Raw genomic sequence first — 117,354 nt, 5'->3', positions numbered from 1 at the left:
GCAAAAGAAGTGTTGAAAAGCAAAACCAATCGCAGCTGTTTCCTGGATCTGGCCACCCCAACACAACCAATCCTGGCTCTCACACACAGAAGGATGCCACACGGAATAGCAAGCATGCACAAAAAAAGAAAAAGGAAAGAAAAAAAAAACAACGCACCAACCAGGCACATTTTCGTTGTGTCTCTCGGTTCCTAATTCTTCCATTGCAGTCCAAGAACTACTTGCACAGCCTGTCAGCTCAAGTGCCCAGCCTGTGAACAACAGTCCCAGTTCCTCTTCTTTCTGGATACAATATTACAATGTCATTTAAGCACATACAATATCTGACCTTGCAGATTGGAAGGTAAGGAAATGCTAAGAGGCAAATCTGTCACAGTGATTGAGTCGGGAAATGAAGATCCCACATAATATGAAAAGGTGGTCATGATGAGAGTTGAATTGTGAGTCCCACGGGTGGCTTTTGCAGGTTTATTTTGGGTCAGGAGGAGGCTGGCTTCCAGGGAATGATTACATCAAGATGCCTGGGGTTATAATTTATAAATGAAATCCATACTTTGATATATTTGGTCCTACGTGAAAGTTAGTTTTCATTTTGAAGTCCATTGAAGTGAGAACTGATTAATTGATCAGATAAATAATTGAACAGAAAATTGCTCAGCTTTGGTTTGATGAAATTAATGGAGTACCACAGGGATCTATATTAGGACACCTGCTCTTCCTGCTTTACACTGATGACATAGACTCTTGCAAAGAATCCTTCCTAGTGGTGGTTTGCCAAATGTGGGCACCACATGGGAAACCTTGGTCACTTTTGGTGACATGACCCGGGGTAACTGGCAATGCCTAGAACTCTACTGAGGTGCTATCTGTGTGGAGTTTGCATGTTTCCCCATGTTCGAGTGGGTTTGGGTTCACAGTCCAAACACATGCTGGTAGGTTAATTGGTTTCTGTAAAATTGGCCCTGGTGTGAGTGTGTGCCTGTGTGTGTACTGGTGTCTCGTTCAGGGTCTGTCCCTCCTTATGCCTGATCCCTGCCAGGACAGTCTCTGGCCCCTCCTGTGACCCTGTACTGGATAAGTGGATTAGAAAATGGCAGGATGGATACACAGTCATCGAATCCTCAAGTACTACAGATATACTAAATGACATATCCTTTAGCAAACGTCCTCTTGCTGTTGAAATCAAGCCATTTGAATTTAGCCTATATTCTGTGATTTGATTTTATTATAACTGCATGTCTGCATTGGACTGGCGCCCCCTCCAGGGTGTATCTTGCCTGGCGCCCATTGCATGCCAGGATAGGCTCTGGCTGCCCTGCGAACCTCAATTGGATGAAATGGTTGGAAAATGGGTGGATGGATGGATGGATAACTGCACGTGAAGTTATGTTTCTCTGGCATCATGCAGTTTTTAATTTCTGTCTTTACATATAGCAGCACTACACACAGTTTTGAGTGAGGTGGTGAGAATTTAAGCTCCCATTTTCTATAGAACCCCCCCCCCACCCGCCAAAATAAATAAAAGTAAAATCACAGCAACAACAACAGCCGATGAGAAAAGATGATCCCTTTCTTAAAAAAGTCCAGAACATTCTGCCTGAAATATTTCTTTTCTGACACACAAGGAATCATTATTATTTGCTAAATGAGCTAGTAATAAGAAAATATTGTATAGTAATTGCTTACAGCTGAGAATTGGAGGAAACCTGGACGTGATTCATAGCTGATAACTCAGACTCCCTCCTTTGTTTCTCTCAGCCTAAACAAGTGAGAATTTGTTCAATTTACAGTCTTGCATTAGAACTGTTTTCTCTTGTTGTACAGCCCCACTGTTAAATTCCATTGTTATTGACTTAAGCTCTTCTACATGGATAGTTTGCTACCGTGTTGTCATTTTGCTATCATTTCTACGGCTGCTTTCGTTTAGTTTTTTTTTGCCATTTCTACAAACCGCTGCAGCACATAAAATAAAAGAAAACGGTAACATGACACTGGCTTTTAGTAAACAATAACCCCCCCCCCCACACACACACACAAAAGTAGATGATATTTTGGCTTGATTGAACCAGAATTGTCGGTGTTCAAGTTAGTTATTGTACAAAACTACCGGTAGCCTCTGTTCAAGCAACTGCAGAGCAAAATGCCACACATGTGGTACCAAATGTTATAAAACCTATTTGCTGGAAGCCAAAAGCAGCTTTAATGAGTGTATCTGAAATGACTAGTTAAGCCTCCACACATTTCAATGGTAAAAATAGATAAAGAAAAATGTGAACTGACTTTGCTGAATGGAAGAAATGTGTCAGGCTTGGACGTTTCTTTGTGGTTTCTGGTATATGTGTTAGCAGATGCCCCGATGTCCTGCTATGTCGCTCGACACCTGACATTAAAGATGTCTCCAGACGGCAGCAACTTGGGGTAGAAAGGCCCTGGCTCACGCTCACAGCCAATCCGAGACGAGCCTGGGAAACCCGAATGTGTCGTGGCACATGGTCCTCCGCTCCTTCTCTCGCTCTTTTTTCCTGGCTTCCTCCACCTCGCCTTTACCGCAACACATGTTATAGGATATAAGTGAGTTCTTCTAATAAAATCTTGGCTGTTTTTGTATTTTTATAAACCACTGTTTCTCATTATACAAAAACTCAAACTTTCAGCTTCTCGTGATGCGTCCAGAAGTCCTATTTCCTCGCAGTTGTAATGGCATTGGGATGTTCCAAGGGAGAGAGTTTGCTCAGGCTTACCAAAGTGTTGTGTCAGAGGCAATTATTTGAAGGACAGGTCATACATACTAGTTTCGACCCCTGGTAGATGATGGTGTGAGACACATGGGGGAATGAACAGGGTAGGTTGTGTTGCTTATTTTAGTGAGTAGGGCTGCGCCTTACTTCTGTTAAGGTACCTGTAAGGAGCCCAAAATGTACAGCAAGGGGCAAAAGCATAAAAATTCATAAAGCTGACACTCAACAGGGATGAGGTGAGACTGATCTTTCCTGGCATGCTTTTTCAAAACGCCTTATCCAATACAGATTCACGGGGAGGCCGTAGCCTATCCTGGCAAGCAATTGGCGCAAGGCAGGGTACACCTTGCATGGGACGCCAGTCCATCACGGGGCACACAAAGACACAGACACACACACTCACACCAGTTCTATTTTTGTTCCAGCAGCCAATTAACCTACCAGCATGCCTTTGGAACGTGTGAACCTGGACCGAACGTACAAACTCCACACAGATAGTGCCCCCAGGAACTGAACCCAGGGACTCAGCCTCACGAGGCAACAATGCCAAACACGTTGCCACCCCCTAAATATTGATTTAGGTCCTTCTTGGCCTTTGGGATATACGGTAACTGCTAGGTAAGGAATGTAAAAAATGATGCTGTATATTTAAATGATGTGAAAATGATGATGTATATTTAAAACATCTCTACCTCATGTGAGACATAGAATAAAAAACATAGGTCTTTTACAAATGTATTGGAATGGTATGGTTCTATTATTTTTATGCTGCTCATTTTTAATATACATTATATGGGTACTCTGAAATACTTGTACAGTCTATTCAAATTATTCTTAATATAATGCCACTAACCAATGCAGACAAAACTAACAACCAACATGAATTGTTTTCATTATAATACACCCTGTTCGTCTAACAGTGTCTGGCACAAGAGTCATCTCATAACCCTGTCGCTGAAGAAACACTATATCCCCACTGTCTCAGATTCTAAATAGGATTACTGAAAGTAAATAAATAGGCTGCTGCATTCAGCACCAGATAAAAAGAAGTTTCTGCTTTCAAATTTCTGTTAGCTTTCAAGTGATGTTTTACAGAATTCCATTAGATGGCAGACACATGCAATATTCAGTCTTAAGGTGTGATTCCAAACTTTTCAAGAACAGGAAAAAAACAAAGTTCACATTCTGGATTATCATATTTCAAGAACAAACAAAATACTATTCAATAACTACAGCTTTGAGACAGAAGGGTAGAAATCTTTTTTAATTTAGAATTTACAGTAGCTTTTAAGGTGGGACCCTCAGAATCTCTCTTCACTTCAGGCCAGTGTAGCATACAGATATGTCAGCCTTGAGTGTCTTGTCTAGTTGACAGTGAAAGTGCTCCACCTAAACTCCAGAGACACGCTATTAAAGAAAGAACGTGACTGTCCATAATTCACAGCATGAGCCTTAACCAAGAGCCATCCAAAACTGAAACAGAAACCTTGAGCAGAGTATGCAGGAAAAAAGTCAAGCCAAAACCTGAAAATTTTCTTCTGCTCATGAAAAACTTAGATTTTTGGGGGTTTTGAACAAAGCGGTGAAGAACATTTTGTGTGTGTGTGTGTCTAGAAAGTAGAGATGGTTTTTGGGGTTGCTCTTGATTATTTTTATTTGAGGTGGAGAAACGAATAACATGCAAATAATTGATAGCTATGGAATGTTGATGAAACATTCATGAAACAGCATCTTTATATGAGCTTAAGGCAACATTCTCCAAGTTATGAATAAAAAATATTGATGAGCAGTAGAAATTTAATAACAGGACCAGGCTCTCCTCATTGAAAACCTTATAAATTTAATTACAAAGCTCTTTCCAAGAAGCTCATAAAAATGAGATATATACTGTTTCTAGTTTGTATTTCTGTTATAATATTTCAGCAGCAGGAATCCCAGATGATGTACACTAGACATAAGAGACAAACTTTATCGCTAGTGGGTAAAAGCTGGATGACTTTCAAGAGTATGATTATAATTGCGTGTCAATTGAAATACAGCCTTCTATTTTATCAGTACTTATGATACAGTGTTACATGAAGATGTTTGCAGAAAAGGGTTAACTTAAAACAGAGTGAACTGGATTATGGATTAATGCTATCAAAGAAATTAGACAGTTGTCTAATTGTTAGTTGTTTTGAACAGTATTAAAAATATACCTTAGGTAATGTTTATAAACATGCTGACCAATTCTGTAATAAAAACACAATGTTCACCTGGGTTGCCTCTGGGTGCTCCAGTTCCCTCTCACAGTCCAAAGACATGCTAGAAGATTAATTGGGTTCTGTAAAATATGGGCCCTGTTGCGAGTGTGTGTGTGCTTGTGTCTGTGTCCGACCTGTGATGAACTGGCATCCTGACAAGGGTATGACATATCTGCATAACAGAATGTCAGCAGCATATCAGCAGCCATATCACCCATTGTTACTTTGACTGTATGTTTGGGGTCATTGCCCTGTTGGAATGTGAATCTTCACCCCAGACTTTTACCGACTGAAGCAGGTTCTCCTCCAAGATTTGCCTCTGTTTGTCTCTACTCAATTTTCCTTCTATCCCCACAAGTGCCCCAGTCCCTGCCACTGAAAAGCATCCTCATATTGTCACGATCGCAAACCCCTCCTCTTAAGGGCGCTCCAGTCCTTCCTCGTTCTGCCTCATTCCCCGTACCTGTTCCTTATTCCAGCCCCTTTTCAGTTCCTCCTTAAAAGCCAGATGCAGACGATAACGTCCTGCTGCGTCTGGCTCTGTAATGTTTTTAACTTTCTGTTCCTGTTCCCCCCGCTGGTCCCGACCCGGTTTCTGTTTTTATTCTCCTGGATGGATCGCCTGGCCATGGACTTATGCTTGTGTTTTGGATTTCCCGTTTGGACTTCTTCCTGGATTGTTTGATTGTCTTACTCCCCCTGGACACCTGTGCACTCTGGACACGCCCCCTGTCTCCATTCTCGTCTCCTGCATGAATTTTCCCCCAGTGTTTCCTCACTACTCCGAATTGTGTCGTCTGCATAGGGCCCAGAAAGAACTGTTCCGTGACACATATGATGATGCTGCCATTGCCAAGTCTTTTTAGCTGTATGCAGATTGTGACAGGCATAGGGCTTTGCCTTCAGGCCAGAGTCCAATTTCTGTTCTATCAGACGAAACAGTCATCTGTCTCAGGGTCTTCCATGTGATCTTCTTGCAAGCCTTTTGGAGTCCATCTAGAGGATGAATCTGTGTAGTGCTGCAGAGATTTCTGTTCTCTGGATAGATTCTCCCATCACAGCCTTGGAAAACTGTCTTGGCCACTTCTCTGACCTTCTCTGATCCTTCTTGCCCAGTTGCTCAGTTTGGGAGGATGGCCTGTTCTAGGAAGAGTCTGAATAGTTCCATATTCTTTCCATTTTCTAATGACGGACCTGACTGTGCTCCTGGGAACTTCCAACACCCCAGATATGTCTTTACACCCCTGCCTAGACCTCTGCCACCTCACAATTCTATCACAGAGCTGCATGAATAACTCCTCGGTCTTCATAGTAGGCTTTTTGCTCTGGTATGTCCTGTGAACTCAGGGATCAAGGATAGACAAGCATATTTCTTGTGAAATCATGTCAAGCAATTGAACTGACCACAGGTGGACTCCAATCACATTTTGGAGTGATCTCACAAAGAAATTCAATGAGCACCTGGGTTCCATCTTGAGTATCATAGCAAAGGGGCTGAATAAAGGCATTTCAGATTCTTTTTTAAATTACATGTAAACGACTTGCAGGACTTTCTTTCTTCTTTGACATTAAAGACTAATACTTCTACTGACGTTTGCAACATACAGTAGATTGTGAAAACTCCCAAGTGGGAGTGAATGTTTTATGAAGGCTCTGTTAATATACATAGCCAAAGTATGCTGTATATATGCATGGTCATGCTTCTTTGTGTTCACAATTTAAAAATGCACAACCCTGCCACAAACACATATGGTCAACATTTATTATTCAGCATTTATGAAGAATTAAGAATGGGAAATGTCACTCTAAGTGCATCACGGTGGAACTTTATTTCGGTAGAAGTGCTGTATTGGTTCTGAAACACCTCTTTTACAATTAACAATTTCAAGCTTGTACATGCAGTTGCTCTAGGAAGAGCGTCAGGTGATTTTTCAGTAACATGAAAGGCAAATCACACAGTGGACAGGTAACGTGTGTCACGCCCCACACTCTTGCTCGCAAACGCCGTTCCATTCCTGTCACGCCCCACACTCTCCCTCGCAAACGTAGTTGCATTCCCAAACCCACTGTTTCACAATCACATTCCTAACTGAACCCATCACATGCACCAGACTCCACAAATTCTCACTCCCAAACCAATTATCCTACCACATCCCTTTCCTTTCAGTATTTAAGGTTCCCTCTCACTCCAACCCTTGCTCACTATTGAGAAGCCTCTTGTAGTATTCTCCTGTGTGCATTTCCAAGCCTTCTGACGGATCTCCCGTTACTAACTCTTTGCTCCTGCCTTTTGACCTCGCCTTTTGGATCTCGTCTTTTGGATTGTTTTTTGGATATCTCTCGTTACCGGACCCTTTGCCTCCCTTTTCGACCAAGCCTCTGGATCTTGTCTTTTGGATTGTCCCTTTGCTACTCTGCGTTCTGTGGGATTCACGGTCACGCACAAGGATCCTCCTATTCTACCGATAGGTTCCCTGACAACGTGCTTGTATGCCATAGTCATTCATTGGCATTTTTGGTATGTAGGGTTGTAAAAGTAGGGGAGAAAGGTTACATCAAATGTAAATGTACCTGAGCAGTAGATAATAATTTGAGGCATGTAATGTCTGGCATGTGAGCTCTTTAGAAAAGTAACACATTTACAGTCAGAACATGGGCAGAAAACATTTATTAACAATAAAAAAATACTACATAAGACACATTGCATGACATTAACCAGTTAGTGTATGAAACATCAGAACAAAACCATGCATCTCAGAGACCTATATCCTGCTGTCCCAGAAACCCAGAATGCTAGCTAGCCCTGAAACCTCAAACACTCTTCTGTACAAGGCCTACACAGACTAAAAGAACAAACCCTGGATCCTAAATAAAAGAATCTGACTTGGGACTAAATTTCCCTTCCTACAGCCCAAAAGTGAATAGGAATCATTCTCCCTATTCTCAAAGTAGATCACCAAGTAGCAGACAACATCTTTAACATTTCACAATAAAGGAAATCCGAATTTCCTCAAATTAATAGGACCCCGAGGTCTCTAAAATAAGGTCCGCAATCTGATCTTTCAGGGGTCTTTCACATAGCACAAGGTTTGGGGAAGAGGAGTTTGAAGCCATTGTTTTTCTCCTGTCTCTGACTTCTCCCATCCCTGCTTTCCCTCTTTTCTCCTGTGTTCCCTGTATTTATGCTATGTTTTTTTTAATGAAGGTTCTAATTATTTACCACAAACTTAGTTAACCAGAGTAAATCACCAGGAAATCCCCCTTTGATCATCTATGTTCTCTTGCAGCTAGGCAAAACCTCAAATTATATCAACCATTCTCACACGTTTTGAATGAGGTCTTCAGTAGTGCAATAAGATGTGAACTGCACATGTTATAGATTTTCTAACCCACTCATGGATACATAGGATGCAACAATATATAATCTGAATATATTTAATCTAACTGGAGTTGGTGGACGAATTCCTCATGGAGAGTAACACCACCTACTCCTAGAAACAGAAATATTTGTCTGATTCAATAAACGTTTTGGAGGGCTTTAAAAAAAGCTTTACCTCAGCAGTAAGCACAATAGTCAAGAGAGAAATACACTAATCAATTTAAAAGATGTCAGATACAGCCCTCGACTATTATTTACCAGTCATTTTTTTTTTCACCATCTGGGAAGTCATCCATCTGCAGTCGACTGAGTTCTAATAGCAGCTAGAACTACTATTACTGAGGGTGTTGTTGACTGATTACCTGCCAGGAGGTCACTTAGCCCACTGAGGCAAATACCAAGATTAAAAACGGTCTGAAGACATTTGCCTTTTATGTGATAAAACCTCTGAGGTTGGACTTTCGAGAACAGAAGCTAGAAAGTGAATAAAAACAGTTCTCTTCCCTTGATAAAAGCATTTCACATTTTATTTTCCATTCAGTTCATTCAGAGGTTGTTTAAATTGACAGTACTTTAGCGTTTTGGGGGAATTTTCCAGGCAAAAAAAAAATTCAGCCAAATACATGTTTCAGTACATACTTTCAAGAACTGTCATGAACTGCATTCAGCAATTGCCTTCTTCTTGAATTGTTTCAGATTTTTCCCTCCCTTACACTAAATAGCATCCCCCTTAAATTCACAACTTTGTCCAAGGTTTTGAAATGTTTGTACCTCTGAGAGATGCACAGATGCTACCTATACAATACCCTTTTAGCTTGTTTTTGGAGGAAAAAAGATATTAAAAAGCAAAATGGTAAGAATGAGCAATCTCAGCAGTCAGAATCCCGGCTCATATCTACAGTACGTGTTGTCTTCTCGATTTAAGACTAAACATCACTTCTTTTAAAAATTACAGCATGGTGACTTTTTGCCCTAGTGACTTCCCCTTGCATTAATTCCAGAGCAGCAATGTTGTTTTTGCCATGAGGTCACTAAAATTGCTAATAGAAACACTATTTGCAATGAGACCTTACTGTTGCAAGCATGTGATACATACAGTTCTGTACTTCGCCTTGGATGCCCACGGCCTTCAGTTTGAGAATGAATCTTTTACGAAACACAGTATGACACCTTTATGAAAATTTAAACTAATTACTAAATGGAGTTTATATAACGAAAGTTTGGGAGGGATCACAACAACCACGCTCAATCGTTCCCAGCTGTCAGTAGTAATTAGCAATCACTCCCTTCATCCTTCCTCCACCAAACACTATAAATACCAACGCGATATCTCTCTCCCTCGCGTGCTACTTTTTCATCCCTCCTCCACCCCAGCTCCACCTCTGCAGCGACCCCTCGGTCACCCTGCGTGGGGGTCCTGGCCGAGGTCGGCCCTCAGCCAAGCCGGTTAAGCCAAATATCCGCTCCATAATAGTGTCATCATGCTTTGATCTTTGGCGTTGTCATTCCTAGTGAAATGGGCTAGACTGACTGAATGGTCTTCTCTTGTTTTCAACTCATCTTCCGTTCACATAAAAGCATCTATTATTGGGAATAATGTCCTAAACCCATGTTCCTTTTCCTTTGAATATTACAGTTTACTGCATAGGTTTAGGCTTTGTTTTCTTTTTATGGGCAGTGTTCTTCCATTTTATGTCATTTTAAATCTACATTTTAGATGAGAAAGGCTGAGGACGAAGGATGACGTCAGCCGTGTGTACAATTTCGTTCTCAGCTTCTGACACCTGTGAGGGGTTTATCCCAATCCATGTCCTGTCGGGAGGCACAGTGGTACAATGGACAGCATTGTTGCCTTGCAGCACTGGGTTTGTGTGTTTTCTATGTGTTTGTGAGGGTTTCTTTTGGGTGCCAGGTAATTCTAGAGAAACTGACCCTGGTGTGAGTGTGTGTGTGTGTGTGTGTCTGTCTGTGTCTGTGTGTGCTCTGCAATGGACTAGAGTCCCATCAACAGTGTATCCTGCCCTTCACCCATTGCTTGCTGGGATAGGCTCTGGTTCCCCTACGGCCCTATACTGGATAAAGTGTTTAGAAAATGGATTGATGCATGATACCTTTTTTTTACACACCTTCCTGATTTCAATACAAGAGACTGCATAGTAATCGATATCTGAATCTGGGGGACTGCATCATATACTGAACACTCGAAACTTTTGATTGTTTCTTTTTTTAATGACCCATCTACTGTAGATTCTGGACAGATACAGCAGGTCTTGAGGATCAATAGTAGTTACTGTACAGGGATGAATCTTAAGATCTAGAAGTGGAATCTGACTAATGCTGTTTCGAATGAAAAATGTGGGGGACCTCATAACAATGTTTAAAAAAAGTTGAAAAAACGAACCGTTTAAAAGTATACTTTTCGTCTTTTCAGCTTGAGGATATCAGCCATTGACTCCTCCTCCAATCTTTTCCACTCTTAATCAATTCCTTACAATAAAGGGGCTTAGATTATCGACGCTGAAAAAAATAACATCTTTTGCTATACAAACTGTCATTCACAAATCAAATATTTTTTTTTTCTGACCACTCTTCACTTTGTGTATTTATTCATTTTGGCAGCGGCCTTAAGAAGGTTGTCTTGCGGATTGTAACACAAATGCATCTTAACATGGATGACTATAATGTCACAAATGAATGCATAAGTGATTTATATTAATAATACTAACACGGAGGGCAGTTAAACAAAACTGTTCTAAAGAACACCTCTCAAACTACCGTACCAGAGCTTTCAATAGAAGTTCCGCCCACACTGATTTTGACCAATGTGAGTCCAATAAAAGCGGAAGCTGGTGGTGTAAACAGAAAAAAAGAGAAAACATGGCGGCGCCCAGTGCGATCATGTTGGATTTGGACGTGAGCTTGAGTAAACTGATTGAAGAGTGTTCTAGCCGTGGCCATTTGGAAATATTGCAAAATCTCACGAAGGCTTTCCGAGAGCAGGAATTCAGGTGCGAAAAGTTCAGTGATAAACTACCAAAACCGTTTGCGTTTCTGATTCTCTTCTGTTGATGTTCGTGGAACATCGTTCACGATACATCAAGGAGACATACCCGATTTAGTGTCGGGAAAATATGAAAAGAATTGAGAGAAGAGAGGCCGTCAAGGTGCAAAATGTACCTCTGTGTTTCAGTGTAGGCGATATATTATTAGGCTGGGCAAACGATTTTTATTTTTTTTAAAAAGAAATAAAAAATGAGATATAATGATGTGTTCCTGCTTAACTTAGACATCGCACGACTTTAAAACCTATAAAAACGGGTTTCGAGAGTTAAAAACCACTTTTTATGCGCGAAAAATGGGTGATTTTTCTTCCTCGTGATCAGCTCAGAATCTTTGTGTACGCTGTAAGGTTTTTACTTCTTAATTAAATGTTTAAAATACACGAATTTCATAAAGACAACACACGTTTCGAAGAGAAAAAATCCCATTCTTTTCTCTTCCTGGTGTGTGAAACTGATCAGCAGGTCTTTTTTTCCCAATCAGAGGCTCTGAAAACAGCGTACCGCCCACTGCGCTCCGTCAGAGAGGGGCGCGGCACCGAGAGAGGGAGGAGGCGCGGAGCTCAGCAGTACAGAACGAACGTTCTACTGCCTGGAGCGCTTATGGCACCAATCGCGTCTGCACTTATAACTTAGTTTTTAAAATAATCAAGCAATATGAACCATCTCTTTTTACTTTTAAGTCCCTTAATTATCATTAAGCACAACTTTCTCACCACTTAGACTATTTTTTGATACCATCCTTAGACAAAGCAGAAACTTGTTGTTCTGTCTAATGACATTACAAGTGGAAAGATTACAGATTTTAATCGTCTTTAATTTTGTTACACATTTTAGAAACGTTTCATCCATACAAACACCACAAAACTATTCTCGATTGTATATCTGAATGGTATGTTACACTTAGTTCACTGTTTTAAATACATCTAATTAAGAAAGTTAGGTGTTAGCATAAACTATTAGCAATCAATAATATTAAATTTAGCACTGTAATAAGTTATTGCACTTTCCCCCGCATCTTGTAAAAATATATTTTCATTGTTCAAATATACATTAAATCTGACTATCATATAATAAGTTAAATACGAAACTAAAGAAAAAATAGGGTTAAATATAATTCAAAATATTTTGCTAACAATGTTAACTGTTTATGAATAATAAAATGTATTAACTAAGGAGTAGGATGGCACAGTTGTTAGTATGCTTTTTGTTTTGTTTCTTTTTCATAAATACAACAGTAGTGCCTGATGTCTCAGTGGCTTTCAAAATTAAATTATGCATGCAAACCTGTGAACTAGAAAGATAACTAAGATATCCATCCATTTATAATGGTGGCGAAGTGGTTAGCATTGCTATCTTGCAGCACTGGGGTCCTAGGTTCAATTCCTGCCATCCTGTGTGTGTGGGGTTTGCATGTTCTCTCTGGGTTACATGGGTTTTCTCCATATGTGTGATATGACTCCCTCTCGCACTCCAAAACATAAGGAAGCTTAAGGAAACAGCCTTTCCACCTCTCTTGCACATCAGTATCCATACCTAGTTATTTAAACAAATTGCCTCTAATTATAAACATCTTAATATGCTGGCTCTGTGGATCCGCATCAGCTATGTTTGCCCATTACTTCAATTCATGTGCATCCAACACACAGTTCAATGCCAGCAACTACACATAATCTAAAATACAATCCTTATTTCAGTATCTATGTAAACATATAGTCTGTTAACTTCATCATCTTCATCAAAAGTATGCCTAACCCCATTAGGAAGTGTTCTTGTTATAAGTGTATTCCTCAGCTTTCCCCAAACTATCTTCTTCTTGCCAACATCTCTAGTCTTTTATCCTGCAATAACTCAGCCAACACTTAAATCTCCAAAAGCTGCTTGTGTTAATTTCTTTAAATCACAAATATCATGTGTAAATACTGGCCATGTAATACTCTGCATTGTGGAATAATAGTTTATTTTAAAGGGAACTAGAGAAACTAAGAACTAGAGAAATCAAGAAAGGCTTTTTTTCTAGAATTAATAAATGCACATCCTGTTCACTGGGGAAATTAAATCCACACTGAGCAATCTTCAATATGTTCAGAATATGACAGCGAGAATCCTATCAGGGATGCATTACACCTGTTTTCAAGTCCTTGCACTGGTTACCTATCAGGTTTCGAGTCAACTTCAAAATCCTCATCCTCATTCAGTACTTACAGTATATGGCTTATTATCTGTCTACTCCCCACCTTTGTCCGTCTGACTCTGGTCTTCTAGCTGTCCTCAAGAACATCTACATTCTGTGGGTGACAGGGTCTTCTCTAGCTGCACCCCAGAGCTCTCAATTTGTATTCCCAGTGATATCAGTCACGTACCCTTTACTTTGTAATCTGTGGTCCTTTTATCTGTTTTTACATCTACTGTATTGCTTTGAGATGCCACTTTTAAAGGTGGTATATAAAATAAAGTTTTTTATTATTGTTATAGAGAAACATGATCAGATTTTCCCTGGTTCAGAAAAAAAGATCTAAAGTATACTAGTTTGTCACTCTTCTCATTCCCTTTGCTAAATGACTTTTCATACTAATCTGATCAATCTAACTGCCTGTTTTCTGTGCTTTCTCTATCCTGCTAGATTTGCAATTATTCTGAAAATTTTCTTCTTGAAATAACTCATTTCTAAATACCTTTTTTCACTGTTAACATCTTGCAGCAACTCTGCGACAAAACATACACTTAGCTCAACCTGACAGTTCATCCTGCTACCAACATTGAATAAAAAAAATCTTAAGATTTCTATATTTATGTCTTTATTTAGTGGTTTCATTAGTGACAAAGGCTAAACTTTCTTGGAAAAATTTATTTTATGTGTTGTGGAAAAAAACTGACTTGCTTTAACAAAATATGTTTACAAATCCTTTCACCTGGCAATCTACCTGAATGCCCAACTATCTGAGAAGCCCTCCATGAAACCATGGTTGCTATTAATTCATTTAGGGCTCACTGACAGAATTGCTGTTTTTTATGCATGCTAATTTTCTGATTCCTCACTCTGTTTCATGTTTATAGATAAAACTATTGATCGCGAAGGGAAATTGATGTACATGTTCATGTACATGATGAACATGTTTGCATGTTCTTTTGTAACATACACCTTTTTGTGATTTTTTTGTATATCTAAGCAAGTGTTCCTGCATCCCTCTTCTGCACTATAGTCATGGCTTTTTTTCTGTTTGCTTATTTCAAAGCAACATCTCCTCCATTTCTAAAACTTTTTGCTCATGTGCATTTTTGTAGTTTTTACACCTCTAGCACTTTAACGTCCTGAATTTTCATTTGCCTTAATTTGTAGAATGAATTTGAGTTTTAGCCTTAAAAAGCTTAAGTTTTCACTATCTTTTGTTTCTTGTCCTACAACTGTTATTATTGATCACCGAATTATTGTACTTGACATGACTTCATTCAGCCTTTCCTGAACGTCTATGACAGGCAGAGAGAGTGCCGTTTCTGGTGCGATCTTTTGCAGCTGACATTTCAGTTTTAAACGAACAAGAAATTAGATTGTTCATAAATCACTTATTCTATATAAACACAGCGTAATTGCCCTCCGAAAATCCTCTTTTTCTTGTTCGTTTTAGAGACCTTGATCGAAACTGATTTTAGATGTCAGAAAGGATTTATTTTCTCTGTATTTCCTACATTGCTTTGTCGAGATTTTAACTTTATATTTAGGCTCAGATTTCAACTATAAATCGTACAGTAATTAATAGCAGTAAATACTGATGTTTTGCTCCCTCTTACCACAAAAATATATATGTTTTATAGCTGGGATGAACTTTATTTCGTACGCGTAGCTACTACGGCTCGGACACGGAACAGTTAAAGATGGCGACAAATCACGGACCCAGAGGGGTGGGGGGGGGGGGGGGGCGTCTTCTCGCCTCCATAACTAAAATGCCAAATAGGAGTGGCTTAAGCGACATACACAGTCGTGTAACTGACAGTTTGAGGTAGCCTATCGTGTAAATTTCGCTTTGTTGCTGATAGGTTAAGCTTTCGAAACTCTGCCCCAAAGTCATGTGACTGATTTTTCGCCCTGTTTCATTGGTTAAACGCAATGATCACAAGCACCACCATGGTAACTGGGATGTGTAGTTTTTAATTCCGTTTGAATTATAACTGTACGTACTGTCTTCATATTTGGCCAGGGCTTTAAAGAGAAGGCGCGCCAAAAAATTTCGGTGCCGTCGTCTCCGCTTTAAATGTACCCCCGTGCTGGAAGAATTTGACCTCGGAACGTTTGCCCAGCCTAATATTATTATATTACTGTAAAAGTCGGCCAGTGTTTTCGTTTGCAGCCTTTATAACGTGGGTATAAAGTATATGAGTAGTATTGTCTTGGCCATGTACATCACGAAGGCAGATATTTAAATAGTTTTCTTGTAAGCTTTTGATCCAGCCTACAGTACACTCAGAGAACAATCGTGTTGCCACTTACAAACAATGTCTTTTTCTGGTGATGTTTTTAGAGGTTATGTAAATTGTCCTAAAGAGAGCATTTAGATTTTAGCTTAGCAATATTGTCCCTTATATCTTGTCTTTGACGGTAAAAACGGTAGTGCAGGGGTAGTTTTTGGTCAAAACTGACAGGATACTATATGTGTGTAATAAAAACCCGTATATCACCATCGTGTCTAATATAAAAAAGCTTATTAGTCCACAAAATAGGCAATGCATAAGAAATTGAGGTCTATGAAGGTGACACTTGTCACTTGCAATGCTTTATGTAATATGGTAGAAGTCAGAATGCAAGAGCTGAATGTATAAAAAGCATTTAGGAAAAAAAAAATAGATCAAGGTTAACTGCAGGCCAGTGAATGCGCACCTGGGTCATAAGTGAAATCTAAACAAATCTCAAAGGAAACAAACTTGAATCTTTTTTTGCAGTGTGTCCGCTGTAAGGCGCATTAATTGTAAAAAATACAATTTTTTCCAATGTCTCTTGCAGAGCTGGTGTGCAGAAGAGTGTGTTTCAGAGTCTGCAGCAGATCTTGTCGAAGTTGTCTAAAGAGATCCATGCTTTCCGTGACAAGAAGGAGACGGAGGCTCTCTCCTTGTGCTTACAGATGACTGCAGAGTGCTTTAGGATTCAAAGGAATGCCTGTGTGCAATGTGCAAGGAATCAGTGTCTTATGAGGTACATTCATATTCACTTTACTTTTTTTAGTTATTTCTAATTCCTTGTGCTGCAGTCCACTGAAATAGCTTTGTCGGGCTTACTCGGTATCAGCAGTGACATACAAACCATAAATGGAACTTATGTTGAAGTGCATTTTGAACAGGTGTTTTTTACACAAAGGGTTGTGGGAGTTTGGAGATAGACACAGTACTTTACTAACCTTGAAAAGGTCTCCTTGTGCTATTATGACCCCCTTAGTATGAATCTATAAGCTGTGCTGAATATATGGCTTTGATTAGCTTTTTTCCGTGTAACTACAATGGCTTCTCAGGCTTACTCACCATTTTACACAGCAGTATGTGATTCTGTGACTGTTGATTTATCACTGGCTGATAACAGTGCCTTCCCAATGTGCCTTGGTAATCTAATCTGCCTTGACAATTGTTTTATCTACTTGAAAAACTCTTTTCTAGCCCTGACAGGTTTTTGTCATTTCCAGTTCCTCTTCCTACACTTAATTTAAAATTAGGCTTATTCATCCCTTTAAAAACTTTGAAAATGTGGTTTCCCTGTAGTTTTTTTAATCTCTGCACTAGATAGATGGGGTTTTGTGTTTTTTTGACATGCAGAATGTAATAGTTTTTTAAAATACATTTCAGCAATTCTCTTTCACTTACTGTTCCATGCTATGTATCCAAGTCTCCAGTTTGCCTAGATTCCTAAAGTGTTGAATCTAGTGTACACCACAGATGACATGGGAGAAAGCAGTTAGGTCCTGTAGTATTGGTAAAATTACAGTTTTCTTACCTACAGTATATGCAGAGTTCAAAATGGATTTATAAGATTTTATTTACTGTGTACTGATCTAAATCTGAATCTTTTCTAGATCATCTTGGGTTGTGGAAAATGCTCTCTGTGTATTTCTTTTTCTGTTCTTCCCCTATTTGTATTTTTGGTCCTTTCCTTTGCATTCAAAGCTTCTTCAGAATGCTACTATGTCCAAATTCTAACTGGAATTTTTCATGATGGGGGCGGGGGAGAAAAGTTTACTATTCGCATCTTTGAATTGTTGCTCATGTGCTTTATGGAACTTGAATATATGGTTTGTCACAAATGACACACATGTCCTATATTGTGGGAAAAGTATAATCAACTCAAATGATTTGCCCTGCAGATATGTTTTTTTCCAAAACAGCTTCAGTTCGCACTCATTTTTACAGCTAGCTGTTTTACTGGAACATTTTGTCTCAATGGTACAAAATCGGTGTCTCACCTTTAATTGGAACCTACTGTATAGTCTTCCAGTTAATCTGTTCAAATAACTGCTCCACATAGCGCAGAATTTCTTCTTTTATAGTGTGCTTTAAAAAAAACTGTCAAAAAATACAAAAACAAATCAGCTTACATTAAATTAATTTGAAAAGAGCAAATTGATGGTTGGTTTGAGTACTTTTTTCAGTTATTTCTTATTCCTTGTGCTGTAGTCCACTGAAATGGCTTTGTCGGACTTACTAGCAGTGACATACAAACCATAAATGGGACTTATGGTGAAGTGCATTTTAACCTCAGAACAGGTGTTTTTTTACACAAAGGGTTGTGGGAGTGTAGTCGAAGCTGATGCAGAAGTCACATTAAACAGTAGCTGGATGAGATCCTCAGATCAATCATCAACAAGCAACCAAGTGGTCTAGTGGTTAAATGGTCTCTTAATATTGGTTAACTTTTATTATGGTGGTGCACTTGTGTATACCTGTAACCCTCCACCTGCAAAGAGTGTACATCCTGGATGAGATGCCAGTCCACTGCAGGGCACACACTAACACAAACACACTCACACCAGGGCCACTTTTCCCAGATGCCAACTAACCTATCCGTATGTCTTTGGACTGTGAGAGCAGACCCGAGCTCCTGGCTGTAACCCATGCAAGCCCATAGAGAACATACAGACTCCACACATATAACACAACCCCATGTGAACCCAGGGCGCCAGCATGGTGAGGCAGCAATATTAACTGCTGAACCCTTGTGCCACCCTCTGTATGCTGGTATATAGGCCGAAGTTAAGTCCTTCACTGACATGCTTTTTTTCCAGGGAGCAGCTTGATGGATTGCCATGGACACTAAAAAGTGCGAAAAATAATTTCATGGAAAAAATGTGAATATAGTCTAAATATATAAATCAATGTTTATGCAATATATGCAAAGACGTATATGCTGCTGAACAGATCTGGCAAAACAGCATGAGCTTAGCGGATGATGCAACAACAAGTAATAAGTTAAATACTTTGAATTGATTGGAATGTGTTCCAAATAGAAACCTCAATTGTTGTGATGTTTTTTGTCAGTCTGTCCAAGCTTGGAAGTAAGCGTGTTGTCAATTATGGTTGGATTTTTCAACCTTTTTAGGTGAGGGCAGAACAGTGCCAATGGTTTCCTCCATGCAGCAGGTAAAATCCTCAAAATTGCTGATAAAAGTGGTTATACGACTTCAGTTAGCAAGCTTTTTTTTTAATCGTGCAGTCTTGTGTTTTTAAATAAAGAGGAGGCCATTTGGCCCATACCCCTTGTTTTATCTAGCGTGTTTTCCCAATACAGCAAAGCGTTTTGTGTGAACATCTGCATCCCATTCCCAGTCCTATCTCTTTGTGCTTAATTTCCACAGATGGCCTCTTGGGGAGGGGAGAAGTAGCTCTTGGGATGAAATTGCCTCTCGCTTGTTCTGAGTTTTAAAATATTCCTTTTGTTTCTCCCTGAGGTGTTAGTTTCAGGCGAAAACTTTGAGATTCTTCTCAACAGTGCGTTTGTGGTGTACCTGCAAGTCTGGCAAATGTTGTGGTTGCTCTCTCGTAAGCTTTCTAGAAGAGCAGTGCGCTTTTTGGAGCCTAAACTCTTCTTCTCTCAAGGTCACTCGTTGACTGCCTGGCAGAGGTGGGGCCCTTAGTTCAGTACTTGTCAAGGGATGCTGTCTGCATGGAGTTTGTATGTTCTCCCTATGTTCACATGGGTTTCTCCCAGTGATCTGTTTTCCTCCCACTGTCCAAAGACATGCTGGTAGGTTAATGGGATTCTCTGATTCCCATGCAACCTTGAACTGGAAGAAACACTTAAAAAATGGATGGATGGATTTCACAATTTGTGCTCGGTATTTACTTCTTCATCCTCTGAATGAGGACACTGACGTGTCCTAAGTTTTGCTGGCAGTTTGTTTCTCTACCAAGCACCTGCTTGGAATAATTTGTATCTGCTTACATAGTTCGTCCAAGATTCTTACTAATCCTTAGTGCATCTGAATTGTTAACATTGTCTAGACGAAGTATTATTGATCCTAAGAGGCCGAACTATTGAGGCAGTGGCTCTTAACCTTTGCTGCTGCCTTTACCCCTTTGCTTCTCAAAATCTGTCCTCACAAATCATTGAAGTTGGTCAGTTGTTTAAACCTGAGATGTATCGCAACATAGAATGAAAGAGAATTGTGTATTTATTTTAATTTTGCAGTAAAAAAAGTGTGTAATCCTTCATTTATTAAGTTTATCTTCAAATTACCAAGGTTTACTATTTACTGCTGCTTTGTACTGCTTATGATGTAGGGTGAATCAGATACAGTTTGCAAGATTTAAGGCAAAGTGGCCCATTTTCACTGTTACATCACCAGTAAAGTGTTAAATTCATGACGGGTTCTTTCTAATGTGCAGCTTTGTATCCAGATTGGCTGTGCTCTGTTTAAGCCTTTGTGTCACTTTCCAGGAGCCTTGGAATGAGAAGGGTTGTGTTTCTGAAGTTAATGAATACAGTCTTCTTTCTTTTTGAAGCCGACAAGTGAGTTTGAAAAATGTAATATAGGAAACTTGACTTAACTGTTGGCAAAAAATAACCTAAATTTGTTTTGTTTGTTTGAGAAAGCCAGGCGGTTTAGCTGCTTTCATAGATCCAGAATGATTGGCAGGTCTGTGCCCCAGTATGCATAATAAAAGTACTGTTAATGTTAAACAACAGCTTTAAAGTTGCACGAAGAGCAGAGTCACCCTTTTTGTTTGATGGCATATCATCATCTATTTTCACCCTCATTGGTTTGATTTGGGCTGGCTTTAGCATTGATGTACAGCTCATCTCAAAATGAGAGACATAGCACGTTTTTCTACTCTAGCAGCTACAAGAAGAGTTGTTTAAGGGTCAAGTGTATGTGTGAGTTTCCTCCAGGTGCTCCTGTTTCCCCCCCAGGAATCCCTGAATTGGATAAAGTGGCTAGAAAGATAAGATAAGATCACTTTATTGGCCATATGCAATTTCATGTATTAGGAATTTGTCTTTTCGCATACCCCAGCTTGCTCTCCATGAGACACACAGACAGGGAGAGAAGGTGGGGGTCAGAGCGCAGGGTCAGCCATTTATACGGCACCCCTGGAACAGTTGGGGTTAAGGGCCTTGCTCAGGGGCCCAACAGAGTAGGATTCCTCTGCCGGCCGCGGGATACGAATCGGCAACCTTCCAGCCACAAGCAGTCTCATTGTTCTGTGTCTTCAGCGATGTCTTGTAAGGACCATGCAAACCTTGAAAACTTGTGCACATTAGAACTTTTTAACATTTTTTAAATGCAGTTGAGTCTCAAAGCATCTACACAAGAGTTAAAATTTGAGGCAGTGACACACCCCTTGCTGACAATCCTGCAAGCTCGCAGAAACCTGGTAAGGGGTTGATTTGAGGCTAACCAGTTCTGGCAGTGCTTGGTTAATTATGACCTCGCACTTAGGAAATCCCAATCAGCCAATAACATAATGGATGACCGAATTGAGCACCTCGGATCTCAATCTGCACTCCTGTAAGTTCTTTTGCTGGTTAAACCATTGATAAAGTTTCATTTTTTAAAAGGGGAACTGCAGTCCCAATTTCTCAGACCAGTTATTAAATCTCGGTAACAAAATCGATTCATTGACAGTATAGAAAAAAATTTCAAATTGAGCACAAAATCGGGGACTTCGCAAAAGTGCCGCAAGTCGCCATGTTGTCGCAAACAGAGATGTATCGCAAGCCTGCCTGTTTACAGCGTCACAGGGCTGCAACACGTCACCAGAAGTTTTGTTGCCTTGTTCTGAATCGCAAAATATCGCGCTGCGCATACCTGGAGGTTGTGCTGTGTACATTTTACTTTCATTGTAGTTTGAAATGGACTCGTCAGTGCTGATTCTTTCCAACCCCGAAATACAAAAATAGCGTTGCAGTTCCCCTTTAATAAGTATTAAATAAACAGTAACAGCAGCACTGACTAGCAGATGCCTTATGGCTCACACAATTTTGATTAAGGGTTACACTCTCACTTGACAAGCCTCATCTCAACAGTGAAATGGTTGTCTGGTTTCTTTTCCATGTTTCTCATTCTTTCTGCCCTGCAGAGTAATAATAGAATTGGATGCTGGTCTTAAGTGGGGGGATGAAGAGGGTCCTCTTTGATATTGAACAGCTCATAAATGCAAGGGATTATTATTAAATAGAGAGTGATTCTAGAGAGGGTCAGATATTACTGTAGGAGCCTTTTCTTAACCATGCGTGCTAAATAGCTGTTCAAAGAGATCACAGCCAGCAGCATTCTTAGTAACAGTGTGATACGGGAGCATGAAATTGTGGGCTTTGCTTAAATACACAGGGTGTCAGGAAACAGACTCAGAAAGGCAGCAATAAGGGGCAAAACAGTTCTTTTATAATAAAGTAAATACAAAAAAAGGAACCCAACCACAGCAAAGGTCTAGCTCTTCACTGAGTTTGTACTTGCTATCTACACACTGGGCACCTACTTGTTAATATAACAAAAAATATCAAAGATGCCAGTGCAAATAATAGATTGTTAGTCACTCAGGTCGCTCTGACGGTTTCTAGCTAGTTGCTCATTCTCCTCACTGTTCTGTAGTTTCACTCCTTGAGGATCTGCTTTCTAGCAGGTCTGGGTAGATGGGAAGCTTTTGGCTTCAAATTTGTGTCCACCCACCTGACCAGCTGCTGCTGCCGTTGCTGTTACTTGGTTATGTGATGTTCCGCAAGCTGGTCGTTCACACAGGCCTTACTGGGGAAAATATTCCAACTCATTGTCCTCCTGCCCTAATAACTCAACTGCAGGAATTCATATCCGTTTCAGCTTGCCTGCCTGCACGCGGTATCATTATTTAGCTGACACTTTTATCTAAAATCATTTGTCACAGATGAATTGCAAGTTGAGTTTAGGGTGAGTTCTGTGATCTTTCCTCTTCCTCCTGTTTGTCAGTGATGTGCCTAGTAGTTCATTGTCCCCTGCTTACTTTATGAAGAGCCGTACCACCCTTTTTATGTAGTAGTCTTAATCATGTTAAATAGTCTCCATGTGAGCATGAATTCAGTTATGCAATGTCTGCCTCAAAGCCATCCAAATATATTTCCACACAAAAGAAGTTTTCTTTTTGCTCCACATAAAAACATTTTTTTTAAGACTTACAAATACTAACAAAATCTAATGAGCCAGAACATTCTGTTTTGTGTGATTCACAGCTGGGCATTAATGTAGGACTAAAAGTCTGAAACAGATTGTTTGCAAATCATTTCTTCAAAACAGGGATTTTCCTTTGAAAACGGAGAAACAGAGGAGGGTTTTACAGGGATGGTGGAAACCGTAAAAGAGTAATTTTGGGATTTACGTGTAAAGTGATCGTGTGCAGTATGCTTCTCTCTTCTGTTAAAGAGTGCATTTCTAAACGTTAAGTTAAACTAAACTAACAAAACCTCACACCCGAAGAAGGCTCCACAGCCGAAACGTGGCGTTTTCTTTCTTCTCTTTTCAGCGTGGAATAAACCTATTACTTGTTCCTTTGTCATGAACCAAAACTACATCCATGGAGTTAAAAATTTTGAAAAATTTGCAAGGAACCAGACCATTTTCCAAAAAGGTGTATCTGTACCACTTATTTAATGGTAATGTTCATTACAGTTGGATTTCGAACAGAAGGAGTACATTTTCTCTATCACCCTAAAGCTATTTCTGTAAAATACTGTCTTTCTCAAACAATATAAGACAAGTTGGTCACAGTGCGTTACAGTAAACCTTTAAATGAAATCTCTCAGCTCACAATATTAACTAAAAGTGCAGAGCACAGAATCCATTAATTTCGATTCTTATGTACTGTAATGATTAATATGCCCTCCAGCAACTCCACCACATGGGCTTTCCTTCTGAGTTAAAGCTCTCCGATAAGCAGCAGACCATCAGTGATCTTGCACTGCGCTTAGTTGTGGTGAGTGCAGAGTTCTACTTTCCCCCTTGCTTTCTGTTTTGTGGTGACAGGAACTTATATTTACCAGCACTGCAACAAAATCAAAAACGGTTGTGAACTTTGGTCGTCTTATTAAACGGTAGATCTTATTACCCCAGCACTGCTAAAAGCGAGGGCAAAAACGCGAGATCGTCTTGGAAAATGTTGATTGTTTCACATTACTTTATAGTTGCCCTAAGGTTAGCCATTGTAAGCTTAAGCTTCTTGCATGCATAAGAAGACTGGCTAGAAATTAAGTGAAAATTAGTTCTAAAAATGTTCTAGACAAAATATCATATTGATTAAGCCACGATGTCACTAGGGATGTATTGCATGCTATTGCACAAGTATTCACTCCTTGAGTCAGTACTTGATGGAAGCACTTTTGGCAGCACTAACTGCTGTGAGTCTTTCGAAACAATTTCTACCTCCATTTCACCTGAGGCTGATTGAATTTTGCCCTTTCTTCTTTGCAAACATGCTCAAGTTCTGCCAGGCTCATTGGGTGGCATTGGTAGACAGGAATGTTCAAGTCTTGCCATAGAAAGGCACATCCAAAGACATTCGCCGCCTTTTTGTCAGACCAAGCTTTGGCTTGTGCTTTCAGTTATCTTGCTGAGCACTTATCATTTGTCCCCTGTTGTTTTACCCTCTAAGATTAATAATTTCTTTACACTTCTATAGGAATTTTCTGGACACTCCAGTCAAAGTGCTTTACAGGTAATGGGGGAATCCCACTATCACCACCAATGTGTAGCCCCCAAATGGATGATGCGACGGCAGCCATAATTCGACAGTACACTCCCCACACACTAGCTATCAGTGAGGAGGATAACAGAGTGATGAAGACAAGATTTGACAAGATTAGCCTGTAGTTTGCTTCATCTTTTTTTCTCCTCGGTTTTGACAAGTTGCCCAGGCTCTGCCGAGGAGAAGCAGCCCTATATCATAGCACCACTCAGCAGAGATGGGTGTGCTGTGTGGGGTTTGCGCAAATAACACTTTGCAGTTAGACCAACAATTTCCAATATTGTCTCTTCTGACCGCAAAACCTTCTGCCACATGTTTGTAATATGCTTTGTTGCAAGCTCCATGTGGGCTTGAAATGGGATATTGTTGACTCATGGATGTTTTCTCCCAACTCGGCTGCTGTACTTTTTTCCATGTGCCATTGACCTCATATGGGCATCATTAATCAGTTTCTTCATTGCCCAGCTGCTCAGTTTGGATGACCATCCTGATCTAGGCAGTGTATAGATGGTAAGATACACCTTCCACTTCATAATAATCTCATTTTCCATGTTCAAAGGAACATTCAGAGTCTTTAAACATTTTTTTTCAACCCTCTCCTGATAAGTGTCTTATCATGGTTCTGTCCTGGAGCTATTTTGAAAACTCCTTCCTCTTCAAGGTTAAATCTTTGCTTGAAATTCACTCCCTTATTGAAGGTACTTATGGACATGGTGGTATCATGAAATGATGTAAACCATTATTTAATGCACGGAGACGGAGGTCTCTCAGTTAACTGTCACTTGTCAAATTAAATTTGTGATTCTGGATTAATTTAGATTCATTATAGCAAAGGGGTACCCCAAATTAGATGTACTGTAGTGGTTAGATAATGGAGGGATGGGTAGCTCGGGGGATTCTTATCCAATCATCATTTGCTTAAAAGTTTACATTTTAAAACCAATAGGCATCTTACACCTGAATTCATTTTCAGCTTTGCAGTTCCAATGAAAAGATTAACTTTACAAAAAAACATGTATGTTATTTATAATTGAACAAGATGGGTCATCATTGGAACATTCTTGCAAGATACTGCAATAGTTGTAACCCTGTTTAAAAGTTCCTAAATAAAACTAGTTTTGAAAGATTTTCTAAAGTGGGAGAAGCAAAAACATTTGGTCTTGTTTTGTTCAACTTAATGCTATTAACATTGATGAAAATTGTTACAGATACTAGAAGCACTTCCTCTTGTAATTGTCCATTTTAAGCGATAACTTCCAGCATTTAATGTTAAAGGGGAATTTTGGAAATAATACCTGTAATATTTTTTAAAGGGTAAGTAGAAAGCAATATTGAGCCCAGATGGAGCGCCCTCTCAGATGATGTTTTTTAGAAGTAGAAACAAAAGCAAAAACTGCATAGTTTTTAGATTTCAATATTTTCACCTGAGCTAATAATTTTGTTTGGATTGATAGTGGATTCAAGACTATTGAACATAGTGTGTGACAATCATAATGACAGTGAAAAAAACTGTAGGTGGCAGGTTCTTGCAAATTGGGCCGTCAAAGCTATTAAAATGACTACAGTTCATTTAAGAATTTTTCGCCTGATTGTTTTTTTGTGTCCACTTTAAGAGGGCCGTAGCCTTTCAGTTGGTTTCTGACTGCATCAGCATTGTGTAACAGAAAGCAGGGGTGTACTGGAAACATCTGCCTTCTCAATTAAAACACATGTTTGTTGTATACATTTGTTTGTTCGCACGGTTGATTTTTAATAAAACTCAGACCTTTTGGTATTTTTTAAATTCCAGAAAAATGACTTGATGCATAGTTTTTTTTTATTTTGTGGCTGTTTCCCATGGAAAATGAAGGCTGCACAAACTACTGTACTTCATTTGTCTTTGAAACAAAATGAAAAATAAAATAATTCTTTAGCTGCTTTAGTTATCCCCACCACAATTAAGTGCAGACTGCCTAAGTCAACGAATGTACAAGCTGAGGCAGCTTTAAACGTTTTTTTTTCCCAGGACTTTAAAAACTACCCCAAATCAGGAATTCGTCCAGCATCGCCCTACTTTAATCACAAAGTAATTTGAAAATTCCACATCTTTATGATTTAATTTTGTATGTTATTGCCGAGACAAATTTATCCTAAATCAGATTTGAAGTTTTTGTTCTTTCAGTTCTGTCATTCAGGCAATAAGGCATTCTGACAGCAGCATGACCAGCTTCTACCCTGGTCTTTGTCAGAGTTGAGCCCAGTTGGACCTGGTCAGTCCATGAATGCCAGACATTGAAGGGAAAATCAGCTTGCGACTGGTGGAGACACTGTTTTAAGAGGTTCAATCATTCAGATGGTACGTTAAACCAAAGTCCAGACTACATGGTCATTACAGTCCCTGGCTGAATTCCACTCTCGTCTTGCACAGTGTGGCTTTTCAACAATATCTTCTTGATCCCAGTGTTAAAGACATTTTTCACTCTTCCACTCCACTGTGTGGTGGGGATTCTGACACATATCAGCGGACATAAAATCAAATGGGTGGCTCTGTGCTTTTGTGGAAAGTGGGTCGCACCTAATGTGCAAAGTGTTTCGGGGTGAAAAGTGCTTTATAAATGCATGGGATTTATTAATGTGGGATAATATACAAATGGAAACCTCCGAATCTGTGTTTATCCACTGAAAACGGTGTTTGAGCTCCTTTGATGGTTTGATTCACCCTCATTTGCTCTATTTCTTTGGAATACACGCAGACCATGCACATCCGCTGCCGAAAAAAACACACACTTCCATGGGTCGGATTGTGGGAACACAAGCAGGAGAGAATGGGGGCAGCTCGTGGGAGACTGAGTGAGATGAACTCTCGAGAAGGGTCAAGACTGTGACTGTGTGCGGGGGAGAGTTTTTTTTTTGTTTGCCCCCTAAGACAACTGTCTTTCTGCAACTAAAGCCCGTGGTTTTTTTCACACCAGTGTGTTTTATCAGAGAGAAAAAAAACAAAAAACAGATTACAGGATGGAATGTTCCTGTCCTGTTTGCTTGTTTGACAGACCTCTGTAAGTGTCTTGTGCCTTGTGTGTTTCTTTGATATGTTAAAGTCTCGCCTACTTGTCCTATATAAAAGGAAAAATGTAACTACAAACGAGCATGTTTACTGAGTGCTAGGAGACGCCCTGACTCTGTGCTATGCTCCCTTTCAGATGATTGAATTAAAGATCTCTGTTTGACCATTTCCTAAGCCGAGTAAAGACTGCGTTTTCTTCAACAAGCTGTAGCTTAGACTTCAACACTCCAGGTCCACCAGGTGTCCTGGCAGCAACTGGGTACAGCACAGCTGGCGAATGCATCTCACTGGCTGTGCTCAGCAGATTCTGTGCTCCCACTAGGAACTCCCAGGCCCAGTCATTGAGTGGTGTACCCTTGACTGAAAATGGTGATCTTCAAGCAGTTGATCTCATCCAAAATTCCTGGCAGAGGTCTTTCCCAGATGGTCCACTCAGAAATGTATTTTCATGCCAAAGATTAACGTTTTATTGGGGAAATTCTATCGCAGATTTAAAAAAAAAGGTTCCAAGCTGCAAATTTCCTGAAGCGTTTTGTACAGGTCCTGAGACCACTGATTAGTGAGTTGTCACTCCGAATATAAATTTCTCTTTCCCTTTTGCTCAACAGTGATTTGGGATTCGTTGGTGTATCGGAGCAAATTCTCATGTTACTCCCGAGCCTTCAGCTGGTGAGTTCGGACTGTGTATTAGAGGGTAAGTTAATTAAATCTAATTGTACCTTCCATTTCAAAAGTGTCTGTTTGCCAGGAAGATGGTTTCAGGAGTCGGCTTTAATAGAGCAGTCTTTTTTTAAATAGCTGTCCGGTGGGGGCTGTGCGTCTACAAAAGGTCTGGTGTAAACAAATTATGGGTTTAAAAAAAAAGTGTTTTTAGCAGGAATGTTAAAGATGGCTGCGGTCATAGAAGAAGTTCTGTTTTAGCGATGTTCCATTCCTCAAGTGTCTGAATAGCGCAGAAGATGCCAGAGCTGTGTTCAAGAATCACACAAAGAACAATAAAAATAAATAGCTTTATTAAAACCAGATATTAAATATTCGCTTGTAATAAAGTTCTAACATGAGACACCGAACATGTGGGTTTTCATTCTGGTAATCCGCAATCCAGATGTGAAGATTAGAATCTTTGAAGTGCCATCTGATTCTCCAGACCCTGCAAAAGCCAAGTAACCAGTGAGAGTATTTGGACCAATCTTGGGAGAGTCAAGTCTGAAAGAATGACATGAATTCCTTTTCATAGTGTGCGCCTGCATGATATTAGCATCTATTAGGTTATTTTTCACTACTTAAATAATAACAAAATCTTCCTAGATATTTACCAAGCCAGTAATTTGCAACAGTTGTTTTAGAGAGCTAGTGAGAGAACGTAATATTTCCAATGAAGTTGTTACTGTGTACTCTACATGAATCCTACAGTATGTCCAAAGAGAATGCGTAAAATGCTTTATGGTTGTATACCTGAATTGTTTTTTATTTTCAAATGTACAATTGTAAATGTGAGTCGGCACAATTGGTAGATAGCTTTGCTTCAGGCTTTTCTTAATGTTAAAAACCTCCCGCAAAGCGTTGATGAATGTGAGAGAATATAAAATAAAGTTTTATATTTAAAGGTGGGTTCTCAAAGCGCTTTACAGAACAACAAGCAATATAAAAATACACAAGATAATGTCTCCTCATAGTGTATATGTGGAGACAGTAGATGGTGGTGCTGAATACAGTAGGAGCGGAAGGGTAAAGAACAGAACCAGTTAAGTAAAGGCTTTTCTGAAGAAGAGGGTTTTGAGTCTGGATTTGAAGGAGTTTATAGAAGGTGACTCTCTGATATCCTTGGGCAGAGAGTTCCAGAGCTTTGGGGCATAACAGGAGAACGCCCTGTCACCCACAGAGTGTAGACGGGCTTGGAGGACAGATGGGAGACCAGAATTAGAAGGGTGAAGGTTGCGATGTGGGGAGTAGGATGACAAGAACAAGAAGAACAACAAGAATTGTCTTTTGGTATACCCCAGCTTGCTCTCCATGAGACACACAGACACACAGATAGGGAGAGAGCCTGGGGTCAGAGCGCAGGGTCTGCCATTGTATGGCGCCCCTGGAGCAGTTGGGGTTAAGGGCCTTGCTCAGGAGCCCAATGGAGTAGGATTCCTCTGCCGGCTGCGGGATTTCAACCGGCAACCTTCCAGCCACAGGCGCAGATCCTTAGCCACAGAGCCACCGCTCCGCCCTGCTATCAGCTACTGATAGTAGCTCAGACAGGTATTGAGGGTCAAGTCATGCAGAGCCTTATAGGTGAGCATGAGGATTTTGAAGTCAACATGAAACCTGACAGGTAGTCAGTGCAGGGACTCCAGGACAGGAGTAATGTGATCACTTGCACTAGACCAGGATTCTGCCTGTCGAGTTGTGGACATAATGCCGTTCGTTCAATGTGGATTTAGATACCCCAGGGAGCAGAGCATTACAGTAGTCAATTCAGGAGAAGACAAATGTGTACTTTTCTGTGCTGCAATGCGCAAGAGTAATTTAAGGAAAACGGGTCTAGTGTTTTTTCCATCGAATGTTAATCTAGAAGTGCATGGCAGAGTCACCCCAATATCTCTCAGTATTTGAACATTTGAAATGGTTTATTGCAGCTTAAGGGGAGATCAAAAGTGAAACAAAAATCAAACTGAAATGTTTAGAATGTAGAGTATGTAGTTCTTTTATCAAAATCCTATGCTACTGCACATCTCTTTAATGCCACGTGATCCAACTCAAAAATAAGTCCTCTCGGGAAAGATGCCTCCTCTGTATACTGGAGAGGACAGGCACTTGGACTAACAGATACAGACATTGCAGTTTTTGTGGACACAGTAAAAAAGTCCATGTGGAAACACTCAGTAGATCTTGTAACAATATGCTTCATCAGTGCCATGTTATTGGTTGTGTGGAGATAAATACAAATGATGGACTGAAATTTGTTTTTTATTTCCAGTGAAATAAGAAATCCAGCTTCAGTGGAAAATGTCCGAGTTAAAAATAGAGCTTTTGATATAAAGTCCACCACAAGTCAGTTCTGCGATCTTTAGTGATCCTTTCAATCTGGTTTATTGTGTGTTATGGTGAAAGACATGTCTACTGCCAAATGACTGTAATGAAACATTGTGTTCCATTATTTAGGCATTTTAGAATTTTACTGCAATGATGAATGTGTGAATGTATTGTATTATTAGCAGATTTTGATCCAAATGGGATACCCAAGGAAACCCACAATCAAATACCCTTTTTGTGGTTCCACGCCCATGTAAAAAGAATTCTGGAATCTGACCATGGTGACCTGTTTCTTTTGCTATTACAGCTTGCAATCCATGTGCAATTGAGATTGGTTTTGCAGAAAAACAACACATCTCTGTTGGGACAATCAAAGAAGGGTAGTGTCTGTGGCATCTCAGACTACCCTATATAGTATCCACTAAATATGCAGCAATCATTCAAATCCAGCACAGTTACATTAGGAAATAGAAATATGCTGTACTTCATGAGGAGCAACATCATTCAATGAGAAGAAACATCAGTTTTAAATGTCCTGGAAGTTATTCTTCATTCTGTTTGTCTGTCTTGGTTTTCCTTAGTATGGTGTTGTAAAAAAAGTTAACACATTACTGCATAATGATGGGTAGATTTCAACAACAGCCTATTTAAAATGCTTAACCACCATTATGTTTCTTGGCAAATTTTAGTCTGCCTTCTAGCCTTTCAATACCTATTTGAACAGCATTGCATTATTTTGCCTTGTTTTCCCCAGCTGTACAAGCTTCTCCTCTCCCTTTCGTTCAGAGATTTACTGGCTAAGTTAATGACTCTAGATTGTCCATGTGTGAGTCCTGTCTCCCAACATCCCATCCAGGGTGTAGTCCTACTTTGCAAAAGGTTCTTCCAGGTTGGTGTTCCGAGTTGCCATAAACCTTACGAGGAGTGCGTTTCCGTAATAATATATTAAACTCCTTAATCTATACATTTGTATAGATGAGGTAGCTTGCATCATGTTTATGTTGATGCTTCAGTTTCATGGTGTTACGACCCCAAGTGTCTAGGGGTACAGGGGTATAACATTTAGGATAATTCTTTTGGAAGCAGGTGGGCTCATACTATAACTTCCTCAATAGACCTGTATCTTCCTCTGGTTGGCAGTTCAGTTTCATGGTGTTACGACCCCAAGTGTCTAGGGGTACAGGGGTATAACATTTAGCATAATTCTTTTGGAAGCAGGTGGGCTCATACTATAACTTCCTCAATAGACCTGTATCTTCCTCTGGTTGGCAGTGCATGACTGAGGTTTCCTGGGTAAGAGAGCTTTTACATCTACATAGAATAGAATGTAAGAGGCAGAATGACAGAACTAGCCTAATCTGTTATGAAAATTGGAAGTGTGGTAGATGACAAATCATTTGAAGCTGACCTCTTCTGATACAGTGATTGGTTCATGTGAATTGTTTCCACATAACTTATTTGACGTCTCGGAGAGACATTTCTTATTGGGTCTCAGGGAGTGACTTGCTTCACATGATGGAGTTGTGCTTTGTGGGTCAGTAACCTCAGCCTTATCTGTTCTGTCATAAATACTCATCATTTTATCCAGTATTTTTGAAAGTAAATTGGACAATGATTAGGATATAACAGCGGAAACGCCAGTTACGTTTTCATGTTTCAGGTGGTAGCTTTGAACACTGTGACCGCACACGGGGTGAATTAAGTTGTATAGGTAGGCTTCTCTGGCCCACACACCTTTCTGAGCCATTTGACTTTAACGTGTCGCAGGCTCCTGTTCTGGATATTCAGTGCCAATTGGAGGAGAGGAGCATAATCCAGGGAGAGTTGCAGGTGTTAACATTTCACCCTAGAGCTCCAGACTAATCCTACATTACAGAGCTCATACTGAGTGTGCAGCACTTCCTGGGAAAATCCCAATAGCAGTAGAATAGTGGCAGTACCTGACTTGCATCTGGAATCATAGTGCTCAGCCTGTGCTTCGGTAAGCTCCTTTATTGGTTAAGCCCTACTTAAACCTCCCAAAATGATGACTGTTTGCTTGATCTCTCTGTGAAGCTGAGGCATATTAAGGTCTTCATTGCACAGGTCTATAGGGCCAGGGGTGGGACTGTCCAACTCTGTGCTATAACAACAGATCCCATAAAAGCTTTTTCTGAGCCAACTCCTAAGTGCTGCTGTCTGATGGGTTTTCTTGGGGTCTACTCTAATTGGGGATGAAGGGAGACATAGGAGAAAATAGGCATTTATTGCCCTCCCAAAACTCTTTTCATCAAATTTAGGCTTCAAGACAGTTCTTTGGATTGGGCACACATCCAGTGTTGGATCATTCTTTGATCTGAATTATTTTACCCCACGATTACACCATTTTTATTCAATGGAATGCATTGAAGGTAATCCTTATTAACTGGCATGCAGCAATACAGTATCATAAAAACTCTAAAAGAACATAGACAGGAACCCAGGAACAGTATATAGTTATTCCTCAGACCTAAAAATGGAGGGAATTCCATGCTGAAAGTGTTAGAGAAGGCATCCTTTGTTAGTTAATTTATTTGCACTGTCCGGTTTCTGCAGAAGTCTTTTGTGTGAATACTGTCACATTTCGTAATTAACAAGAACCATAAATAGGACTGCGAGAGGTAACTTTATACTTTATGAAGGACTAGATATAATAGTGAGTGACCCAGGATCTAAAACTCAGGGATCAGGGAACCCGATAGTAACAAAGCAGTGATGAACTATTTCTTATTTTGTATTTGCCATGAGATTATTTTAATTAGTTTAGCCCTGACAATTGTAGATTGAGCTCCTGAAGATTTATGAATCTTATTAGCTCACTGTTTTCCAACCAAGTATTATACGAGGACAGAAGATTGAGGTTTACATTGAAATAAACTAAATATTACCGCCCTCTAGTGACACACAAGAGACTGTTTTTGTCTTTCTTGATCGCATCTTAAAACGGGCTTTTCCCATGTGGACATTTCTGACGGCCATTGATGTTGCGCTGGGCATTGGCTGTGTATATCAGAACAAGGTCTCCTTTGTGGAATTAAGGTTCTAGCTTGGGAGGCTCCACTGGTGAGAATGACTTTTGACATTTATCAGTGATGCGCTGTGACAAAGCTACCTTTGACCAGGCAGCTCATAAAGGCTGAGGACGTGGACAAACCAAGAGTACCAGTAAAATACTGTTTAAGGCGGTTATAGTCAACCTCCTTCCACAGGGTAGCACCGTGGCACAGTGGTTATCATTGCGGCCTCGCAGCACTGAGGCTCAATTCCTGGGGCGCTCTGTGCATGGTGTTTATATGTTCCCCCCTGAGTTTCCTCCCACAGCCCAAAGACATACTGGTAGGTCCATTGCCTTCTGGGAACATCGCCCCCGGTTTGAGAGCACGCGTGTCTGTGATAGACTGGTGTCCTGACCTGGGTTTATTCCACCTTGCGTCTGTTGTTTGCTGGGTTCGGCTCCCAACTTCCCCCATGACTTTGTCCTGGCTTAGTGGATTGGAAAATGGCTGCACACCATGTGAACCTATATACAAATAGCGGAGGCCCGAACGACTTCTTGCTGCAGATCAGTTGAAACAGCTGTCCTAATTACCACGGTCTTACCACAGTTGAATCTTGTACAGTCATTAGGGTCAGAATATTCTAACCTGCAGTTTAAGTGTAATTTGATTTTTTTTGTACTAGATTTCCCTCTTCAATTTGCACATTTATGACTTATTCAGCACTGAGCATGATGTATATTGAGCGGTCTAAGTGCATGCATGTTTGTAGAAAACACATATGGCTTTTGTATATTGGTTAAATGTTTTTGGTGCTATTTTTGCTTAGTAGATGTCTGACCTTGAGGTACTGCATAAACACTAATTCAGCTCATTAAGGAATGTGCTGAGATAGTGTGCAGGTAATTTGATGTGAAGGTACGTTGATTTCACCCGTTAAATGTCAAGACTGGAAAATATCGAACCTGATCTGCTTATCAACACAGTGACACATTTCTATATTCAGTGGAGGAAGTCAGTGCCTTTTTGCTGGCTTTCACAGACAGCAATACTGACTTGGCAAGATATTCCAGCCAAGCACAGTTTGTCAGTGACACAGTAGGTCATGATTTGGAATGAGATGCTTTTCCAAGCTCAATACATCATTAGAGTATGATGGCTGGTCAGGAGTGTCTAGTTGCTTTGGAACTCTAGGTGTTGAGGTTGATTGCAACTTGAGTGCTTGGAACTGCTGTATATTGATCAAGTCCTTGGACATAATAACTCATCATGAAATGACAACCTTATCAGCAGGACAGCGCATTTCTTCATGCTACTTGAGTATCAATGGCGTTAATGCGCGATGTTAATGTGAATGAGGGCATGGTTGCCTACCTTCCCAGTCTTGGGCTTTATTGAACATTTATGACATTAAAGGCATAATTACCAAGACTCATGAACAAGCAACCTGGTCCGAAGACTTCATCACAAAAGTACAGCTTGTATTGCTTCCAAACGTGGCCACTCACGCAACTACTGTGATCTGTGTCAGTTTCTGCAAAAGAGGAATTTTCCTTTGAGCATGGGGTTTCCTCTACCTGTCTTTTGAGAAAGCACAAAATCTTGACTTCTTGTGAGCAAAAGTTACTGCTGTTTTTTACAGTTACGTCATGGCAGTTTTTGGAGTTCCCTGTGGCTCAGTTTGCTTGAACTGACACATGGTGTGGTTTGTGGAGGGGGCTGAAGTTGTAGGAGCAACTGGGGCAATCTCATGATCTTGGCTGGTGACACACAGAAGAGCAGCAGACTGAGTCAAGTGCGAGAACTGGAATTATCCTGTGGTTTGACAAAAGAAAATGTCTGTGATCAGGTGACTTTGGGCTTTACGAAAGTAGTAAACCACTTCCAATGCTGTCCCATTTTTTGTTAGAAGTACAAATTCCGTTTACACATTTTAAGCGCATATTTTAATTTAACTTGAATGCTTAAAACGGAACACTTGCTGGGATAGGCTCCGGCTTGCCCGTGACCCCATATGGGATAAAGCAGTTGGAAAACGGATGGAATCTTAAACTGAACACTTTGATGCATGAAAGAAGTTTAATGTTGGGTCAGACTGCAAAGAAATTAAATTAAAAAAAAAGTTTGAAAAAGTATGCACCTTCTTTGCTTTGGCAAACCTAAATTTGTTGATTCGTTATTTGTGTTTGGCAAAGAATAAAGCTGAGGAGACAAACCGGTCAGCTGAACGGCCCAGGTCTGCGTGCAATAGTAGTGGTTCACGCAACGTCAGAGTAAATACACTTGTCTCTGTCAGGTCCCTCCTTCAGGAGGTGAATTTATTAATGCAAAGATTTAACCATACAAAAAAAAACAAGGAATTTTATAAATGACTCCAGGACAAAGTTGTATAAAGGCACAGATCAGGTGAAGGGCATTTTAAAGCTTCTTAAGGTCCTTCTGTGTACAGTGGAGGTGATTATTAAGATGTGGAAGGACTATAGGACCGTCCAGACACTGCCTATATCGGGATATCTTTCCAAACCAAGTGCCCAAACAAGGAGGAAAGTTGGTAAGGAGTTTGGAAGAGTTCAGTGGCTAAAAAGGGAGAAAATGTTCATGGGTCAACATTATCCCAGTTGTTCCACAAAGCTGGTCTGTATGGCAGAATGGCAAACCCATTTCAAATCCCACATGGAGTTTGCTTCAAAGCACTTCAGTGATGCTGCAAACATGTGGCAAAAGGTTTTGTGGTCAGATGAGACAGTATTGGAACTTTCTGGTCTCAATGCACAGTGTTGTGTCTGACGCAAACCCGACACTGCGCCGGACACTTTTGTAAGACACTGCACATTTTATTTAGAGAGGCAGGCTCTGGAAAATCTGAAAAGGCTTAATGAATGAGAGCCGAAATGTAACTACCATATTTCAAATTCGGAACCACAAAACGTGATGTGAACTGTTGCGATCCGTTGGTTAAAAACCCGTGCGCGCGGACAGCAGGTGCACATTGACATCTTCGATAGTTATTGAATAGTTTAGTTGTTGATCAATGTTGCCAAATAGACATTAAAAGAAAATGTTTATTTAATGATGAAGGAAAGCATGGCGTTTCGTTCGCAAGAGATATTCTCCAGCAGCTGATAGGCGCTGCCCCTAATTGTATACTTGTGACCCACAGGTTATAAATAGGGAGAAAGACCACACAGTTTGACAGGAGCTTCATTCGATGCTATTAAATGTGGTCGATCCCACAGCACACAATTGACTGTTACAGTCATGGTCAGAGCTAAACCCCTTTTCTCTTGCGCTCAAAGTTTATTTGAACTAACCATGCTTTGAGTTTTTCGAAATTGAAGAATATGCACGTGTACAGTGGATTTCTTTCCCACATGGCAAATAAATAAGATCTACCAGCAGTTTGATATTTTTAACTAGGCAGTTCTTATCAAGAAGAAAAAAGTTTTTTTAGCATGGGGTTTCCTGTACTTTTGAGAAAACACAGTGTACTGCCTGTGAGCACAGGTTACTCCTGTTTTATTTTTATTTTGTAGCGGGTGAAAGAGAATAGTGGAAGAGTTAAGTAATGTCGGTTTTTGGAGTTCCCCGTGACTCAGTGTACTTGAACTAACACATGGTGTGGTTTGTGCAGGAGGATGAAGTTGTAGGACCATCTGTGACAGAATGATGGCCTTTGCTGGTACCTCACAAAAGAGCACCAGACTGTGTTTAGAGTTGGCAGGGAAAATCATCTGGGTTTGTGGATCATGACACCATTGCAACCTCTAATCCTGTTTTCCAGGTGAGGCTCATCTCTGCCTGTGCAGTCAATGCCCAGACCCAAGAAATTAACTTTGAAGATTCAGTCTAATGGATACTTCAGACATTTATATGATCTCAGAGGCTACTAAGGTCATGGAGTCTAACCTCTTTAATTCTATTCTCCTTCTTTATATAAAAATAGAATTGAATCTGTCAAGTCATATTAGAAAGCTAAATTGGTCCTGTTAAATATGTTTGTATGGTAACATTCCTTATTTTTGTCAGCTCAAGTCTGTATATAGCCAGTATACGGTGTTGAAGATGATGTTTAGTCTTTGGCATGCGAGTTGTTATTGTTTTGTAGCCAGTATTACCCTAAGCACTTCACTAAAAAGAATTCTCTGGAAGCAGGTTTTGGCTGAGTTAGCATATTTGATGCTGCATCAGCCTGTTTTAGCCTAGTGACAGTCCGAGTAGTTTATTCAGAAGTGGTCCTCATTTAGGACACAGGTGCTTGCTGTATTCCAGCCGTTTCTGGCTTGAGACCTTGGCTCTGTTTTTAGCGGATTCTGTAAATGGTGTCGTCGACTTTCGTTTTTGTTTGTGTCGGTTTTTGTTTTCGGTTAAATTGAGTCACCCAAGGTGTCCTCAACACTGTCCCGTGAAGCAGGGATGATCTCCAAGTGCTGCTGCCGGGGGCTGAGAGCAGTTCACGTCCCGCTGGCGGAGCGTGCTCATTGTCGTGTTGCAGTGGCTGTGTGGAGTGGATGCCAATGAGAAGTTCGAAAACTGAGGCTTTTAAAAGGGGGCTCCTAAGCTGAAAATAAATAGTAATCTAGCCAATTCAGAGTCACAGGAGAGCCTGAGTCTATCCAGACAAGTAACTAGTGTAAGGCAGGATACATCCTGGACAGAACGCCAGGGCACACACAGACTTAGACACTCGCACCAGGGCCAATGTTCCCAGAAGCCAGAATGTCTTTGGACTGTGGGAGCACATCGGGTCACCTGGAGGAAATCCATATGAACAGGGGGAGAACATACAAACTCCAGACTGAAAACACCCCAGGAATTGATCCCAGGGCTCCAGCCCCACAAGGTCGCAATACTAACCACTGTGGTACCGTGACACCCTTATATATAATATTCTGAAAGTATTTTAGTGATGTTATTTGTTTTTTGTTGAGGGCATGCATTGCCTCAAAATGTTTTTGTTACAATTTTCTCTAGTTTAACCTGGTTTTATGGTGTGAAGGACATAAGCACTTTACCCCCTCTATAGTATGGGACAGTGTGCCAATGTTACTTCTAAGTGAAGTCCTAATCTAACCATCTACTCCTAAAATCCTAATTTTAAGTTCCCTCGTTGATTTATATTTATATCGCCTGATGAATTGCAAACACCCTCCATCTTTTTGTACTACTTGATTTGTCCTTAACAATATCTGGAAAATCTTCAGTGTCTTTGTCCTTTGGCTCTTCCTCTCAGTACGTTTGCATTGGCCGAAACTTTTGAAGCTTTTTGTATAAAAAGGATGCAAATTTTTGCTGGTGCCGCAGCAATTAAACGGCTGAAGGGAAGGAAATTAAAGAGCTGTTCCAACAGCTTGGCCAAAACGGGAACCTTAGCTAAAACGGAATTATATCTACTGTATTAGCTAGGCTTACCTGTCCATTTCCTGTATACTCAGAAATCAACTACTAAGTTAGCTGAAAATCTTGAAATGCTGTACAGCATGTTCCTTGACCAGATAATTGACAAAGAGTTGGGTATTGGAGGTTGAATGGATTTATCATTATGTTTGCCTTTGTAGCATAAATAAGAATCACAAAAGCTTACTGTTGATTTGCATCCGTTTCAAGGGATAAACGTTTACATGATTTTTTTCAGAGTTTTGGAAATTGCCCCATACGTAAAACAGGTCCTGATGTTAACCGTCTGCTGCTTTAACTCCTGATTGTGGACATGCAGCATAATAATTAAAGTGGATGGTGAGTGCAGATATATGAAGTGGTAAATACCAGCTGTGCTCTTCGTCAGGGATCCTCAGGGACGTCACACAGACCTTTCCCCTCAAAAAGCAGAAAAACAAGAGAATCTGTGGTTTGGCCTATCATCTGCAGGCCCAAATTTGGATCTCCTCTAATGACACATTTAAATTAGCAGTGGTTAGGGTTCTCCAAATACACAGCAGATTCACCCAAGTACGTCTCCCCATCTCACTTCTCTCTGGTCAGGCCTCAGGCAACCACACACTGGGGTCATACTGTGCTTGAAACTCGAAGCCAGAACCATAATTTGCCTTTGTTTCTTTTGTTGCCTCAAAATAAAGCTTCAAGCTGCGCTGCAAAGGTCATTGGAAAAATAAGGAAAAAGTAAACGTGTCCCATAATCCCATGTTTAATTGGTTGCTTTAGTGCACCTATGACCGTTTGGAAGATAAAGCTGAAGGCTTTATGGATCCCACAGTCTGCTGTGGGTCAAACTTTACAGGGGTGGGTGAGTCTAGAGACTCTGGTGACACAGTGAATCCCAGTCCAGGCAAGACAAAATTTTGTGAGAGCTTGGGCATGGTGAGCAGCAAAATGTGAGCCCAGCTCAACCTGCATGCCAGCCATTATTCGGAAGATCCAATTTTGGATGAAAACTTCACAGAAACTCCTGTCCTGGCTGAGCAATTTGGAATTTTATACTGTAGGTTGGTCGTGCATATTTTCAAGCATGACGCCAATGCCAGGATGATTAATGGAGATGAGGACTGAAAATCATGACCTGCCGAGAGGATAACTTCAGCCCCTCAGGTCAAGCAGAAAGGTGCATTGGGAAGAAATTGGCAAGACTCTCACTTTTAAAAGCTCTGCTGGAGAAGTGTCAGAGTATTCCTCTGGACATGTTAAAAAATTATCCCCTTCGTGGGGACTGTAGTTATAAAAGTCCAAAGCTGAGCACATTATTAAATACACAACAATACTGAATTATGCTATTATGGCTAAGAGATATTTATCACAGGGGACATAGTATAAAACCATTGTAACATTGGGTTTAATTATTAGAAGATGTGTTAGTGGACCGGTAATGGGCACTTACCCTGTGGTCTGTGTGGGTCCTAATGCCCCAGTATAGTGACGGGGACACTATTCCATAATCCTTCAAATGAGATGTAAAACCGAGGTCCTGCCTCTGTGGTTACCCTGGCGTCCTGGCCAAATTCCTTTGGCCTTTACCAATCATGGCCTCCTAATATTCCCCATCTCTGAACTGGCTTCATTACTCTGTTCTCCTCCCCACTGATAGCTGATGTGTGGCGAGTGTACTGGTGCACTATGGCTGCCGTCGCACTGGTGGTGGCGGTGGGATCCTCCCTTACCTGTAATGCACTCTGATTGGAGTGCCCAGAAAAAAAAGCTACATAAGTGTAAGGAATTTTTGTTGTAAATAGACAATGTCCAAAGCACATCTAAATGAGATGGCGTTTCCACTCTAACGAGACTGCAAGCTCTCAGACTGCAGGCAAATCCCCTGGGTCATTATTACTTGGAAAATCAGGGTTACTGTAGCTGACTCAAGCAACTTAATCCCAAAATCGAGGCATGCGACCATGATTTATGCTGCCCACTGAAAAATCATGGTTATTTTTAAATATGACATAGCCCAAACTCTAGCCAGCAATGTCTGATCTATAGAGCCTATCTTGAGCACCGAATGATTGTCTTTATTCATGTTCATCGATCTGTATGATTTTTATATTTACTTTAACTTAAGCTCAATCAAACTGCATCATAACTCCCAAAGGTATTGCAAATCTAATACTTTTTTACTGTACCAGATACCATATACTCTTGAGGGGTCCTTCATGATTATGAAGAGATGTGAAAAAAAAAGCACGTAATGAGTCTAAATGAATAGATTTTGTAGGCCTTTAATTCAGATGGTGCTAATTAAAGATGGGGAAATGGCAGTTCAGTAGTGCTCTACAGCTCAAAATAAAATGAAAGTCCACAGTGGTCTGTTTCACATGTTTGACCAATGTCAGGACATACCAAGTATGTCTGTCACTTTTTCGAACTTTCCCAGTCGTATCCATTTTCACAACAAGAAAGGAAGCCCTAGCCCACGACTTCCTAACCAAAAACAAACCATTTCCTGCAGCACTAGTCTTGAAAGGTACCCTAACCTCAACTCTTTCACATTGTCCTCATAAAAGTCATAATCCAAGTTCCATGAACATTCTTCATTGAAACTGGTCAAGAGTGAGATGTTTTATTTTCACATGAGGCTGTTCTGATTCCCCAGCCAAGCTGGCCACAGCCCTTTCCGAATGACCTTCCCTCAAACCAGTAATGTCCCACTCCTCAGGCTGTTGTTCAAGAGTATGCTGAGGTTTCGGTTTTGTGAGTTACAATAGAATCTGTTGATGCCAGCTGAGTCACTGGAGGGCTCTCTTTCTCATGTCATGACAGCAGTGAGAGGCGATCCTTCCTTTGTTTGCTTCGAGAAGAGACACTTTCATCTTAATTTCATCTTTCAGCTTCTTCTTTAGAAGAGCATTTACTTAACTGGTTCCATTCTTTACCCCTCTGCTTCAACTTTTCTTAGTACCACCATCCATGGCCTCCTCTGTATATTGTCATTGTGTTTTATCTTGTGTATTCTTTTTATTTACTGTGGTTGTCATTCTGTAAAGCGCTTTGAGAAGCCACCTTTAGAGGCGCTATATAAAATAGTTTATTATTATTAATCCAACCAAATCTTGGTGCTGCCTTGTAACTGCCTCTGAAAATAAACGCATCTTTCCCTTGGAAGGTTTGCTGAAGTGATAACCATCTCACGGTGTTCAATATTCTGTGTTTGGATTGTAAGTAAAAAAAAAAACTAACCTTGATTTTCTTAAAGGCCCACTTTATTCAGAGTAGTCCCATCACACAAGGTCTTAAAATTCATCGTCTATTAACTTTCAGAAGTACAGAGAATGTGAAAGGTTTAAAAGCTAAAATAAAATGGTCCTTAATAATGATAATGATACTCGTGTATACTGTATGCTGTATATTTTTCTTTTTAGAATTATGAATCGCATTTAGTTTAAAGGGACAGAAGATCCTTGCTATTTATGTAGCACTCATAGGGGTTTCAACATTTATATTGAAGACCAAATTCACTGTACCTCAGCATGCAAATATGCATAAATTACTTTCCAGGTGATTGTAATCTGAATTTCTTTTTAGTTGACTGTAAGGGTTTGTTACAGTTCCTTGCCTCCTTCAAAAATACCATGATCATAGTAATGTTAGTCAATTTCAGTCTGAATGTTACGCAATTTCCATGGGCTGTCTGCAGAGTTATAATTAAGGGTTTTGTGCAACACTGAAGTTAAAGTGAGATTGTTAGACGAAAATTAAGCAGAAGACAGCAATGCATTACTCACAGGATTTACAGTTTTCAGTAAAGCTATTTAATTCCTTTTTTCCTAAGTTGGTCAGAGGGTTTCTGTGTAGGAAACACAATGCATGTTCTCACCGAAAACCAACAACGCAGCATTGTACGGAACATGTACTTCACTGCAGTGTAATAAAGTTTTTTTTTTACATTTAATCCCACTGCTCAAAACAACCATTTTTCTTAATTATTACTGTGCAAGCAGGCCATGGAAAGTGTATAACATTCAAAATGGAAATTGCTAACATTACCATTATTGTGATATTATTTAAGAAGGAGAGGGCTGAAAATAAAACCCTTTCTTGACTTGATGATGATGTTATCCGGTCAGTCGGATCCGACTCTCGGCGATTCTATAGGCCATCTCTCGGCACGCTTTCCGGTCTTGGACTTTCTCTTTCAGCTTTTCTATGCCTAAGCCAGTATCTGTTTTGATTGCGTCGAGCCACCGCATTCTTTAGTGGCCTTGTCTTCTTGTTCCACTGACCATTCCAAGCATCATTGCTTTCTCCAATGAATCTGATCGCATCTCGTGACCAAAATAAGTGAGCCGGAGTCTGGTGATCTTTCCCTCAAGTGAAATTTCTGGCTTGATGTGCTCCAGAACCTCTTTATTGGTGACCCTTGCTGTCCATGGTATCCGTAACAGTCTTCTCCAACACCATAGCTCGAAAGCATCCATCCTCTTTCGGTCAGCTTTTTTCAGGGTCCAGCTTTCACACCCATACATTGATATGGGGAACACAATAGCATGGACCATTTTGCATTTGGTTGTGAGGCTGATGTCTTTGCTCTTCCAGATTTGGTGCATGCTCAGCATCACACTACGGCCTAACGCAGTTCGTCGCCTGATTTCAGGGCCACAGTCTCCAGTTCGGTCGATCATGGATCCCAGGAAGCAGAAAACCTTGACGCATTCGATCTCTTCACTATTGATGGTTATTTTGACTGCTCCAGTTTCAGCTGTTGTCATGATCTTCATCTTTTTGATGTTGAGGTGGAGACCCATCTTTTCACTTTCCTTTTTGATTCTTAAAATGAGGTATTTTCTTGACTTAAGGGAGAGCAAATTCACACAGCTGCACATTTTAATGGAGGGAGCCAAGCAGTGCCCTACATACATAGGACTTGAATCCACAGTGATCTTTCTAGTCATCTGCCTACTACCTTAAATTTAAATAACTTTAAATATGTTAACTCTGAGCTATGTAAGTTTCCAGGATGTCTTTGTATTGTGGAAGGAAACTGGAGTACTTGGAAACAACCCTTGTGAATATAGGGGGGAACATACAAACTCCACACAGATAGCACTCAGGGTCTGGATTGGCAGCACTGCACTGTATTGCCCATATAAGTAATATTCTGACAATTAAAATCAGAAATGTTATTTGTTTTAAAGGGGAACGCAACTCCAAAATGCATTGCCAAAAAATGTTTCTGTCACCTGTTTTGCTGCTATTCTATTCCAGTTTGCGTGTTGTGGAGGACCTAAGCATTTAAACCCCCTGTTTAATATGGTAAAAAGTGTAGAACTTGGGTTGAGGTTGGGCCAATCCTGTTTTTACTAGCCTACCCAACCCTTAACGTACAGGACCTGTTGGCCATTCCGTTAATCCTTTTTAAGTGAAGTCCTAACCTAACCGTCTGATCACATAATCCTAATTTTAATAAAAGTGTCTCCTTAGCAAAAAAAAACCCCAGTCCTAGCCACTACTCCACACTGCTATCCTTAACTCGTTATGAGTGACATATACCGGTTTCTTCTTCCATCCATCCATTAACTTTCTATCTGCTTTTTCCATTTCAAGGTTGTGGGGGAGCCAGAGCCTATGCCAGCAAGCAAAGGGCAGAAAGCAGGGTATACTCTGTACAGGGTGCCAGACTATAGGAGCGCAGACCGATATAAAAGCAGACACACGCGCACACACACCAGACTTTTCCCAGAAGCCAAAGCTACCAGTATGGCTTTGTACTGTGGGAGGAAATCGGACCACCCAGAGGAAACCCCTGCAAACCTGAGAAGAACATATAAACTCCACACAGATAGTAGGCCAAGATTTGAACCTAGGACCCAAGTGCCATGTAGGGCTAACCACTGTGCCACCATGTTTTAATAATTATAGGTCTAAGGAATTATTTAGCGCTTTTCTGGACTCTTCACTCAAAGTGCTTTACAGCTACTGCGGATCCCCTCCACCACCAACAGTGTGTAGCCCCACCTGGATGATGTGACGGCAACCATAGTGCACACAGTACTCTCACCACACACCAGCTATCAGTGAGGAGGAGAGCAGAGTAATGAAGCCAATTCATAGATGGGGATTATTAGGAGGCCATGATTGGTAAGAGCCAATGGGAAATTTGGCCAGGATGCCGGGGTTACACCCCTACTCTTTTGGAGAAACGCCCTGGGATTTTTAATGACCACAGAGAGTCAGGACGTTGGTTTTCATCCAAAGGATGGCACCTTTTTTCAGTGTAGCGTCCTTGTCACAATACTGGGGCATTAGGACCCACACAGACTGCAGGGAGAGTGCCCCCTACTGCCCCCTCTAACACCTCTTCTAGGAGCAACCTTATTTTTTCCAGGAGGTCTCCCATCCAGGTACTGACCAGGCTCACACCTGCTGCGTGGGCTGCCAGTTGCGAGTTGCAGGGTGATATGACTGCAAGCTGTGTTCCACTTGTCTTCCTATGTTCTGTCCTGTATCCCTTTCATTTTTGCCTTTTCTTCTCCTTTTTCAGGTGGAACATTGCTGTGGTAACGATTGTACTTGACACAACGTTGTGGCTTCTGTTTTCACTTAAACTTTAAACTTTTTGTTGTTTTATCGCTTCTTGAAAAGCAAAGTCTGTTTCTGCCGATTATATCTGTTCAGCTCCTGTATGTTCCGTCCAATCCCTATCCTTCGGGCTCCGGCAGTCTTCCTTTCTGGTTTTTGTCATCTGCCACTCTGGTGCCTGTCGAAAACATTACAGCTCTCAGTGAGGCTAAATCCAGTTGTTTTTTTTTGCTTGACTTTTCCAGTTTTGCGTTGTGGGATCCAGTTCCTTGGAAACTTTGCTGTCGGTAACCAGGTTTGCAAAGATGACGTCTGGAAACACGGCTTTCCCCATCTCTTCTTGTGAGTTTTCAGATTTCAGACCACTGACAACTCGAACCTCGGTTTTATTGATGTGCCACTCTCTGCAGAGTAGTCCTGTCGCGCAGTGCTCTGGAATGAAATAACTTTCCATGAGCTTTTAAGAAAGGTAGAGAATATGAAAAGTTTAAATAATGATCATTCTTAATAATGATGTTGATAATCGTGTATATGCTGTATATTTTCTTTTTAGACTTAAGGATCACAATGCTCTTATACAGTGATTGGGGTTTTAACCTTTATACAGAAGATCAAATGCACTGAACCTCACTATTGTGAAATGAAAGAAAGAGCCTATTGTAAAAGGCTGCCTTGGTGCTGTTCTGAAGTTCGAGATATCAAAAAGCACCCTTAATTTGCTTTTAATTAAGCATAATTAATTTACCATTTGTAATGTCCTGAAGCTGTATACATCTCAGTGAATTGGGCAGATGTATTAGGATATTGGCATTGTCATTATTCACGGTGGGCGGCACAGTGGCACAGTGGTCAACACAGCTGGCTCGCGGTGCTGGGGTCCTGGTTTCAATTCCGGACCTGCGGTGCTGTCTGTGTGGAGTTTGCATGTTCCGTGTTCGCTTGGGTGTCCTCCAGGTGCACTGGATTCCTCCCACAGTCCAAAGACATGCTGGTAAGTTAATTGGCTTCTGGGATAATGGGCCCTAAGTGTCAGTGTTTTCGTTTGTGTGTCTCTCTGCCCTGTGGTGGAGTGGTGTCCCATTCAGGGTGTACCCTGCCTTGTACCCGTTGCTTGCTGGGATAGGCTCCGGCTCCCCCATGTACATGAATTGGGAAAGAGGTTAGAAGATGGATGGATTATTCATGGTTCATCCTTGCATAACAGTTTACCTGAAGCCCTATCTTGCAGTGAAACACTCCTTGGCATAAATACCTGATTCTGAAGAACAAATTTTAAATGTTTTTTGATGCTGTCACTGGATTTGTTATTGCTTCTCATCTGAGGTATCAGATATGAATTTACAGTACAGTATATAAAATTGCCCGCATTTAGTCAGAATTTATAGACAATCAAGAACAAACAATTTCTACGTATTGCTTTAAAAGCCACAGAAGGTATTTTTATATTACTGTAGGTATATGGATTTTTTTTTCTGTATTGCAAAACAATTAGTTCAGTCATTGCTCCTTTTATTAACAGTGCCATGAAAAAGTTTTTAATTTCCTCTATTATTGCATATTTGTCTCAGTGGATGTTTTCAGTTTTTTAGACAAAATCAAATATTTGTTCACTCAGGTTCCCTTTATCTAATAACACTTTTTTATTATTTCATTTATTTAATCAACGAAGGTATCCAAGTAATTGCCCCCTTACACTTAATAACTGGTTGCGCCACCTTTAGCTACAATGACTGCAACTAAACGCTTTTTGTAACTCAATATCTGTCTTTCACATCGCTGTGGAGGTGTTTTAGCCCACTCTTCCTTGCAGAACTGCTTTAATTCAGAATTTAATTCAGCATGAACTGCTCATTTCAGGTCCTGCCACAGCATCTCCATTGGGTTTGGGTCTGGACTTTGTCTAGGCTACTCAAACTTTAATATTGTTTCTTTTCAGCCATTCTGATGTGGACTTGCTTTTGTGTTTTGGATCATTGTCTTGCTTCATGACCCAACTACGCTTCAGCTTCAGCTCAGGATGACCGGACATTCTCCTTAAGAATTTTCTGATACAGAGCAGAATTCATGGTTCCTTCAATTATGGCAAGTAGTTCAGGTCCTGAGGCAGCAAAGCATCCCCACACCGTCGCATTACCACCACCATGCTTGACGGTTGGTGTGATATTCTTACTGTGGAATTCTGTGTTTGCTTTATGCCAGACATAATGGGACCCATGTCGTCTATAAAGTTCCGCTTTTGACTCATCTGTCCATAGAACATTCTCCCAAAAGGCTTGGGGATCATCCAGGTGCTTCTTGGCAAATGAGAGACGAACATTTATGTTCTTCCTGGTAAGCTGTGGTTTCTGCCTTGCTACTCGTTTCGGTGTTTCTCGAAAAGAGTAGGGGTGTAATCCTGGCATCCTGGCCAAATTTCCCATTGGCCCTTACCAATCATGGCCTCCTAATAATCCCCATCTCTGAATTAGCTTCATTACTCTGCTCTCCTCCCCACTGATAGCTGGTGTGTGGTGAGCGTTCTGGCGCACTATAGCTGCCGTCGCATCATCCAGGTGGGGCTGCACATTGGTGGTGGTGGAGGGGATCCCCATTACCTGTAAAGCGCTTTGAGTGGAGTGTTCAGAAAAGTGCTATATAAGTGTAAGCAATTATTATTATTATTATTATTATTATTATTATTATTATTATTACTCTCCCATGAAGCCCATTTTTGCCCAGTCTCTTTCTGATTGTGGAGTCATGGACACTGCCCTTAGCTGAAGCAAGACAAGCCTGCAGTTCTTGGGATGTTTTTTTAGGATCCTTTGTGACTTCCTGGATAATTTTACGCTGCGCCCTTGGAGCAATTTTGGCAGGCTGGCCACTCCTGGGAAGATTCATTTCTGTTCCAAGTGTTCTCCATTTGGAGATTGTGGTTCGGTGGAGTCCAGAGCCTTAGAAATGGCTTTTTAACCCTTTCCAGACTGATGGATATCAACAACTTTTTTCTGATCACTTCAGGAATTTCCTTTGGTCGTGGCACAGTGTGCTTTGTTGAATCTTTGTGCTGGCAACTTGACTGATGGTAAGGGTCAAAATAAGTGAGATTTATATTCAAGACTGGCTGTGTTCAATCAGTTGACTCTAAATTGTCCCTTTAATTGGGTTGATTTAACTAGGGGGCAATTACTTTTTCCACACAGTGCCAGTTGGTGTTGGATAACTGTTCATTAAATAAAAGAAATAAGTAATAAAATGTGTTATTTGTTCACTCAGGTTCTCTTGATCTAATATTAGATTTTGGTGGAAGACCTGAAAACATTCAGTGTAAAAAAATTTGCAATAATAGGGGAAATCAGGATACTTTTTCACGGCACTGTATATTATAATACAATGGACCCAATTACCTATCGCCAAAAAAACTTTGAAGACTCATGCCACGAAACTCAATACCCTGGTTAATGTGATTCACGTGGTTCATGAATATGCTAGGAATGTTGAGTAACCATGTACAGTTGTGCCTTGATGTACTTTAGGACTTCATTCTAGTGAAGTGTGTGGTATAAGGAATCAGTGACGTAGGCTTACATTTTATATTGATTCCTGGTATTATACGTACATCAGCTTGGCCTAAATTATATCCACATACTTAAGCTGTACAAATACAGAATTGTAGTTTTATTTGATCTCATTTATAATATACGCAGCAGTTGACCGGAAACGTTTTTTTTGTTAAACACTGTCCTTGTATTCTAAGTCATTGCAATAACTCTACATTTTGTGCAAGAAATAAGACTCAAAAACAGTTGTACAGCAAATAAGAAGACACCATCTAAATTAAACAGTGTCAACAGTATTTAGCTTGATAGTTTTTTTTTCTGTGCCACCCTAAGCCCTATAAGAACCTTCTTATAGGTTACCTGTAAGACCTTTTCTTCTTGTAGAAAAAAAACTAATACTGTTTTAATGCCTCTCCTATAACCATTCATTGAAAGATTTATTGAAAGGAGAAAAGGTGAAGATGAACATTGAATAATTTGATTAAACATATTTTATAAAACTCAATAGAGGAATACCATGTGATTAATTTTTTTTTTTTGTTCTAGTTTCATATGTAAAAACAAAAGCCTTGATTTTAATTGTGTAGTGACATAATATTATCAAATCCAGACAGCAGGCATAATCGATCATTCTAATTCCAATAAGAATAAACTTTTTAAATTGTATGACTCGGTGAATAACAATACTGTTACTTCCAGACATGACGATTTATTTGCTCAAAGCCGCTTAAGATGTATAATTGCAGTTTAAAATTGCCACATGGCAAGAAAACCTAGAAAGGCATTGTGGACTTTCAGATTGGAAAAATATGCTAATTTGTCTGCCTTTACGAGTCTGTTTTGTCTGCGCTCAGCAAACAGGGCGGGCCAGGAGTTGCTCACCAAAGGTCGAGCCCACTTTGCGTTTGAAAAGCAAACAAAAGCGCACCATCTGAAAATAATTTCCATACATCCTTCAAAATTTCCTTGTACAGTTGCATAAATAGATTAGCATGTTCTGCCAGTCAGTATGCAGAGTGCTCTGTACGTCCTAATTTTACCTTGGGCATCCTGCTGTCTGATTGGCGATTGTCGTTTTAAAAATAAATGTGACACTGATATAGTCAACAAGTAATTTTGTGATGGTTTTCTTCCTAATACACGTCTACAGAGCGCCAGAAGATGGCTCCATTTTTGCTGTGTGTGCTGTGTGTTTGGTTAATGATAACTAAAGTGGCTCCAAGATTAATTGGGGTCCTTTTGTTCTGTTGATGCAGACCAGGTGTCACTGTTGCACAGGTCTGTATTGAGGAAGCGGACTTTGTTTTTGTGAAGCGACAGCATGCTTACAGCTCGCCCCCAGTGGATCAGGTTTCTTATGCACTGACAATTACATTAAAACTCAGAAAACCCACCATATGGTACTCCGAAGTTAGTTTCCAAACTCTTACCTTCCAATATCATAACTATCTTAATCCAAACACTGTAAAGCATGCCCTTTTCTATCACAAAAGTAAGTTCTCAATAGCACTTCTTGAGCAATAAAAATGAAATCTAGCCATCCATCAGGTCGTTAGTTTTTGTAAATTCTTTGCGGTCACCACAGTGCTGTAAATATTTTTCTGCTGTAGAACTGTGCAGTAAATGGGTTGCACATTTCATTGACACTTAAAATACCTATCACTCTGCAGCGTTTTCAAACAAACATGTGGTCTGCAGCTCTTAGACAATAAATCTCTCTTCTGTCACCCATCCTGAGAAAAAAATAAACTGCTTTATTGGGACTTGATTGATTTCTAGGGTAATGCATTTGTGTTGAGTTATGTTTCAGTGATTATATTGTTGATCCACAGACTAGTTAAAATAGCAGTTCAGAGCCATTTTAACAAAACAAACTTCTCTGCAGATTAAATGTCAGCTCATTATCAAAATGCTTTTACTATTACTCTGATCTGTGACTTACTTCTTCCCTTACAGATAAACCTCTTCCTTAAGTGCAGTTCTAGAACACATATGAAGCAGGTCAAATTTTCTTTTGTTCAAGCAGTGCTATATAGTGGTTTTCATTGCAATATTCCACATCTTATTTGCCTGTACTGTACAGAGTGGATCAGATACTATTTGGCACAGGAGGAAAACATGGACCGAAAGCTTTTTCCATTGGTTTTTCCATCTAATTCCATGTCAACACTGTCCCCCCTCTCAATTTTTTCCCCTTCATTTCTTTTTGACCTCACCAGCTGCATAAACGCGCACCACTCTGGAGTTTTGTCTACAGCCGGAGACGACTTCCACTAACCAAATAGGAAAATAGCCACATTCATGTCCCATCCTTTTCCCCAGCATGTGCTACTGTGCATCCATCTGTCTTCTTAATCACTGTTTTTGCAATTCCCCCTTGGCTGACCTCTTCCAGGGTTTCTGACCATCATCCTCTTGGCTAGACTGTCCTCCCTCAACCAAGTGGGCCAGAGCCAAAGAGTGGCTATAAATTAACCTATGTAGAATCTGCTGGAGACACCGGTTGCTCCTCATTTTAGGGTGTGCCATTTTTGCAGTGCTTAAGGACATAAGCACATGGTGACCTTTACTGAAGGACTATTTAAAAATGTGTGACGTTTGACAGATGAGTGTGGAAAGGGCCGCTTTGTTGTTATTTCGGGTGTGCCACTGAGAAACTCCGCTCTTTGTTTGAATGGGAGCTTTGACTGTCCTCCTTGGACCCAGTGTTACTCATTTCCAGTTTTTGCCCGTTGTCGTGCAGGACTTTCCTTGACCACAGTGATGAGAAGACTGTGGCCTATTGTTCCATGGTACTTCACACCTGCCTGGATGCTGAGAAAGTGACGGACCTGGTCCTCGGCGAGGAACACCAAGATGTCGCCATGAAGGTCATCAGCCTCTGTAGGAAACAGCCAGAGCTTGACTGGCCGTAGGTTTATCTTCTCATTTTTTCCAAGCTGGAGAAGTGCTCAACCCTAGACAGCGCCAGGGCGCTCTGGAGGATTAGGTGCTCTGCAGAGCACAAAGCTAAGATCTTTTCTCAGAGTGCAGGGTCAGCCATTTATGCCCCTGGAGCAGTTGGGGTTAAGGGGCCTTGCTCAGGGGCCCAACAGAGTAGGATTCCTTTGTCGGCCGCGGGATACGAACCGGCAACCTTCCAGCCACAGGCGTAGACCCTTAGCCATGAAGCCACTGCACTGTCCAACTTAAGCAAAAGTTGCGCTTTTGCTAAAATTTAAAACTTGATTTGCTTCCATACATACCTTGCTCTGCACAACACTGACCAGACAGATTTGCCCTGAGAAATAAGTGTGTGTGATTAGGTTTATACAAAGTCTGTTATCAACATTTTGAGGTGTAACTTGAGTTGGTTGTACATGATTGTCAAATTACAATCCCAGTGAAGACCCAATAATTCACCCTTAAAAGCATCTTGTCATTTTGATCACACAATGTAGTTTTCTATACACAAGCCGCTGATGTCGATTAAAGCTGTTACTCCTTAAATTTCAGTATTAAAAAGTGGCCTCATACGTAGTATACATTATCTAGTTGTAATACAATTTCATATATGTATACTTTGTACAGTATATTGTTCAGAAAGACCAAGGTAGGGGTGGTTAGGATATTGGGAACTTCTCATAGTTTTTTAGATATTTGTGAGCTGTGGGAATAGGGCCAATTAAATTTTTAATTGGCTTTAATCCCATATTGTCATTCTTCTTTTATAAATAAATTCCTTATAAAACAAATGACAGTATCTGGAATGATGATACTAAGGTCTTTCTTGCCTTACTTGTTCAACAAGTTGCACAAACATGCTGCAAAAATGCTGTCTCTCCAGACTGTCATGTACTTTCTGAGCTCAATTAAACCAGCCAATGTTGAGCTGACATTGATGTCAACCACCACTCTGTTTGAAAGTCTACAGAGCATCGGAGAAAATTCCATGCAGGCTTTAATAACATTTGCTATATTTTATCATTGTTGCATGTTATTTAAATGAGCAAAGCACTTTCAGATCAACAAATAGTTAAACTCCTTCTGTTCTTCTGCATGGTTTCCAGCTGTCTTAGATATATAAAACACATTAAATGTATCCTGCTTGTATTATTCATGATTTATATGAAGAGAAATTGACTATTTCATAAGGCAATTGAAGGCATTACTTCAGTTGTGCAACTTCTTGCATCATATTTGGTTGTTTTAACTCTGACTGATCAAATTACATGTAAATTCCAAACTTATACAAAGCCATTTTTGTGGTAAGTCACCTGCAACTTACTGTACCTAAAAAAAATTGTTAAAAGTATCGTCTGGCTGAATTACTTTTTAAACCTGATGTTATCATCATCACAAATAATTTCATCTGTTTGCCCTTGCGAATCTGTCCCAGTATTCAATATTTGTTAGATAAAAGGAGCACTTACTAATAATAGCAAGGGCTGTGCACATTCTAAGTGAAATTATTTCATAAGGTCCACACTTTTATCAGGTGTACTAAGCTGAAACCCTTTAACATGTTCCTATATTCGAATTGGTAATATGCCAAAAGAAGGTGTACATTGTTAAATTGTCTTTGGATAAGAGAAGATGCTTCTCATTTACACTTAAATGAATTTTGTGTTTACTGTGAGATTTTAGGATTGGATGTCCTAGACATACAGTGCCGTCAAAAAGTATTTGCCCCCTTCCTGATTTCCTCTATTATTGCATATTTTTGACACTGATTGTTTTCAGGTCTTCAGCCAAAATCTAATATTAGATAAAGGGAACCTGAGTGAACAAATAACACTTTTTTTTACTTTACTATTAGTTTTTCTTAGTCCTGTTATTGCAGAAGTGTACTTGCAGTGCCTGTTCTAGTGCTCACATGTGCTTGTAATACTTGTGACATAATTCAGAACCTTCAGCTGTGTCGGTCTAGAAATAACTGAAGGTTATTGCATTGAAAGCCATGCACAGGGGGCACTTTAATTGAAGAATTGCAGGAGTACAGAACACGCTTTCCAGCCATGTTGTTGAAGCTGATACCTTGGGTTCTTTTGAGATCCTTGGATTAATTATGTACTCTCAGACGGGCAAGATAGGCTGCATAGTCTCTTATTATTTATAACCTTTCTATTGTTAGTTGCTCCTGCTAAATTCTTTACATTGTTTTAAAAAGCATCGTAAGAAACAATTCTGCAGCTCTTGACTGCCCCAATTGCTGATTCTGTTCTCAGATTAATCAAGAACTCCCGTTTCAGTACAACGCTGAGCAACGTTAACAAGTCCTTTGCATTTTCTGGCTTTCATTACCATGCCTACTGCTGTGAGCAACAAATCATTTTTCATGGTGCCTGGTAAATGTAAGCCGTGATTTAAACTTTCAGATGTAATATGAACATCAGAAATCTAACATGCCAAAAGCTCATCCTGCTTAAATTTTAAAAAGAAAAATGAGAAGTCGTTTTGATTTGGATGGGAGTCCCAACATTGTGCTTACTGTGGGGGGTATTAGGTTGAGCATAACAAACAATCAAGGCAAAATCCACAAAGCCAGATCAATTATCATTCAAGCATATTGAGTGTCTCGCATATATGGCGTCTTTACTGTACTTCTATTTGAGAAATGCAATGAGAAGCAGCTCAGATTTGGTTAGGAGTCCTGACATTGCACAGTTGAAATTGTGCTTATTTTAGGGAGAGACGGGGCAACTTTGGTTGAGTGAGACTAGCATTCAAGGCAATCCACAAAAACAGATTAAGTCTCTTCTATGCATATTGTCTGTCTCATACACTGTATGCCTTCTTTACTGAAAGGCATCGCTTTCAGACCTGTTTTCAATCTAATTTGTGATTTTGGTCTTCTCTGTTTCTTAGACTGGAAATGCTTGGACCAAAGGAGTCATTCTTCTGTTGCAGAGTTCTTTACCATTACAAGCCCTGTATTGTGTTTTGTGTAGTATAAATGTATACTAATATATACAGATTAAATGTATTTCCCGAGAAATGAATTTCGGAGAACCATAACACAATCTAACAACGTGGAATTTTCTTTTTACTGAGTGCCTAATGTTGTGTGTTTTTTTTTTAGGGTTTTGATTGTAACGCAGCATTTCCTAAAATCCTCCGAGCTCGTTGAAAAGATGTTTGCAAGGCTAAATAATCAGGAAAGGTAATCCCAGCAAACCAGTGCGGTTTTGTTTTGTAGCTCTCCTTCCTGACGGGGTATTTTGTTCACATGGAGAAGAGAAAAAAAAAATGTGGTTTCGAATTTGGCAACAAAAGTTCAGATGTATGTTTTCATGACAGTAATGGTTTGAGATTAGTTGGTAAACATTGCAGTTCAGCCACAACTGGGAGTTATATTTGTAAGACTACAGATTCTCTTTTGGCGCCATCACCTAGTGATAAAAGAATTTATGAACAGCACACTAAGGCAAGGATTCCAAAAACACAATTTCTTTCCACATTTAACAGGCAAATTCATTGAGCTTTTCTGCTCAAAAGTAAAAGGAGATAATTATCTTCTGTAATAATATAATGCTCTACTGAGTCATATTGGCAATCCGTAACTCAGTTGCTTCTCATTTAGATTATACCATGATTAATAATACTTCTGTGTATCCTCTTTCATACAATTTCACAGAACTGCTTAACTAAAATTGTATTGAAGTGCTGGAAGATTACCATTGATGTAATATACGCAGTACAATGAAAATGTTAAAACGATTGTATGTGCCTTTGACTTTTCTGCATGGAAATTTATTAGTTTGTCCATGTAGTAATATAGTAAAATAGTAGTTAGGCTTGTATTGGTGAAAAGGTAGATAAAATGACTATTGCACTACTGAATTAGAAAATAATTTGCGGTCATCTGCAAAAGAAACTGTATTTTGATAATATAAGATACTGTAGTTATTCTTCAATCATTATACTATACTGCCTTCATGATACTGAATCTCAGCCGTTTAGAGCAACCCTGCTCTTTGGGTGCTTTATGCATTGGTGAAAACATCACCATCAGTTCCTCAGTTCTTAGGCCCCTAGATTCCTAAATCTGACTTAGGGTCTGACCTTAGAGTTCTGCTATGGTTTGTGTTTGCTTTCAAAGCAATGCAAAGCACATTACACAGATGAAGATGTAACAGGTTTGTACATTCCCCCATTGATGTTATGTTTACATCTGTTTTTAAGATGGATGTCGACATGCAGAATGACTCCTCAGAACAGGCAGGATCCTCAGTTTACAGGATGTGTTGGAAGATGTGTTCTTCTGGTACAACATTGTTGGGCATGGGTTATTACTCTTAGCAGTCCAGTTTGTGTCCCAGTAACTTCTGGGATCATAACCACATGCTCCGTACATCTCTGTACACTCTGTGAAAAGTCTGTCAACATGTGAAGCTGAGAGGCCTACGTGCGTTTTATCCAAGTAGTTAAATTCTGTCAGCTTCCAACAACTGTATCTTTGCACCATAAATCAGTAGACTTTCGCTGTTTCTCTCTTTCAGAATTATGTATAATCTCTCATTAAAGAGGAAAAGCTTGAGTCCTATAAGTAACGTCAGCTGACTGAAAAGTGCATAATTACACTATAAGCATGACCAAGTTATTGGTGATCTCTGAAAATGATCTTTCCTGGTTATTTACAAGCTTGCTCTCTTAACCATGGGCTGCACACTCTGGGCTTCAACATGCTGGCAAAAGCATAATAGGATGTTTGTGTCCCTTTGTCTTGTGTCTCCTTCACGAACCTCTGGCTAACATCTGGCTTGTTGTATTCCACTCCAGGATCACGTTATTAGAACTGGTGATGACGCAGCTGGGGGAAGAGGAGGAGGCCATCGAGGAATCTGGTATTTCAGGAAGGCTGGCCAAGTTCTTTGCCTCGTGTTTCGAGGACCAGTGCAAAGCCGTGTTAACTTTGGCGTCCGATCCCTCACCTACTGATGAGGTAAGGTTCGCCGGCACTCCTCAGCTGTGAGAGCTTCATGGGATACATGCCGAATTATCCCTTCTTATGTCTGGTTTGCTTGTTTTGATGCAGTGCTTTGGAATTACTGGCCGGCCGTGTGTGTTTCTCTAGCCCCCCTCCTGTGTTAACACGGTCTTAGATCCATGGCGTCATTTTAATTTAATCAGCGTTAATTTGGCATGGCGTCCACTGAGTGAGTCAGTTGTGTTCTGTATATCCACACCCCTTCCCTGTTTATTGACCACTCTAAACTGTAAAGCCTTTAAATCTGAGTCATAGGGCTTAGTTTTCCAAGCCTCGCTCATTTCACTTACATTTTGTTTTGCTTGGAATACGGCTTACTCGTATTAATCTAAAAAGGTATTGCAAGAATTATAGACTAAAGTTAAAGAATCACGAGTCATCCCTAGGCACCTTGGCACACCTCAAAATAGCTGTCCCAGAGTGCAAAAATTCGTTAGCATCGCAATACCATCTCACTTTTATTTGGAAAGCTGTAGGGATCTAAATATCGGTTATATTTTTATCCGTTTGTTTTCGTTTTGAGCTTAAAAGTGAGTTTGCTGCAAAATTTACTTTTTGTGTTAATCTTGCTGATTTACGCTGGGCATTCCTTCCATTAAGGACACAAGTGGAAATGCATTTTTTAACCGAGAACAGGAAGTACTTTACGCAGAGGGTTGTGGGTGAATAAAACAAGCTTCCCTACCATGTTGTTGAAGCTGATACAGTGACGCAAAACATCTGGATGAGATCCTGACATCAATTAACTACTAACTTCCAGAGGGGTAGTTATAAGAGGTTGTTTCAGAAGGCTTGATTTTAAGTTTTTGGTCTTTCTCCATTTTTGAATTCACCTGTAAAAAACCCAATATTCTACTTCTGCAATAAAAACAGCAAATTGTTGGTTTGACTTCGGACGGCATTGCGAGCTGGCTGTGACTGAGATTTCCCACGTGATAGCTGGAGATTGGCAGAGTGCTGGAGGAGTGGAAAGGGTTTGAGTTGCCCAAGACATCCTGGTGCTAGAGAGACCCTTGTGTCTTCCCAGATGCTTGTGCGAAAGTCCTGTTACCCCTTGAATCTCTGCACTCTTTTAGGGCTGGCATTGTAAAAAAATATTAGATGGCTCTGGCACAATTAAGGCAAACAGGTACATTCAGAGCTTCTGCTGGTATCAGAATTGTACAGCTGTAGCAAGGGTGGTTGATTACAATTGTTGATTTCAAATTGTGTGCGTTTATAAAGATCTGAAAAGAAAAAGGGTGATTGCACATTTAAAAAAACATAGCTATAAGAACATCGCATAAATATTGTGCATGACAGAAAACAATTGTTGATTCATAAAATGCGGTCCCCTGCCCATATTTTAAGCATGTATGTAGCATAAACCACATAAATATAACTCAGTTATGTAGGTATTGAATTAATTTAAATATTGCAAATGATATGACACCTGCAGTGTCATAGTATAATAAATGTTTGAAACTTTTGGAAAAAGAAATGCACTGCTGGGTAAAGAAATGTGCCATTAAAACTTGTTGATGAAACCGCACAAAAACATGTTTGCTAGAGTATCGCAAGGGCTACATTTTAAATAAATTTCACTGGAGTAAATCTTTTATGTTGGCAATACTTTAAACGTGGTGCTTTTGGGCAGCTTTACATCGCCTTCTTGGAATAGTGTTTAGTTTAAGATAAAAAATGCAAAGGTAATTGAATATTTAATTTAAGACAACCTTGAGATGAAGCTTTCTTTGCTTTTAAATATGCTTTACTGAAACAAATGTGTTCTGGAGTTTTTATGGATGGGATCCTAGGAGTTTCCTCTGACTCTGCTTTTTTTTCCAGGGGGCTCTTTTCGTGATGGGTCTCTTAGATGTTCTCTGTGAGATGACATCGGACCGCAAAAAGTTTATGTTCCTGCAGAATTATTCAGAACTACTGAAAACAACTGTTGGTAATTATAATGCATATATTTAGTATGAAGTACAGTGTTCCGTATGTATTTTTCACAGGATGGATGCAGATGTTGAAATGCATTCCAGCCATTCTGCACTTTTTTTTTTATTCTGGCTGAATAAATGTTTTCTGCAGGATGTTTTCAAGATTGTAACCTCTGAAATGTTTTGATATGTATTTCCATATTTATTTACACACCCGCTAAACATCAGTCTTGTGTTTGGAGGCCCTAGGCAATCCAAAATGTGCAAAAAGAGGGGTAAACGCCAATTGAAGGACGTCGACTGACATGATGCACTTTAAACTATTCTAATGCTAAACCGCGCGATTGATGAAGCGAGTCGAGCGACCATCACTCGATACTTCTTGTTTCTAGAACGGCCGCTAGATAGCGTGTGATCATTGATTTGGAGCACCTCGAGTCGGTCGCAGGCCTGTTGTTTCAACTCGTTTTTTGCTTAGTCACTAGTGTTTCCCTCCTTCGTAGGCCCTAAAAATTTCGTAGGCATGGGAAATCCGGCACTGGTGGCAGGTCTTTCTTTGATGTCACTCTATAACTTTATAACTTTAGTTACCCAGCAGGAAAAACTAGTTCCAGGTTGAAAAATCCCTGTTGTAATGCCCCAGCCCTCAGCTACTAATGTCCCAAGGAAAATCCTTTTCACAGTCAGCTAAGTGGGAAGAGCCATGCTCAAACAAGGTATCTCCAGACTCTAGACCTCATTGTGTACTTCATTGACTGAATCAAAAGGGAGGCCCTTGAATGATATATTATGTATTAAAATATGCAGTAAAAATGTCTAGATCTAGGTCAATATCTCTATTGGAACTGGATGATGTTTCCTTAATCCTTCTTGCAGTGCTGCATGAATACTGCTGTTTTTAAAGGCAGTGCAGCTGACAGATAGATAAGTTCCAACATCTGAGTCAGAATAAGTTAAAAAGATGAACACGGGACATATTTTATTTTCTTTCACATATATTTCTGGAAAAGAATAGAATAAAGCAGACTACTAAATGTGAACTAAAGCTGAAAGGTTTGTAAAATGAAGCACGTTCTATAGAGAGACCTCTGTATTATCCTACTTATAGTCTAAAACTTTTGAAATCTATTTTCTTTGGGGTGGGGAAAAAGCATAGTAGATCTTCCTACTGCTGTGTTACCACTATTGTCATGGACAAGTAGCTGAGGTATTCTGAAATAACACAAAAGTTGGTGGTACAATATATTTTTTCATTTGACAAAATGCCTAGAAAATAGCATTCCGTTGGCCACTTCTTTTTAAAGATCCAGGGTTGTTTTTGTTTCCTTTTTTTTTTCCAGAACTTTTGAAAGAAGTTCATTTTGTGGGCAAGGCAAGTCGGAATGTTTTTACTGCGACTCATGACTTCTCTGAATTGGGAGCTTCTGGGAACCCTGCTATGGGATTCAAAGCGCACCTCATCAGGCTTATTGGGAATTTGTGTCACCACAACAGAAGCAACCAGGACAAGGTACTGTACTAAATGCAGGTGTTAAAACATACACTGATAGGACTTTTGATCGTGCTGTGAGGTGGAAAAACAAGTGCATGTGCTTTGAAAATGGTCTTCATGATTTCTGTTAGTGGTTGATGAGTAGAGACAGCAGCTCGTCTTCTCTGTCTGGTAATTTACCATGCTGAGCCCATTGGGAGTTTTCAGTTTTAAATGCCAAGAGATGTAGTTGTGAATGGTCATTGCCAGTTGGTGTTTGATTGACAAGATGAACACCAGCTCCCCGTGACCCTGAATTGGAAAGAGAGGTAAGTAAATGGATGGGAGGATAAATGGGAGCAGTGACATATCTTAGGGAGCTTTTGCACTCGTAGTAGAATAACGTCTTCTGGAACAACTCATCGAAATGAACGCACAAAAATAAACACAAGTTTCCAAAGAAAAAATGCACAAAAATCGATCAAGAAATCTAGAATTAAAATCCGTAAAATATCCCAGAAAATGCATATAAATGTTTATTTAAAAGAAAACGTTACTGTTGGAACCTGAATCTCTGATCGTTATGGGAGTCATTCCTAAGCTATAGGAGAGAGCTTTGATCTTGTTTTCAATATACAGTAGATAAGTGTTCAGAGCCAGTTGTGTGTTAGTGACATAAAGTAGTACATTAAAATGTACCTTTTGAGTAAAATGCAGCTATGTTAATGGCCTTATACGTAAGCTTTTAAAATCAGCTATAAATTGTTTGATTAAGCATGGCAAAAATGGCAGAAAAGTTGTTAAAAGCTGTAATTTACAGGTCAGGTAAAGCACTGTTGTAATGAACTCTAAATGTCACAATGGCATAGGGACACTTCTCAGAACCTACACACACTGCAGGGGATCAGTTTTTTTGTTTTGTTTGCATTTAACATTTAAAATAATTTTGTGGCAGGACAAGTGTAAAAGTTGTCAGCGTGGGAAGTGTTTAGCTCAAATTATGCGGGGGTGTTAGGAGCATGACTCAAAGGATTAACTCAGGCGGTGGAGATAATTTCTGCCTCTAATTGGAAGGAAAATTCCAAAATTCAGTGTTCCAAAATGTTATCGTTAAGCCCCTATACCTTTGCCATGCAAGAAAAATACCCAGAGGAATATTGGAAAGTGCAAATTATTTTTGGTAATCATCAAGGGAAATTCAATAACTGGATTTCTTTTCTTTTCTTTCCTGTCAACCACAGCATTTTACCCCACTCTGTTATATTGTAGTTCTGAATTGAGCAGTAGGTTTTGGCACTTGGGGTTGTTTTGGATAGACTGATTGTCATAGAGATCAATGGAATGTTCTGGCCTCTAATCTATCCATGTTTGCGGGGGTTGTCATTTCATCTGTCAACGCCTTTTGATTCTTTCAATTGTTTTGCATTGTTGTGCTCCAAAACCCCTCTATAGGTTTATTTTATTCTCTCTTTCACAGTTGCCCTGCTAAACGTTTTAATCCCCCTTCTGTCTTTTGGAACGTGTGGGTGGATATCCAGCAAGACAATGGCAGCGGCTAATCTCTGGCTTTGTCAGTAGATTTGCTAAAGACGTGCGTTTTTCAGTAAACCTTTCCTGACCTCTTCCTAAAAACGTATCCCTATTGTAGAGTTGTACTCTTGCTCTGAAGGTGCTGTGCCTCCAATTAAACTTCTGCCTCTTTTTTTAGAATCCCCTGATGGCAAGATATTCACAGCCTTTAGATACTTTGCAAGGTCTTAAAATTGCTCGCCAGCTTCTTACGATGGTAATGACAAAGTAGCGTCGAGTCACAAGTCAAAGTGCAAGCCAGAAAGGTCAGAGAGAAGCTTATAAGGGGTTGCATTTTTTTTTTTAAGACTTGTAATCTTCTTGAGCTTTGCCTATCAAAACCCAGGCAGGGCCTATAGTTTGAGCATGTTGCCTCTTTTAAAGTCGAGACTTAATTCCTTTACTCATCATCTGCTATCATTGATTGGTTAAAATGCTCTCTGTGCAGCCCCGACGAACACACGGTTTTCCTGCTGAGTCATTGTACTTGAGCAGTTGGCTTTCAGTGGACTGTAACCAGAAGTTACAGCTTTCCCCTCTGCGTTCTTTTCAATAGTGTGCTATCTCCACCAAGCCAATTGAAATTCCATACTCGCTGATACTAATTAACAGTGTAAAATTCCACACTCTGGCTTGCATTCTGCTGGCTGTCATTATTTGAATCACGTTGGCATGGCTCGACATAAATTGGCACGAATCCCCTTGGGGGGAGGTATTGTTTTAACCGAATGGGGTTGCCCATTCATTATTTGCATGCAGACATCTCCGAGACATCGAGCACGGATAATGAACTAGATGGGGAAAATCTGGCGGTTAGCCCCTTGCAGTAACCGCTTTTGAATCTCAGGCCTTTGAGACGGAATCGTATGGCAGAAAATGAATATTAAATCACTTCGCCAGAAGATTTTTTTTTTTTAGTATTTGTAAAGAGGTCATTTATATCGTTTGGCTTTTTTTGGGGGGGTATTAAAATCTTTTTTCTTCTGATGTGTTGGGCTAGATGCTTTCTGTGCGACTCTTTGTTGTAGGACATTTGGCCTGCCAAACCCAGTTCCCCAGCAACGTCCGTCTCCTGGAAAAGACATCTCTTAGTTGACAGAACTCTAGTCCCAGTAGGAAGTGTACACGAGTTACATTTCAGTGCGTTCCTACAGCAAGACAGTTATGGGGCAAGGCAAGTTCTGCGGTCAAGGACAAAGTAAAGGATAAGTTCATGCAGAAGAGTCGAAAGAGGAGTCTCAGCCTTCTTTAGGTGTCAAAAAGGTAGAGTACATCACCTGAAGAAGACTCAATAGCAGAAATGCTGATTCCTTTCTGCATTTCAGCATGGAATTAACGTTTGTGTTTCTTGGCAGCCAACACATGCTGTTTGAGCTCCATACTTGAACAAAATGTGCTCTGTATGTGGCCGTTTTCATCACAAAGCTTAAGTGGTCATTAAAAATTCCAGGGTGTTCTCAAAAAGAGTAGGGGTGTAACCCTGGCGTCCTGGCCAAATTTCCCCTGGCCTTTACCAATCATGGCCTCGTAATAATCCCCATCTATGAATTGGCTTCATTACTCTGTTCTTTTCTACATTATTAGCTGATGTGTGGTGAGAGTACTGGCTTTCATTGCATCATCCAGGTGGAGGATACACTTTGGTGGTGGTAGTGGGATTCCCCATTACCTATAAAGTGCTATGAGTGGAGTGTCCAGAAAAGCATTATATACGTATGTAAGGAATTCTTATCAAGTATTTTGAAAAGCCGTTTTTGATTTTAAGGACCAAGTATCACATTCACTTGCCTTTGGTTTTCTAATTATCAGAATGCTACTGATTTGTTTTTATTTTTATGCGATTTAAATCTACCGTTATATGTGTAAACAATCTCCAGAAGATGTGGGGCACCATTGATTTTGGCAGGGGTTTGGGTTCTGATCACTGATGGACACGTGTGAGAACTGTGCACTTTCTTCTGGAATGTGCTTTTTGCCTGAGCAGTTCTTCTGTACCTGTAGGAAATTTAGGATCAATTGGTGTTACAACGGTCATGTCAGTTATATCCTATTTTCCTTAAGGCTACCAATCCTGGTGTTGGTCAGCCAATTATGTATTGCCAATAAAGATGCCAGCTCCCTACCTTAGGATTGAATCAATGAAGCCTGCAGCATATATCTTGATTTGTTTTAACCAATCTGATTTTTTTTAAATAACAGTTGCTGTTTATTTGCTGGATAACCTAACTGGAAAGAAGGAAGAAATACAAACAAATAACAAAAAATGATAGCTACTGTAGTTTAAATGTGCATATCAAATTCCAGCATACTGAAGATAGTTATCTTAGTGTCATTTTCCTACTGTGTGTTAGTTTTACTTTGTGTTAGAGTGACCTGGTGATGCAGAGGTACGTTATGTAAGTATGTTGGCGATCCGGGTTCAAGACCTGCTTAGGGCACAAGTTTTGGGGGTGGTGCAGTGGCTCTGTGGCTAAGGATCTGCGCCTGTGGCTGGAAGGTTGCCGGTTCATATCCCACGGCCGGCAGAGGAATCCTACTCCGTTGGGCCCCTGAGCAAGACCCTTAACTCCAACTGCTCCAGGAGTGCCGTATAAATGGCTGACCCTGCGCTCTGACCCCAAGCTTCTCTCCCTGTCTGTGTGTCTCATGGAGAGCAAGCTGGGGTATGCGAAAAGACAAATTCCTAATACAAGAAATTGTATATGGCCAGTAAAGTGATTTGATCTTATCTCTTAACAAACGATTTCATGATTTTGCATGTTAAATTGCTGAAAAGGTTAACATGCAGCTTGAATGAATCAGGTGAACTCAGCTGGTTTATCTGAACATAAGAACAAAAAAGAACTTTGTGCTGTTGTACTGTATGTTGTTCTTAGTTTTTAACGTCTCTTAAAGATCCCTGATCCACCGCCAGGTCATAAACATGTGGTGGCAGTAGACCGGATCATAGAGATCCCTCATTTTTGGAGGGCGTGACAATTTAGAGCTGCAGAAAGCCTTGGGCAAGCCTGCAATTATGTTTGTTTTGCTGTTCATTTACGTTTTTTATTTTCTTGTTTATGAAGCGGCCTCACTGAGTCATTGTTTTTCCTCAAATAAATGTGTTGACTGTAATTTATCCTCTTGTGCAGATTAGCTGGTTGAAAAATATCTAAAGCTAGACTTCAGAGCATTAAACTCTACCGATTATGTTTACTCACCTAATTACCTCATATTTTCGTGTCATATCTTCTTTTTCATCTTTGGGGCCTCTGTCTTTTTCTTAGTGCTTATACATTTGTCATTTATTGATTTAATTCCTATATTAACTAATATAGTGGCACAGTACAGCAATGGCTGGCATTTCCGCTCGGTCCTGGCTTCAATTCCCAGGGTGCTGTCTGTGTGGAGTTTGTATGTTCTCCCTGGGTTTGCGTGGGATCCCTTTAGGAGCTCAGGTTTCCTCTAACAGTCCAAAGACCTAGTAGTAGTTTTCTGGGAGAATTGGCTCTGGTGTTTGTGTCTGTGTGCCCTGCGATGGACTGGCATCCCACCCAGGCTGTATCCCACCTTGTGCCCCTTGCTTGCTGGGTTAGGCTTTGACGCCCTTGTGATCCTGAGTTGAACAAAACAGAAATTGGATGGATATATTTATGCTTCCCTGGTGAGTTAACTGTCATATTGAATAATGCTCTGTATAATAATAATTTTCTTGGTGGTGGATTGATTTCTACTCATAAAGTCATGTATCTGGTTAAGGTATACGTGTTAAAACTAGCAGATTTTAATATTATCGCATTGGTCTTTTCGTGTTACCTCACCATTAGTCTTCAGTCCAGTGAGATTGACAGAGCAGTGAGAAATAATAACCTTTTAATATTCTTACTGAAAGGCCATCATTAGGCAGCACCAGACTCCAAACCTTGTGTGACATAGCTCCTGAAGTATTTGTAGCTGTGATTTGCAAGCGAAGTGACAAAGGGATGTGTGCCCTGTTGCTTTCATTTTGGTCCAAATTTCTTCTTTTTGAATAGTTCATTTTTTGTTTAAAACAAACTGTAAGCTGAACTGTAGGGACTCAGTGGGCCTGAGCTCATCCTGGTTCCTGCAGCTTCAAGTGGAAGTGATATTTTGTCAGTGCCGGTCCCCATTTCGATGAGCTGGTGGATTAAAGCAACGGGGGTCAAGTGTTTCTCTAAAGGATGCATCATTGGTATCTGCCGGGAATCTTTAACACAATCTCGCAGCCATGACTCCAATGGCTTACCCACTGCACTAAACTATACCCCGCCCCTACAGAACAGAACTGTATTTTAAGCTAACCTTTTTTTTTTATTATGAGCAGCTGCATGATGTTGTGGTCTCACTGCAGGTGCTGCTATGGTGCTCGTAACTTGCTTTGCCGAGCCCTGAACAGGTTAGGGTAGACAAGTGCAGCTGTGGTTTGGCAAAGATGCTCTATCCTCAGTTACTTCATAGGCCACAATTCTTACCAGAGCATGTCTGTCTACACCACTGGAGAGGGCAATTAGACATAATTAGTGGAAACCATGGTTGATTGCTTTCCCTGTAAAAGAAAACTAAGTAAATAATTTTGGAGACTTAAATACACTTTACAGGAAACCTGTGACGTATGGTAATATTCTTAAGGGGGTAAACATAAGATTCAGGGTGTAGAATGGAGCAGTATTCTCAGCACTGGATTTAGATACTTAGGTGCCACACTGTGTGGCAGTGCAACCTTTTTCCAGTATGATCTCAGGAGAATGGGTGGAACACAGATATACACTAGTTTATATTCCGGAACAAGCTGTGAAGAAGATGCATTTGTAGAGCAAATTAACATTATTGTACGCAACATGCTTCAGAATGTGTTTTGGTTGTCCTCTGGAAAGCTGTGGACATACTGTAGCTGTGTCAGACTAAGATTTTTGCTAATGTAAAAGAGCTCAGACCCTCCTGGTTAAAGAGGAGAAGACATCAAGGGGCCATTGAATCATTGATTCTCTGAGATGCTGCCGAGATGCTAGACTTCCAAAGCTCTCCAAACTCAAATTTTTGAACCCGTTCTTTACTCCAGTTATTCCCAGTATAAAGACATCCATGCGATATTGGATTCAAGCATAGAATGAAGATTGGTCTAGAGCGTTTCTCTTTGATGACAAGATTCTCTTGTGATGCTCTGATGCTGTAAGTTAAAGGGTTCAAAGTAAGTCACCAAGGCTTTTCCAGCCCCAGGAAGGCTAGAAATGTTCTGGCTAAAGATGCCATCTTTGTGCTTTTTGTCTGAGTGTGTTCTGCAATACAGTGTCAAGCAGATGAGCATTACAATTCAGCACTCCTCAATACTATATAATGGATCTGAGTGTCTGCAAAATTAGCCCTCCAATCCATCTCATAATTTGATCAAGCATCCATAATAAATAAGATAAACATTATTGTCCCCTAGGGGAAAATTTGCATGGACACACATTATATCGCATCTACTGCACATGCGTAACTCATTACAAAAACGATCATGACATATTGAACGTACAGTACATAGCTTGTTTCAGCATATTTATACTGACCCAATTGCATTCACCCTTGCTAATTATTTATGCTTAACTGTTTTAATAGATAAGGGAGCAAATGAATATTTGTGTCTATTTGATCTATATTTAGGAACCCTAAACAATTTCCAGAGGAAAGAATTTGATATTTAGAATTAAAAATATAAAAAAGGATCCAATCTAATTTTTTCCACCTGTCTAATAAGAGATTGTTCATAAATTGCCTGCAAGGTGGAGTGCTGTTTGGACAAGACAGGTGATTTTTTTTGTCTTAATTGGACCAATAAATTCCCAAACCACACTGTTATACCGTACCATAATGAGCTGGCTTAATGTTCTTTGGAGTCCTTTGTTACAGGCTGTCCCATTCAGTGGTACATAAGAACTCTTTCCTTACCCATCACTAAGAAATAATTGATTTTACGATGAACATCTCTTTACAAATCCAATCTGATGGTTCTGCCAAATGATACTTTACCAGATTTATTCCGCAAACCCCCTTGTGTTCCCTAGCATTTGTGATGGTCAAAATTATAATCCGTGCCCTAACCATAAGTGACATAAATGGATCTTCCCAGACCTGCAACTGAAATGCAAGTAGCAGTGTAGTTCACATTCCTGATCTGAATTTTACCCCTTTCATTGGTCAGCTTCATGGCACCAAGGAGAACCAGCCTGTGGCTTGAACTGCAAGTTCTTCAAATCTTTGAAGTTATCTGTGGGGAAAAATCAGTAAACACTAGGTGAGCAGTAAAAGACCCTGTGATTATATTGTTGCAATATCTTGCATTAATGTAGCAAATGACGTGCTGGGATGAAAACTTGACAACTCAGACATCTTTTTAAAGGCGCCATAGTTTATTTATCGTAGAGTCCAGTGCAGGGCAGTACAATATAATCCCCCCAGTATAAGGGTAATCTGTCCTTGTACTCTGAGGTTTTGATAGCCGATTTCCTCTTCCTCTTTTATTCCACTCTTGAAGTACTCATTCATGCTATTACTCAGCTAATTTGATCGTTTCTTTCCCTGTTTTATGTGGCCGGTGGCTTTGATAGGTATATCAATGAGGCATTTGTTTTCTCCTGTGTCAATGAAAGGAACTGCATACAGTCATTTAAAAAGGAAACCTTGTGCAGTGGTATCATATCCTTTTATCGGCATTTGTTTTTGTCCAGGAAGCAGAGCTTGCCCATTTGCAGTTCTTTATAAAAGTGTAATGGCTATAATGTTTAAGAAATTTCTAAGTGCTTAATAAAAATTTTGGGGGGGTTATGTATAAACACCAAGATGTGTTCATTCAAATACAGAAGTCCATTTTGGTTTCCATTATGATTCTACCGTATACTAGAAAAAAATCAATACATTAGCCTTGGTAATACTGTATCTAGATTCATAAGAGTATATGATGCTTATACTTGCAACAAGCATTATATAACCAATGATTTTGACATAATTTTACATGAAAGAAACACTCTTACCAACTCAATGCACAGAAAATCACATTTGTGTCACCTACGTTATTTTGTTAGTCCATAGATCATTTTAGTTTTTGAGGTTTTTGCATTCCTGCCTTTGCACTGTTAATTGTTGTTTCTTTAACCATCACAAAAACATATAAAAGTGCGGTGGTAGGGCCTCATGGTTTGCAAAATGTCAAATTAATAGCAAAAGGGTCACAAAAAATGGAGTATCGCACAAGTTGCAATGGTTTTTGTATTTTCCGTGCTGCTATTGGCACATTGTAAACTGGTAGAGCTCCTCTCTACGTGTACTGTATCCTGATGTGGGCTGTGGCCAGGTCAGTGTGTATCCAGCTGTGTAGGAGAGCTTTTTGGCTGGTGTTAAACAAGCTTGTAAAACTGCGAACGCTGGCAGTGATCCAACATGCATGTTTCTGTGCAGTTTTTCCATCTGTGCTTGTCCCTGGCTCATCTGTAACATCTGTGTATGGCAGTACCGTCTTGACCGAAGAGCGTGCCCCTAGGTTGGATGGCTGCTCCTTTATTTCCGCTTGCCTGGCTGTCTTCCAGTCGATCTTGCTTCAGCTTGGGAGATGGGTGCCTGGCGGTAAAGGTTGCAGTTTTCCAGCTGTTGGATGTTCTCCTGCTGCTACAATAAAAGGGAACAGTAGCCATTACCTTCACAATCATTGCTTCCAGCTGTGTGATTTCTGGAAAGAGCAACAGGTTATTTTTCTTGTGCTTTTTTCTCTCTTCCTCTGTTTTAGTCTGATTTGTCTCATTGTCAAAGGTTTCTGGGGCATCTGTTGATTATTTAACTAAATCCATTCATACCTTTGTAGTTCTGCTTGACCAAAAAGCATTATATACTGCTAGTAATGAGAGTCAAAATACTGTTTTTACATCAAATGTTTTACATCAAAAGTTTTTTTTTTAAATGGGTCAGTTGTGATGTTATTTAGCTTTATGTGGTGTAGTTTTCTCAGTTTGCAGTGTAGGATACATAATTTCCTTCAGCTTAGCAATTGAGAGCCATTTTTAATGCTTAATGTTGGCTTTAATTGATGGAAAATATTGTGCATGTGTCAGAACATAACCAGAAATGACACTTACTATAATGGATTTCTGGTTTGAGTGGTGAACTAATATTGAAAATCTTCTAAATACTGTTATTTCAGTTGTCAATATTAAGTTAGTGTAGTGCACAGTCACACTTGAAGATGTGGAAATACTTACCGCAGAGCTGACCAGATGTTTGAAATCTGGTTTATCTAGTTTCTTTAAAATTTAATTGTATTAATTTTTGAAAATTACAGTACCCAATTTGAAAGTTTAGAAAAGAGGTCTTGTGAGATCATGATTCACATTATGATAGTAGTTCAAGTGAGTAGCTGCGTCTGCATGAGTAGGTTGACGTTAAGATTTACTGCATCTCTTTTCTCTTTTCAAGCCCATAGTTTCTCATTTCACCTCTAACGGCCATGATCATTCTGATATCTTGGTCTGGGTTTTCAACGCAGGATTTCTCAATTCCTATTGCAGAAACACATCTGAAACCAAAATTATCCTGAAATTAGGATCACACCTTCCCCCTTCTCTCAACAACGGACTCATTTCCTTCTGATCCTCTCCATTCATTCGCAGGTTTTGACTTCACACCACCGGAGTGTCCACCCCGCCTCCCCCCCGCCTCCTCTCCACTCCCAGCTTTTGTTCTCCCATGTTTTATTAGCTGTTGACTTTCCTCTCTTTCTCACACCTGATGAAGGCTCCACAGCTGAAACATTGTGTTTCTTTTCAGCAGGGAATAAACCTTTACTTGTTCATTAATATTATGATATTTCTGATCAAAGAGATTAATGTTGTTACCGTAGCATCTTTGTCATCCTAGCCCATTGAATCCATTGAGAAATTCTACAAAAACTAGCCATTTTTGTGATTGAATTTTGTGATAGGTTTATTCCAGGTGCAACACCCGAAGAAGGCTCCACAGCCAAAACGTTGTTTCCTTTCTTCTCTTTTCAGCATGGAATAAACCTGTTACTTGTTCCTTTGCAGCCTACGCATGCTGACGCAGCTCCCCACCTGAACTACTTCTACTGCGACCCACTATGCCTTCCTCCAAATCTTTTCCTAGATCTCTTCGTCATTCCTTCTCTTCCTCCCTGGGCTACTTGTCCCCCTCTCTTAATAAACCAGCATTTCATCTCTTCACAGCGATCTGTTCCAAGACCAGGCTTTCTGACCACCTCCTATTCCTTTACAGGTGTTGTCGTTATAATATCATTTTCGAAGGATTTTGCCTGAAATTGAACACTTTTTCCTTTGACTCAGACACTTCTACAACAATTTTCAAGAAAACTGTTTTGACACCTGAGGAAGGCTCCACAGCTGAAACATTGTGTCTCTTTTCTTCTCTTTTCAGCATGGAATAAACCTTTACTCGTTCCTTTGCAGCCTACGCATGCTGACGCAGCTACCCACCCGAGCAAATTTTGTAATATTTTACCTGTCAACTTTATCTTAGAAATGACTTGTTTTTTGCTTTATTTTCACTGTGATGGACTGGTGTCCTGTCCAGGGTGTATTATGCCTTGCGCTGAGTGCTTCTTGGGTTGGGCTTCGGCTCCCTCATGACCCTGAACTGGATTAAGCAGTTTAGAAAATGGATAGATGGCTTTGTGTAATTCATAATTCTTGTGTTGGAAGTGAAGGTCATATTTTGCACGGGTTTTAATTACATATGGACCACACCACTGAGATAATATGATAGATAACGTGCTTTTTCTTATGCAGGACATCTTTTAAGACATTTTCCATTACCGCACATAGATATAATCTGACGGTGCTTTCGAACACACAGAGACACAAGCTCCTTGTTTTTGTTAATTACTTTGTGGTCTGATACGCAGGCTTTAACCCCATCAAAAAAAAATGCACGGACAGAACAATCTCACCATCTTTTCTTTCTCTCTAATCTTCTCTGGTGTCAAATTCCAGGGCTGTCCTTAATAATTAGAATTCATCTTCTTAGGAATCTTGAGGAAGAATGCAGAAAGGATAGTAATAATTGGACAATTGTAGTTTTGGGTTTCTGGATATTCAGGTGATTTTAACCAGGGTGACAGAACACTTGAATTGTGTTGCTGGAGAACGGTCATTATGAAACCTGTGGTGGAGATTAACATTTGGGAACAGTGACTTCATTGGAGAAAGATAACTGTTCTGAAACATTTAAACCAAATTGCTGATAAATTGTGGTATTAAATGCCCTAAAAGGTTTCAAAATTATATTTCTGTATACTTGTACACATTTGAGCAGAAGTCAGTATCTCCCTCCCAATTATCTTTTGTTACTGCACTTTCTTATATTGGAGCTTCTTTCATATCAAATTTACTGTAGCAATGACTTTCTTCAAAGTCAAATTAAAGGAACGACATGTTGTTTTGATGCCGTCTTCAAAATTACAGTTTGATCCTCCCCTCAGTGATAACTGAGGAGGACACTGAATTATCCTTTCACTGTGCAATCAAATAATTTCAAATACACAGCAGTTAGCATGCCATTATACCTCTCCACTGACTCCCTTAAAGCCTGTGGAGCTGGACTTGATATGATATGTGTGGGTAAGAAGTGGAAGAGCGGATTTCTGCCTGTGCAAAACACCCAAAACAGCATAAAATCTGAAGAGGAGTAGGATTGTGTACCAAACATGTAACAATCACTCAACAGAAAAGGTATCTGCTTAATGAAAAGTCAGTTAGAAAAGTTTCATATAACTGTTAGAATCATAAGGGTCTTCAGAGAAAACCCATTTTTGAATTGAAAGGACTTCTTTGCTGTCTTTAATTGTCCTAGTATTAGTAATAGTAGTGGTAGCAATATTAGTGGTGGTAGCAGTAGCATTTTTATGGAATAGTGTTTTCAGTTCTGCTAACATATCCTCTTACATTGAGGCACAATGAGGCACCACAGCCAGTCTTCATGTAAGGGAGAAAGCTTTTAAGTGATTGAATTTCAGTTTTAAGCAACCCTCATCAGCCTGGATCAGAAATGCATCTTTAGGTTAAGTACAACCGATACATTTTGTTTGAATGACTAGGCAACGCAATCTGTGCCCGTCTGGTATTCGTTCTCCTACTTGTTGTATATCTTGATGTATGCGATTTGCAGTTATTGTTTCAGCTGACAATTCGTTCTGGCCTGGAGGGCCTCAGCAGATAATCTTCTGAGATCAGAGAGGAAATGCCAGCAGGAATACAGTCCACCAGAGTTTCACCAACTGGCAAGAAAAGCAACACTTGTTAGCCTCCTCCATGCACTTCCTGTTTATAAGCTTTGCAGTATCTTTCACAAAACCTTTATGTCAAAGTAGGTGATTTCCAAGAAAAATGGCAATCTAAGCAGGAAAAAGTAGAGAATCATTTTGGGATATAACACAGCAGAATTTAATATTATAAAACTATTCCATGAACACTTGTTAATATGGAAATATGTGTTACAGTACTAACAGCTTTAATTGATTTATTTTGTATAGGGCTCAAAACTAGCTTTTTTCTATTAGTGGTCTTTTAAATACCTTTAAGAACTGAAATATGGGATTTAGTTGTGTTGCGATTATGAATTGTAGGGATTATTTTGCTCAGCTTTACGGTTTATCAAAGCAAAGCTCTTTCCAAGAAATTCCACCAGTGGGTTGCGTGTTAAAACTCGCAAAAGTATTCAGACCCTTGAATTTTTCTCATGTAGTTGCTCGAAAACTTGCCTTTATGTTACTTTGAAGCAGCAATTGATATTTGTTAAATACGTGTGAAACAAAAAGAAGTAAATAGTGTGACAGAGTAGTCCTCCCTCACTGGCCTGGGTTTTTTTGCTACGCACAGCCACTGACTCAGGTGTTCTCTGCTTCCTGGGTTCAGTTTGTGGCAAATTTGCTGACCGGCGACTGGGTCCTTTCAATAATAATAATAATAATAATAATAATAATAATAATTGCCTACACTTATATAGCGCTTTTCTGGACACTCCACTCAAAGCTCTTTACAGGTAATGGGGATCCCCTCCACCACCACCAATGTGCAGCACCCACCTGGATGATGCGACGGCAGCCATAGTGCGCCAGAACGCTCACCACACATCAGCTATCAGTGGGGAGGAGAGCAGAGTAATGCCAATTCATAGATGGTGCCCCTGCTCTGGGGAGGCTGTAACCCTAAGTCTCTCACCCATACCCAGAGCCAGCACACTCCAGAACTGGACACCCAGCCTTTGGTGAAACCTAGAGATTGACAGGTCCTCTAACAAGTCATATTTCTACCATAAGCAAATGAAATACTGATACTGAGGGCAGAGGACCTTGTGGAAAGTGTAACGACCCCTTCCCCAGTGTTAAGTTGCTGTAACTGTGTTTTCCCCTTCGGGGGATAGTGATGGGGACAGTACACTGTAGAAAGTCACCGTCCTTCGGACGAGATGCAGGACCTCTCTAAGTGCACACACTTGCCCCGATTGCTCTAACAAACTGATTAATCTATTAATCTTTAAGTAACCTTTTAACTGGCTCTCTAGACACTCTCCAGCTGAGAGGGAGCCCCTCTTGCAATCCCACTACTTTTACTACTTCCCAATGACCGCTGCTCCTCTACAATACATTACCTTTTCCTAGGTTTTTTTTTCTAGAAAATGAATGTTGGCATAGTTCTTCATAACCCAAAATGTGGCAGACTTACCTTAAATGACATTAACACCACACAATTAGTCCAAAACATGAACAATGAAATGTATCTGGGTGAGCAAATAAAAGTTAACAGGTATAGCGCTCTCTTAATAATGCAGAACTTAGTCCAGTGCGCCGCAGCTCAGCTATCCATTTAATTTTTCCATTTTTTCGTTAGGTTACCAAACTGAAGTACCAAACTTTTGGCGAAAACTGAAAATACACCTACCTGTACGTGTATTTAGATTTGACCCTACAAGCTAACATTTCCACTTCTCCCTCTATTCCAAAGGTACGCGAATTGGATGGAATTGCTCTCCTCCTGGACAACTGCAATATAGATGGCAACAATCCCTGTATCCTTTGGTAAAAGTTTAGTTTTCTGGTACAGTATGGATCTGAAGAAGTGATAACTGTATGTTGGTGTGACCATGAGGTAAGTGAACTTTAGTTCAAGCCAGTTAACGGCTTAACCTTCATGATTTGTTATATTTGGGTACTGGACTTGGGTGGCGTGATTTTTTTTAACGACCACTATGTGATAACTTTTATTATACGTTATATAGTTTGATAGCCTACAAGGAAGAATGTTTTCAGGTCAGATACAGTGTCCTAAACTATGACGGAAAGATTTGTGTTTCATGTTGAATTTTTCTCTTTAGGTAGAAAAAATTATTTGAAACTAACAGAATTCATAAGTATGGCAGTTACATGAAAGTCTTAAACACAAATGACAAAGAAAAAATGTGCTGAAAATGTAGGCAAATGTTTCAATGATTAAACAGTTACAAATGGCCAAGTATTTTATGATATTGCTACAGTATGTATCGGTTGCTACAAATTGCAGTTTGCAAAGAGGCCTCTGAGGGTTGATTTTCTGAAATGTTTTTTAAATAAAGTTCTCAGAAGCGCAACAGTAGTTTTGACCCAAAACACACTGAAATCTGTGTGGGTCCTAATGCCACAGTGATGTCGACACTATAAAAAAAAAAAGGCGCCGTCCTTCTGATGAAACGAAAAACCGAGGTCCTGACTCTCCAAGGTTACTAAAAATCCCAGGGTGTTTCTTGAAAAGAGCAGGGGTGTTACCCCAGTGTCCTGGCCAAATTTCCCCCTCGCCTTTACCAATCATGGCCTCCTAATAATCCCCATCTATGAATTAGCTTCATCACTCTGTTCTGCTCCCCACTGATAGCTGGTGTGTGGTGAGCATACTGGTGTACCGTTGCATCATCCAGGTGGAGCTACACATTGGTGTTGGTAGTGGGATTCCCCATTACCTGTAAAGCATTTTGAGTTGAGTGTCCAGAAAAGCACTATAAAAGTGTTTTATATAAACACTTAATATAATTATTAGATACTTTGTTGGGCATAAGGGTTATTAAATACATAAGCTTTTTCAAAATACACTTGCCAGCTGTTTGCCATTTTCTGTTGACTTTGAATCTCTACCGGTCAATGTTATTGGTCATACCCTGTACTGATAGTGGTTGAATTGATCATTTTAGCCACTCCAGATCCCTCTAGATCAGGGATCTCAAACTTAAATTAATATGGGCACAGCATTAGATAAAATACTCTCGTCGGCGGGTGACAGATGGTGATGTCACCAGAAATAAAAATAACACCGGGATAAAAAAATAAATAAGAAAAATATTATAGATGGAAAAATATGCTCTAGATGAAGATACACATTAGACCAGGACTCATTCTGGTGTATTAGTTTATTCATTTTAATTGGATGTAACCTGTAAAGTGTCATGTTAAACCAAATCAAGAAGCTGTGTTTATTTTTGTGGTCAGGGAATATGGGAAGATTTGAAAGCCTGGGCAGTGGTGTCTTTCTCTCAAACTGAGGGAGGGGATGCGTGAGTCATCAATGATAAAGAGAGCCGCGGGCTTGAGACTCAACTTAAAATGAAGTGAGCTGCACTCTAGCCAGACTGTAGTCAGTAACATCCCTCTGGAGGTTTAACCACAGAACTCAAATGAGAGCAATTCTAATAAACCTGTCACTTAATTTTCAGGGTTTCTCTTTTTTTTATGGGCTGGTTATTTGTAAGAAACGTTTTGTCACAGCTTGGTATCCTCAGTTTTAACTGAGTAAACCTCACTCAGCAGACTGAATTGTGTTTTGGCTTTTAGGACCTCTTCTAAGCTGCTGTTGGAAGCTTTTCTTTTAAATAGAAAATTGAATAACCGCACTTTTGCTTATTAGGAACCTCAAATTGCAGATATACAGTGCCTATAGAAGCTTTACACACCCTTTACAAGGTAACACTTTGTAGCCTGAAATCAGACTGAAATCAAGACACTAAATCAGAATTTATTTTACCTTTCTTTATACAATGAAACACAACCTCCAGGTGAAAAACAAATGCTCCAACATTCTTAATAGTCATTACAAATTAAGACACTTCAGTAAGTTTGATACTTGGGTAAAACTTGAAACTTTTTACACTTGTTTTAACAATCGAGAGACTTTCTGTAAGTAAGAATTTCATTGTACCAGTACATGTACCGATTACATATGACAAAGTTCAAGTTCAAGAAATGAGAATTTGTGAAACGTTGTATACTGCACATTAAAACCTCATAAATGCTGTTGTCCATAATTTGAGCAGTGCAATAACATGTTGTGCCACATCTGGTTGATATAGAAGTATATGTGTGTTTGAAAGCCTGGACAGCTTCGTCTTTGTTGTGTCTCCAACATGTGTTTACAGGACTCTTCATCCATCCATTTTCTAACTGCTTATTCCGATTCAGGGTCAGAAGAATCTAGAGTCTATCCCAGCGAGCAACAGGCTCAAGGTGGGATATAACCTGGATGGGATGCCAGTCCATTGCAGGGCACATATTTTTCCCTATCCATATTGTTAACATGTATAAAAATCGCCAAAGACTTCTGTTTTAGAGCAAGTAGATGACCAATTTTAGGGACTTAGTTACTGTTGCTGGTAAATGGAGGAATGATGACCAAGAATGTACACATCCCTGAAAGTGTCACCGGACACTGTTTTCTGATGAACTGAGTAACTGGATTGTGCGCTACCTCTTGACAATGAGTCAGGTCACAGAGAATAGGACAGAGGTTAGGTGGCTAGCAGAAAATCCGCTCCTGGTCTCATAGCTTAGGGAGGTCATGAGTTCAGAGAACCGTAGCTAAAGTCTTTGTTGTTGATTCCAGGCAGGAGATGGCAGAATGAGTTCTCGCGGTTCATACTTTACTGAATCGAGGGCTCGCGATGGCTTGAACTGGGCGGATCGTGGCATTTTTATTTTTAAGTAATGTAGACTGCAAAAGCCTTTGGGTTTTAGCACTGTCAAGTGGAAATATGGATAAACTGTATATGTTTGAAGTAGTGCTACCTAGTGGAGTTTTACATATCTCAAATTGATGGAATTACTCTGAAATATGTTTAATACTGTATTAAACTTAAGCCCTTCAGCCCAAATATAGGATGCACTACTGAATGAATAAGTATAGTCTTCTATATGTATTCTGAATTGCTGTTACAATTATATTTTTGTTGGATCATTGTTGGGTGAAATGGTGTCTAATACTGAGGGCTTGATGGTAATTGGTCAGGATTTTAAATGGGTTAATGGGCAGGTGATATTAATACATTAATTGGAAGAAATGAAAAATATATTTTTTACAATATTTGTTTATTGTGCTTTCATGCTTTGAACAACAAGTCATTTATACAAATGAATTAATTAACACATCAGTTTCACTGTGATGTAGTTTATTGTAATTGATCTTAAGTATCCTGTTTCATCACTTCCACTAGAGAAATGTACTCATTACTGAGTCTGGGCATTGTGCACAGTGCAGAATTTCTTTTGGGTAGAGAAAACAGCCACTGGACTTGTTTAACATGCTTAATGAAGCGTTGAATTCCAGTTTTCATGTTTACATTTTGTGTACAGTTTCTGATGCTCATAGTTTGGACATTGACCTGCTGTTTTCTGTATGCTGCTTTTTTTAACTTCAGACAGGAGAAGTTTTGCCAGCATTTCTTTTCAGTGAGTGAGCAACAAATCTCGACTTGTGCCCTGCAACATATCTCCTGAATCGGTGGAGGAGGGCTTTGAGAAGTTGTCATTTTCAGTTATCGCTGAAATTATCAATGCTGGTCTCATGTTTTAGCAAGCCTACTGCTGACAGACGATACATACGGGTCTCAGTCTTGTAACTAGATGCGAGTCAATCTCAGGATCAAATGGGATGTGGTGATAGAAGGTGGTTTTTCTCCCTTATTTTTGATTTGAATCAAGGACCGTGATTTGTTTTCAGTTTCTCTTTTTAAATCCTAACACAAACCCTAAATCACTGGTTAAACACCCTTACAATAAATCTTAAATTTCTTACGTTATCCAGAACTCGATGATGTTGGCCCACAAGCTCTGGTGTTACTAGAAAAAAAAAATATTTAGTCTTCCAGAAGTCTTTGTCAAAAACCTGTCATGATTAAGCTCCTGAGCCATTCAGACGATATCTTAGAGTATGTTTATGAAAGGCTCTAGCAACAACCAGTGAAAGGTGTATGGTTTCAGGCTTTGTTGTAGTCACTAAAAAAAAAAACATTTAAGAAACTCTTCGAGGAATTTGGAAAGTTTGGTTTGGTGAATTATTAACATATTTCCATCATGTATTGAATTAATAGGAAAAGGTTTGAGGTGCTTATACAGTGCCATATTAAAAGTATTATTGTATATGTTTCATACTGGATGTTTTCAGAACTTTAGACAAAATCTAGTATTAGATAAAGGGAACCTGAGTGAAACAAATTACACTTTATTATTATTTCATTTATTTACTAAACAAAGTTATCCAACACTCATATCCCCTTTGTGAAAAAGCAATTGCTTACACTTTACTGGTTGTGCCACCTTAAGCTGCAGTGACTGCAACCAAATGCTTGCTATAATTCTTTCACATTCCTGTGGAGGAATTTTAGCCCAGTCTTCCTCGCAAAACTGCTTAAATTCAGAATTGAATTCAGCATGAACTGCTCGTTTCAGGGCCTGCCACAGCGTCTCTATTGGGTTTAGGTCTGGACTTTGTCTAGGCCACTCCAAAACTTTAATATTGTTTCTTTTCAGCCATTCTGACTCATCTGTCCATAGAACATTCTCCCAAAAGGCTTGGGGATCATCCAGGTGCTACCTGGCAAATGAGAGATGAGCATTTATGTTCTTCTTGGTTAGCAGTAGTTTCTGCCTTGCTACTTTCCCTTGAAGCCAATTTTTGCCCAGTCTTTCTGATTGTGGGGTCATGAACACTGCCCTTAGCTGAAGCAAGAGAAGCCTGCAGTTCTTTGGATGTTTTTTTAGGATCCTTTGCGACTTCCTGGATGATTTTACGCTGTGCCCTTGGAGATGTTTTGGCAGGCCGGCCACTCCTGGGAAGATTCACTACTGTTCCAAGTGTTCTCCATTTGGAGATTGTCTCTCACTGTGGTTCGGTGGAGTCCCAGAGCCTTAGAAATAGCTTTGTAACCCTTTCCAGACTGGTAGATATCGACAACTATTTTTTCTGATCACTTCAGGAATCTCCTTTGATCGTAATGTGCTTGTTGAATCTTTGTGTTGGCAACTTGACTCTGATGGTAAGGGTCACAATAAGTGAGATTTATTTTGAGCAGGGCTGGCTGTAATCAATCCTGGCTGTGTTCAATCAGTTAACTCTAAATTATCCCTTTAATTGGGTTGATTTAACTAGGGGGCAATTACTTTTTTCACACAGTGCCACTGGGTGTTGGATAACTTTGTTCATTAAATAAATGAAATAAGCAAAAAAAAAAGTGTTATTTGTTCACCCAGGTTCTCTTTATCTAATACTGGATTTTAGTTGAAGATCTGAAAACATTTAGTGTCAGACATTTGCAATAATAGAGGAAATCAGTAAGGGGGCAAATACTTTTTCACGGCACTGTAGCTTAAAGATCATTCCTGTTTCATTACTCTTTTTTTGAATGCTTTGACTTGTTCACATTGTTTTTGTCATTGCAGAGTGCCATATTCTCAGATTCAGAACGAGGCAGTAAGATTTCCGGTGATGTGTTGTGACCCTATTACATTGTAATAAGCAAGCTTTTGAATACATCTCACATTTGATTTCGAGATTGTTTTGCCTACAAATATTACTCCTTAACTCTGCATGCAGATCACATGGGAACATTTCTGCAGTGTGAAATGTCTGCTGCACAACCAGTACTTATTCTCTCATACATCACATTACACTAGTCAGTACAGTGACTAGTGAGCAGGAAGGGCCGCTTCACGGCGCAATTCTTGGGAACAGGAATGAGAGTGTTAAAGTACTTTCACAGTCCACGATTTTGTGCTCAACATTTTTTCTATAACGGCAATTAATTCATTTTGTTACTGAGATTTCACAACCAGACTGAAAACTGGAACTGCAGTTCCCCTTTAAAACACATGCAAACCTCTTTTGTAATTCAACAAAATGGGATGTAATTGGAGGGGGGTGAATATCTAATAACTGTGATACTACTTCTTGTATTTGAATGTATAGGCATCCATCTGGGGCTCAGGTTAAGCATTTTAGGTCAGACATTGTGACATAAGTTCTCTATTGACCAAAACTCACTGGGTTTGACTGCGTGAGCAGTGAGTAGTTTTCCTGGTTATTCTCAACTCACCATGCACAGTGAACCCTGTGTCATATACTGTAAGGTGTTTTGGAACTTGTGGTGACGTCCATGAATATTGCTGGCCTCTCGTTGTCACTATGGGGGGAGACAAGGTGACGAACAGATTTTGTAAGTAGTGGTAAAATTTCAGTGGTAAAATTCCATATAAATATTCAATACTCAAACGGGCACGGTAAAGACATTAAATATACATATACATACTGTATACAGTACAGTTTGCATACAGTAATATGTTTATGTTCCTAAATCAATATCTTTTATGAGTATGTGAAAGACATGGTGAATCGGAGATTTTCAAAAATTTCTGTACTTTGCATGATTGGAAACAAATGCGTGATTGGATCAACAAAATGCTGTGGTGTTACTTTTACAAAGACGGTCAATGAAAAAAAGAATGTGGACCAGGGCAATACTTTGAGTTTACAGCTTGTCCAAGGTCATTCATTATAAATACTATTAATAATATCTTCGGTAAAGACTTTGATGGCGACAGCTCAAATATGAAAGGTTGAGCTTTATTAGCTCCACCTTGCGGAAATTCCGGATACTATTATTTTACTTGCGGTAAAGACATTTAAATCTTTCTACGACCGACCAATGCACCACCAGTGCCCCTGTCGGTCAACCAATCACGTACCGCGGTATGACGCAGACAAATGCCCGCGGTACGTGTTTGTGCCACGCACTTTGAATGGCTGTATCTGTAGTTCTACTTGTTGTTGAAAACCTAAAGGACCAAAAATGCAATGCAGTGCAGAATGAATAGGAGTAGTTACAATATACTGAATTGCTGTTCGTCGTATATTTTTTCATTGGATTATTGTGACGCGACATGGTTTCTAATTTTTGTTTGATATTTTGGGGGTTAAATGGTTTCTAAAATTGAGAGCTTCACAGCTGATACTATAAAATTCTACTTAGAGCTGGCCGTGTAAGTTTAAGATGTTAATCATAAAAAATAATCTAGCTCTTCACTGTATTTTCTTTCTCAGTATTGATTTTTTTTTTTGTTTTGATCCAAATTTTGGGGGGGGTTTAAGTAGTCATTGATATTGAGCTTTCTTTGGGCCAAACTACCAATATTGAGATCTTAGTATTAACTGGTTTTGACATATACAGTATCAGTGGGCATATCAGTGGCCCGTGGATCGGTGGTGTGCCTTTAAACTCGAGGAAATTTGTGAAAAGGCACGTCCGAGACAAATATATGAACTCTTGTTTATAAAAATGTTTTATTTGCGGAGAACCAAAGTGTCGCGTTGCATGGAGGCTGCGGTCTGCGATTGTTCACACGGGAACAGTGAGCGGCACGTGTTCAGTTCAAGTCGGGGGGAAAATACAAAAGAGGGAGCAAGGTCTTTTTTAACCTCACTTTATTAACCCTTTACAATTTCTTGTATTAGGAATTATCTTTTCGCATACCCCAGCTTGCTCTCCATGAGACACAGAAAGGGAGAAAGCCTAGGATCAGAGCGCAGGGTCTGCCATTGTACGGCGCCCCTGGAGCAGTTGGGGTTAAGGGCCTTGCTCAGGGGCCCAACGGAGTAGGATTCCTCTGCCAGCTTTGGGATTTGAACCGGCAACCTTCTAGCCACAGGCACAGATCCTTAGCCACAAGCCACATGCTTGAGAGCATCTGAGAAAGAGCTCCGTGTTTCACCATCAGCGGTTCCTGTCAGGTTAAAGCAACCGAGCACTCTGTGGCCAACTCAGATCAGACACAGAAATAAGTTGTGTTCAGAATTTTAATATTGTGATGGGGCTTGTGCTGTGTGTGTGGTGGGTAATACTGTTATACACTTGCTTGAGGTGTGTCTAATAGATCAAAACATCATTCTAAAACTCTGATTAAATTGTTCTTGCACATTTATTCATCTTTAAATCTCTGACTTTTGATGGAAACCTTTCATTTCCACCATATGCTTAAGGACAGGTGGCATACTTTACAGTCTAAGGCCACAGCATATTTCAAGGCTTTGCTTCGATGTTGAGATGTATCAATTCAGCAATCTCTTAATTGGAAATATATATATATAGCTGCACTGAAATGACTGCTTCTGTGTAAACAGAAACTGTGACTCATCAGTGCTGAACCAAAGTTATGCCACTTCAGACCACAGACAGATAAGTCTGAAACAACGTCTGTCAGCTTGGAATGATGTAACTTTAATAACTACCATTATATCCTATGCTTCTTCTGTTTTGAATTGGCTTGCAGTAACGCTCAGGCACACTCTCAGTGAAATCTTGAATTTAATTGCCTGCTGAGATTACCCACCTTCTTCTCCTTTATCTGCAGAGACAAACCAATTTCTCTGGGTCAATTAAATCAATTAAGTCCCTGTTAAAAAAAAACAAATGTGTTCAGCTGGCATTTCTTTATTGTTTTTTCTTCAGCTGTTGATGTTGGCTTCTCCATCTTGTGCTTGTTAACGATGGAGTGACCTAAATTTATTCTGCGTTTTATCGTCCACTGCAAAATTAGGCGCGAGAGAAAGAAAAACATGCAAGGGCAGGTAGGGTTTTTTTTTCCCCAGATTATGAAGCATTGACTCTTATCGGAAGAAAAAAAGTTGTTGTTTTTTTTCTTGTGCTGTGTTCTTACTTTCCTCTATGCGCTACTAAAAGGAAGAACTAGGTAGAGGCAGGTGCTGAAATCTCGGGCATAGTTCTTATCACTTTCGCTATTCAGAGCTTGACTCCACTGGGCATCTGGAATCTCCATCACTCTGTGCCAGGGTTAACTGTGATAGTGCCAGTTCATATTCCCTGCTTTACCCACCCTGCCCTCAAGCTCTGGCAATACTCTGTCCCACAGATAAGTCCAGGATTTAAGCCACAGATGTCCATGTCGGATGACTCACCCTCTACATTAAGTAGTTTAAGCATGTTTAACCTTTTAATGTTGCCGTGTGTGGGGAGTGAAATGGTCTACAGAATTGAGATGAAATTGGATTTGACCACCTTAACTGGTTGCATTACATTCACAAAACATCTGGAGTTAATTTCCCTCGTAAGTACAATCGTCAGCACAGTGTCTTCTTCAAATTGTAAGCCAATAGCATCTGAGCACAAAGCGGCGATTGAGAAGCCATGGTTAGACATCTGTTTTGTGATTATTAAGTATAACAGAAGATTTTTATTTTAAGTGCAACAGCTTTGCCGGAGTTGAATTTCTAAAACTGACTACTGCGTCGTACAATGGCAGATTTAAGTGCTAGGAAGGTCAGGCTGTACAATTTTCATTGGCTGGCTTGTGGAAACGTTTCAGCAGAGGTATCTGGAATGCTTCTTCAGTCAAATCCCATTTCAACAAACAAGAAATACAGTACGTGTTAATTTTATAATTTAAGACATGTACGTTGGAGTGCCGTAACAGACTTGATGTTCATGCAGAAGCTGTCACAAAAGAAAAAAAAAGTCCCCAGCATCCCCATAAGTCTCTTAAGGCTTCCAGTCTGCTCCAGTTAAGTGAAGTCCATTAGGAACAAAGTGGTCAAATAAGTGTCTTGAAGAACTACTCATCCATCAGTCCATTTTCTGACCCCTTTACCCAACACAGGGTTGTGGCAGAGCTGTCCCGGCAACTTAAGCAAAGCAGGAGACATCCTGGACAGGATACCAGTCCATCGCAGGGCACATAAACACACAGACGCACGCTCACAGGAGCCAATTAAGCTGCCAGCATGTGTTTTGGACTGAGGCAAGAAATCAGAGCACCAGGCGGAAACCCATGCAAACACAGGGACGACATACGGAGATAGCACCCCAGAAATCGAGGGGTGCCCCAGCAATGTGAGGTAGCAATGCTAACAACTGCGCCACATTGCTGCCCTTCTTGAAGAACTAAAACAAAATGAAGTAGGAGCTACCAAACCATGAAAGACAATCTACTCAGAAGCCTACGTTAAGCAAGAATGATCTTAAATGTTCTTGCTTTTTATGCTTTTGCCTTGTAATTTCAGTGCAGCTATATATATACATAACCACTATTTCTGTTTGATAAATTAGATACATTTTCTTGCATTAGGCAGGATTCTTTTTGTTGTTTTTTATTTTTATAATAGCAGATACAAAATTAATTTTAGAAGACAAATGATCTTGTGATCTGATATGCGTTTCAGTTAATAAACATAATTATCTTATTGGTTGTTCATAAATCTTTCATTAAATTATTTTGCAAACAAAACGGTGTTTTGTTAGAAATATAATCCTCCGTGGTGGTCTGAACCGTAAAAGTAAATATTGAAATACTGCATCTTGCAAGACAGAACAAGTGGCTGTCAATAGAATCAAGTTCCTGATAACTGAAGGTTTTTTTGGTCACACTCCTGATTAATATTGCAAAATATTCTCAGCCACATAGATTTCCATCACATTTAACATCATTTCAGGCTTTATTTTGACTCCACAACTGATATTGTTCTTCTTCTATTGTTTTGGTAGAATAAAATGAAAGATTTATACATTCATGAAGAGTAAGTAATATCTGAAGCTGGTCTGCAGCAAACCAGTTGTATTGATTTTGTCTTAGCATTGAAATTCTGAAGTGTTCTTAATCAGAGATCCTTGTCTCAGATCTACAGGTGAACCTCCCTAAGACAGGATGTTTAGAAAATTGTGACACAAGGTCTCCTGGAGACTTGGTTAAGATAATTATATGATAGATATTGTGCAAAATTGGCATTTTAAAGTGCTGATAAAAACATTATAGAATTGTATCACCACTGGTTCGTTATCTACAATAGACAGAGGATAATATCCAGAATCGGTACTTTTCTATTTGCAAACTTCTGAAAGAGTCAACTCGCCATAATACCATAATATTTAATTATAATAATGTAATATTTGATTCAGTCCCTTTGAAGTGGCATGAGAAGAGTTTCTAATTGTTGATGGGCAATAGTGCAAGTGTCTAGGAGTTGCAGATTTAAAAACGCATATAGAAACTATGGTAATTATGTGGGATAGTGACGTATGTGGTCCACAAACACCATGGCTCCAATAAAATCCTGTAACAGAAACCCTGAGTCTAATCACTGAGCACCCCTGATCTTGAATCCTTCTGTCAGCCAGCTACTCCTTGAGACTCTACTGAGACCAACTGGGGAAACAGGTGCCTCTCTTCTTCTAGTGAAGTGCTGGAGGAGGGTCATCTGTCATCCTTCTCTTGCAATACATACAAATAAGCTCATCTGTAGAATCGGGTTTGTAAATAACACAAATGTACTGCATACCTGATATGTTCGGGCTTGATTTTGGATTGCTGTTTTTCTTGCAGGTGATAAGCCTGGATTTCAAACGGTGGGGGTGGGGGTGGGGTGGGGGGTTTCTAAGACGCGTCAGCTGTGAGATCTTGTGTGATACTGACCCTGGGGAGAGAGTCGAAAGTTTGCCGAATCATGAGACCGTTGCCGTAGGAAAGCGTTTTATATGAATGCAGGCTGCAAGGCTTAAAAATTCTTCTCAACAACAAAGCCAAAGAGCTTTTGTGTAAATTGCCTGAACTATAAAGATAAATGATGTTGGTAAAGGATAGGTCAACAACTTATAAAAAGAAATGTGCTCCTTTATTTCCCTTTCTATATTAATATAAAATATTCACAATACGTTTATAAAATGCTCACAGCTTTATATAAATATGAGGACCACAGAATGATGAGATCTTTTGTAATAAGAACAAAGCAGTGCAATTTAATTTGCAACTTCAAAATAAGATATTTTAGTTTTATGTCCTTTAATGTAAGTGAATGTATTGCATATTGTATAAATCCAAATTAATTGTAGTATCTGTAAGTTTTAGACATTTTGCATGTAGACAAACTTTTGATCTCTTTCATTGACCATTTTACCAGTGTCAGAGTGCTTAATTAATTGGTCTTCCTCTAGAGCAGAGGTTCTTGACCTGGGGTATGAGACGTGCTAAATGTTTATAGAAGATAACTCTTGCAGGCTGCAGTAATGGTTAAGGACCACACCTCTAAAGCAAATTCTCAGTGATAATGTTTTAACACAAGTGTATTTTTGGTGAGGAAACCTGGATGCAGTGTTTCCAAAATCATCAAAACCTCAAAAACAAAGAATATTTTGCCAATACATTCACTTCAACTATTAAAGAATATGTTGCATATAAAAATACATTTATATGAAGTAATTTAGTTACTTATAGTCACACAAAATGTAATAAAACTGTTCATTTTTGTGATTCGGTTACACAGTTTTACACTAGGTGTCAGTGTTGTGACTGGCTCATGATAAGATACGCCATGCCTGCCCCAGTTTCTTCCTTTACGTTGAAACAGTACAGAAAAGTTACCTGTGCAAATAAACTTTACTTTATAAGAACTTCATAATTCCTTTCTGTACACAAAATTCATATGGTGGATATTCTGATCTTTTAGGATATAAAGAATCATATTTTTTGCACACACTGTATTTAATGTTGAAGGAATGGTTAAAAGATGTCCTTTTTCACTCTTACTTGCAGATTAATACAAGTGCAAGGGAAAGTATAATCAAAACTACAGAAGGTAGAGGCCGATTTTGTGACTGACTAAATGTAAATTAAATTAGAATAAGCTAACCAAACCTAGACAAATATACATTCATATACATGTGTGGAAAAATCCAGCTGCTTGCATAAGTTTGTGCTTTTTTCTGGATTAATTTAATTGCATAATTATTTTTCTGTGATGTTCCCATCTTACATCTGGCACTGCTAAGACAGGTGTACATCATTGATTAACAATTATGTTTGGTTAGCAACAGGGTCTCATTAATATTCCCCTTTTGCACCTTCTCTGTACAATGTGGGCAGGAATTTCTCTGTATTCAGATAACTGAATTTCCATGGAAAAGCTTATAATTAGACAGGGTCCCTTCTGAGAGATGTTGGGAAACCCACACTCCATAATATTTGCAAGCATTGCAGATGTGACTTGGCGCTCACACCACCTGATAAAGGTGATCCTCACACACCACGTCACAAGCCCTATTGTGCAATATACAGTATCTCCATTGTTTTGTTTTTTTCCCAAGGAAGCTCAATTACAAACGTAGAGAAAGATGTATGCATCACTTGATCTCATGATTAACTTGCTTCCAATGTATTTTTTTGACTCCAGGGATTCACAGTTTGCGACCTGCGGCTCAGACCTCTTTAAAATCATTCCCTGATTGTGTGGCTGAAGTACCTCAGCGCTGTTTTGTCACTGATAAAAGAGTTGCACAGGAGGTTTCTGTAGAATGTCAGGAATCTGATACCCTGGCTGCGTGCTTTGTCTTTTGATTCTAGAAAGTAGATCCATCTGACCTCCCACGTTCCCCTGTCTTTCTTGTATTCTGTCTTTCTCTTTTTCATCCTTTTGAGTAGTGATGCTGAGAGGTCTAGACTAAGTGAAGGAGTGCTCACATTGGCAATTTAGTTCATTTGAGTCTTATCCGAGTAGCACATTAATAGTTTTCGGTTTGTTGTATGGTTCTCCTCACACAACGTGGCCTTGAGGCATTCCCAGCCCCTAGAGCAATTAAGCAGCATGCTAAATTTGCATATGTAAGAGCACTTTACACTTAACTATTAGTTATGTGGTTTTATAATGAGTTTCTTTTTTTTTCTGTGTGAATGGAAATCTGAGTTGAGTTTCTGCGCCAGTTGAACCTTCAGGGCTTGTTGCTGGCTTTATGTTGGAGTGGGAAAAGAAACAGATTGAGTTTGGAGTGTTTAATATTCCCAGTCAGGGCTTTTGCCTTAAATTGTCAGGATTCATTTCCATTTTAAGTTGAAGGTAAAAGGAGTTTCAGATTCTCAAGCTCTTTTTTTTTTTTTGAGGGGAAGCAGGATTTACAAACACCAGATATTTTTATATTTCCTCTTTTTTATTAATGGTGCATCGTAATTTGTGCTGGGACAGCAGTTGTTGTTGAGATGTGCTTTTATTTATGATTTGTACTGGCGTGTGCAAATAGCATTGTGCTCGCGATGAATTTTATACCTTTCACAGCAGAGAGACTGATGTGATCTGAATGGGCAAGTCAAACAAATAAATTAAAATGCCAAAACAGTTATGAAGCTGTCCCCCTGGGAAATCATGGTTCCTTATTTGTTTTTGTTTTTTTCCCATCCACTTAGTTTGGATGTTGAAGCAAAATTTGAATAGTGGTGCAAATGTAAAAATTACACTCCCTTCAGACATTAGCAATGCTGTTTTTACGTTAGAGTGGATATGGATTCAGGTGTGGCATGGTGGTGCAGTTGTTAACCTTGCTGCCTCGCAACTCTGGGGCCCGAAGGTTCAATTCCAAATCTGGGGTGGTGTCTGTGTGGAGTCTGCATGTTCTCCCCAGGTTTGTGTGGGTTTTCTCCCATAGTCCAAAGACATGCCGGTTGGGTAATTTGGCTTCTGGGAAAATTGGCCCTGGTGTGAGTATGTGTGTATTTTTGTTTGTGCCCAGTGTTGGACTGGTGTCCCGTCCGGGGAGTATCCTGCCTTGTGCCCATTGCTTGCTGGGATAGGCTCCGGCTCCCCCATGACCCTGATTTGGAAGAAACAGTTAGAAAATGGATGGATGTGAATTAATGCTTGAAAGAAGATACAAGTGACGGTGAAATAACCTACCGTCTTGTATTCTCTTTCTTTTGCTGGATGTGTATCAAAGGATTATTTAGTCAGAGATTCATTCATTTTTTTTAAGTTATTTGAATTTGTACTTCAATGCAGATTATAATTTATAATGTAGTTCATTTTTTTTTTGTTTTTGGTGCACTTGGATTATAAATCCTACAAATCATCAGCTAATAATATAAGACTCTGAACACCCAACAAAAACAAATATCATACAGTGCGCTAGGTGACCATAGTTCATGTGTAAAATAATCTCCTTTGCTTTTAGAGTGAGCAAGGAAGCTTCACTTCACTTCGATAACTCCAGTAAAATCCAAGGCTATATTAATTTGTGCAAATATAAGTTGTTTTGCTTTAAAAGGTCGGCCAATAAAACAGTCAATAATAATAAAAATGATTATAATAATTGCCTTAGTTAGTAGTGTGAGAATATGAGAGATCTATAGTTGAGTGAGGGAATGTCAAAGGGCACTATCTCCACCATGGAACAGTATTTCTGTGACACCAGAAAGGAAAGTAGATTAACATTGAATCAGATCTGTTTCATGGCTGTAAAGTGCTATTTAGGTGGTTCATTCTCGCAAGTCTAATAACACACAGAATAAATTAATTTAGGATTTTAAAAGGAAACAAATAAGAAGGGCTCACTTTTTCAGGCCGAATCTATTGGTTGAGCAGCGATATGCATCACTGAGGAAATTACAAGATTATGGACTGGTTTTTGGCAGTAGCAATTATCCTGAAAGTGGTCTGTAATCTGTGGTATTTCCATGATGTGTGTGAGTATTACCGTGATTGTATGTCACCAAGCAGAAAGGAAATGCGCACATTTCTCCTGTATCTTTAAGTTTTGTATTCCTCCACTGACAATACAGTTCCTTAAAAGGAAGGGTTCCTGTCACATTTTTCTTTTTGGGGATTAATATACATTTCTAAGGATCTTTTCTCTGTTGGGCTGCGAAGGGAATATGAGCCATTTGTTCTTTGTTTTCTAATCCACTTGTGAATTTCACATCTATTGACATCCCAGTCAATTCAAGGTTATCCTTGTCCCAGTTAACTCAGATATAGTTTTTTTTTGCGACCTTGCAAGGCAAGGAGAGTGAAAGCAGATGAGTGTCATCTAGTTTCTCGTTACAGACATCAAACCTCATCGGCGCGAGCTTTCACCTGAAGAACTAAGCTCCTCTTTTTAAAAATCCCAGCGCCTCCTTCAGTGGGTGTTTCTGCAGCCAGAGAAGGTTCTCAAGTCATTTTCATTCTTACCCCCTCGCTCCACTGTGCTATATTTTGTGCCAGCGTTCTGCCCCTAATATACGGTAACCCCTATTGTGTAACTAGATTTGGTAAAAGCGGCTTTGTGTATTTTTGCAGTCTTGCAGATAAACTAAGTCCTTTCTCAGGCCTCGCAGCTCCCAAGGCAGGAGAATATCCCACTTTGAAAATATCCCAGTTTATCACTGAATGGATTGAGGGTACGTTATTCCAACCTGGATGGGGTATTGTCAAATTCCACTGTTACCCCCTTTAATTCTGGTATCCAACTATATTTAAAGCTCAACAGACGTCTCAGGAGGAATCAAAGAAATCAACAGTGTATTCCACCAGTTAGGAGCCCTTACCTCTACTTTTTGATAAGCATTGCTGATGAAGCTGATGTTTCTCTAAATTAAATCTCTTGCAAGGGGTTTTAAACCCCTTGAATGCAGTTGCCGTAAAAGTTGCTTGAAACTTTACTCTTATTTAACACCTTCATTTTCTACTCACTATCAAGTGGTCATCTTCTGTTTTGAAGACTTTAAAGGCTTTGCTCCAAGCAGGCCCCTAATACCACAAGTCAGAAATTGGAGCACAGCTTTTAAGCCATGTGAATTGGTTATTATTTCAACAATTAGTAAAAACCACATCCTTGATCTAAATGTTTGAGTAGATATTGTCAATGCGTGTAGACCATGGTTTGGAGAAGCAGAAGTCTTATAGATTTTTTTTTCACTTAATTTCCAGTGTAACTGTCTTGTTTGCAATGTGTTCACCATATGCGGAGTTCGACAAAACTTTAGTGTCTCCTCCAGTGAGATTTCACTGTGCTTTTGAGTTGTATGAGCATTTAAACGGCAAACAATAATTCTGTCAAAAACAGCGTTCCACTTCTTTCCTTTGTTTTTTTTGAAGATGTTGAAGACTGAACAGATTGATTAAGATTGAGTGCTTGGGTTTTCGGAGGAAATGAATAAGGAATTGTTCTATCATGACTTCAGATGACTGTAGAAATAAATATTATGAATGGTATGTAGCATTGTGTTGACCAGTACTTGTTGAAAGCTCTCAAATAAACTGTCAAGTTAATCTATTTTCTAACTTCTTCCAATTCAGGGTTGTCTATCCCTGCAAGCAACAGGCATAAGGCAGGGTACACCCTGGATGGGACACCAGTCCATCACAAGGCAGACAAGCAGACACAATACAGACACACTCACAGCAGAGCCAGTTTTCTTAGATGCAGATTAACCCACCAGTATGTTTTAGGGCTATGGGTGGAAACCCACATTAACAGGGGCAAACATGCAAACTCCACACAGAAAGCACCCCACGTCTGAACCCTGAGCCCTGTTTTCTCTTGAGTGCAGTTTTCTCTGAGCCACAGTTCCAAAAACTAATGCTCCAGTATAGTGACCATGAATGCTGTGCTGTATCAGTTTCTGTCTTTAATTCAGAACTTGCAAAATTTCCTTTAACCTCATTAAACCAAGGTTTAATTACTTGGTCATTAAAACTCTCATTGCACTGACCTTAGGAGTAGGGTTGTTAAGTGCAGTGTCCTGGCTAAATTCCACTCAATTCATTTGGTGAAGTGGATTTTTTGCTGATGTATATTGGCTGCCACCTGTCAACTCAGATGGACAAAGTATGTCCCTTGCCATGTGAAAAGTATGGACAGTAGGTCCTTTTGGATGAAAGTGATATATATTTGCAAGGAATTATTAATTCTTATTAGTTTTCCAGTTTTTATTAACTCAATTAATTGCCATGTTATGGTTTTTGTGAAGAAGTGAAAACAAATATTTAAGATAAAAAGTATAAAGTTACTTCCTGACCATTCTTTCTTGGGGGTAGCTACAAATTTGGCCAGACAGACGCTTGAGTTAGCCAACAATGTTACATCCACTCCGTGACGTGAATTAGATGCAAATGAAAAGTTTTATGGTCTCAGTTGATCTTTATTTAATTTATTTTGCTGTGCCTCTGGAAAGTGAAAATATTTTCAAGGTGGTGTTTATATCCAAGATTCACATGCTAAATGGAATGTGGCCACCATAAGGGACAATGTCTATAAAGCACAGACCAGCATACCCCTTGTCTTTGCAGTGGTCGTGTGAGATGCAGCCAGCATCATATGCATACACAGGAATGGAAAAGCAGGCACTCCAGCAGAGTCAAGCCCAAGAATTAATACACACCAGAGATCAGCCATCTGATATTTTTTTTTTCCCATTTAATTAAAAACAGCAAGAAAATGCACCTGCCGTCCCCTTCGGGAAGAATGAAAAAATCAGAACAGTAGATGTTTGATTTTAACTAACGTTCACAGCTAAAATAAGATCAGTGACCAGCCTTCATGAATTTCTTCACCTTCAGTAATGAATAGCTGTATAGCATTAACTCTTAACTCTTGCAATTTGAAATGAACCCGAGGGCTATGTTGGCAAAATCATCAAACTTTTTTTTTTTTTCCCTCAATGCATGTAAAACAAAAGAAGCCTGTGTCGATGTGCGTAATAAAGACAAAACGCACAGGCCGTTCCACTTCAAGGTGATGTCTGGGATGCTCCACCCTTTCACAGAATTTGGACAGGTGAAATGATGAAGGACAGTGATAAGGACAGTACGTGATAGGTTCTTTTATGTCTTTTTTTTTATCGCGGAGCTTGCCCATTCTGCCATCAATCCGGTTGGGTGGCTGGCGTGCTGCCATGTTGGATATGCGTGGCTTAAACCCAGCAGTCTGAAAACAAGTCTCTGTTGTCTCAGAGCAACATCCTGGTTTTAATCTGGGGAGATCAATATCCAATGTCTACTTAATCAAGTCTTTTTTTTTGGTCAAAACCCCTTGGCATGAGTTCCAAGCTTCTTTTTTTTTTAGCTGGTCTTCTCAAGCGCATAGGGATTGCATTAGTGAATGAAATCATTTATTTATTTTTAGTAATATTTAACCAGGAGTGTAGCGTAACAAACTGAAGAGTGGCACCATTTATAGGTGGACCTAGGTGAAGACTTGAGATGCACAGCCCCTGCAGAACCCAGCAACATGAGAGAATGGTCTTTTTTTTTTCTCAGCCTTCACCATCCAAAGTCTTTGTTCATATATTGCAGCTGCCCAGTTTCGTAGCAGTTTTGTTTTAATTAATTTGGCATTGCAAGACATTTACATTTCCAGATGACATTTACTGACTTGGGATATTGATTAAATGTCATTATCAGTTGGATCAAATCCAATGGGTGGGACTCAAGTTGCTTAAACACTAAATCAGCTCATCAGTGATGGAGTTGGTTGGGCACAGGTGGTTGATTGATTTAACCCATTCAATTTCAAGCCAGGTGACAATCCAGAAAAACGCAGAGAGGAATTAATATGATTTTCACCTTCCTGATGACGATGTTTTGCAGTTACATGTGATGGGTTTCTTTTGATGCTGGGTATAATGAGTTTGCATTTATAGCGCCTTCTTGGGTGGAAAAATAAACTTAACATATGTTAATTGCATGAGTATCCATGTCCTGAATTTGTTCAGGTGTACAAAAAAATGGCATGATACAGCACTAAGAAAACCAAAACTGCTCTTAAACTAAGTTCTTATGTTTTTTTTTAGTAAGAAGGGATCTGTGAATGGACCTGGAGTTCGTCGTGCATGATTAAATGAAAATTGTCCTTTCCGTTTGTTTGAAGAGGGCCTGCTCTTTTAACTGACTGAGGGCTTTTTGTGTTCCTCCTGAGATCTGTCATCCCTCGGTTGCTATGATACGGCTGTAAAGCTGTTCTGTCCAAAGCTGACCCTCCTCGGGCTGTAACGATAGAGAGAGTCATTCTTTTTAATGGCACTTAGTGTTTCAGTTTTGCTTTTGAGCCGTTTACTGGCCTGTAGGTAATAAATTGAGACCCAGTTAATCAGACAATAATATAATCATCTTTGCTTAACTTAAAAAAAAAATCTCTTCCAGAAGAAGGCGCAAAAAAGACAGGCAAGAACAGAAAACTGAGAAGCACAGCGTCCTGTTTTATGGTACATGGGAGGGCAAACTGATTGGAGAACCCTGAGATAGTGGGAGCAACATTATTACAGTGTCGGTTTTTCTGCAGCAACATCAGACACAAATCTTCTGTAACTAACAACAGTTAAACGACCCTTTTGTGTCATTTGTACAAATCTCACTGGCTGCATCATCATGGGAACCTGCGGTTGAGGTACTGTAAACCTGCTGAAAAATGTAGTAGAGGACTTAAAAAGATCCCCGGCTATTCACTTAAAACATTTTTCTAGTTGAGGATAAAGCGTTGGTTGTTTTTTTGTCCTGCATGGAATACTACAGACATGCACACTCTCTTTCGCAGTATTTATTGAAGCGATTTTATCAACCAATCTAAGAAAATGGGAGCTTTAAATGTCTGAGGCCAAAAGGGCAGATAGTGCAGACAGACTGATCTTCTGTGAACAATAGGTGCATTTTAAGTGTCAGGCTGTGATGCAACAGGCATGAAGCACTAGCAGTCTCAGTGGATGTTTCGCCTCTGTGTACCTGGAGAGATTAATGCTGATGTCCGTGACTGTTAGCTCGCCAGATAGTGATAAATGGAAGTATTTAAAAGGTTTTAGACAGATTGCCTACACTAAACAGCCTGACCGAAGAAAGAGAGCTCAGTGTTGAGACTTTTTATTAGTGTCCTCTTCAAACAGAACGCTTTGGCAAACTGCACTTTCACGGAGTATGTGAAGCAAGAGAAACAAGCTTAGGTGCATATAAAAAAAAAGTTAATTTTGGAGAAATTGTTGCATGTATTGTGCACAAACGAGAACATCGTGTCATATTAACATTGAACTGACATGGTTTTGCTGGCCTTTTCTTGGTTGGCTTGAAAGCCGTTTTCACAGTATAGTAATCTGATGAAAAATGTAAAAAGTACAAGTTATAAAAATGGAGATAAGGTTATTGTAGATTAACTAAATGTAAAATAAACCAAGTACGAAAATAATAATTTAGCTGTACATAGAATGATTCTATTCAGTATGCAAATTCTTAAAATTGCAGCTTCTGTGGATATTGTCTGTACATTGGAGAATTGTGTACATTTTCCTGACAGGTTATGTGTAAATGAACTCTTGCACAAAGACCTCTCCTTACGGCACCCAAGAGCTTCACATCTCCTCTGCCCGGGGAACCTGGAATTATCAGACCGTGGAAATGGCATAATAAACCAAAGTCTTGTGAAGTTTGGTTTCCACTCACAGCAGTGCTTTTGCAGACGTTGTGTTCAGTGTGTGTATCTTTGGCAGCATTAAATGGCAAGATGGGGCTTAGAAGAAAATGAATAATAATAAAATAATTTTGTAATGTACGCGGCAGTGCCAGTTAGTATCCATGAAGCCATTGAAGTTCTAATTGTTTGACATGAATTTACAATTAAGAGGTCTGAACTCCCATTATAAAACATTGTGGTTTTCTGGCTAGAACTTCCCTGAAAGCCTTCAGTTACCAAGAAATTATGATGATGTAGCTTTCTCAAACCCCATAGGAATATGCAGGGAGACTAAAAACCCTGCCGCTACATGCTGTGTTTTTACTTGAAGACAAAAGTCTCTACGGTTGCTCTGCATGTAATTCTCTGGTCCGTTTCTTCAAAAGCCATCCCTGCCACTACTTGATGTAGTTTTCTTAGTTGAGAGAGTTGATGCGATACATTAACAAATGGATAATTTTAGTGTACTAAAATGTATAGTGTATGTATAGTCATAAAAAAATACAGAGAATAAAATGCCTTTTCTTTTGTTCATCTTTGTATGGTTTAAGACTGTGGGGATTTTAATGACAGACTGACAAACCATGATGTTCTATTGAATTCCTCGCATGAGCGTTATTATTTAAAGTTAATTATTCTTGTGATACAAGTTGTCATTTTTATAGTTTTGTTTTCTGTGTGTTTTTACGATTGGTTTCTTTTACAATGTGCTGCAGTTCCATTTTCCCATAAGCAATGAAAAAGGATGGTTTTAGCAGGACATTTCTGAAAATTATACTTCAGTGCACTGAGCACAGGGTCGGTAATTTAAAAACAAATGTAGTCTACAGTATTATAAGCTTGATACTGTATGTACTGTACTTGTATTATGAATGTCAGAATCACAAAGCTGTTTAGAATTTTTCTTATGTAGAGCCAGCATAGGAAATTAGTGTTTACTGCAGTGGCCAAACAGATTTTGATCCTCTACATTGTCATTGTTCTACATCTTAAATGGCCTTTATATTCAAAGTGGTTTTCTGGAAGAAAGTCAGTCTTAACCAGAGCCTAAAGGTTGTTTTTTTTTTCCCCACCAAAAACAATTTTTTCTAACTCTTTGTTTTTATCAACCAATCCACCAGGAGTGGATTGTCCTGAATCAAAAGTAGTTTTTCTAAAACTCCCGCCAACGTGTAAAGTCTAACTAACCAATCAAATCAGATCATGCAACATCACGCTGCAGATTGGTACACCTGCTGGCACTCAAACTGTACCCCTGCAGTATGAAAAGGTGCCCTGTGCACAAACTTGTGTGAAGTTCAGGCACAAGCTACAGTACTTCACTACTGTTAACCACTGCGAATCCTACTGTATGTGAAACCTTAAGACAAGAAAAATGCTAAGGTGCTCGGAATTTGCTAGGAGCTAAACGAGATGGACCGATTTGACTTTTCTTCTTTGGTTGTATTTTTTTAATGTGGTGGGTGTGGGAAAACGGGCAGTTGTCTGTGATGGGCAAGAAGAGTTTTTCAAGCCCGTATGAGCATCTGAAATTGTCTGGCAAGTTCTGAGAATCAGAGTGCGTGTCTGTTAGTCTGTCTGGTTTCTGTTATGGGTTGCATATTGTTGGCCTTTGTTGTGGTCTGACCTTATGTTTTTATGTGTTTAGACATTGTCCTGGAGGCAAGGGAACATGTCGCTGTTTGTGTTTCAATTTTGGTCTGAGTATGGGGTGAACAGAGAGTTCAGTGTGGCCTTCATCCAGGACCAACATTTCATTAAAAAATCCCAGACCTGGTTTGTAAAATATGTGTCGGGAAGGGTGTGCTTGTTTCTATGATGGGAGAGAGGGGAAAAATGGCGGGACAAAAACACAAAATGAAAGATTTCACCTCATGTCATGAGTTTTTATTTGCAGAAGTGTTGGTTTGTTCAGACCGATCTTAAGCATAGCATCATCTCTTGAAACAAATGCAGCAAAAACATTTTGCTGTTTACAGATACAGAAGGGGAAAAGATTACTTTTTTTTTTCCAGGCATAGCTTAAGTCGCCCATTTTAATGTACAGTATGTTTTTTTTTTTCACAAAAGCTAAACCCTAACGCAGCCTAAAGTGGTGGCATAAAAAATAGCTTGTGTGGTCTTAAAAAAAAAATGTCTAAACAGATGTGACTGTTTAAGGCTTGTAAGCGCACACACATTAGAATCCATTGTTTATATTGTATGAATAAATAGAGAAATTAAATAAAAATGTTGGATAAAAGTTTATTTTTTTTTAGGTGTATTGAATGCCATTCTTTAGGTTTTATATTGTCCTTGTAGCAAAAATCAAATATTGCAAGATTTTATACTTGATAGTTAATGATGATGAATACTTGTAACCTATAACACTTGGCAGCGCTGATGCAAAGATGATGAGTACTTTCGGCTATCCAGGTTGTCTAAAAAATGGATCTGCTACATTTTATTAATATTTATTTATGAATTGGACCATTGCAGAAGCAAAAACTATTTTTAAACTCATTGTGGGAGTGTCTGATACAGTGTCACTCCTGCCTGTGTCTGTTCATCATCAGCTGATGAGCTACATGAATACAAGCAGTTTAGTCAGAAATAACAGCCAGCGAGGTGCTTGAATAAAATTGTGTGTTTTGAAGTTGCAGGGGACGGTACCCTTGAAATTGAGTATTTTTTTACTCCCGGGTAGAAACAAGGTAAATAAAAATTTAGGAGATCAATTAGCTTACTTCTTGGAATAAAAACCAGTAGTGTTCCTTCAAGACCAGTGTTTTATTCATATAGTGTGTTTAAGGACTAGGCTAAATTTCACATTTGAGAATTTGGTTACCCTTGTTAGATATGTGCGTTTTAGACTGAAATATTGTATTTGAACCTGCTGGATTTCCATTTTCCTTTTTGTTTGGTGTATTCTTTTGTTTACACCAAAAATATAAACTTTCTTCATTTACCTCCTTTATTTTTTTAAAGCAATGGTGCTAAATCTAATTCAGAAACAACGAAAACCTTAAAACCTTTTGGTTCACGGGGAGTATGATTAACGGGAATTAATCCGATGTTGTGTGCAGTATGTGACGCATCGCCAATAAAAGACCCAAGTGAAGGTGCGCTTTCACTGATTAAATAGCATTTAAAAAAACAATGCATTCCCCCTCCTTTACTTCCTCATTTGAGTTTAATCCAGTGCAAAGCCTGGTTTCCACAGTGCCCAAGGATGGAAATGAATGAACAAACTTTCATTCTGATTGGTTTACCCTCAAAAGAACTTGTTTTTATTTAAAATAAAATAGAGCCTCTTACCAGGATTAATATAAGGTATTAAAGCCCTTTAGATAAGGGGTGGGAGGGGTGAGTTAAAGAAAGCTGTAAAAGCTAACACTTGTATTTGTGAAGATTTTCTTCCAGAAATGTCTGTTGCGCTGCCAGTTGCATTTGTTCTTTATGTAGATTTGCAACAAACAGGCCTGGTGTATTATTGCAGTCTCTATGGAAACAACTGAGGCCTTTCTAGCAAAGCACAGTCCAACAATAAAGGTGCTTAAAGTGTTGGTAGGGATTAGAAACTTCAGAACATGTTGAATTTTACCTCTTTGGCCAGTGTGACAAGAGGGCAGTGGGAATATTAGCTTTCACTCATTTTAATCTCTTGTACCACTTCAGTGTCAGTGGGCATGTCTGTGGATATCTGTACCGTTGCAGTATGTCAAGAGCCCAGCTCATGTAATATTCATCACTGGCTCCGTGAGCTCAGCAGTACTGTTGAAAAGAAAGCAGTAAGTTCAGAAATTGAGGTGCTAGATGTTGGCCCGCTTTGCCAAATAGATCATAATCCATCATTTCAGATTGTACATTTTAGCTGTACTGTATTAAAATCTTTAAATTTGACAGTTTTTGTCACTGCAAAAATAAGCTCCTCTGGTTTGTCTATGTGTAATCCTTATTTTTTTGGAATTACAGCGTTTTTAACTTAAGCCACAGGGGTATTAACATTAGGTAAGCTTATGCTTTCCAACTTCTGAGATGCCAAGAGACATTTGTATCTCTTTCATTTTCTTCTTCAAAAAGTGTTTGGTTTTGGAGTGGTAGGTAGCCGGCCTCAATCACTTGCTGCCTGTTTTTCTCAAACTGTTTATTTGTTTCCATTGGATGCATTTTCTCAATAGTGTCTGAGAAAAATGACATCCAAGTGAATGACATCATGAAATTCCGGGTTTTTGCAGTTTGGGTAAGAAGCAGTGTGTATTCAAAGCAAGGGAAAGTCCCATTAAACTCTTGTCCCGATCATGTTCATTCAAAGTGTATTTATCCTCAGTTCTTAGATTAATAACATTTTATGATTATTGTAAAGCACAGGTTTGCCAATGAAGTCTTGCTAAACATACATTACGTAGTGTACACAACAAATTCGCCTTTTGCAGCAGTATGAACTGTAGCCAGTTACAGAGTACAGTAGACTCCATAATTTACTCCCAGCATAAGAAAACACTATAATGACTTTCTTAAGGAGACTGTTTTTACAGTCTATTTTTTATTTTTAGGCTGTGTTTTACCCTTTTCCTATAAAACGTCATGAAAAATCTGTTTTTCCTTAAAGTACAACATTTCTAATTGTGTTTACCTTATTGCAGGACAGAAAAATGTGCATGATTACGATTTAAAAGAGAGCCCAACGGATGTATTTATTCACACTGAAACAAAAGATCGACATTCTGATGCTTGAAAAAAAGTGTTGTAACAGAGCCGTTTGCTGAAGTTTTTATGAAAAACAGTATTCTTGGGGGGGGGGGGGAGTTTTTCCTTATTTAAAAAAAAAGTTAATTACACAACAGTGATGTTTATCGAGTTTAAAGTAAAAAATATATCTTGTTTGAGACCCAAGAAACCTAGCAACATGAACCATAAGTTTGTAAGTTTGTGTGTGTGTTTTTATTTTGGTAACTATTAAAATGTATAGAAGAGGGAATGTATAGCACAAGTAGTTTGCACAGTTTTTAATGAGAGCATTGAGAATGTAAGCTCTTTTGAAAGATGTGTTCTGGTTTGCATACTGCAGCAGATGTCTTAAGTATAGCATTTGTGTTTTTTGTTACTATTTTCTACTTCATTGACATCTCCTCATAAGCAATTACTGTATGTAATTGTTAGTTTATGCCCACAGCTCCTTGACACATGCAGGTAAGGAGTAAAACTGTATATAAATACTTCCAGTGTTTTTCTGCTATCTGTCTGATTTGAGCAATGTCAGCTTCAATAAGAAACAGCACAAAAATAGTCAGCAGCTCTGTAAAATTGTCATCTATTTCTTTTTAAACACCTAACAAAAAAAAACAGGCGATTGCAGCAGAGAACCATAAGTATAGCACAAAAAGTTCTAATTAATGGTGTTGGACTTAATTATAGCAAAGATTTCCCACGTTGGCAAGCGTGCACAGGTATAAATAATACCCTTGTCTTCCCTGTGGTAGGTACAGTGGAATCGGAATTGATTCCTTGTCACTGTAATAAAATGAATAGTTATTGATTGGAGCATGGCTAATGCAGTATCAGAGTTCAACGCTACCACAGAGTTGGTGTACACATGACTGATATTGATCCCGCATAAAAATGTCAGCGCTGCCAAGTGTTATAGGTTATAATCTCTTCCTTCTTGAGAGTTTAAGCCTGATTTTTTTTTCCCCCCTGATGTTTCTTCATACCAGCATCGTTTTGGAGACATTGAAAAATGAACCTCTTTACTCGCTGAGCAGAAGGGGTTGTTGCAACACAGATGTAGTGTGGAGACTGTTCTGTTCGGTTTATAGAACCGTAAGAAAGCTTTGAAAAGCAGAAAGCGGAGCAGTGGACAGTGAAGAGGGCATGCTGTTGCCGATGTAAGGGAGGAGAACAAGCTGGCCAAGGCTGATATTTGATAATGCACATGGAAAGTGGCCAAAGTTATCTCGGCTCTCTCCTGAATAGGAGAGCGATCTTTTGCTGCAGGCTGACTCAAACTATAACCCCCCCCCCACCCCTGCCAGAATCCACATCCTAAAGGGAAAAAAAAAGAGTGATATTAGTAAGTCCACTTGCGTTGTGCCGCAAAGCCATTTCGGTTCGTTTCATCCCAGTTCTGCTGGTGTTTACTAGTTACTGGTTTATTTGCTACAAAATATGCACTGACCCTCAAAGTTTTTTTTTTCCTCCCCTTTCTCGAAGGTTATAAGAAGGAGAGAGAGGAGCTTTCTTTTATTATCATGACCTTAAAAAAGGGATAATTGAAAGACTTGCAGGGGATGGGTTATAAGCAGTGTGGTGAGGAGAACAATTGTTTAGGAATGCAGAGGAGGGTTGTCCGCATGTACAGTTTCTCTGGATTTTTGGTCCTCGCTTACTTCATGGGTCCAGTGGCTATGTAAGGGAACCCCCTCCTCCCTCAGTGTTCAGACCTGAATTTCTGCATAATTCACGGCCCTTGCCTTCAGCTGCTCAGCTACAGTAAAACCACACATCGATATAATTCCTTGGCTCGTTGAAGCAGTCGGCCGGGGTATCTGTTGTTTTGTCGGTGTTCATGCCTATCGGTAAATTTGAAGTTACCTCACAAAACCTGTGTGAAGTTGAATCTCGTCTGTCTTTATTGCCTGCCGTGTCTTCCCTCGTTTCTCCATTTCCTTCTGTTGAACGAAGGAGAGATCATTTTCTGGAGTCATGCCGTGGTCTTATGAAGTACCTTATACCTCCTGGGATGGAAGGAAGTAAAATGCCCGCATACTGTAGAGCAGAATCTGAAAATGTGACATCTGTGTTTCTGCAGCTGTTACAGCCGCTTTTATAACAAACCGTACCTTCTTTAATTGGAAAACACGCTAAGTAAGAGCGATTTTCACTGAAGGGATGAAAGAGGGTGTGGCACATCAGCTGCTGAAGTGTATAATATTTAAGTAAACTCAAATCCTCACAAAAATTTAAATTTGGTTTAGGCGGCCGCTCAGCCACTAAAAGCACTTGCTCTGAAAACAGGTTGAACTCTGATTCTGAGTCATGTTGCCAGCCGAGTGTGACCAAGATTTCCTGAGGGACAGCCACAATTGGCAGAACTCTGCTGGAGTAGGACTGAGATTTCTCAAGCAGGGCTCCTTTGGCTTCCTGGCAAACAGTAATGCTTGGAATCTTGTTTTTTTTTTAAAAAAAGGGTTTATTAGTCTTTTATATTAGCATTGTGAAGTTGTTCACTAAATCAAAGGGTTCCAATGAGACAATGGATCCCTTCCATAAATCCTGTTACCTTACATTAGAATTAATGTTATGTACAGTATAGCAAAAAAAGATATATAAGAAAAGGAGATGAAAAAGTAAAGGGGTGGTGCTTGATAAGACCTTTAGAGTCACATCACGTGCAGATTAACTAAAGTTAACTTAAAGGTATCAGATATTCTAGCTGTCTTTTTTTTCATTACACGGCTGAAGGAATTGTGTGGGTTATTGTCAAAGAGGAAATTAATAGCACTTAGAATTTGATCATTAGCATTTATGCGTTTTGATATTTCACGAACAAAATAATAGTTAACCAGAAAGACAATACAGTGGGTTGGACAATGAATATTTTATGCGTACAAAGCACGGTAAGTTCCCAGAAAGAATTAAAATGTTCAATTAAGAATAAGTTAGATTTAGTTTTAGGCAGAGAGTTGCAAAAGATGCAGGTGGTATTCATAAGTGAGATCTTGCATGTCACTGTACATACAGTATGTACTGTTCAGTGTTTTATTGGGTACATCCTGAATATTACAGTGAAGTTCTCTAATTCTGGAGTCTAAACATACTGTTTAGACCTGGACCTATGTTTTATTCTGGTTAATATTATATTTTAGGACTGATATCCAGAACATATGGCCTAATCTAAGCTCCACAAAATTCCTGAAATTCCTAAACGGTTTGATTGGAAAAGCATCATGATCTCTTTGGAACTCCTGACCCTTGAGACTTCCTGGGTACCTGCAGGTGTCTGCGAGAGATGTGCCAGCTGGCCCATCAGGACCCCGTTTCGTTTGCCTTTGAATAACCTACTGTATGACCCGATGGGCGGACAGATTGTGGACGTCATCTGCCCTTCCTCATTCCTGAGAAGCAGTATGTATAGGAGTTGCTGCTGTGAGCTGAGATGTAAAGAAATGATTAGGAGTTCCTGATGTGGATATCAGATATAAAATATAATCAAGCAGTTTAGGGCTCATACCACATACAGCGATTATCGTTAAAGCAACAGGACAGGTGTTTTGCAAATGATGAGTCGTCACTTGTAGATACGACTGTGATACAGCAGAGTCAGGTGCTTTACCCTTGGAGCTGTTAAGGTGGAGCTGTTACAGTTTGGAAGGTCTGCTCACTCATCAGTGGAATACCCACTGTGGAACTTAGTGACAGAAATATGTTCCTTTATTGACTCTGCTCGGAACGTCACAGAGCACAACATAAACCACGGAAGCACCAGCCTTGAATTGATTTGGCAGGCCTTTATGCCACAGTTCCATGAGTCACCCTAGCCCGATTGTTCAAAAGGCAGTTAATTGATTGGTCTTCCGCTAAATAAACATCTTAATGGCTTTGCCTCTTCAGACGGGTCGATTTAAAAGTTTATTCGCCCACAAACGTCAATGGTGAGCAAAGTCTTTGTTTACGGTAGGAGAGTGGATCCAGAGGCACACCACAGCAGCCAACGAGAGAAGCAAAACTTAACACACTGTCATTCTGTGAAGATCCTGCCCCGCCAAAAAAAATAAAGAAATCCCCATAAGTGGTGATTGAGATCACAGTTGTAACTAGCTGCAGCATTAGTTCCTTTTGGTACTCCCCGCTGAATGACATAATTGTGTGCCCATTAACATTTACTTCTAAAACACAAGATAGTATTATTATTGCTGCCCAATGGTGGAAATACCCATTGTATCCAACTGTGAGGTAGGACTGGTATCACAGTATGTGAACTTGCATGCTGTCGATTCGCCTTGTGCCCCTCAAACCGTTATTACCTGAAACAGAGCGTCTTTCCATTTGCCAGTTTCCATATGGGCGACGTTATCCCCATCTAGAAAGATCTTGCAAAGCTTTTCTGTGTGGATTATTACACATTTATTCATCTCTTGGGGATGAAAGTTTCCATTTGAAAGTGTTAATTTACTGGTAAGAATGCAGGTGGGCCTGCACATTGGTGGTGGAGGAGCACTTTCCTATAAAGTGCTTTGAGTGGAGTGTTCACAAATGTTCTCATGTAACAGGGAATCAGGAATATGAGGTCCTGAAGTTACTGTACCTCGGAGAAATGTTTTCCAGTACAAAATTAGCAACGAGCCCCATACCAACTGTATGGAAACAGCTGATTTGCTGTGCTGCTTAGTTTCGTTGTGTTGCACTTCATTATTATCACAGCTTTATCAAAGAAGAACTGGCTGTATGTGGCCACTCACCACCATATTTCTTTCGGGAACATGGAGTGCTTTATTGAGTCAGGGAAACGCGCCAGCCAATATTCGACTTACTGCCTATATGTGAAAGTTGGAAACCATACTTTTTTTTACTTATAAGAAACGTCTGAGAAAACAACTGTTTTCCAAACCATTAGTTGTTTTTTTTTAAAGGAAACCCCTCCAGGGTTACGTAGGGCTGAGGATGATTTGAGTTGCTGGAACTCTGAATTACTGCGATAATACCGAGAGTGGGCATCCTGCGATGAGGTCATTGAAATTTATAAGGATTTTCAACAAGACTCCCTGTTAGATTAAAGGAGACCAAGGAAGATTATTTCCTGGTTTCAGTGAGTTTGCATTGAGGGAGCTTTGCTTTGTATATTAGGAAGTATGCACCTGACATGATTTCAGGCCCCTTTACAGTCAGAGGAAGTTGACATCACCTTGTTCTTGGTCATCTAATGCTAACTGTCTTCCAAATTTAAAGACGTGAGCTTATTACCAACTTGCTGTACATTCCTGTCAGTTGATCACTGGCATTCCCTTTTAGAACAGAAACTAAAAGAGATTAAGTCCTTTATGTCAATTTTGGAATTTAAAATACCTCATATTAACAAAAAAATAATTTTATTTGCTTCTGCTATTACTTTGATATGTAGTTTAATGGAAGTACCCAGTATAACTGCTTAATAAGTTGGTAACACTGCAGTACATAGTGACTGATACCAGAAGGGCTGTTTTATTGTTTTTTTTATTTAGTACAGCATCTAATTGACTGCTGATAAATGTCTCATTTAGTCTATTTGCCCTTTGGGATAACGGTTCAACAAATTTTCTTAAAGTACGATGTAAATGAATAAATGCTGGTAAGTAGTACAGGTCTTTTGGGAACTTGCTAAGGACTGTTCATGGTAAATTACTTTAGAAAGAAAGCTAGTTCCATTGTTGCTGCCGATTACTGAGGCGGAGCAGTGGCTCTGTGGCTCAGGATCTGCGCCTGTGGCTGGAAGGTTGCCGGTTCGTATCCCGCGGCTGGCAGAGGAATCCTACTCCGTTGGGCCCCTGAGCAAGGCCCTTAACCCCAGCTGCTCCAGGGGCACCATATAAATGGCTGACCCTGCGCTCTGACCCCAGGCTTTTCTCCCTGTCTGTGTCTCATGGAGAGCAAGCTGGGGTATACGAAAAGACAAATTCCTCATACAAAAAATTGTATATGGCCAATAAAGTGATCTGATCTGATCTAGGCCTTGAGATATATTTGTAACCAATAGTGGACTTGTTTTCCAGTGCCTGCAAAGGCAAAGAAAATTAAGGCGTTTCCAATGGGGACTGAATCAGGGTATGCAAGCTGGAAAGGTATGAGCAAAAGTTAATTCCCTGCTAAAAAGTAGCAAAGAAAAACACTATTTTTTAAACATTGTTTTTAAAAAAATATATATTTTCACGTGTAGCACACCCAGATGGAGACTCAAAATCTGAAGATATTTCTTTCTTTCAACTTTTCCTGTACTAGATAAATGTGGGGTTGAGACCTTTACGATCGATTTTAGGCTTTTACATGAATTCCCGGACACCAGCAGTGGGGCTTTTCCCACTTCAAGCGCGGCGTCCTAGTTTGTAGATGGCAGCCCGAATGCGCTGTTGTATTCTTGAAGCCACTACTTTGAAAGCGACCGAACGTTCTGTCCTTAACCGAGTACGGCAGTTATCAGCCAGTGGGCCATATTTGCGGTCCGGAACGTGCTGGACCAGAACGAGCAGAATCAAGAGGTGCTCAGGGCACTGGAGGGACGCGGCGTGGCCGACGACTCTGCTCTCAGGGAGATGGGCTTCAGACTGGAGGACAGGGATGGAAGCCTGCTACTCAGACCGGTCACTAAGGACACCTGATGGCCACAGGAGGCGTCTGCTGTTGAAAGCAGGGCGATTTGGTAAGAGTTTTGGTTTGAGGGTTGAAAATCTGATTTCCTTTTATTTGCCTTTCTTCCTTGCATTACCTGTTCGCAGATGTTTAATTCTCTAACTGCCTTTTTGCTAATCCGTTAGTTGAATGCAGTCTTGGGCTAGCATAAAGGTAATAATGGTCATAATCCTTTACAACCATTTTTCCCAGTAGAAAGCACCGGTATGCATAACACCACTAACCATGAGAGGAAACATCACACACACGTAAGACAAAGTATAAAAGCTTTGTGTTTCTCATCTAATATTTCTAGTTTTATTAGGTGCAGGCCCTTTCCGACTGTACATTGAAAATCATCTGCCAAGTGTTGGAGCAGTCTTGAATTTCAGTTTTCTGAGTTTAATTTGCAGCTTCTATGCTTTTGTACGGAAGCTTATTAGCGCCACAGAGAAAAAAAAAATATTTGTTTATACGAGAAAAATATCTCGTTTAAACACAATAGTTAATTTGTGAACAAGGTCGCCTACTATATTAGTACTGTTTATTGCATTGTACTGTATGTGCAGTAATATTGTCCGGTGCAAAGTAGCATTGTCTTTAACAACAGCAGAATATCGTCACACCCCCCTTTTTTGGGGAAAAAATCATCTTAAGGAGCATGTGTTCCATCTTTTGTAGACATGCAGTACAACACCGTGTCAGTGGGCATTCCCAGGTTAAACGCGGATTGTTTTCACCATTTCTGTGACAAGTAGAAATGACACTGCTTTCCAAACGTATGTTTGTTCCTTGATGTGAAACTGACTGTCAAGTCACCATAAATGTATTCCGTTCAATGTTTAAAGAGTTGGCAAGAACCCATGTACAGTCAATGTTTGTCTAGTTTCACTGTTGGTTTTTTTCCCTCTCAGGAGTGTGAAGAAATGGCAGTATTTTTACCAAACAAATGAAGGTAAGCCGTTGGAGCAAATACAAAACTGATGTTCTCTCAGACCCTGTGCATCTGCTATATTGGCCTTTGTTTTATGATCCTTTTCCTTCTGTCCCTGTTATATTAAATTAAAACATTTTTTTTCCAGATTTCAAGATGATGGAAGAAAGCTGTAACATGCAGTCATTTTGCCGGAGTTGACGTCCCTTAAATATACTACTTAACATCTTGGTTTCAATTAGGAAATCCAAAAACTAAGTAAGCACTGCGTGATCCCAACTAAATATACAGTATCACAATATCCCTAGAAATGAGACGCTGAAAAACTTTAAGGATGTTTGGGTGGCCCATTGGTGCTCAGTGAGATGCTATCTTCTGTTCTTTAAAGTTCACAGATCTGATCAAGTTCTTCCAATATATATACAGTACAGTGGATATAAAACTCTACACACCCTTATTTGAAATTTCAGCTTTTGTTTGTAAAGGCTGAAATCAAGGCAAATTGTGTCAGTTCTTTTTTTACATATAATAAGATCTAGTAGCCAACCATGTTTAAGTGAAGAACAAATTAATTATTTTGAGAAAAAATAATTAAAAGTAAAACACTTTCATTACCTTGGTTGCATACTGTAAGTGTGCACACCCTTCAACTAATACTTTGAGAAGCACCTTTTGCTTTGATTACAGCAGTAAGACTGTTTGGATAGGGCTCTATCAGTGTAGCACACCTGGAATTTTATCATTAAAATTGAAAGTTTTTGAATTTTTTTTCCTAAACATTTTCTATTTGTTTTTCACTTAAAATTGTTGGTTATAAGATCTTATCAAAGGTGAAAAAAGGTCTGACAGGATTTTGTCTTGATTCCAGCCTTTACATCATCAAAAGCTGAAATTTCCAAAAGGGTGTGTAGACTTTTGATATCCACTGTATATTGCATGTGTGAATAATAAAGCACAACATATGGCAAGCCATCGATTGACTATTGGTTATCGAAATGACCATTGCAGTGTTATTTTGAAAGAAGGCATTGTTTTAGAGGCAAAGTAGAAAAACCTCCTAGTGTTTATCAAAGTATTAGTAGTATTCTTAACTGTGCCTTCTGTATTCTTGTTAAATAAATCCTGTATTATGCTTTTCCTGCTGTTAATAAAGAGAATTGCATCCACATTGTGGCAAGGTTTGTTTTGCAATGAATGCCTTAAAATGTTGATCTTTGAGGGAGTTCAGATTTTATTCCAACTACAGTAGATCTCTGTTTCTCACCTGTCGTACACCACTTTGCACCGTTAAAAGAAAGTACAGTACTACAGTTACACAACACGTCCACTGTGTCTTATTTGCCCCGCGTGATTTCCCGAGACCGACACAGCGCAACGTTCAGAAATCACTGCTGCGATATATTGATTCAGGGTCCTCTGCTTGCGTCCGAAGCAGCTAGCCGAACAAGAATTTAACAAAAAAAAAAGTTCACCAAAGCGTCAGTGCACAGAACGCACGTGTCAAAATGCAGAGACGTGTTCCATCCGACATTACAAATGGGCAAAGCTGTAAAGTTCTAAAGTCTGGCCTTTTTTATTATTTTAGCTTTCCTATTCCATTTCATTTCTTTTCAACTCGCAACAGGTGACGGCGAATGTCCCCAATTTAATTTTTTTTAAAAAGCCCTCTCCCGCCTGTTCTGTACATTTTTTGGAAGCTTCGATCTGGGGGAGCTCGTAGGGGTTAATTCCCCAGGGAGCAAACAAAATGGAAATTCCTCCGTGGTTTGTAGAATTAGCCGAAAAAAGCCGTGGGTGTCCCCTTGGTTCCACTTACCACTTTGGAGTAGACACTTCTTCACCTCCGCCCTTGTCTGCCAAGCAGTGGGATACACAAAACACATAGGTATAATCCATATAATAAAACCGCAGATGAATGGGTTTTGTGGGAAGCTACAAGAAGGTAATGCTCTGTGTTTTCTAAATGGGAAATTGTAGGGCTTTTCAGAGTGAAAACATGCTGATTACTGTATTGTAAAGTGCCTTTTGATTCGCTTTGCAAGGTTTAATCCTCAGAACACAACAGCATCCCTGTCTTCCACCAGTGGCAATTCAGCCTCCAAGAGACTTCTATTACAGACCGGGGGGATTAATCCTGCACCCGATCAGTCGTTAAAAACGACAAAAAAAAAAAGAAGCCAGCCCTTCTTGAATTGGCAAATGGTAGCCCCAGTCATCCAGCGCTTTTGACCGATGTGCCTCTTTCTTCATAGAAAACGAGGTTCACAGTTTGTTGTTTAAAAACAATGTGAGGGGGTTTGTGAATACAGCTTCCCACTATGCTGTTTTTTTCTGCCCGGTTTTGTTTTTTTTCCTCCTTCTACGGAGAGCAATTAGAGGGAGAATTTCATAGAAGAGCAAGGCCATAGAGAGGAATGGGGATGGTGAGCTATTATCCAGCTAACATGCTGAATGAGTCACTACTGCTCAGTGCTCACAAAAGGAGAGGTTGAGTATAGCCTCATCAAAAGGCAGACAGCACATAGTATTATGTGGCCATATTTGTTTCATATATACTGTATGCGTAACGTATTGCACTGTATGTTGAAACTGATAGGCTGTTTGGAGTGGCTGTCATCACGTCTTTACAAAATAAAGGCCGTGTCTAGATGATTTAAGACCAGAATGCACAAACATCGGTTCTTGGGGAAAAGTTTGCAAAGCCTTGTTGAAACATTTTCATGCATTCAATTTAATTATCCCGATTTCTAGGTACACAAATTGAGGGTAAGCCAGTGTCACGCAGTTATCTTGCACTTATAATTACACATTGAGCTTCATCAACAAAGAGGAAAAAATAGGAATAAAGCTATAAACAAGTAGATATTGGATTGAGAGGACCCTATCATATTTATCGAAATTATCCCAATAATGACAACTCAAAGAAATCACCCTTTTAACCTTGCTTGCTTTTGTAGGATTTTTTTTTTCAGATGTTTTCACAGTTCTTTGTTCAATGGCTCATACAATCAAAGGTTTTTTTTTTCTGTTTGTCCAAATGTGTTCTTTTTAAATCTTTTTTTTAACAAAGATCCCGTTTGCTCCAAAAAAATATCTGGCGTATTATTTTATTTAAACTGGGCGTTAGACTACAGCGAGCATGCCATCGCATTGTACAGTACTTTCTGCTTATAATGACTGCTGAGGCTAGAATTTGAAATAAAATTCATGATGGACTGAATTGAATTGTAAGTGCCATGAAAACTGTTATCTCATCTTGTATGTTACTGTGCATGTAAAAAAATCGCAAGTCTCTTAAAAGTCCACTATGTGCATTTTGTATGAGATTGTAGGTAAATGCTAAATGTTATATACAGGTTAGAAACATGCACCGACTTCTAAGTAGTAGTCTTAAAAAAACAGCTTTTCTCAAACTGCTCAAGGTATATTTTGGAAAGTCTGGATGCATTTTTGTATAGCAGTTAATCGGTTTTCACCCTTTTTTCCTGTGTTTTCTGGCAAGGCAGTTATTGTTGGCTTTAAAATTAAAAAGTGGGCGTTCATAAGGGTCTGGATGAAAAATGAAACAATAAAAGAACACACTCCAGAGGCAGACTGTGACTTTTGTTACTTTTTCATTTTGCCTGTTTCGTTTTGGGAATTAAAGCAACATGTGATCGTGACACAAGAAACCACAGGGGCTCTTTTAGTACATTTCCTTGGGATCTTTGGGATCTTGGGGTTTTTTTCAGATAAATTTTGTTCATTTGTGTTTTTGCTGTTTTCTTCTACACGTTCATAAAATAGCTTACCCAGATTATGCCAGTGCTTTACTGAGTTTAACGTTCTAAAGCTTCATAAAGTTTCTCTTGTGAGCAGTTCAAATACAAAAAAGGGATACAGATAATTATTAAATTAGTGAATAAACCTTCAAAAATAATGTGTTACCATGTCCTAGAGGGTCATTGTGATCTGTGTATTATGGACAATGACCAATTCAAGGCACTTGTTGTTCATGGGGCTTAACAATGTGTGCCAATATCGGGAAATAAAGCCCCTTTAATATCCTGCTTAGGAACAGCACAAGAACCTCTCCAGTTAAGCCATTGTGTGGGTTTCTTAACAGGTGTGTATTTAAATAGAAAGCCTTTTACTGCTTCTGCCATCAGAGACCCTGGCCTTGTGAACCCTCCTTGCCTTTCCCCCTCAGCAGTGTTTTTTTTTATCAATGACAGCTTTTCAGCAGCCTGGGAAAAGGGGGAGTGGATTGACACAGCCCTCCCTCTCCCCCAGAGATTAGCCGTCCAACTGCAGTATCTCAGCCTCTGCTCCAGCGGCAGGTAGGCTGCAGGCCAGTAATGAGCCCTTTGGGCCTTATCGGACAATCCTTCCTTGCCCTAGCCCCTTAAGACACACGCACCAGCAACACGTGATATTGAGTATTTTAGGAAGCAAAGTTTGGGTTATGTTCTGTAGGTAACATCCCACACGAGACCGAATTTCATCCCCCTTTCTCGTGCCGACTGAAATACACAGCCTGGCAGGATCACATCCCAGCTCAAATTTGCCTTTGTTTGCATTCTGTTGTCCCTTTTTAGATTCTATTAAAGAGTAAGACTTCTGGAAACGTCAAATAAATGGCTACATATTCTCTGTGGGTGAGAGGGCCTTCTATTGCTGTTCCCCAAAGCTATAGAATTCTACCCCCAAGCAACGTTCCCTCTAAATACACACGCACACAGGTTATGAAATCAGTGCACATAGGAAAATTGTATTGCGCACAAAAAATTAAATTCTCCCCCCCAGAAAAAGATGATAAAACAAACACGGTCGTCAATTGAAAAATGCTAACTTGGCCACACGAGACTGGCTGCGAGAGGCCCAACTTGGATTTGCACAATTGCACAAAAATTTGCACAACTTGAAATTTTTGCGCACACAGGCCTTTAAAAATTAGAAGGAATGTTGTCCCCAAGGATATCGGACCATCACCCTACCTTAAATCCAGGCTCAAAACCTTCTTCAGAAGTGTTTTTATGTAATTTATGCCAGTGTCCGTTCCTGGCATCTTCTACTACATTTTGAATACTGATTTTTGATATCTCCTATCTTTTTTTCTTTTGTATCAGCCATTTCCCCCCCACCCCCGTAAAATGCTTGGAGAAGATACTTTTAAAGACACTTTATCAAATAAAGCTTATTATTATTTTTATTATGATGATGGTGAAACCCATCTTCCTGTTAGAGAAATGTAGACTGATTATTATGCGTTTTCCCTAAATGCAGGTAAATATGACATTGCATTTAAACAGTCTTCACAAGTTCGGCACTTAAAGATGTATGATACTCAATTCAGAACAATTCCCTTAAGTCTTCAGAGGATACTCCCAGGATATTCCCAGGATATTCATTCTGTGGAACACAGGTTTTCAACTGTAATATCACTGATAAACTGATATATAAACTGATATGTAAACTGGAGAGTTTAAGAAAACAAAGTTACGTTATTGATCGGGTAATGTGTAAAACAAGTGAACTATGGTCCCAAATGATCTCTGAATTTAACAGGTTTTAAGTAGTGAACGAGTAATTAACACTCTGGACTCAGAACTAGAAGGCCATAAAATGCCCAGCGCTCTAAATGGGCACAAATATCAGTTGCTTTGCGAAAAAGAATATCTGCTTCATTAAATAACAATTGATCAAGGTTCAATTGTTCAAAGTCCATGAAAGGATTATTTAATGTTTACCAAGAATACCTGGGTAAATTCTTTCCAGAATTAGAGTTGGATACTGTAGCCCTGCTGTTGCCTGATAGGAACAGGGTGTTCATTAAGATTTGCTGTGCATGTGTTAAAGTGTGATGAGTCACATGGTACCATGCAATATGATTCACTCATTGAACCATCACAAAAACAATGAGGTGAATGATCAGTGTGGGTTATGCCCTTATAATCTACTTACAGTGTATCAACTGTGTCCAAGTGTGTTCAGATCAGGATAAAAGCAACAGGTTAATGTCGAACACATTCTGTGTTTGTTAACGTACGCTTCTAAACAATAATACTGTAAAGATCAGCAATTGACTATCGAGATTATCGAGGGAGAAAATAGGTAAAAGGTTGCCAGTTTTCAAATGGCAATAAGCTTGCTAAGATGAGTACCTTGGAGAATAAGTAAGGAGGGTTCAGAAGATGCCCAGAATACTGCCTTTGTTTTTCTCAGGGCATCATTTAAAACCACAGTAGCTCGTCAGCTGTGAGCAGTAGTGCTTTCTCTCGTGTTCCCCCGCTGTGTTTAGTCTCCCGGTGTTCAGACTTTCCTCTCTCTGTGTCACTCCTGCTTATGACATGCGGACGGCCAGCAAAAAAGGTCGTCTTACGCATTTTGCCAACACGCATCAGGGAAAAAAAAACCGTTTGTGGTGAGGAGAGTCAACCGTGTCCAGTGAGTCTTCCTTCTATATTCGGCCATGTGGTCGTGTTTACAATACAGCGCTGCAGCAGCGTTGCCTGAAAGAGTCGTCCAACGATAACCTAGCCACACTGTTGCAGGGAATCCAGTCTAGCTAATAGTTTCCACCCCAGGAGAAGCTGTAGACACTTCCTGTGGCTGACTGAGTTTTTGCCCACACCACGGTGTACCGCTCAGAGGAGGAAGCTCTCGCTCTGCCTAGGGCGAGGAAGCTGGAACTGTTTGGTTTCAGTTCATTTCAGGCTCGTCTCGCTCGTTTCCCCCACATGTCGACAGCAGCCCAGAGGATGGAACCCCCTCTCTGTCTGTCTCCACTCTCTTTCGCGCATGGCAGGGTGGCTAAAGCATTATTTGGGGAATCTGAAAGGAGGTGGAGAGGTTCTTTCCCAGAAAGAAAAAAAATAAGCTGCAAGGGTAGTTTTTTTTTTTTTTGAGGGCAGTTGTAAGGGAAAATATCTCTGCGCAAATGAGGATGATACGGTTGGCTGTGTTCATCATCTTAACAGCTCCAGTTTTATTCCACGTGTCAACATTTTCATGTCAAGTTCGCTGAGGCAACGTTAATTTTTGTTCAAATTAGAATGTCTTGAAGCTTGCTGACTACCGCATGTCATCTAAGCACTATTGTGCTGAGCGGGCTCTGAAAGGTTAAAGGTTAATCCTTTATTTTTGGCAGTTCATTTTTATTGATATATTTTTGTATATTGTGTTAATTCAATTACAGTTTAAGCCTTGTTTAGTTTTTCCCTTTTTGCTCAACAAAAGGGTGTGATGTATTTAACACTGTTTTGCTTGTGTGTATTTGGGATCAAATCCACCCCCAGTATGGGCACAGGGGCATTTTTTTGTGTGTGACGTTACCTCCTGACCATCTTCGAGGGACAGATTCATCCCAATTATAATGTGATATACTGCTGTATCTGGTGCTGGGCAGTTGTTAGTGATAAATTACAAGTTGATGAGTTTGTTGAGAAATACCGAAGAAGAAAATGATCCAGTGTCGTAAAAACTCTGTGGTCTTGCCATTTTTCAAGATGTTACTGACCCCAAGCACAATCCAAAATATGTGAAAGAGTTTCCTGAAAAACTGAAATACCACCCATCCCAAACCCCCGATCTAAACCCAGAAGAAACAGCGGACATCAAGCCAAATTTCCCAGCTATAAAACAGGGATGAAGTGAAACGCGTGACTGCAGAGCCATGAAAGAATATTACTTCTCAATTATGCAAGAAAAACATAAAGGCAATACCAGCCAACAGCAGGAAAAAACAGGTCCAAAACAAAACTGAAACGAGCCAATTAAATACTACATAAAGACGTTTCCATATACTTCCATGATATAATCCTCTTTATGCTATTGTCCAAGTGCCAGTTGGCATGAAAAAACACACAACATTCTTTGTAAAATTTTAATTCTCCAAACTGGGAATTATTCTGATGGTGAATGTGCCGTCACCTAAGTTACTCAAGATCGCTCCTGAACAGTAAGATAGTAGTGTTGATTGATAGAAAACAAGACACACTCCCATACCACCACACTGCTATAAATGGATTTATAACAGGTTAGATCTTAATCTTGCACACTTCTGCTCTTATGTATATAAGTCTCGCACCTGGGTCTTGTTAACTCATTGGGACTACAAAGTTGTTCAACAGCTTGTGTTAATATATACAAATATCAGTACTCTTTGTATTCATATATCCATTAATTGGAGATTTTTGTCCGCACAGCTGAACAATTCCTTGAAATAAGTGTCAGAATGTTGTTGTTTTTTTAAACTTTGGCTCAAGCTTATTTGAGGATATATTATACAACTAGTAATGAAAGAAAGCTTTTGTTTATTTGGTTCTGTTATATATGCCTTCATCTATTAGATACAGTATGTATTATATTTATGCTTCTTTCATATTTGCTTCCATTATGTACATATTTCTAATCTACGCACAATCTATGAATTATGGGAATGAGCATAATTTTGTTCTTG

At 39.6% G+C, this 117,354-nt stretch overlaps 1 protein-coding gene across 2 annotated transcripts; it reads left to right on the top strand.

Annotated features, from left to right (window-relative positions):
• Window positions 1-11,214: 11,214 nt before the first annotated feature.
• Window positions 11,215-110,080, top strand: atxn10 (ataxin 10). 2 transcript variants are annotated; one of them, XR_016091505.1, is made up of 13 exons: window positions 11,215-11,368; window positions 16,416-16,604; window positions 28,256-28,341; window positions 45,889-45,985; window positions 51,926-52,093; window positions 55,244-55,324; window positions 56,944-57,106; window positions 58,979-59,087; window positions 60,414-60,583; window positions 75,115-75,178; window positions 107,786-108,011; window positions 108,895-108,935; window positions 109,063-110,080. XR_016091505.1 is itself a non-coding variant. In XM_088924273.1 (12 exons), the coding sequence occupies exons 1-11, from the start codon at window positions 11,238-11,240 to the stop codon at window positions 107,968-107,970; spliced, it is 1,443 nt and encodes a 480-aa protein (XP_088780399.1). In that variant the 5' UTR covers window positions 11,215-11,237; the 3' UTR covers window positions 107,971-108,011; window positions 109,063-109,123. The 2 variants fall into 2 exon arrangements, 1 of the variants encoding a protein (XP_088780399.1); XM_088924273.1 differs by lacking the exon at window positions 108,895-108,935 and having other exon boundaries at window positions 109,063-109,123.
• The last annotated feature ends 7,274 nt before the right edge of the window (window positions 110,081-117,354 follow it).

The sequence above is a fragment of the Atractosteus spatula genome, chromosome 8 (assembly GCF_055471065.1).
Source record: "Atractosteus spatula isolate fAtrSpa1 chromosome 8, fAtrSpa1.hap1, whole genome shotgun sequence".
NCBI classification, from domain to species: domain Eukaryota; kingdom Metazoa; phylum Chordata; class Actinopteri; order Semionotiformes; family Lepisosteidae; genus Atractosteus; species Atractosteus spatula.
Note: the sequence above shows the minus strand (reverse complement) of the source record. Positions and strands in the feature narration are given on the sequence as shown.

What these genes read in the sequence shown, in the direction of transcription:
- atxn10 (XM_088924273.1), top strand. Translation starts at nt 11,238, where the DNA reads ATGGCGGCGCCCAGTGCGATCATGTTGGATTTGGACGTGAGCTTGAGT. An exon ending in ACAGAAGCAACCAGGACAAG is followed by an intron (nt 60,584 to 75,114) that starts GTACTGTACTAA and finishes TCTATTCCAAAG; the next exon opens with GTACGCGAATTGGATGGAAT. An exon ending in TATAGATGGCAACAATCCCT is followed by an intron (nt 75,179 to 107,785) that starts GTATCCTTTGGT and finishes CGAGTACGGCAG; the next exon opens with TTATCAGCCAGTGGGCCATA.